We start from the raw sequence: 136,654 nt of genomic DNA, 5'->3' as shown, positions 1-136,654 counted from the left end.
TATATAATAGCAGCAGCTAGCTTCTAAGCAGCTAACAGTAGACGTTAGTATAGTAGATATAGATACACCTACCTTAACTACTATAAGGAGATCTTAGCTAAGGGCAGCTCCTTATTATAACTAAATATAGCGCTAGTAGCTATTTAGTGCTAAGCGTCTTATAAGGGCAGTTACCTTATTAAGCTAAGTTTTACTATTATAGCAAAATAGAATTAAAGTAATAAATAACTACTCTGCCTGCTTACGCTAGCTTACTATAAGTAGTACACCTAGTAATATAGCAGGGTTAAGAGCAGTAGTTATAGTAGAACTAATATAGTTTCTTAGTATAGCTAATAGTATACTAGTGTAATAGTCTTTAGTTACCCTTTTTAATCTAAATCCTTAGTTAGTATATACACTAAAGCTAAAAAATAGTATTAAAAAAAAGAGGCTAAAGTTAATTATAAAGTCTAATAAATCTACCTAAGTAGTAGAACTAAGCCTGCCCTCTATATTATAACTACTAACCTCCTTTAGTAATAGCAGATTATTAATTTTTACGCCTCTATTACCCTCTATTTATACCTATAAAGTAGAGTTAAGCCTGCCCTCTACCTTATAACTATAAATCGCCTTTACTAACACTAATAATAGATTACTAGTTTTTATACCTATAATAAATAAGAGGAAGAGGGACTTATTATAACTAGATATATTACTATAACTAAAGGACTAGATAACAGGTGCTTAGACAACAGATAAGCTGCTATAGAAGTAACTTAGGTCCCTAACTACACCTATATTAACCTTAGACTCTTCTAGACAAGAGAATACCCTAATTTAAGTAGTACTAATAAGGGATACTACACTACAGGCAGTGCTATTAATTTTACTATAACAAGATATATCTATCTAGCTATCTATTTATACTAATAATTATCTAAGATCCCTAGTAGTAGCTCCTAGCAGTAGGTTAAGTTCTCCTATAGAGCAGTAGAACACGCCCTATACAGACTTAGACAAGGGCATCCTAATAACAGGTGGCCTAAGCGTAGTCACCTAAACCACTGCCTTAACTATACATATTAATATAGAGGAAGTAGCTAAAGGCTTTTATAATATAGAAACCTTTTTATAAACAAGAATATAATCTCCTAGGTTATATAATAATTAGTATTAACTAGGCCTATTAGTTTAATCCCCTATAGCTACCCTAGAGTTAGACTTATAGCATACTTATTAGATATATAGTATTAATTAGAGCCTATAAAATTAAGTACCTCTTTAAGCACCCTAGCTTTATTATAATATATTTATCTAGTGTATATATAGTAGAGTTAATATAAGATAAGTCGTATAAAGATATAGCCTATAATTAATTAGGATGTCTAGTACTACTTATAATTAAGAACATAATTAGATACTAACCTGCTAGAATAGCGCTACGTTATAAAACGGCTAGCAGATATATTATCTAGCCTAGTTAAAATTACTACTTATATAAATAGGGACAGCTGTAGTATAGGTAATAAGTTTAGGTGTATATATATATTTAGAGATATAGAATAGTATAAAAGTTCTTATAATAGACGCCTAACCTCTATTCCCTACTAGGCTAATACATATACTATCTAATAAAGATAACTAATAACTATTAGTACTACCTATATCTAACGCTACCCTTTATTACCGCCCTCTATTGCGCTATTAGTACACACTACAGTCTCTTAGGCAATCCGCTTAGAGTCAGGCTTTCCTACTGCCTATAGACAACGCCTTTTTATATATTACTAGGCTTTATAGCTTTTAAGAACTTGTTTTTATTTATATAAATAGATTAGCTAATAAGGTCTATATATAATAAAGAGTAAGTCGTACCACGCTAGCAATAAATTTAGTTAAATAGGCTAAATCCTCTGCCTACTACTAGGCAAGAATAGCATAATACTAACCCTTAGAGTCCTCTTGTTCTTATTTCTATTACTAAAGCATCTTTTCTTTTACTTATAATCTTAAGCTTATAATAACCTTTATTTTCTCTTTAAATTAAGCTATCTAGAGTTTAATTACTTTAGCTTACTTCTTTACTTTTATATACTTTTTTAAGTACTACTTATAGTTATTTTCTAGTTCTTTAGTCTCTTAATAAAAGCTGTTCTTAATATTTTATAAGTAAATAGATATAGAATAAACTTTATTATTATCCTTAACCTGCCTCTACTTAGAGATAGTAGTTAAATTAGTATTATAATATAAGACTATATCTTAAACACTATTATTATAGCTAAAATAGTAATATTTTTTATATTAATAGTAATAATCTTTATTATTAAAAGGCATCTTATAGATAATATATATATATTTTATTATATATATCTAGGAGGTATAAAAAAGATATTAAATAATAACTTTAAGTTAACTTAATATACTAAGAATATAGTTATATAGGCCTTTAAATACTATTTATATTACTACTACTTTAAGACCCCTTACCTAATATAATAAATAATTCTTATCTTAGTAGAGGTAGTAAATAGGTAAAAATATATTACGACTTTAGTCTATATTTAGTATACAAGATACGTAGCGTTAGTTCCTATATAACCTAAAACCTTACTACTCCCTGTTACCTATTAGACCTACTAGCTAAGCTATATAGCAGCTAATATATAGGATTTTAAAGTCTCTAGGTGTAAGCAAAACAGTATTAAGGGTTATAAGTAGTAGTACTATAATAGCATAAAATATACTAATATTAATATATAGAGAGCTATTCCTGTCTCTAGGGGATTCTACTTATAAACTTAGTAAGTTTATAGCTTAGATATTAGGTTAGCTATACGTATTCTTAAAGCCCTTTACTATATTTCTTAAGTAGCTTTCTAGTAACTTAGTTATTAATTAGTTACTTTATAGTAACTATAGCTTACGCTACCTCTACTATATACTTATATATCTTAAATAACTATAAAGGCGCCTCCTAAAAAACTTAGGCAGTAATAAGGTAGAGTATTCTATTATTAGGTAGCGTATAGTATTAGCTAGGTATATATTAGCCTATCTATAACATATAAATTAAAAGCAGATAAACATAACTTTATCTACGTCTTTAGAATAGATTAAAAGTAATAGCAGCTATAGTCCTACTAATTTACTTTATTATCTTACTGTCTGTTTCCTCTTAATTAGGGTACGCTATAATATAGGTAACAAGCCCTAGTCTTAGGCGCTTATATATATATTAAGTATAATACTAGTGTTTAGATAGTCCTTTTACTAGTAGAGATAGCTCTTCTGTCTTTCCTTAGCTACGTGGTGCTTAAGTAACTCTAATATATAAGTAGGTTATATATAGGTAAGTCTTAAAAGTAACCCTATACTGTTTTCTGTTATAATTACTTAGTCTAGCGTTCTAAAGGTAGTAATAAACCTACTATCTATACTTAGGATATAAGGTCTAGAGGTTATCTCTATAAGAAGGACAACCTAACACCTAAGCCTAGATTTAAAGTAATAAATAAAGTAATAAATAAAGTAAGAAATAGCATCCTATTATACTAAGCGTATATAGAAGGTATTTAGTAGACTTATAGAGGCGTTTTTTAGTTTTTAATTTCTTATTTATAGTCTCTCTTAGTTAATCTTATTCCTAATAAGATCCTTATCTATTTCTATATTATAGATATCTATTTTTATAGCTTTAAACTAATACGCTAAGACGCCTAAAGTAAATTCTATATTTATAGGAAATATAGATATATAGTTAGTAGTATTCTAATCTTATTACTTACTTCTAAAGGGCTACTATAAATAGGTAGAGCTAGCTACTTATAACTAAAGCAGATAGAACTATATTAATTACCTAGATCTAGGTAATAGGTAAATCTGCTAATATAAATTAGTTACGTCTAGTTCTAGGACAAGGTGTTATACTAGACAACAGGACCCTTATAAACGTAACCCCCTCCTAGCTAAGCTACTTAAGGAAACACTTTATACTACCTGTTCCTAAGGAGAAGCTTAAGAATATATATAGAAAGATTAGCTCTAAAGATAAGGTACTAAATATCTTTATATAAATTAAAGGACTAATTATTTACTCTAATTTTAGTACCTAGTTACTTAGTGACTTAGCGTTAGGCTTATTTACTTACTTAATATTCTAAGTATTAGGATGTAGCGGTGCTATAGCCTAAAATAGCAGTTAGTAGGCTTCTAAGTTTATATACCCTAGTTCTCTAATAAGTGTCTCTAGAATTTATAGTATTAATATAAGCTCTTTAACTAGTATAAAAGTAAGTAATATAGTTTTAGATAGTTCTAAATATATAATAACGCTATTACTAAAGAACTATTAAGATATACGTAATTATAAAACCTATTTATAAGGTTAACGCTTAAGAGTTTATATCTTTTGTCTGTTTACTAGTTAAACTCTAAAGATATGTTTAGAGAATTAAGGTAAGAAGAGCTAGAGTTATGAAAATTAACTTATCCCTTAAACGTTCTTAACCTAAAGTATATATAAAACCTTATCCTTTTCTTAATATTTATTCTAAAAGCTATATAATTTATTTAAAAGAACATTAGGATAGGTTTATATTTTAACGTTACTATCTATTATTAAATACGTAACCTACTAGTTTCTCTTAGGATGTTTTTAATATTAATAGCGCTATTAATATAGCGTATTATTTTCTATAGTTTAGTTAAATATAAAGACTATTTTTAACCTTAGATTATTTTATTCTTCTTTATTTTAGCTTAATAGAGGAGTTATATAGTGTTTAAGAAATTTAGGTCTTATATAAAGGCTAGAATTTAATACCGCTTTATCCTCCTAAAGCAGCAGAATATTAAGTAAGTTTAAGGATTATAATACACTATTAAGGAATTAATAAGTTAAATTACTATAGAATTTACTATATTTACTTAGTTCTTTTTAGAGCTAGGTATAACCTAAGTTATGCTGTGCTAGACCTATAGATCGCTACTATCTACTGTTTAATCCCTAATAATTAACTGTTAGGAGCTCTCCTATAGTCTTAAACACTATTTATAAGATTATATAGAGAATAAAATATTAATATCTATTATATTAATGTTTGTGAAACTGTTTGCTGGCTAAGCGATCTCTTTGTTATTCCTATGCTATAACAGAGCTTCTACTAGACTTTTACTTTGCCTACTAATTTAGTAGCAATTAACATAACTTTAGTAGCTCCTAATTAACTTTAAATTAATACTTTACGTTGCTAGCAGTTAATTAGCACTTTAGTAACGTAATTTCTAAATAGACTAGGAGTAGGTTCTAACTACACTTAAAACTAGATTAACTTACCCTTAGTTACCTTATATACCCCTTATTACTGCCCTCTGCTATTATTACTGTCAGCTACTGCTGCCGCTATTCTTTAATCTTAGACTTTAACGCCTGTAGAGCTTACGCACCGCTAACGTCTATAACGACTTAATTTAACCTAATTACTTACTACTGCTATTAAAGAATACCCTAAGCATGTTACATAGCATTATAACATAACTTACCTATTGTTAACAGCTTCTTAAGGTTACTTATCCCTTTCTATAATAGCTATGCTAATATGTCTATAACGTTAGTAAAGTAGACTGTTAATAAGAAATATAAAAAGATAAGAGGCATAAGACTAAAGCTTGCCTTATATATACCTAGCTGCTACTAGTAAGGTTACTAGTAAGTAAAGCTATCTCTAGTACTGTCTGCTATATAACTTAAGACACTAAGTTTTTAATAACGTTAGCAGAGCTATTATAATCTTAATAAAAGATTTAAAAGAGTTATTATTACTAGTATATTTATAATAGTTATAATAAAGTCTAATTTAGAGTTACTCTATATTATTAGATAGTTAGTATAGTATTAAGAGATTAAGCTCTAGTATAGTGCTAACGTATTAAGATATTTACGTACTAAGTTAGCTATATTAGATTACTTATAGGCGTCTAGAGTAACTAAATTTACTAAGAGAGGGCCTTTATAGATTTATCTATAACGATAATAAAAACATATAAATTAACTTTAGCTAATCTAGCTAGCTTTAAAGAACATCTACATAAAGCTAATCTAAAGTATCTAAGTATATAACTTTATGTTATGCTATAGTAACTTAACTAAGCGTATATCTTATTATTCTAGCCCTTATTATTAAGGTTTTCTCTTAATACTGGTTTCTTAGGCTTTTATTTTAGACCTTTTTAAACGCTTAGCAGGTAGAGGCTTGTTATCCTATGCCTCTTTCTCTGTTTCTATAACCTTTATACGCCTCTGCTTCCTAAGTGTTAGGTTAATAGTAGGCTCCTTCTGTTACTGTCTCTTAGTAAGATCTTAGGATCCTATATTAGTTACGTTAAATACTTTAGGATTATTTACTAAGGCGTTAAGGTCTAAAGGGCTTAGGTTTTATTTATATCTAAACGTAGTAATATTATTACTATTAGATAGCTTGCTTTTAAAAAAGTGTTTATTATTATTAACTAGTATTTATAGGTTAGAATCCTAGTCCTCTAATATCCTAACTAGGAAAGGCCTGTTATTCTATAGGATCTTATAAAGTATAGATACCTAATAGGGTATTATCTAAAGTATGTTTACCTTATTACCTTTAGAGTAGTCTTTATAATCCTTATTATCCTTATTATCTTTACTATCCTCTTTATTATTATTACTGTTGTTATCTATAGTTATGTCGCTAGGATCTAGATTAAATAAGGCTATATTCTCTAAATTATTATATTATAGAGGCTAGATATTATTTCCTTACCCTAGCTACTATACTACCTTATAAAAGTTATAATAAGGGTTTTTAACTATTATAAAGAATATATTAGAAGATATAGTAACAGACTAATAATTAAGTAACTCTAAGGAGCCTATATTAGCCCTAGTTAGGATTATATCTATATAAAGGAGGAACGCCTTTATAAACTCCTAATTTTATTTTAAAGATTTAAGCTAGTTAAAAGCCTCTTTAATATTAATTATAGTATCCTAAACCTAGAGGACTATAGTAAGACGCTACCTAATTTTAAAGTAAAACTCCTGTCTAAGCTTAAGATACTTATAATATATAGTAGTAATATTAAATTAGCTATTTAATAATTATTTAGATATTAAGGAGATCTCCTATAGGTTAAGAATTAGAATAGTATATATATCTCTTTATTTACCTATTTTAATATTAAGCTATTATTTTATTATATTACTAAGTTATATAATACTATTATAAGGTTAGTTTTAGTAAATATAGTAAGGTATTATGTTAATAGTTAAAGTTCTAAATAATAAGTAGCCTTAAAGTAAGCTACTAAGTATATATAGAAGAGGGTATAAAAATAATTAAAGAGAGTAGTAAGAGGCTGCTTTTTTTAACCTTAATAGGTAACTACCTAAGCCTAGTTATAGGTAGTAATATAGTATGTTAAGTAGTAAGCGTACTATTACCCTAGCTATAAGGGTTACTAGCTAGGCTCCTGTTATTAAATCTATCCTTGGCCTGCCTGCTGCGACTGATTACTAAGGTGCTCTCTTAGTCTAGGCAATAGTTATAGCATGTCTAATAAAAGTCTAATAACAATTAGTTAGCTATAGGCTAAATCTCCATAATATAAACGCCTAAATTAAAAAGGTTAGGCTAATTTACTATAATATTTACTCTATAATTAGCTATTAACGTCTTTAGGATTAACAAAGCGTGCGTTAGATTTAAGAGTAAGTATAGGGTAGGAAGTTCTAAGGTTAGAAGGGTTACTAACTAGGGGAATAAGACGCCACCTAAGAAAGCAGAAGCTTATAGTATTTGTTTATAGTAACGTTAATAAAAACCTTAGTATACACTATAAGTAAGACACTTTTCCTTATATAAACGTATATTAGCTATAGGTAGAGCACTATGTACTTAATAGTAGAGATATAGGACAATCTAGAGGCTTCCTAGTGTTATAGGCCTTATAGAGTGAATTATCCTAGCTGCGTCCCCGCTAAAGAAGAGCCCTTAGGTTTTATAAGAAGTCTAATTTAGTGTTACTACGTAGTTTAAATATAAACTTAATGCTATATATATATATAGCTATTATATATCCTATATACTATAGATAATTAATTAGTTCTATTATATATTAATAACTATTACTTTAACGCTATATAGTAGTTTTATGTTTAGGTAGAATATACTAAATACGCTAATATTAAATAAATTAAGATCTAAATCTAAAGTAAAGCTCTCTACTAAATTAGTCTGCTAGTAATATAAAGGCTGTATCCTTCTCTTAATATTAGAATAGAGGCCTACCTTTTTACTAATTTATAAGCAAAAGCTCTAAGCTTTATTAACGCGCTACTATAATTAGAGTAGTTATAAATAATACTATAACAGTTTATATAACAGTAAGTAGACCTTATATAACAGAAAGAAAGCTAAAGCTAGAGGCACTACTAACCTAAGTAAAACTATCCCTACTACTGCTGCCTTCTATAGAGCCTATAGTAGTAGAAGGTAGAACAGACTATAATATATTATAAAGCTTAGATCTAAGAGCAGGCACGCTTTCTATAGAGGTAATTTAGGGTAAGGTAGAAGCGCTCTTACTAGGACTACTAAATATAGAAGTAGACTACTATGCTAAGGAAGACCCTTATTAAACTAAGAAGGTTATTAATATAAACTATTTAGCACTAGTTACGCTAGTAATAAAACTAGTCTGTCTAACTAAAAGTTATATAGTCTTATTATAGTATAATTAGATCTTATAATTAATATTTTTTTTTAGTAAGGCAGAAAGCTACTAGTTACTACGCCTTTTTAGGATAATAGCGCGTAAATAGGCTTAGGTTACTGTCTTATATATCCTATAGTCTTTAGTTAGTAAGTAACCTAACTAAAAACCCTATAAGTCTTACTAAGTAATAAACGCCTCCCTATTTAGTACCCCTAACGGCGTAAGGAAACTAGCCTTCTCTACTTTATAATAATAAGAGCCTAATCTATAAAGATAGGTAATAGGTAGGAAAGTAAGGTTAGAAAAATAGATAGCTATATAGTAATCTTAGTTAAAAGGGCTATAGCTACTATAAAAGACATGTTAAATAGTTAAAGCTATAAAGAGAGATTCTATTTTTAAATATATTACTTATATAGTAGATTCCCTAGCTACTAGCCTTAAAGGCGGTTTAGAAATATATAGCTTATAAAGGCTCCTTAGCGTATAAGCTAAAATAATTAAGAATAGAAATAAGATAGAAGGGTTTATTATAATATAGGTAGGTACTTTTAAGTTAGATCTTATAAGAATAACCTATACTTTAGTTTTAGTAACCTAGTAAGTTAAATAACACTAATACTTAGCTGCTGCTTGCCTTTAATACCCTAATCTCTTTTATATTTAGGACTAGAAACTAGGTAGTTACACCTTATCCCTAGCACCTATAAGCAGGTTAAAGCCTAACTTATAAGCACTATAGCGTAGGTAATAAGCGCACTAGCGTAAGATAACTACTTTATAAGTAATTTACCTAATATCTAGCCTAGTAACCTAATAATAGGCTCTTTTAAGGTTTAGCCTAAATCTAAGATCTTTATAAAGCTAACGCTATTAGCTAACGTTACCTATAATCTTACTACTAGGGACAATATTAAAAGGTATCTCTTAAGTTATAGCCTTAAAGACTTAAGCTAACGCCTACAGCCTACTTATTATTATCTGTTTATAACTTAATAAAATTAAAAATTATATATTATAGTTAGAAACAGTATTAGTTTAGGTGTAAGACAGTATAAAGAGGAACTGTTAAATGTGGCGGAATTACATGTGAATTAACTGGCAAATACACGGTTGCCCTATAGCGAATTGTTAAGGAATAGGCAGTAAAATCGCCTTACTTTCTAGGTGATTTTACTAATTAGATAGCTAGGATTAGCCTAGGATTTCCTAACTAAGAAATAAGGGGATTTCCTTATTCTTATAGGATTTTACTATAGTTACATATAATATATTATATAATTAATTAATTAACTATTATAATCCCTATAATTTAATAATTAATAGTTTAATACACGTGTCTATAATAACTAACGTGCCTATCTATTAATTAAATATTATTATAATAATTAATAAGAATAATAATAATAAGGCGACTGTCCTATAATTACATAGCGATTAGTTTATATAGCTTAACGCTATCTAAGTAAAGGTAAAGCGCTATAATCTCTAGGAATATATTAACCTAGACGTTATAATAGCAGACTAATTAATCCTTAATATATACCTAAGAAAGCTAATAAAGCCACTTATAACGTAATATCTCTACGTGTTAACTAAGGATAAGCTTACTGCTTACTAAAAGGTTACTATAGCTATAGTAATTACTAAGATATTCTAGTAAGTAACTATATAGCTATATATAGTAAGAAGTAAAGCTATTATATATATACCTAATAGGACTACGTATAAAACTAAACACATAGTAACGCTAGATAATCTTAATCCCTATAATCTTATATATCTAAATAGCTATATAAGCTACTATTATAAAGAAGTATATAAGTATACTACTTAGTAAAAGGACGTTAAAGACGTAGCTAATATAGTTAAATCTACTATATCTACTAATCTTTAAGAAAGGTGCTATAAATCTACTAATTTACTAGCTAAATAGCTTAATAAGCTTAGCGTAGTAGTAAAAATAACTAAAGAAAAGCATGTAAAGTATACTTATAATAAATATAGTAAAGTGTTAGTAAAAGCCTAGTAAAAAGCCTTAACTACTAAGAAAGATCTTACTATATAGCTTAATAAATAGAATATAGCTTATAGTAAATTAGTATAAGTTAATTTACCTAACTACTAATAGCTATTAATCTAGTTTAATAACCTTACTACTACTTTATAAAATAGTTTACTTAGCTTCTAGCTAAATTTATATATAATAATAAGTAAAATAATAGGTAATTAGAATAATCTTAACTAGTAGTCTCTTTATAAGATAGCGCTAGAGAGGGTTAAAGCCCTTACTAATAACTTACTATATTATAGCTAAGTAGGCTGTAGCGTATTTAGCCTAACTAGAGGTAATAATAATAATAGCCTAACGTATACTAAAGGCGTAATAAAGGATAGTAAATTTAATAATAAAAGGTATTACTATTAATAAAGTGTAAGTAAAAAGGCAAAGTGCCCTATATGCTTTAGTGCTTATCTACTATAACTATACTACTTTATAAATAAGTTATAAAGGCCTAATAATTAGTAGGTAAATATATAACGTTAGTAATAGATTAATAAGTATATAGTAAGTAATCCTAACCTTACTAAATAAGTATAAAGAATTAAGGCTAAGTTATATTAACTATATAGTAGATACTATATAAAGGTAGCTTTTTATACTACTTTATAAGGCTATAAGCTAGGTAATTTAGCCTTACTTAATTTAGGTACTACTAACTATATATTTAACTATATATCTTAGTTTATTATATTAGTAGTAGCCCTAATTAGTAACTATATCTAGGCTAGTACTACCTAAGTTATAATTAAAAGATATAGTACTATAAAGATTACTCTAAAGGGCACTAATAGCTTACTAATAAAGCTCTATATATATAATATAATATATTATAGCGTATTTACTATATTACTTATTTCCTTTATAAAGCTATACTAGTAAGGTATATAGTAAGATATAAGCCTAGGTAATAATTACCTAAGGTATATAGATTATAGCCTTATAAGCTATATTAAGAAATAAGCTAACTAATAAGTGCTTAAATATAATAAGTAATATAGTTATAGCTAAGAAAGTAAAGGCGCTTTTACTATACACTTTACTAATAATTTACTACTAACCTTATAAAGAAGAAATAAATATATAACGCTAATATAGTAATAACTACTTTATAGTAATATAATAATATAGTATAAGCGTCTTAGCTACCTAGGTACTAAGACTTTATAAAGAATTATAAATACTACTTATAAAGTGCGTCTAACCTAAGTTAACGCTATAATAATAAAGGACTATAATTTATATAGTCTTAGTAAAATAAGGCAGGAGATTTACTACTAGCCTTAAGAATCTATTATAAACGTAGCGCTAGGTAATTACCTAGCGCTAGACTTTTATAATCTTAAATAAGGCTACGTAGGATACTACTTAGTAATAATAATCTTAGATTAGGTAATAGGCCTTATATAGGATTTCTACTTATATAGCTACTACTAAGATACTATTAATTTAATAATAAGGGGTTTTTTTATAATACTAAAAACTAAATATTTAATTACGCTAAAGGTTATTAAAGCTAACTAAGAAATCTTATACCTTAGGTAACTTATAGATATACTCTTTAATTATAGGATCTCTATTAAGCTATTAGTAGTAAATACCTAGGCTTAAAACAGTGCTACTAAGTAAATTACTATCGTTATTAAAATTAAGGCGTAATATATACGTATTAATATAAAATTACCTAAAGTCCTATAGCCTAAAATTATAACTATAGCTACTTATCTTTATAATTAAACGCTATTAGTAGCTTAGGGGTAGAAGTTACTATATTAAATATTTTACTTATATTTTATACTTAATAAGTATACTAAGCTTTTACTAATAGTAAAGCTAGATTTTTTATATTTATAAGCCTATAGATACTAAGTGTACATACTAATAGTAGACGTATAACTATTATAAAACTACTAGTAAAAGCTTACTGCCTATATATAGATTAGATTTCTTATTAGATATATATCTAGTAATTTATATTACGTCTAGTATTTAGTATAAAATAAGGTCTTTACTATATATAATATAATATTTAATAAGAAATAACTCTTTAATAAATTAATAGATAGATTACTTAATAAGCTTTATAAAGCTAATCTTATAGTAATTTAATAATAAATTAACTAGCTAATTATAGCTAGTAATTATTCCTTTTTATATAAAGAAACTAATAAAGTAATAAATAAAGTAATTAAGTATACTAATATTACTTTACTAGGCGCTTAGTAATTAGGTAACACACTAAAATATCTATATAAGTAGGTAAGGTTTATACTTCTCTTTACTTTACTACTATTACTACTAAGCGCCTTTTTTATAGCCTTTATAAATATTAATATAAGGGGTAGTAAAATAGGAACTAATAGCTTTAAATTAATTAATCTAATAGCTAATAGCTAAATAATTACTAATAGTAGAATAATTAATAAGTAAATACTTAAATAAATAGCTAATAGCCTATTAATTAATTTATTAATAGCTAATAGCCTATAAGCTAGTAACTTACTAAGAACTAATAGTTCTAAAATAATAAGAATAGTAATCCCCTATACCTTATTTTATCTCTATATAATTAGTTTATAAGACGTTACTAAGCGTAAAAAGGTATTAAATTCCTAAGTAACTATAGCTAGCCTATTAGGTAATCTCTAGCTAGTAGTAACCTTACTTAAAGACGTTATAAAAGGATATTATCTTACTATATATATAAGTAGTTAGATTACACTAAGGACTTTATTTAAGGCTGCTTTTTTTATAAGGCTTACTTTATAGTAAAAGATTATAAACTATACATAAGGTAGCTTATAAGTAATAATATAGTCTAGTATATTATAAAGTTAACTAATAAGTAAAGATTACTACCTTTAGCTAAAATATACCTAAGGCTACTTAATTAACTATATAACGCCTAATAAATATAATAATTATAAAGACGTTACTAGTAAATTACTAATATATAATAAAGGTGTTACTAGACCTTATAGGCTAATAAGTATATATTAGAAGTTACTACACCTTTTACTAATCTATAGATAGTTAAAAAGCTACTTATATAAAAAGTAATTTAAAGACGCTAAAATAGTATATTTATATAAGTATAAAATATTAAAATCTTAAGTAATAGTGCTATAAGTAGTAGCTAAAGGGTATTAAATCCTTAGCTGCTATTAGGTATATACCTATAAGCTTAATAAATATAGTTAATTAACTAAATTTAAAGTAAGACTTATAGTCTATAGTAACTAATAAGTAAAAGATCTATAAGATACCTATATAGCTATATTAGTAAGTATGTTATTTAAAATACTTATAGTAATAGCTACTTACTTTAATTTAGAATTACTTTAATATAACGTAGTAAATATATTTATTTACGCTACTATTAATAAGGTAGTATTTATAGAGATACCTTTAGGCTACTAAATTACTAGCTAGATCTTCTAGTTATTAAAAGCACTCTATAGGCTTTAATAATTACCTCTACTATAGTAAAAGCACCTTAAAGAAAGGCTTACTATATAAAGATTTTACTAAGTACCTAGTAAAAATTACTATTAGAAAAAGGATTATATTATATTTCTTTTTATATTAATAACTACATATTAGCCTATTACTATATAGATAAAGTATAAGTAAGTAATAAGATAGTAGCCCTTTAGTAATAATACTACCTTAAAGGTAAAGGCCCCCTATAATAGTTCCTTAGCCTTAAGGTAATTTATAACTAAAATAACTATTATCTTTAGCTCTTATAAGTAGTATACTATAATAGAGTAATTAAACTTTTACTAATAAATAAAAACTATAATAAATTATTACTTATAGTAAAGGCTAAGCTACTACTTAGTAAATATATAGCCTTATTATAAGAGGTTAACTAATATTAAAAGAAAGTAAAAATAATCCTTTATATAGTAGTAATAACTTAGCTAGATATTACCTTTGTAGCTAGCTAGCTTATCTACTTTAACTATAATCTAAATCTAGATTACTAAAAAGTAGTAAATTAAGTGCTTAGGTATCTTTATTAAACGTAGCACTTTTACCTTAAATATAAAGTAACGCTAAGAAGTAAAAATAATATATTAGAGGTTACTTTAGACGCCTTATTTACTAATAACTTATTAAACTATTATAGCTTATAAGCGTACGTACTAAAGCTATTTAAAAGGCTTATTTCCTAGTAAGCTAATAAATAAGATATAGTAGTAATATTAACTACTAAGGCTAAATTACTAGCCTTATTATCTGCTATAAAAGAGGCGCTTTTTACTAGTAGATTAATTACTACACTAGGTATTTAACTATTAATATAACTAGGAACTAAATTATTACTTAATAAGTAGACAGCTACTAAATAGCTACTAACTATTTATATTAGCTATAATAATACCTAAACTATTAGGCTTATTACTAAGGAGCTTATTTAATTATAAATAAGGCTATAGTATATAGATATTTATAACTACTAGCTATATTAAGAAGTAGTAGTAAATTAAATTACTATTAAATATAAGAAGTCTACTAAATTAATAGCTAATAGATTAATAAAGGTGCTTAGTGCGCTATAATTTACTATATTTATAGCTTAATTAAATATAAGTAACTAATACGTACGCCTTAAAGTAAATTAATAGTAAGAATTAGCTAATAATAAAGTAAAGCTTTATTACTAAATAAAAAAAAACATATAAGATATTAAAGAATAATTAATAAATAAATAGGCTATATATAAATAATATTTAGTATAAGCTCTATAGTAATTAATTACGCTACTAGCACTAAGGGGGTGTATTAAATATAGCAGAATTACATATAAATTAGCTAGTAAATATATAGTTACCTTATAGCAAATTATTAAGGAATAGGCAGTAAATTAGCCCTACTTCTAATAGTAACTTTACTAATAATATCGCTAGGATTAGCTAGGGATTTCCTAACTAAGAAATAGGGGTTTTCCCCTATTTCTATAGTAATTCACTATAGATACAGAACACATAACAGAATCAATTAAGTAACTATTACAATCCCTACTATTTAACATGTCTTGTATATAACCTGAAGTTAGCTACCCCAGGCGCCCTTTGCCCTACATAGGGACGGTCCGGCGTTAAATATAATAACAACAACAACAACCCTGCTCACCCTACTCACTCTAATTGCGCGACCTTAGGGCGGCGGGTGATCCGGCTGCACCTGGGACGCATAGTGGCAGACCAATGGCGCTGACTGAGTCCCATTCGGCTAGAATACGGACTGTAGCATCGGAATAGCGAAGGTCTTCGAGCGCATGGAGCATATGATAGAACTCGGCCTGAAACTTTGCCTTCTTGTTGCCTTTAGCTCCACCCCATCTCTTCCAAGAACCGAAGAGAGGTCGAAGAAATGTTAGACCTTTACGACGTAGCAGGCCAACCTTGTCGATGAAGTTGGCTAGGCATCGAACAGCAAAGGCACCGCGAGAGAATCCGACAAGGATGATTTCATCCTTTTCTGACGTAAAATTGAAGTTATTGCAGATGAAGCAGTAGGCATTCAAAATATTCGCCTCCAGACCTATGTAATGTCAGCTTTCCATGCCGTTGGCTATTGATGACAGCCAAAGAAAACGAACCTTTGCCTGTCATCCCAGAATAGCCACGTTCGAGTTGGATCGCAGTCTGGCCTCCTATGCCGCTAGAATAATAGACAAGTTGCCGAACAAGGCCGACGCGCGCTTTCGTATCCTTGGGATAATACGTATCGTAGAGACGATCCACGTCGTCTCTTGCCAGTCTGCGCACATCCTCGGCTTCCTTCGGATCGGGGTGTTCATAATAATCATTGCCCAAACGAATCACAGCCCGTGCCAACTTTGCCACGTTGGTCAATGGAGTAATTGTTCCGGATGCGTTCTGCCATGTGCCGTCACAGCAGATGAATAGGCGCTTCATCTCGCACAACTCCATAAACCATCGCTCAGATTGGTCTGCGACTTTTCGATCTTCACCGTGATCGGAGTGTCCGTTGTTTCTGGCGGTATTACTGCTGCCGAAGTTTCCGGCCATATCGACTATTTTGCCATCAGCTTTGATCTAATTTGCGCCACTGTGTTACGGGTATATGCCTGTGGCTACTACCTGATCTTTCGTCCGAATGAAGCTCGGCGGAAGAGACTTCACGAGATTCATTTTGGGAATGAATAGGATTCTCTGCCTGCTGATCGGCCATGCTGGAAGGCTGGCGAATTCGCTAAGCTTGGGTTGGAAGGATTTTCGAAAAAGACAAGATCTGAGAGTGGAAGGAATATAAGTGAAAGCTGTGATGGAGGCCTTATACTATGTGCCACAGTTTCAATCGATATGGTATGAAACGCAATGATGTCCAAGGCTTTGGGTCCCGTAGTCTTGCAAAGAAGTCGGCTTTATTATATTTCTCATTAGAACCTATCTCTTGGCAATCTAACGTCCATGACCCCCCTACTCTTTCATATTTAGATTGTCTTGCCTACTTTCTCACGATGACAACTAACGTGGCCCGGCCCGCATCAGGCCGCATATCTGCAAGTCTGTAAACAATACACCTAATACCAGACTGACAGGTGCTGCCCGAAATAGCCTTGTGGCGCGATGCTCCAATCTCTTTGGGAACGCGAGACCCTCGTATTATGCTGGACGGGCATCCTGCACATTCAATTGGTGAATCAGCTGCAGCACGCGTGTCTCGTTGATGAGACATACATCGTAGCGCAGGAACTATTGAGTATTTCTGCACTTGCAGTCCCATGCAGAAAGTCTACACACACCCTGTATTTCACTACTACTAAACCCATCCTGTAAAGCACATGTGTTGCCGCAGTAATCCTAGTTTGATTGTTTGTGTGTGTCTGTAAATCACCTAGGTATGGTAACGGGTCATTCCACCCCCAGCCTTTGGCACCAATCTTCCCCCGGGCAGCTTACTCTGAATTCCTGTCGCGTGCAAAGACATACCGTTGGTAGCCAAGCCGGCGTCGACAAAACAGCCAGCAGCATCTGAGAACTCCCGACTTTTGTTGGTCCAAGCTGCAGTGCGCTGGTAAACCTTGGCCACAGGTCTAGGACTTGAAAGAACGCTCCCGGGGCATAGTCCGTGTCTTCGTTCTTGTCGAAGGGCTCGGCCGAGAACATTCGCCGTTTTTATATCCTATCAGACTGCATAGTAGGTGTCATTCTCGGGACTCGATGTACTGCTTGAACAAGCGGTGAGCCAGTCCGTAACGGCCAGACCGAATACTCTGCCACAGGGGATGAGGTCTCCGGGACTCTCTCCCGTCTTTGGGCATAGCACGACTTCACCGTTCTTAGCCATGCCTAAACATACGTTCCTAGGAACCAGGAAGCGCATAGGCGACGTTGCAACCAGGCGACTTATAGCGGGCGGCTTTATATGCATGTCAATCGAAAGCCGACAAGATAAGTGTTGTTGACCGGAGTGGCCAAGCCGCAAATAGCAATAGTTTTCGACGTGATCGGGTTGCGGTGACTGGGGTTGTTAGCGCGTAGTGTGCTGGGGTTCCTGTCTGTTCTGAGCTTGGATTGGCACATGCAAGCGGTTAACCCCCCCTTTTCTTTTCTTTTTGCATTTGGAGAAGATGACGGCGGTGAAGAGGTGAACAGGGAACAGACCCATGTCGCTGCTTGGAAATAACATTAGATTAATAGGGGTTCTTCCACAATAAGCCAACCCCGGATAGAGCTCCGTTGAGACAGCCTAAGCCTTATGGTATGTTACGACAACCAAGTAGACCAGTCCATATAAATACAATAAATCAGCGAAACGCCTATACGTCGTCTTCTCTACACCGAATCCCTTTTAGACCTTGGCGACCACCTCGTTGTTCTCCGCACTGCGGACGGGGTGGTGGCCATCCTCAACAGCCAAGGTCTGCTCGTCGTTCAACTTGGGGTTCCTCAGGAGGAAGGCGAAAGCAATCAGAGGCACGGTCAAGCAAATACCAGTAATGGTAAGTAGTCGCTGCACATGCCTGTAGGACTCGATGATGGCCGCACGCTCGGGGGTGCCAATGGGATAGTCGATGATGGCAAACAACGGTTGACCATAGGTGTAGGTGACCAAGGTCTCGTTGTTGAACTGCGCAAGGTTCTCCTGGAGGGTTGAAGGCAGCACCTGAGTCCAGATGGCGCCGGACACGGTGTTGCCGAAAGCCGAGCCAATGTTGTAAGTGGCAAGGTACAGACCGGTCATGATGGCGAGGTGCTCATGCTTGAGACTACTCTGGATGGAGGCCTGCGCGGGGTACGGAAACATACCGCCTGCAATACCGAGAAGAACTTGGGCGCCGATGACTCCGCTTTGGCCGGAAGGAGAGCCGCGGTAGTGGATCAGGAGGCCGAAGGCGACCATGAAGAGGATGGTGCCGGTGACGATGAAGTATTTGAGGCGGCGAACCTTGAATACGACGAAGCCGAGGATGAAACCGGTGATGACACTGCAGAACGAGTACAATGATGTGATGCGGGTGGCCTCGGTGATGCTGAAGTCAAAGGCGACGAGACAGACGGTGTACAGGTAGTCTCCCTGCATGTACCACGCCCAGTTCAGGCCCAAGGCGATCCCCAGCGCGGCGACGATGCCGCGATCCTTTATCAGATAGAAGGGTACCAGCGGGTGCTTGGCCTTGCGCTCCCACAAGACGAAGGCGGGGATACACAAGATACCAATGACGAGGGGCGCGATGATGTGAGCCGTCTGCCAGGACGAGGTCAAGCCGCCAGCCAGAGTAAAAGGAACCAAGATCAAGGCGAAGATGGCGATGACCAATACGATGCCGATGACGTCGAGCTGCCAGAAGAGCTCGACGAGGAACTTCTTGAGGCCAAGCGTCCGGAAGGGTGACGCGTACGAGTCGAGCAGGCCTTGCTTCCGGGCACGACGGCCAACGATGGACAGGCTGACGACGAGGGGAAGGGCGCAGACGGGGTAGATGATACACCACATACCGATGCCCCATTGCCAGGTGCTGTTGGCCAGGACGGCCGCCGAGATGTTGCCGCTGACCCAGGTGTTGATGATGAAGGGCAGCGCGGGGATGTAGCTAAACATCAGGCGGGCGCGGGTGGAAGTGATATCGGCGACGATGACCTCGACGAGCAGCATGATCATGGTGTAGCCGACCTGGTAAATGACGGCGCCGGCGGCAAAGGCCTTGACCTCGGTCGCGCAGGCCTCGACGATGGTACCGACGACATAGAAGAGCACGGAGGCGCAGATGAGCTCGACGCGGCCGAAGACGTCGGCGATCTTGGCGGCGGTGGGCTGGGCGGCGGCGGCGATGACGGAGCGCAGGACGTTGACGGTGGCGAGGAGGGAGTGAGTGGCGTAGCTGTTGGTGGCCGAGGGCTGGTAGGCGTAGCGGAGGGTGCCGTCGAGGCCGTAGGCGTAGGCGACGAGGAAGACGCCGAAGAAGATGAAGACGCGGTCGGTGCGGGTGATGGCGGCGGTGAGGGCCTCGATCCGCACGACACCGGGCGACTTTTCGCCGATGAGGCTCCCAGAGTGCTCGTAGGCTGGGGGGCCGTTGTTGATATTGTTGTTCTCGGCGACGGCGGCATCCTTCTCGGGCGAGGAGGCTTCCGGGCCCGGCAAGACGGCCTCGGCGGGAGGCCCGGCCTCCTTCTTGTGGCCAAATAGTCCCATGTTGTCCCCACGAGATGGCTGGCGCTTTGTCGGTCTGAGAAGAGGCGGTATCGGGAGGTCCGGTGACGTGTATGTCGTCAGCACGACGGAAGCTGCGACACGACAGAGGTCAAAGCGGGAAGATGAGTGCCGCTCGGCGCAGGTTGACCGAGGTGAGGGTGATTAGGTGATAAGTGTACACCGATGAGCGACTTGAGATGAAATATAAAAGTATGTCTAATCTCTTGGTCGCACAGAACCCCGCTACGCAAGGATCTTATAGCAACAGTCAGGCAGACTACGGTCTGAGGGCCTGCTAGCAAGAGGAAAGGGATAGTAAGAAAGGAAAAGTTCCAGAGCCTTGAGCCGTCTGCAAGAGAGACTGGGATGGAAGGGAAAGCAGGCGAGGTTGCATCCGCGGCTTTTTAACTTTTCGCATGGCGAAAATCAGCTTTATCGCGCCCCATGTCCTGCAGGCCGTCTAGCCAAGACCAGCAGTACTACGTTGTCTCTCCCATCCCCACCTTCGTGAACATCGGAGCCATCTCGGGGGTGTCAGTGTTAGCCAACGCGTGCCAACCAACCTATGAGAGGGAGGGGAGACGACCAGGTCTAAATCCTTATTGTACGCTAGCCAAACACGAACGAGAAGGGGGAAAAAAGAAAACTTATCAAATAGGCTAGTGGCACGCTGGGTCTTGATCCTCTTGAATGGTGGTGCCACTCGCCAGTCACTGGTGTTGGGATGGTCGGGATTAGGCTTGCGCAAGTGAGCAAAGACAACTTCCGGACCGTCAGAGTTTTTTTATCAGATCCATCTTATCTGATGTTAGCGCAAACGCCTGACTCTGGACCGATGGGGCGACCGATACCGCAAACGGTTACGTTTCTCGTGGGTGTCTCATCCATGGTCACCCCAACCACCCCAGCCATGCATAGCCTGCTGGAGAAGATGATGGGCAACGGCCTACTCTGTACCCTTTCTTTTTGCCTGTGAAGTATCCTTACTGTCAAAGACTATCATCACTTTACAGAGGCCGTCAGTAAAACATGGTTCTGACTCGATTGGGCTATCGGCGGTCTCCGACAACTCACAGGGAGACTGTGCAACGTTGGTGCATCAATCCGATCACGCGACGTTGTGAATCGAACTCACATCGTGTCTCCCTCTCTTCCTTTCTACTCTTCCTGTCTCTCATGCATGTCTCTTGCTCCTCAGCAGAGTCATCATACCTCGTAGAGAACCACGCATCGGACCCTTGCCTCCCACACTACCCATGCTCACCCGTATCCACGTTCTCATGTTCCTCTCGCCCGCCCCCCACTTCACCACCCGTCCGGCCATCCATGGCATTCATCTCCGCATGCTCCCGACTGGCTCAGGAACGGGGTGGCCAAGTGACCGGATCATCGGTCAACCCGGTAAAGCGCGACGAATGGTTGTCACCGACAGCGGATTCAGTGGCCAAACCGAGTTGATCCTCCGCTGTGAAAAATGGACTCGGACCGGCGTCTAGATCCTTCGCCCTTCTCCAGTTCGGTCAGTGGTTCCCTTGCTGGTCGAATGCCACCGATCCATGCTGGCTAGAGCTGCTTCGGATGCAATCTTTTCTATTTCCCTCGGAATCCGAGTAACCAAGAAATGTGCGCATCGTCTCTGATATCGGTCTGCAGGCGGAGCCAAATTCCATCCCTGCGTGCCGACGGTCTCTCTCTCTCTCTCTCTCTCTCTCTCTGTGCTACATGCCCGCCTGATTGCCGCCCGCAGCTAGTCTACCAAACTCTTAGCCTGGCATCATCCAAGTGCCGTCTCCAACGACGCTCGACTAGCAAGGGTCCAATTCCATCGACGCATGGAAAAAGAGGGCCACCTTCCATCAATGAAGTTTCTCTAGCTACTAAATAGTGTGCCGGGACCCATCTCGGCGACCGAGATCGTGGATGTGAACCATAGTGTCGGGTGCAACCAAGGAGCCGGTTCCAGCCCTTCCAGTCCCAAACACGGCTTGTGAGTGACTAGGTGCTCACCGCCGGGTCATGAGGGCTTCTCCCAGGCCTAGACCTTGAGTTTTCGGCTAACGAGTATTCCTTGTGATTGTCACTCGAAGGCTGCCCCAATCCAGCCTAGATCAACACCTCTCTCTCTGACTCTGTATTTTCCCGTCAAACTTGCCATCCAGTCTCACCTTCGTCAGACGCAGCGCCAACTACCCCAAAGAGACCGCGATCAAGTGATCCACGACACGCATGACTTACCCTCATCTATCAATGACCTGCAAGCCTCATAGCCATAATGTCTGCCCCCTTACGCTATCCAGAACCAGATCCTCTCTAGCCAGTTCCGCGGCTTCACGACCGGCCACGTCGGCTCAAGCCGGTCAATCTCCGCCTTTCCGGACCAAATGTCCATCTCCGACAGCTTCACAAATTTGGTCTTTTTGGCAAATTTGTATCCCAGAAACAGAGACAGGAAAATCGGTATGTCAATGTACGGCGGCAGAAACGTCTTGGCGCTAAACCGTCCCGGGAAGAACGCGTCGAAGCCGTTGAACAAGGCGACGGCCAGACAGAAGACGATGGAAAAGCACGCGAGGAACGGCTGCATCGGGGCCTTGTACGGCAGCGTGTCGCGGTCGACGCCGTTGTGCTTGAGGCACTGGTAGAAGCGCAGGTAGACGAAGCACACGCTGGCCCAGACGACGAGCGTGCTCACGGCGCTGAGGTTGCTGATCCAGAAGAACACCTCGGCCGCGCGGTTGTTGACGTTGAGGTAGACCAGGCAGCCCAGCGCCGTCGTGGCAGCGACGCAGGCGTACGGCACGCCGAACCGCTCGAAGCGGAGGACGGCGGGTGCCTTGCCGTCGAGCGCGGCCGCGTACAGGACCCGCGTCGACGCGTAGAAGAAGGAGTTGCCCGCCGACCAGGCCGAGCTGAGGATGACGCCGTTGATGATGGACGGCAGCGTCCGGATGCCCGCGTTGCGGATGGCGATGACGAACGGGCTCTGGGCCGCGCCGGGCGCGCTGCTGCCGATCGCGTCGAGCAGGCTCGGGTCCTCTGACGACACGCACAGCCCGACGAGGAAGATGGCGAGGACGTAGAAGACGGCGATGCGCCAGAAGACGCGGCGGATCGCCTTGGGGATGTTGCGCCGCGGGTTCTCCGTCTCGCCGGACGCGACGACGACCATCTCGCTGCCGCCGTAGGAGAAGGTCGCCTGGATGAAGACCTTCCAGAACGCGAGAAACCGGCCGAGCACGCCCGGCCGGAGGTACTCGCGCATCGGCCCGGGGTCGTTCCAGTACCGGAAGCCGATGGCCTCGCCGCTCGGCCCGCCGCCGACGGTGATGACGAACATGAGGAGGATGAGGCCGACGATGGTGGTGAGCTTGATGGCGCCGAAGCAGAACTCGGCCTCGCCGTATATCCGGACCGGCAGGCAGTTGACGCCGACCATAGCGAGGAAGAAAATGGTGATCAGGGCCGCGCGCGGGACCGCGTGGTCCCAGTAGTCGAGGATGACCACCGAGACGGTGACCTCGATCGGGACGCCGATGGCGAACTGGTACCTGTCTCGCTTTAGCGTCCGCACGTTTCTTGGCTCGGTTCCACGTCGCGCGTGAGGTCGCCTTAGCCGCACCGACAGCTCGCCGCCCTTACATCCTGGCGCACCCGAGAAGAACGGGGACTTGTCTCACCAGTAATTCCACCCCAGGGTGAAGCCAAGGGCGGGGTCGACGAAGCGCGCCGCAAAGATCGGCACGGCCCCGGGTATCGGAAGCCACGCCGCCATCTCGCCGAGGCTGTTGATCACGCAGTAGAGGTTGAAGCCCGTGACGGCGTACGAAATGAAGGCCGACAGGGGGCCGGCCAGGGAGAGGACCTGGCCGCTGCCAACGAAGAGCCCCGTGCCGATGGCGCCAGAGAGGGCGAGGAATTGCACATGGCGAGACTTGAGCTTACGTTCCAACGTGCCAATGTGTTGTAGTTCTTGCTGCTGCTTGAGGTCTGTCGCTCCCCCCGCTGCGGCCGTCCCTGGCTCCATGTCAATGTCGTTAGGCTCCCTGGCTGTTTCAGGCCCTTTTGACCCCTCTTCCTTCTCCATGTATATCTCCGCACTTTCTTCTTGGAAAATAGCTTTTCGTCCAGAAAGTAGGTCACAATCATGAGGGTCTGCGGATATGATTAGCCTGGTCGAGCAATGCACTCTATTGGAGCTTTGGACATCATATCAAGACAACGGGTAGCACAGAGAAACGCGAGGGGCCGGGTTAGTTTTAAGTAACGTAACGCCGGAATACTCTTACCTCCTCTCTCTCCATTTGCTACCATGGTTCGCTCCTTGACCGTAGTTTCTCTTCCCTAATTAGGACAATGCGTGCAGATCCCTGCGATGTGATGTTGCACATGGCCAGACAAAGTGCGGGGTTGATAAGAGATGCATCCCATCTGAGATGGCCCAAACACCATATGATTGCAGACTTAAGATATCGTATCTCAAAGCTCTGAAGCAACCACTCAGATTAGATGGTATCGCGTAGAACTACGTATAAATATCTAAAAACAACTCGATAGTTGGGAGACATTGGACTTCAACAAGGCCAGTTGGATCGAGGTAGGTTAGAACATAAACATAATAGAGCGTAAGGCATTATGAACCTGTGCCCCCAGCAGCGTGAGAGGCTACGTACAGCTGTTGGTCAATAAATATGAAAATGGTCCCAGAATCGGTACAGATTGTTAATTGTGTACGGGTGAAGAAATCGAATCTACATATTCACACTGAGTTGGCTTCTACCATGTGGTTGATTAACCCTTTTCTTAAGGGTTTTAGCGGCTAATGAGTGATTGAATCATGAGTTCCTAGGTCAATTAGATTTTTCTTGTTTCTTTTCTTTTTTAGTGCTGAGCAATCTGTTCCTCCGATAGACTGAGACTTCTAGAATACACTCCCCCGTCATCTCTTCATTGAAACGGAAATGCTTGTACGAATACTCTGCCTATTCAGTCTTCTGTTCACTATACAAGCAAAATAGGTGTCCAGCCAAAACTGTCAAATCCAACTGTCTCTCCGTCTGTGTATCTCAGGCCCACCATGTCTAGGATGTCAACTTGAAGTGTCGTCGTTGCTGTTAAGTGCCTATGGGTTATATCCCGACGCTCAGATCGACCAATGTTCAAATTCGAAGAAGAACCAAAATTTGGCTTGTTCCACTTCCTCATAATTATGTGGAGATAAAAATCAATCGCCGCCTGGATGTACGACAAGGACTGATACTTTGGATCACATCTCGTGGGAACAGCACGCGAGGAGCTTACGTGGTTTGTCAATACCTCAACTATCATGCGCTTCATAAGACTGGAGCGGTGTACGGGTATCCAGAGCTTCTCAAGCTTCCAGTATCAAAACTCCCAACACGTTCCGTTCTCTCAGCAGTATCCCGAGTCCACCACTCGAACCACCTGTCCCCTCAACCTCGCCCGAATATGATCCAAACGTCTCAGATACTCCAAACCGGTCTCTCCGGATCTCCGTCCGGTACTTATGCCAACACCCGACAGCTCATACCCTGCAACCCGCCCACCGCTCCACGGTCTCGTCTCCGCTCCCCCAGCACTCTCCGAAGCTCCCCCAATGCCCCGCAGACGAACGTGTCGGTCCACGAGAAGCCAGTGCAGGATATGGGGGAACGGTCTGGCATACTCGACGGCACTCCTGGAAACCAGCACGCCGTTGACTGTCGTTTGGTACGAGATGCTCGCGCCGTGCTGTAAAAGAGCCTTTACGGCTTCGAGATTGCCCTTGGCACACGCCACCATCAGCGCAGAGCCCTCCATGGACCCTTCGACGTCGATTCTCGCGCCGTACCGGAGCAGCGTGGGTATGCAGTCGAGCTCGCCCCTCATCACGGCGTTGCAGAGCGGGCTGACGAACCTTTCCGGTGTCGCATTGGTCATCTGGACTGCGTTCTCCCGAGGGAGGCGCTTCAACAGCCTTTTCAGAATACCGTTGACCGTCGTGCGGTTGTACTCGATGATGAGGGACAGGAAGCCCTTCGGTATGTCCCGGACCCGGGAAAAGTCGAAGCCGTAGTTGAACATCAGACCCGGAAACCCGCCGCGGAGGATGACGTCGTGGATCGGCGTATACCCTTGCTTGTCGACCCTGTAAGGGTCCAGACCGAGACCCATGAGCCAGATGAACATGTCTGGGTTCCTGGGCCGCTCGCCGCAGACGCCGAGCAGGCTCACGCCCTCGGCGTTGAGGACATGGATGTCGGCGCCGTGCTCCACAAGCAACCGCGCCATCTCCAGGTGGCCCTCCACGACGGCCGTGATCAGAGGGATGGAGGGCCACGAGGTCCAGAGATTGGGGTTCGCCCCGTGCGCCAAGAGAAGGCGGGCGACATCTAGGCGGTTGGACTTTGCGACCTCGTAGAGCGGAGTGCCAGAGAACCCCTGTCCAGGCAGATTGACGTCCGCGCCGTACCTCAAGAGGGCTTCAATCATCTCAGTGCTGCACATCGTTCCAGAGTTAAGCGCATCTAATGCTACCAGCAGTGGCGTTTGGCCGGTATGGAACATGGGCAGTAGATCGGGCGAGGCGGTAGGCTGGTTGATATAGTGCCTGAGAATGACGTCGGCTGTAGATTCCGATGCAGCGGGCTGGTCAGTTCCTGCAAGATTCGATGCGGGATCATATGCCCCCGCGACGCCTTTCGCAGCTGATGATGGCCATGCCCGCATACCACGGAGAAGCTTTGCATGATGCTCAGGATACCCTCTGATCCAATCGGCAACCATATGGACCTTGTCCGGCACGTTGCTGATGGCGGCACAATGAAAGGGACTCAGCTCGTGGCTGCTCCAGTCTATGGCACCCAGAAGGTACGTGACGAACCCCTTCATGTGTTGTCTCGCGAGATGGCCGGGCAGCATGAGAGCTATGTGCAAAGCGGTGCAAGGGTAATGTAAGCTCGGACCGAGGATGAGGTGGCGCGCGCAGTGGTGGACGCGGTTCCACGTCGTCATGCCGTGATCCAGAAATACTTCCCCAATCGCGAACTGTCCACGGGCGGCAGCAAGGACAAGAGGCGAGCATTCGCCGCAACTCATCCGAATCGAGTTAATAGACTCTGGGTCTACCATCTCCAGAGCACGGGTAGCCAACTCCAACTCTTCCTCGCTCGTTCGGATCAAGAATTCCAGGACGGCGCCAATGATGCTGGCCCCGCTGCTTTCTGGTATTTTCGTGAGTTCATGGATGAAAGGCCGGAACAGCTCTATCACGTCTTCATCTCCATGATCGAGGGCCGCCATAAGGGCCCCGGGAACGTTCATTTTGCTGACAGTTTCCGGGTCGAGTTCGAGGAGCGCCTCGACAGCATCGCTCACGGTCCTTGCTGCAAGAACCAGGGGATCAAAGCAACCCCGGGGATCAAAGCGACCCCGGGGATCAAAGTAACCCCGGGGATCAAAGTGACCCCGGGTTGGCAGTTGGGTCGTTGGGTCTGCGCCGTGCCCCAGGAGCACCCGGACGCCAGACCCGTCGCCACGGTTACAATTGGCGGCGAAGTGTATAGGTCGCCAACCATCCGCGGTTTGCGACTCAACATCGAGGTCCAAAGCCTCCAGGCAGAACCGCAGAACCTCGGAGGAACCGCCAAAGGCTGCCAAGTGGAGCACATTGCAGCCTCCCATTAGTGTGACTGGTTCGGTCAGTAAGCAATGGAATTCATAAGTGCAAGTTTTCCCCCAGTCGAAGCTTCTGTCAATTTCCTTGATCTTTTTCAGAACGAGCAAGTCGCCCTCCGAGGCTGCGGCAAGTGCTGCGTTGACACCAGTCTCCGATGACGCTCCTGGGTCTGCACCCGAATCGAGTAAGATCAGCGCAGAGGTCGTCTGGCCCTTTTCAATATACGCCACGACGATTGGCACCCCGCTGGAAGTCTTTGCGTTAGGATCACATCCCTTCTCTAGAATGGCATCCAGCTTGTGGTCGTCTCCATAGTGGAGAAGCCTGTAGAGAAGTCCGTCTAACTTGCTTTCATCGGCGTGCTCAAGGAGCTGGTCGAATATGGCTGGCTTACACATCAAGAGTGGCCTACATGCCCACTCGAGTGCGGAAAGGCCCAGATGGGGTGCATGTACCGAAACACCCAGGTCGAGCAACTTGGCGACGAGGTCCGTATGCCCCCCGTCAATGGCCAGCTGGAGACACTGTACAGCAGTCGGTGATTCTCCGAATCCATCAGCTTTGGTTGATGCTTGCAGGATCGGGAATATGACTTCCTCCAAACATCTTCTAATGGTGTCAACATTCCAAGACGGTTTTTTCGCCCAGACCGATAGAATAGGGATGAGCCCGCATTCTACTTTTTCCTCCTCGTATTTTTCCAGCGCTCCCTTCCTGATCAAGCATTGGACAGCATTGTGCAAAGAGACCCAGGCGTTGACTTCCGCCCGCCACTCGGAGGCCCATGTGCCGATGACTACAACAGCAAAACGCTCCCAGAGCCCAGCACCGTGGCTGTTGCGGGATTTCAAGATGTCGTCTGTGAGAAGATTGTTGTACGCAGCAACGTCGAGCGGCCGGGAGCTGATGGGATGGTTGAAAGGTCCATGCAGGTCGATGCCGCCGAAGTCCCAAAAATTGGAAAATGCAAACATCGTTTCCGCAGGCGACAACCCCTCCATTGTGAAAAGCGGCTCGACCTTCAGATCCACGAGTGTTTTGACCAGAGCCTCCCCGGCACCAGTGTTGAGATAATGCAGGGCGTTTCGGCCTTTGTTGTCCACTTCAAAGGGATCGGCACCAAAGTCAATTAACTTGCGAACCAACTCCCCAGAGCCCCATTCCGCTGCTAGGAAAATGAGTGGAGTCGGACTCTGAAGATAGGCAACATTCGGCGCGCAGACCTCAAGCATACGAAGAGCCCCGACGGGGTCTTTGGGTTCGCGATTCCTCCTTATCAGCTTGAATGGATACATGATGGACTGGGCGATGGGCGTCGTTCCGTTTTTCATCAGCCCTCTGAGATTTTGATCCTTGTGTTCGTCGTGTTCGTGGAGGGCATTGATCAGATCGACGTCCGAGTTTGCAGCGGCAATGTGCCAGACGTTGCGGCCATCTTCGTCGACGTCTGTGGTTCTTGCGCCGCGACCAAGGAGAAGTTTGAGGACTTCTGGTGATTCAGAGAGCATGAGGGGCGTTTGGTCGCGTTGATTACGTACGTGAACGTCGATATCCTCTCCAGAATCCAATATAAGAGATACCAGGTCCGCTTCATTAGCCTCAACTGCATAGTGAAGAATGGTGTAGGTTTCTCGGGGCTTTCGTGATGCGGCATCATCATGAAAAGTTGAGTCTGGCCGCCTTCTGGAGTGTTGCTCCATTGATGCGTTGGGATCCCACCGAGGGTCCAGGATTAACCTTCTGATGACTCTAATATCGGAGTCCTGGATTGCTTCACGGACTGTGTCTGTATAGACCGTGTCCGATATGTCAAGGGGTCTTGGTCCTTGGCCCGAGCAAAGACCAATGAGATCGAATCGTTCCATAACATCGTAAACTCCAGTCACCAATAATGAGCAGGTGTCATTGTTGCTGCCGTAATGACAAACTGCAAGGTCGAGAATCTCGGGTAGAACAGGTGCCAGGAACGAGGGCGTTAGCTGAGGCAGCGGTGATGGCCAGTATTGCAGGATGGAGTCCTTTCCGTGGAACAGCTGGACAAACCGCTTGTCGAGCTTAAGTTGGGACCGAAGAATGCGCACCATGATCTCTGGAGCATGTATCGACTGGCATATCAGAAATGCTAGAGTTCCCAGCGAGAACTCTTCATCTTGCTGGGGCCCAGCTGGGGTCAGCGCGCCCGAAGCGCCAGCATCCAGAAGAACGTTGAGGGTAGATTCTTGCTTGCCGCTTGGACGGCGATCAGAGAGCAGCTGAGCTGGGTCAGCGGAATGAGCTAATAGCGCAGCTGGGCCAAGCAGAGCGCAATAAAGAGGCGTCCCCATAGAGCTCTGCTGGTTCACGTCTTGCTTTTCCCCAAGTATCAGATGCTCGCACAACTGAGGCAAACCCAGTGCAGCAGCAATGTGAAGAGGGCTGACCGATGCATCCGAACCTATCGACATCAACCGAAGAAGCGGCGACATGGACAAAGCGCCCGACTTGGGGTTGAACTCGTTCGGCCACTCTTGTCGAGCATACTCCAGAAGCCACTGCATGAAGTTGGCAGACTTATTTGGGTGGAAAAGCGTTCGGAGCTCTTCCTCGACTAAATGGTGGTCGAATAGAGCTACTTTGGGCAGAGCCCTTGCGCACGAAGCGTACTCGGGGTGCGTAATGTCTCTCTTGGCAACGTCCATCAGATAGGAGTGGCAGCTGTCTAGCTTGTGGCCAAATTTGGTGTTCAGCAACACAGACAAGCATTCCACCGGATCAATGTCTAAAGCTTCGAGTTCTTGTTTGTGCGTCACGACATGCTCTTGCTTCCGCGGCGGTTTGGGAGGCCCAGTGGTTGACAAACAAACAAGCAGGCCAGGCCAAGAATCGGCCTGAACCGCCGGAGCGAGTTGGAATTCGAGTTGACGTATTTGAGACGTGATTTTTGGTAGTGAAGTTGCTCCGCTTGCTGATTTGGATGGTCCAGAGGCGGTCGACCAAGCCAGATTCAGGTCGTCAAGAGTGGTGGATAATTCGTCGATGAGAGTGTAATCGGGACATGACAGCTTTGCCTCATTATCCTCATCTTCAAAGTCTTCCAAAAGAAGAGAGAGACTACGGAGTGTGCCACTGATTAGTCTCAGTGCTGCCCGGATCTCGTCATGACTGCTGGGTTGGCGGATATGTCGATATGTCGACTCTGTTTTTGCCTGGACCTCGGCGAGGCTTTGCCACAGACGCCGATCCGATACCATGGTTAGGAACGCGCTCGAACACTTCTCATACGTGAGTGAATGAATGAATTGAGCACGATAGATTCAGACTGGGCGAGTCATATCATGGCTTGAGGCTCGGCGGAGGAGATGGGAGGGGCAGCATCGGGTGTTGAAGGTGGAGAATCACAAAATGCGGACCGTCGTACGTCAGCAAGTTGATTTGCCCTACAGATGGGGATGATTACGTAAGATATCCACTGCCAAGTCGCATACAGTATCAACAACATGGTAGGAGCGATGCATTGTCGTTTGGTGTCTTGCACTTCATTGTGGTGTGTATGAATGGGATTCTCTGCCGAAATGTGCCTCCATCATATACAAAGCTTGTGCGGCTAGAAAAAGGCTTAACAAGAGTCTCGAGAGACGACCATGGTATTGGCAGTCTGTTGAGACCGTCGTTGCAAATCGGAGCGTATGTGCCGTCGCTGCACATCTTTGTCAATTGACCACCTGGTCGTCTATGATTGAAAATGAAAATAACCAATGTACTCAAACTCGCTAGGCACCTCGCTGGGCAGAGGACAGGTTCATTAGCAATTACCGCACCCATCTGTCATGACATACTAATAATAGCCTGTACGATCTGGAGGTGGGCGATAACTTGTGATTCAAACCCAGAGTTTAGTACACTGGAGGTTGAGTTTGAGAAAGTGACTGATTAAAAGAAGAGATTTGAAGTTTCAAAGAAGAGTAGGATGATTTGGTAGAGAAATTGACAACTATTTGTACCAATTTGGCTGCCTGTCGACATCTCCATGCTTTAATTAGCCCTTTAGAGGTTTAAGGCACCGAACTATATGCATGCCTCAGTCAGGAAGTTCCTGAGAAACGTATCAAAGATTCACCAATGTGTCCTGGTGGCGGGCTTTTATTAAAGCTTGCCAGGTCTGGCGCGAATGCCTGCTGTTGATAGAATTGGTCCTCAAAACGAAGGAAATTTTGTTCTACAAAGTGAATGTTGATGGCCTTGCGGTAATACTTGGATGATTGGGGAAAATCATATCATGTAACAGCAAAGTGAATGCTCAAATTATGTGTAACGTTGGATATCCCAATGAACCACAGGTATTTATTAGACTTTTCACGACTGATGATTGTCACCATTGATAGTCACCGGACTCGGAACATGCTTAGCCTGAAATTTAATCCACTTCCAGTAATACGGAGCCCCGATACGTGTACCAGGAGCCGGGTTCGGGGGTAGATGGAAAGACAGTTACCCGAGTTCTCGGATAGCTGGGTCCTCGTTGTTGCTCGCTCGATCCGGGCCGACAGTCGTACAGGACTCGAACAGCATAATTCTACGCACAAGCGCTGCTAATCTTTTGGTATTGCATATCCCCGTTGTCCTGTTTAGCGCGATGACCCGACGCTGAGAGGTAGTTGCAGAAGCTCTCCAGAGCCGACCTTGGACCTTTCCTGCTGGGCGCTGGCCCGTTCTCACATCAATAACAATCAAACAGAGCACTTAATTACATGGGTTGATTGCTCGTGTGTGCCAAGCATGAGGCTATCTGAAATGCTATGGAGCTGTGCTCTACCTATTCTAGTGCTTGTCCTAGCTTTGGCGGGGCAACGAGTTGTGCTGATATTTCATCAATCGCATTGTTGTTCAGAGTCTGTGGTGTTGTTGTACCAATTTCACATCTCTGTTGGCTAGTGTCGAAGATTCAGCAGAGAGCATGAGCTCCCGTCGTGCATTGACCTCCGGCCTACGGCTCATTTTGATTCTGCAGCATCAGAGGATCAGTGCCTTGCATCTCGTGATTTCATTTGAGGCCGCTTTCATCCGTAGATCCTATGTCCAATGTCGATAATCTCTAAATTACGCTATAAGTACTGACGGGAGAGCGCCCGAAGAAAAGCAAAGAAATGAAAGGTCGACTGAAACTGTGCCCTTACTGGTATCCCGCCGTTTTGTTAGTCTCGTGTATGTCTATTCTTATATGCTAGTGGTCTCAGCTCGCGTGCCGTCAGCTAAGCCCTGTTCTTCCGCCGTCATGATTCCTTCTTCTTGGACTCGTGTGTCAGCTATCGCGCTGCTTCACACGAGAGGCCACTTGTCGTGCGTGTGTTCCCCGCAACGTCACTGCCAGACGGTCACGGAGGATGCATCACGGCCCATTGGTGGCTGCTTGTCAAACTTCGATTTCCCTAACAACAACTCGACTGATCTCCTCTCTCCTGTTCTTGCTCGAGATTTGGAGAAGTCCGAAAGAAACAAGAGACTAAGGAATAAGTGGCAAGTGTTGCACGGTTATGTCGAAGAGGCACCGACTACACATCTATGCATGCCTGTTCGAGCAGAAGACCTATTACAAAACCGTGCGTCCGTCCCTTTCCCGTTGCCACCAAACCCTCTTCTCTCTCTGTTATAATATTCCCTGCATACAATGCCGTGTACAATATACAGCCAAATAATATAGGGCAGTTTATCTGTAGACCTTGCTAGTAACGTAATATTTCGTTGTTTATTTTTGTCCCGAGCCATTTCTTTCGTTTTCAGAGCCGCTATTTATGCAGCACACAAGGGTCATCTGGCGATTCCCTCAAAAAGACCGTACCCGGTCTTACGGGACTTCGTCATCTTCCTTGTAGCTCAATAACTAGCGAGGCCGAGTGGTGATGCTGATCTCCTCAGTGGTGGACGGCTTGAAGCCGTGGGACGAGGCCTTTCGCATGGACCTGACCTGATACATCTAACCAAAAGATGGCAAGCCGCTGGTCAGAAGTTAAAATTGTTCCAGGTCCTTCTCCCACCCCCCCTTTTTCTCGACGTAGCACACTGCACGGCAAGTTATGGGATGACCAAATCGCGGATACCGTTTGACGACGTCGTTTTCTCGCTTCCTAGCCGAAAAAATGGCGCCGATCTCACCGTCCATTGAATCCGAAACATTCCATTTGCATCAGAACGGCGACGCGGGAGGCTCTCTTGCCTTTCCTGGCCATGATCGCTGCGTGTTGCTACGGCTCTTGGAACCGTTGAGGAACCAGTTCCCCTCCTTCTTCTCCACTGGTCCTGTAGTCTATCGAGTTGCCTCGCACACTGTTCCTATGGCCGCCGCTATCTCGGACGCCAGGGGTACAGGCTAGCTGTGGCGTGAGACATCCGGTGGCCGCCACCGACCAAAGCGTCGCAACCGCGTTGTGCCCCATTGCGCCGGCAAAAGGGACCAGCTAGGCGGTCTGGGAGAGGCCATGAGTACTACGTAGTCGTGCCTGTGCCACCGCTAATCGACACACAATGGCGGGAGATCGCCCCCCCCGTGTGGATTACGATTCCTTGGTAACCCCGCTTCAACCGTCGTCGTCCAGACGCCCCTCGTGGGTTCTGATGATGAAAGCCAGAGTTTAGATGGCATGACCGCCAACCCTTTCTGTTCATCTCAGCTTCTAGCCTGTAGTATGATTGGTTCGTCGTCGAATGAGAGGAGGTCCGGGTCAAGGCGCTCCTCCACGCACGCCCGTCACCCATCTGTTCGAAGGAGGGAGGTAGTAGGCAGGCCGAGGCGCTTCACCGTCTCGTTGCTTTTTCCGCGTCAAATAAATGTATTTTGGCTCTGGGGTGGCCTCTCGTATGAACCCTGGAACCGCAGACCGACAGTTGGCACAGTTCAGGGTCGACAAGGGCCTCTCTGATTTGCATCCCGGCATGTATTCCTGGGAAGTGATCGACACTCCGCACCGGCAAACGGGATTTGACCATGCGCGCGCCCCAACCCTTATCAACCCTTGCACAATACCCAGGCACACTGGCCGGACGCCGTCTCTTGGCAGCGTGTGTTTGTCCTTGGGCCCCAGGCGACTTGGATATCGCGGGTTTCCTCCACAAGTTCGTGGCGTCGTCCTAAGACACACAACTGCCCATGGCGTTTGACAAGCAAAGAGACATTGCAATTGCGAGTCAGGGCCTGTGCGCCGGCGTGTCTTTGCCATAATTAAGCGCCGACTGCCGGCCACCTCTCCCATCTCCAGAGAAACCTCCCTTCTGCTCGTGGCCGCATTTGTTGTTAGATTCCGTCACCTTGGTTCTGGTCCCGACATATGATGCGACGTGAACCCCAACCGCCGTCCTGTTTTACTGTTTAGGCTCCGTGTCTCGTCAATAATTATCTGGCCTTTTTCTTTCCTTCACTGAGGCTTGCCCCAGGGCTGGTATACCTCACGTTCTTTACTTGTCACTCATTTTCTTACTACCAAACCACCACATCACTATGGCCTCGTCTATCTCATGGGGATCACCAGTCACCCCGCCATATGATCATTATAGCCAGAACTCCGTGGGTTTGTTTGAACCTAGCTCAAAGCAGAGCCCGTCCTCGGCCTCCCTACCTGTCCCTGCCATGATGCTATCACCTCCTCCGACCCCCCGGGGCTCCCGCCCGAAGAAACTGTCGATGAAACTGAGGAGCAACTCGGGCCTGTCGTTGCACACGAATGAGGACGCGTTTCGCCAATATACCGACTACAACCCCGACGGGTCCCCGAGATCCCCGACGTTTGGGTCAAATATGTGGACCAGCCTCAATGGTGTCTCGACGAGCTTGCGCCGCAACTTTGGACCGACTGTAGTGGAACCCCAGCCCGAGGTTTGGCCCGTACCGGACTTCCTCGGCCGTGAGCTTTTTCAGATGGTCCTCAACAACGCCACTACCTCGCAGCGCCTTTTTCAGTTTGCCCAGCGTTCCGGCTACGGGCCCGACGTCGAATACCTCCTGCGGATCCAGGAGTACTCCAAGGCCCTGGCCCAGTTAGGGAAGCAGGTCGGCATGGTGCCCACGCCGCGCAGCCTCCCGCCAACAGTTTCCAAGTCCCTCAACGCCGACATGAAGCAGCTGACCGGCACCGTCCTCCCCGGCCTCGAGATGCTCTTCACCGAGTCGACGCGCTGCGTGGAGACCAGGGTCGCGCGGACGGTGTATCCGGCCTTCGTGAAGCATCAGATCGTCAACTGCACGTCGGCATCTTTAAACGGCGCCCACGGCTGTTCCGCATATCCCGGCCTTGCCGAGGCTTTCTGCATCGTAGATGTCCTCACCCCCGACCAGACGATCACCGCAGCATCAGACGCCTTCGTCTCGGTGACGGGGTACCCGAGGCCCGAGGCTCTGTCGCGAAACTGCAGGTTTCTGCAAGGGACGCTGACGGACAAGAGCACCGTCAAACGCGTTCGGGACAGCATGTTGCGGCAAGAGGAGTCGTTGGAGCTCATCCTCAACTATACACGAGACGGTACCCCATACTGGAATTTGCTTTTTACCTGCCCGTTGCTGGACTCCGCCGGCAAGATACGTTACTACCTCGGAGGACAGATTGATGTTTCGAATGGTGTCGGCGAGCCCAAGGACCTCATCCGGATCCTAAATTCCGGGCCCGCCTCAGACGAGGCAAAGGTGGAAACGTCGGGTCGAGAGTCTCGGGTCAGCCGCCGGATGAGCCGCGGCAGCAGCCAAGAAAGGAGGCACGAGCGGCGGAGGAGCCTGCGCAACCAGGACAGCCTGCAACAGAACAAGGGTAGGAAGAGCCTCTTCCAGCCCTTCCGGAAGCACGCGGCGCACAGCTCCGAGAGCCAGGAGAACCCGTCGCCGTCGCCGGGCGTCGGCCTAGGCGTTGACCCCGAGAGCCTACCGAGGGGCTCGAGCTCGGAGGAGCAACTGTCTGTGTCGGCCCATGTCGATTCCGTCTATCCCGCTTACAGCCGTCTGATCATCGTGCAGAACACCGACTGCCTCCCTGGGTTCCCGCCCCGGTCTTCATCCCTGCCCGCCGACCCGGCCAGGAGGAAGGTTGCGCCGCTGAGCGTGGCGTTTTGCTCGGCCGCGGCACTCGACGCCCTCGGCATCCGCCATCTCGCCGACAGCATCGCGCACCGCGACATCTTCAAGGTGCTGTCGGAGGAGGCGGACTCGCCGTCCATCACGAAGAGCTTCAAGAGCACGGTCCGCGATCGCATCGTCCGTGACGGCAAGTCGGCGACGCTGGACATCACGCTCGGCGGCGGGTACCTGGGGCGCAAGGGCAGCCTCATGGGGTTCGGCAGCGGTCGGTCATCAAAGGACGATTCCGACACTTGCTCCAAGAGACAGGGGCGGCCTTCCAGTAGATCGGGATTTACGGGGCTGGTCGGCGAGACGGGCAAGACAGACAAGTTCACCAGCCACTGGACGCCGCTGAAGAATGTCGAGGAGAAGGTCGAGTGGATTATAGTCATCATAACGCCGGTAGTGTGAACTACCCCCCATGACGCTGCACGCCTAGAATAAGACTTGTAATTATAATGTATATATGAGTGGAAATTAGTAGGCCTTTTTGAGGAGAGATATGAGAAGATTAGATAGACGCATGAGAGACGTCCCATGTCTGTGCTGCGTTGTTGAATAATACATACAAGAGATAAACATAACGTTTCACGCAACCCCATTTGATCGGTTGACAAATGACAAAACTAGACAACATGTGATTCCGTGTAGATCATTCTTCAGTCTGCAATCTAATTCCTCTAACTACCGGCGTTTGTAAACCGCAACAGTCTGGATGGGAAGAAGAAGAAAAACCGTCCAACATAGACGCCAAACCTGCGTTGCACAGCTTTGTTATGGTGGAAGTTGACACTATTTAATGTCAAAGTTAGTAATATCGTTATTACCGTACACAAGTTCTTGAGAGGTTTGTTTAAGGTTTCAAGAACACAAAATAACTGTCCATCCGGATAACCAACGAGTTGCGTAGTGTTTCAGTTTTCAGATATAGTAGTCAGGCTTCAAGGCTGCTGAGATCAGGACCCAAAACACATTTTCTCATAAAACTAGATGGTCGCTGAGTTTATGATAAGGATAATGGAGCGGATAATGAGGTGGGCCACATTACTCTTGACCTTGGGTATCCCGTCCAGACATGGTCCAGACAAGTCCTCGGGCCTTCGAACTCAGTTATATCTCAGACTGCGGGGAGCGGGAATGGATCACGGATGAGACCTGGGGAGGGAAATCCGGGAAAAGGGGTATGGGGTACACACACGTAAAAGAATGCCTAAACCTCCTCTGCAATGGCACGTCTCGTCGTGCATCTCTCAATCCCACGTGTAGAATAATGTGCGCGTACGGGGAAATGGGAACGTCGTCTCGGAGACCGCGAGCCCCTTGTCAAGATGCGGATAAGGCTGCAACTAGTTCACAACGGCAGACTCCGTCCGGCATCGCTGCACCCCAACCGTTCGCACGGCTCTGAGGGCACGCCGGCTGCATGATCCCAGAATTCCGCCGGGATTCGCAGCGAGATCAATAATAGGATGAGTTGGCCGAGCAAAATCTATGTGAAGGTGGTGGTGGAGCACGCGGGGAAATAGGGCCGAAGGTTTTTTTTCTTTTCCTTTCCTGACAGGGGACCTTCAATGCTTCAGACAAGAGCTTGCGGCGATTCCTCTCCACCACCAGCTGGAACATCAACATTAGTCAACGGTAAAAGTCGCACGAAGTGGAGATTATAACGTAAATATTAGCCAACCTGTGGAGTTGTCGACCATGAAGCGTGCCTGAAAACTTTTTCACGAGGCGCGCATATCAGGTGCTCTATAGGGTTATGCCGTCTACCTGATCCATGGTTGCTCCTTTGTTTCCCTTGTTTTCTGGGCTTGGTACATCGACCCATTCAGTTCGCTGACTTGAGTGGAGGGGGAAGCTGGTGACTGTCAAGTGTGAGAGATAAGCCCAAGTAGACCAAAGCCGATCAGAAATGCAGTCAGTTCAGGCCACCATGATGAGAAAGAAAACCGAGCTCCGGGATTCAATGTCGATCCCATGACAAGCTTGCTTTCCAGCTTTGTCGAGACGTTGCGTCAGGCTTCCGCGGTGGTGGTGGTGGATGAGGCTCCAAGTCCGTGGAGGGTCCAGGGCCCAAATCGCCACATCCCAGTGGGCCGGAGGTGCGGGCCCCCGAGTCATTCCTTTGCTAGTATGAGCCGGTTGATGATGGCCACCCTCGTCCGTGTGCTATGCGCGTGGTGTGCGGACGCGCCGAGATCGCCTCGGCAGCTGCTTCATATGACACTTCGCGAGGCCGATGACGGCGCGCATGGTGGATTATATCAAAGAATCTGGTCCCGTTGGAAGCGCACTCCATGAGTCTCTTGGTTCTCGCTCTCCTTCTCCAACCACTTACATCCCTTCGTATCTCTCACGATCTGTTTGGTTCACTCAAACCTTGGATCGATCCTTGACCTGTCTGCTCGAGGGAAGGGAGTCACACTATCAGTGAGACCGTCAAGCTCGCATCGGACCACAGCAATCATGGACAGCACGACGGAAGTGAGCAGCAACCAGGCCGCTTCAGGCATGACGGACGCCGAGAAGCAGGCAAAGAAGGACGCCGCCGGCAGCGAGGAGGCGGCGCCGGCCTACGCGCCTGCGACGACGGAGGATAACAGCGTGCTGGCCGGCGAGGATGGTGAATTAATCGACTACAAGACCCTGACGTGGTGGTACGTTCCAAACGCCTTGATCCGGGCGTGACTCATACAACCTACACAGCAAACCAGACAGCTGACCTTTCCGACGACAGGCAAGGCGGCATCGTCCTGATTGCCGAAACCGTATCCCTCGGCATCCTCTCCCTGCCTTCCGTGCTGGCGACCGTCGGCCTTGTCCCGGGCATCGTCCTCATCCTCGTCATGAGCTTCCTGTCGACGTACTCGGGCCTTGTCCTCGCCGAGTTCCGTAGCGAGTACCCCTTTGTACAGAACTTCGGCGACGCCGTCGAGGTTATGGGCAAGTCCATTGGCATGGGCGCAATCTTCCAGGAGGTGTTTGGCTGGGCCCAGGTCATATTCCAGGTCTTCGTCATGGGCTCCCACCTGTTGACCTGGACCATCTGCATGAACACTCTCACCAACTCATCCACCTGCACCATCGTGTGGGCCGTCGTCGGCCTGGCCGTCTTCGCTGTCCTCAACTTCCCCAGAACGCTCAAGTACACGAGCTACATGTCCATGGCCTGTGAGTCTTTACATACCTCCCACCTGATTGATGTCCTGAGGGGTGGGTTCATGTGTGCTGACCGTTGATGTAAGCGTGTTTGTCCATCACCCTCGCGGTGCTCATGACCCTCGGTGACGTCGCCGTCAGCCGTCCCATTGGCACCGGCAGCATCGAAGTCGCCCGCCAGCTCGGATTCACCGGCGCGTTCCTGGCCGTGACCAACATCGCTATTGCGTTCTGTAAGTCATATAACACCCTCCCTTGCCATCCCAGTGAAATTTTGCTAACTGACCACCCTCCAGCGAGCCACTCGTGCTTCTTCAGCGTCATTGGCGAGTTCAAGGAGCCCAAAGACTGGCCCAAGGCCCTCGCCCTCCTCCAGATCGCCGACACGACGCTGTATCTCCTGGCGGCCATCATCATCTACGTCTTCGTCGGGGCCGACGTCCCCTCGCCCGCCCTCTCCGCCGCCGGCTCCAAGGCAATGCGCAAGGCCATCTGGGGAGTCGCCATCCCGACCATCGTCATCGCGGGCGTCATCTACGGCCACGTCGCGGCAAAGTACATCTTCTCGCGCGTGTTCCGCAACACCAAGCACATGATCCGCCGCACCAAGCTCTCGGGCATCGCGTGGATCGCCATCGTCACCGGCATCTGGGCCCTCTCCTTGGTCATCGCCGAGTCGATCCCCGTCTTCAACAGTCTCCTCGGCCTCATCTGCGCCCTCTTCGCCTCGTGGTTCTCATACGGCCTGCCCGGCATCTTCTGGCTGTGGATGCACTACGGCAACTGGTTCAAGGACGGCAAGCAGACATGCAAGTTCGTGGCCAACGTGTGCCTGTTCCTGACCGGCTTCCTCATCTGCGTGCTCGGTCTGTGGGCGTCCATCGAGAGCATTGCCACCGAGAAGGCATCTAAGCCGTGGTCATGCGCGTCAAACGCTGCGCGGTGAGCTCACGTGCGACATGGGTTCGCAGAGAGTGTGTAATGAGCATTTAATCAATATAATGTGACCTTCAATTTCTCCTACATCCCTTGGTGTGTCCTGCGCGTTCTGCGCTGGAATCAAAAGCCATGAATCCCCGCAACAGCAGTAACCCGACCAGCTCGGAAATCGCAGTAAGACATTGCTCAACTTTTACAATGGTTCGATTGTACGCGGACCTCTTCTGCTGCCATATTCCGAGAGCTGCATGATACCAGCTGAAAGGTCGTTTTATGTGGCTCCTGACCGAGATCTGGTTAGCCAACCTGTGGCATGACGTGTTTGCGGATAGGGAATAAACCTGTCAGGATGAAGTCTAAACCCCCCTTCAGGCTGGATGGATTACTTTAAGTGGGTCTTGGCGACATTGGCTTATTACAATACGAATAATGCGCCTGGTAAACATGCAAGCGAGGCAATACGGGCAGATATCTGGAAACACCCGCTTAAATAACAGGTAAAAGGGGGAGGGTCTGGCTGCAGCCGGAAGCAACGCCACATGCACGCCAAGCAAAATTATGTTGTTTGGTTGTGACGCCTGATCACATCTCGGCTGGCTAACCGCTTTCGCCTCGAATGACAACAATTTGGAAGAACCAACATCATATTGCAGCGAATCATGGGTCACGAGTCTATCATGGCAGTGGGTAGCAGCAGCCTATGTCGATATGTCAACATGCGGCGCATTGCGTATACTTTGCCTGACTGCGGGATGACTGCCTCTCCATATTGGAGCGGCTCCGCATCCCTGCGAAGTAGCAATTGCGGGCAGGTGGGGGGTTCCGAGCAAATACTTGCAAGTATCGTACCAATAAGATGCTCATAGTTGACTACATACCCCTGCGATTAGAGAGGACTGCCCAGCTAATAGATCATTCGATAACCGCTCTCAGAGTTGACCTGTATAGGTGTGAGCGACTTCACTATTTGGTAAGTCTTGTAGCGAGAGTTCCTTCACTTGTCATATTAATCATAGTGATACAGAGGCGTGTTGATAGTGGCCCGCGACTGCGTAACGGGGTAGACTATCTAACGTTGTAGTAAAAATTATTTATAAACAGAGATGTCCTCTAAAACATGATTTACTTAAAACACCATGTCTATTTTTACAGAGAAATACCTAAAGGTGAATAACTATTGGAAAGCGATTTAGCCTAGCTAGCATAATGTAGACTATTCCCTCCTCGTCAGAAAATATGCTCCAAGGCAGCACCTGCAACAATGTACTGAAAATAAAGCTATAAGTCTGACGGGGTTGAGAAAATATACAGATGTGATCTCTATCCTAGCGGCCCTAAGTGTTCAAACCCACTATATAATCATTTAATCACAGATAACAAGGTTAATAAGTGGTGTGACGATTGTGTTGCGGCAGGGAAGGGGCAGAATTAATAACAAGATCTCGTTTTGTCTTAAGCACAATTGCCTTCTATTAGCGGCACAGCTATTGGCTGGGTAAACATATCGAGTTATGCATATTCCGTACATACTTAGTACTGTAGTAGATAACAGGAGTAGCCACGCTAGGTGGGTGGCTAGCTGCGCATGTATCCTTTCAAGAGATTATGCTTCCTTTATGTAATTAGACACCGTTATTACTCTAGGCAGTTATATATCAGCTTTATTTATTAAACGGATTCACCTAACGGTAAGGAAATAACTATAAATATCCAAGACTAAGATTTATTTGACGAGAAAACATATCTATGATTAAGCCTCTTTCCTTACCACCACATAATGCTATTTTTACAACCTTCGTTTAAAACTAGAAAACATGCAAATTATTACGCTATTTAGAGATTACCCCAGGGAATACCTTAGCGTTAGACCGTCTCAAGGCCTTATGTACGCCATTAACTAAGAGATCGTTATTAAGGTGCCGTTTCAGTACCCAGTTCTCAAGGATACAGGCACATATTACTTACTAGATCTCGCCCTCAGAAGTTTTGTTTCTCCAGAAAAAGAATTAGCGGTTTACTAAACCATAAAAGCCCACCCACATCTCAATATTACTTAAAGACTGGAAACCGATGAGGCTAACTGCTTATTTCTAGAACGGCTCACACCACTAGAAGCAGCATGGCATAACTTAAGTGAACGAGACCGCCAACGCTGGGCCTTAGAACTACTTGATGCAGTACGTTAGTTGGAGAATTAGGGTTGGGCCAATGGTGACCTTGCTGTGCGGAACCTCGGTGTTGACAGCACGAATCGCCTGAAAGTGTTTGACTTTAGGTCTGCTGTTGAGCGCTGCCATCCGGACTACGAAAATGATCTAAGAAGGGATCATTTTGACCTAGCGACTTGTCTACATTTTATTCTTTCAGGGATCGATCCATTTACTGGGGCGAACTTATACGCTGAGGTAAAGAAAGTTCGGGCAACGCTGGAGAGCGGCCATAGAGTTGTTAAACATGGTGCTATAGTTTTAAGTGGTATTATCCAAGACGGTTAGACTAGACGTGGTTCTACAAGATTCAGTTAGGTTTTTGAGCGAGCCTTTGATATCCTCGGTCCCCTGGCTTGCAGCACTCCGACAAACCAATCTGAGAGCCACTATTAACGTCTTGAATCTTATTGCAGAGATTGGCTTCACAATTCACCACGGAACCCACATTGGAAGGATGTCGAAGGGTACCTGTTAGATTGTAAGGCGGTGGGGCTCGAAGCAGATATGGATATGTGGCGTTGACGACTGGCTACGCGTTCGCAATGCTTCTGTGGTCTATCTTAGCAATTGTAGCGTCATTCTTCAAGGCTTTTCTACTACTACGGCCAAACCAGACTTGGTTTAGCAGAAAGTCGCGGCAGCAAATAATGTGGATAGAGCAGCAGCACAACAGCAAAAGTGAGGCAATACCGCAGTCCTGGATACCCCGGCTGAAGTGTGTTAACGGAAGCCATTCAGGTCCAAATCTCGTCCTGAGGAAATATGTCGGCAACATCACGTGGGTCGGTCAGCTTGCTTATCTAATCTCACTCACCTAAGTTCATCGCTCACTTACTTGACTTGACTCACTCAGACAAGTACGGATACACAATAGACAGTTCCGACGAATGAGAATCGCGGGATAAGTGGTCGCACACAAGAGCAGGAGAGGTCGTCAAAAATATAGGTCTGCATTTATGAATATCCGAAAGCTCTGCCTTAGTTAATAGGAAGGTTTAGTTACAAGACTCTATAATACCTTCTGTGTTCCCATCTAGCTATAGTAAGCTCAATTAGGCAAGGCAGTATGTCGATTTGTCGTATCTACTGGTTGATAAATGGCCCAGGATTACACCAAGACTTTGAAACTCACTTATCCCATATCATGTTAAACCCCTCACAACAACCCTGATTTTGTCGTGCATCATCCCGCAAATATCAAGATCAAACACGACTATCGTCATGTCTTCGTGCACTCCCACCTACCTCCCGTCACCGAACTGGGACATCCCCGCCGACAGCAACATCGTAGTCCTGGGCCGCCTAATCAAAGACCCCAAGAACCCACAGAGCAAGGTCCCCCGTAGCAGCGACGACCCCATCCCGCCACTCAAGATTTACGAGGGGGAAAAGACGGACTGGCAAACGACCGTCGAGCGCACTCGCTCGGGCAGCATCGGACTCTGGGCGAAATGCCTGCAGTTTGTCGGCGGACAACTGAGCTTCGGCCAACTCAAGTCGGCAATGGAAGACCACAGGTTCGCCAGTCTGGAGACAAAGTATTTCCTGCCAGACGATGACTATCTCGCCCAGGCGCTCGAAGATGCAGGCGTGCAGGCGTATTTTCACGTGAACAACCACCGGAAGCCCGTTTACATGATCACCGGGATCAAGATCGCGCGGGGGGCCAGCGTCAGCGCCGAGAGCAGCACTGAGAGGTTGGTGCAGGCTGAGGTGAAGGCAGACGTGACGAGCGTGGGGGCGCCCGTCGAGGTAGGACCCGAGATAAGCTGGGAGTCGTTGAAGAAGAGAGGGGTCTCGTACGGCGGGTCGACCGACTACATCTTTGCCTACCAGCTGATGAGGATGAAGCCGAAGAAAGGAGGCAGGGAATCAAAGAACCAGAGCTATGTGAAGGGTGCATTGTATGGGAAACGTGAGGAGGGTGATGCAACGGAAGTCAAGCTTCGGGACGTTTTTGAGATTGAGGAGGAGGCCAGTCACGGGTTCCCCGACACTTGGGAGCAGGTTGATGAGGATGAGGTCTGATGATGTGGCGCCCGTCATCAAAAAAAAAAGTGAAACTCGTGTCAAGTTTCAACATCAGTTCCTACGTCACGATATCCAGAGCACTCGACGTAATTAGAGGCACGGCCTAGACAAAACACCATGATCCTACCCTTCCAGCAACGTATCTGCTACATCGCGTAAGATCTTGTTGTTGTCCAGCATTTGAACTTTAAGGAAATCCCAGGGGAGTAAGCTCTTCACGCCGCAGACATGTTTCCTCCGCATGTGACGTCTCAGAACCGCCAGCATACCTCTCATCTGTTCCAGATCCCTCGGAACGTGGCTGTAGAGGGCTCGGTCTTCTCCCTGAAAAGTAGATTCTACCACCATGCGAACGCATCCCAACAGGTTTGCCGCCAGTCCAGCCGCCACGGGAGTGGCATACGAGGTTCCGGACACATATTTGGTAATAAGCCTCTCCGGGTTGCGGGGGGCAGCAACCTCGATAGGAACACCTTCTCCAAATGCATACAGGATGGGATGTGCATCTTTTTCTGAAGGGTTGAATGGGGATACGTCTCCGTTGCCAGCGGTCGAGCTGATCCCGATGACCGAAATGTCTCGTGCGGGCCACGACGTACGCTTGTGAGCTCCGTCGTTACTAGTAGCCGCGAAGAACAGTGGCGGCTTCTTCGCCATCAAAGCATCGTCCATCGCCTTGCGAATCAGAGGTATGATCTGGTCGAAGCCGAAGCACATGATGATTATGTCAACCTTCCAGTCATGAGTCGCGCGGTTAATAGCCTGGACGAATCAGCATGCCATCAAAGTTCAACGTCCTCAAGAGTACTCGCCTCGGCAATACGTTTGTAAACTTGCACGGCCATTTCGGGATCTGCTAGATCATCTTTGGTTCTGAAAACTTTCGCAACGTGTAGGTCGGCTGCTGGAGCAACTCGGAGGACTATCTGGCCCACTCGAGAGCCGTGGCCGTCGCAGTCAACCTTCCAGTCATGCGTGGCGTCTCCTTTAGTGGCGGGGACAAAGGTATCAGATTGTTGGAAGTTGATGCGGTCCTCGCCCTCGTAATTTTCTTGAAGAACTTCCGGCAGCTGGAAACCCGTATCGAGCACGGCGACTTTGACACGAGTTGCTCGTTTGACCGCTTCCTCACATAGATCTTGGCATTTATAAAACAGATCGTGCACGCCGTCCAAGTGTCCAAGCCATTCGTCGGCGGCTTCTTGCCTATGGAAAGCCAAGTGTCAGCAGGATGAAAGCTTGAAGAGAAACGCTTATTCGTACTTTTCTAGTTCATCCTCGTCTTGATGATCGAATGATCCAATTCCACCGGCTTCATTCGCCCGAGAGATGTCCTCATGCAGATTGTTCGACTGGATCTCGTAGACGGTGGAGAGCGCATAATCAAGAGGGTATAGGATTCTTTCGAAGATGTACCTCCTAATCTCAAAATCATTCACTGATCGCATGTGAAGCACGTTCATGAACTCTCTTGGGTCGATGCAAGCCGAGATCGTCTGACGGAGGCAATCGTGAATAGTTCTAGAACGGCCAGCCCGACATGTCTTGGTCCACTTTTCCATGCATTCGAGGGCGACGACACACCGATCCTGGGACTCTTGAAAGTCGATGGGAGCCCCCCGTGCTATTTCAAGGAGAAGTATGCCCAAAGACAGAATGTCGGGGAACCGATGCGGCTGGTTCAGATTGAACTCTCTTGGGAGTCCTTCCCGCGTCAAGGAGGAACAACTCGTCGTCAAGTAAGGCTTGGTAATGTTTGGCAATGATCGCCGGTGCGAGACCAAGAAACAGATATTCTCGCTGCTGAGGCTTGCCTGTAGCCATGGCCCCTTGAAGAAGTGCAAAAGGGATGTTGCCAGGACGAATGATAGGATCAAGCGGTCCTTCCCCTCCATTGACGACATCAAGGACTCGTGGTTGCTTCGATTAGGCTTAAGTAGATCTTTCAGGGACATGAATTCAACGTCCCGCACCTGGGGGGGGCATAGCCGATTGGTCTCAACGTCAGCATGCAGCTGCCATAGCTTCCGTGCGTGGACAACCATTCGTGGGCGAATTCCCGCCTTCACTCCCAGGATTATCCCGCAGAGGCCATTCTTGACCTCCGTATGCTCGGTCTTCTCATATCTGATGGTCTGTTTAGCTGGGCTGAGCAGTATTGAAGGTCAACCTACATTCGGCTGTTAACAGCAATTTCCGTGTCCTGCCACTCAAGATCCCAGGAGCTAGTCGGAAATAGGATCCGAAATCGAGCCTCACTGTTCGATAGCACCTGTCCGCGGGAGGGAACTACCTCAAATCGTTGATACTGGGTTAGATTCAGGCGGGTCTTGCGGCTCACATGAAAAGCGCTGCTCGGGCACTGGCAACGCCAATTCGTCTGCACCACGTCGAAAAGTGTCTCTGTAAGTTTCCGCATATTTTTTAAAGGGTAGTCCGAGAATCTTATAGGGCAGGGTGAGTCGGACTCCGTTGTCAGTGGCAGCGAATCAAAGAAGAATTGGAGCGCCTGTCCAAGATTCCCTAATAGCTTCTTCTGCTTATTGGCATTCTTGCTGCTGATGCGTACGATGTAACCGACATCTGTCAAGAATCGTTCGCTCGGGGGATCATCCTCGGGTAGTGTCCTTCTAAGGGCGCGGAGCTTCGGGTAGGTCTCGTCATTGTTGCGTTGGAAACCGATACGCCTGAAGGCCGGGCCGGCCTGTTCCCCCTTTTGGGACAAAAACAATTTTCTAGCTCATCCAGGATTCTCATCAGGTTTTTCTTGAAATCTCCTTCATTGGTCGAGAGTTTTTGAATGGGTTCTACTGGGTCCCATAGCACAAGGACCGCATTCAAGTTGAAAACGACGGTCTTGAAGTGGATGTAGAACTTCCGCGTCTCCGTGAAGGGGTCCTCGTCGGAGCCTAAGAGGTCAGGTAGGTTGTTTAGTGTCCTTTCAGCTATGGCAATGAAAGTGGGTAAAACTGATACAAGGAGGGCATATATGTCGTCAGCATCACAAACCGGAGAGGTGGTCCCGAGTCCCCAGACTGACAGGAGGCTCATGATGTCGTCTGCGAGTGCCAAATTGCACGAGGCTCAGAGTCTCCAGGCCACGTCCAATCAATGGTGGAGATAGATAACATTGAAGGATTACAAAGCTGACTGCTAAGTCAGCATAAGCCATATTATTGATTGCAACCTAAACGACAAGCAAGATAGGGCATTAATACATGTAATGTGGAGCACCCGGACACAGCCGTCTGAGGGTCTCCATATCATCTGCGGATTCTAACGGAGTAGCATACACGATATCCTTAAATTACCTCTCAGGCGTCCAGCGCTTCGAGCATCAATCACAATGGAGAGCGGTATTGAAGACCCGGCCATTTCTGCGACCTCGGATAACGCGTTATTAGTCCTCCGAGAGTTGTCAATCCAATGCAGAGGACTCCTCCACCAATTGTCCGCCGATGATGGGGTAGCTAGAGGGGCCGAGGCAAGAGAGCAGAAGGCCAGCTTCAATGTCTGGATGGCGAATATGGGCGTGTTCCGCGAAGGTCAGCAGTCGCTAGCTTCTCGGTTGAAGAGTGCACCCCAGATAAGCAGGCTGGTGGAGCAGTTACTCATGACTCTTAAGCATGATCTTGGTAATTTTTGCAACTCAAGCCCCTTAAAGACGGCTAGAATCTCATCAAGTCGAAACAGAAAAGAGTCTCATCCAAGGGGATGACCAAGATACTTCCTCCGCCAGTGAATCCGATGACTCCATGTCTTCAGACCGCTCGTCTTTGTCCTATAGGCTACTTTCGAAATCAGATGACGATGAAGTTCTATCTTCACCTTCACCTCGATCAGCCATCTGGACCTCAATTCAAGACACTATTATCAGTCTTCGCCAACTAGCTTTGACTGTTCGCCTAGCGGGAGCTCAGCATCGCCAGGAGCGAATACAGCGGTTCGCGAATCTGGATCGTAACAAACAAGTATACCGACTTTTCGAGAAGTGCGCGCGTCAAAAGGTCGACTTTGCATTCCCCAAAGCGAGCAACACTCTACGAGCGCGAATGGCCGAGTCAATTGCCACACGTCGAATGCGGTTCCGTTACCTCGAGCTGCACCAAAAGAAGACCTCGACATTGAACGAGCCGGCTCCAGCGCTGCAACAGACAGAGACCCCTGATGCAGGAGAAAACACGCTACGGGCATTTCAACAGGTATCGCGACAGGGATCAGGAGTTCCATCTCCCAAGGGCAGAGCTATCAACTCAGGAGAAAGCGTGCTGTCAAACACGCTGATTACCAACCTGGACCCGAAAAAACTCCATTCAGCCGAGAACAAGGCAAAGCGCTCCGAGTCTGTCTCATCTGTCAAGATCTCCTCTGGCAAGTTTCCCTCGAAGCCGAAGCTAGACCCTGAAGGTACCTCGTTTACTTGCCCATACTGTTTCCTTGTCTGCCCAGCGAGCGAGGCCAGTGGACAAACCCAGTGGGTGTGAGTATGACCTTGAAGGGCGCATTGCTTGCTTGCATGCTGATACACTGTTTAACTAAATTAGGAGCCATCTTATTCACGACTTTGAGCCTTTCTTTTGCATATTTGACAACTGCTCTTCGCCGTTCACCTGTGCGAACACGTATACTGGCTGGCTTACCCACATGCGCACAACGCACACCCAACCAGAATGGCATTGCTGGCATTGCAACGTCGGCTCCTCGTCCACTAGTTCATTTTCGACACCAGCAGAGTTAGAAAGCCATTTGGAAGAGCACCATCAGAAAGAGGTCGCTGGCACACTTCGTCCTGTTCTCGTTAATCATAGCATGATTCGCGATCAGCACGCTTTACAGGAGTGTCCTTTCTGCGGCGGGTTCCCCGAGGAGATTGAGAAAGAATTCCCCAACCGTGATGGCGGACCAGCCCGCGAAGCTCTTGAAAAACATGTCAGAGACCATCTCATCTCCGTGGCCCTGATTCTAGCTCCAGTGGAAACAGAGGAGCATGGCGACGAAATCGATGACACTAAATCGGAAGCACAGGAGGGCAATGACAGCGAACGCGACCTCGATGGAGTCGGGGACTCTTATGAGCCAGAGTGTCGACGAAATTCTTGCAATTGCAAAGATGGCGGAAGTAGTGACGTTTTTGGTCCGTCTGCAGGTTCCGAGATTGAGGATATGCAAGCGCATTCGAGTCTCACTCAACTATGGCAAGACATATTGGACGACAAAATGAGACGCGAGAGCGAGGACGAAACTCTGCAATCATTCGTGGCAAAGTTTGGACTGAAATCGTCACCTATGCAGCCTTTGTCTCCGCCGGCTTCTTCCAGCCACGAAACCTCATCGCCGAGCCTCCCTGCGCGACTTCCGGAGCAGGCGGATGACCATAGTCGAGTGAACGAGCCGCCCAGAACTAAAATTGCGGACGCAGACGCTCCCATAGAATCTCCTCCCTCTGCCGTCTCCTCAGTCTTCAATGACAAGGATATCGAGGATGATCTCTCCATACCAGACATGTCCCTCTTTAACAGCACCAATAAATCCTCAACAGTCGACCTGATGAGGATGGTGCAGCTTACTACGATAATGGCGCCTACACGCAATGGTGATCATTATAGACTCGATAGATCACCTCCGAGCCTTGAAACTAGGACTATCGACAATGCCATCCATCCCTTTGGTGGACCCAAGGACATCGATACTGCCTCCTCGAGCCTGCCCACGTTCGACGTCAGCCCTGCCATCCAAGGCCACCTGAAGAAGCGCACATTCGACGAAATGAGATCCTTCCGCTTCTCGATATCACAGTCTTCCTCCGTCACGCGTGAGAAACTAGGCGCATTTCTCGATTCTGTGCAGGGCGAAACCGATGCCTGGGAATTACTACCCAACGACAAGGAAAGGTACACATGGCCCGAGTTCTTCGAGTTTTGGTGGAAAACATATGGTTTGGAAGCCACTCGACCGTTGGAATCGGATTACAAGGATCTCGACCAGCCGTTACCAAACTATTTCATCAACAGCAGCCACAACACATTTCTGATTGGGAACCAGCTCGCCTCAAAGGTCGACCAAAAAGCGTACAAAACAGTATGTGCTTTTTCGCATTGATCTGAGAATCTTTCCATACTGACAATTGGTCAAAGGTCCTCCGCAGAGGTTGCAGATGCATTGAAATCGATGTTTGGAATGGAGACGCTCTCTCCACGACGTCTCAAGAGGACAGCAGGCCATCGACTCCTAGCAAAGCCCGCCTGCCATTTCCAAAAGATGAACCCATAGTTACACTCGGCTGGATCTCGGCAACTCCCTGTGGGTTCAGGGAAGTCTGCAAGGTTATCGGCGAGTATGCTTTCGAGGTAAATGACTTACCAGTTATTGTCAGCCTCGAAGTCCATGCCAGTGTTGAGCAGCAGAATGTGATGGTCAGGATTATGAAAGAAGAATGGGGTGAGATGCTCCTTGACAAGGCTTTTGAAGGCATCGATCCAAGCTTCCGTCTTCCCACCCTTAGGGACATGAAGAGGAAGATCATGATCAAGGTGAAGAAAGCATCCACACTTCACCCTGGAGAAGAAGACAGCAGCAGACCGCCAGCAACCTATAAACCCGACATTGCTACAGCCCTAAGCGACCTGGGAATCTACACTTTTAGTACGCGCTTTAAGAGTTTCGAGATGCCTGCTGCTAAGGAGCCGGGACATATTTTTCCAATGGTTGAGCATCGCTTTTTAGCGCTTCACGCAACTAAGCCCCGTGAGATATTCTCTCACAACAAGCACTACTTTATGCGCGTTTTCCCCAACGTCACCCGACTTAATAACTCAAATCCGGATCCTAGCCAGTTTTGGCGGAAGGGTGTCCAGATGGTGGCCCTCAACTGGCAGCACCTTGATGAAGGTCTAATGATAAACGAGGCTATGTTTGCAAACGAGCAAGGCTGGGTGCTTAAGCCTAATGGATATCGCAGTACTGATGGGGGAACTGAAACCTATATTGACGCTGCACCAGAGGGTGACCTAGATCTAACTGTCACGATCATCGCGGGTCAACATATCTGGGTGTCGGACAGGGAAAGTACATATGGCGAGAACGGCAAGAATCTACGTCCCTTTGTCAAGTGCGAGCTCCATGTTGAGCTAGGGTCAGCCCATAGCAAAGCAGCTACTGAGTCCGACTTCGAACTCAAAACGGCACGCACTTCAACGAAGACAGGTCATCCTGAATGGGATGGTGGAGCGCGATTGAAATTCCCGAAGGTCTCGAGGGTGATGGAAGAGCTGAGTTTCATCAGGTGAGAGGATTTTCTCCGATTACTTTTACTACTGCTTTCCCTCTTAACCGCGACGTCGCTTTACGCACGTGTTCCGCATAACACACAACGCAGAAAACCCTCCGTTGCACCAGGTACCTCCGCGCCTACCCATCCGAGCAGCGTGTTTAGCCGCCAGGTGGTGCGTTCTACGGATGGTGTAATCTCTGAGATACGATAGAGACAGACCTGATGATCTTGGCCAAACTGCAATGGCCCGTCGTCCTCTCGTCGTAGGAGCCGGTCGTGCAACAGAACGCTCAGCAAGGAAGCTTCAAACAGCTGTGGCGGTCTATTTTAACAAGTCAAGCCGCTGCACAACGCACCGTTCACTGCAAGACGCATGCATGTACTTGACAAATGGCATCCGACAAGATCCATCTTTTGCGATTCCGTTCAAGACGCAAAGGTTCGATACTAACATTCATTACTATTACAGATTCGAGATTCGGAATGACCGGACATTCGCCAGCAATGACTTGTTGTCGTGGGCTTGTATTCGGCTCGACCGCCTCCGCCCAGGCTACCGCTTGATCAAGCTCATGGATAACAGGGGTCGTCTGATTCAAGGCGGGAGACTGCTTGTCAAGGTCGACAAATTGAGGAGTTAAGTAGAGCGGCCTCACATCGTTATTTGTAAATCAAAGCCAAAATCTTGTTTCTCACAGAGATATAAGGAAAAGAGAGGGAGAAGGACCGCTGGCAAGTGGCAGAGTCAGTAAATATGAGAGATTATGCTTGCCTAGTGGGCTAAAATCCAGTCTGTTAACTGCACTGTTGAAAGTTCCGCGACTTCAAACAAGTAGTTTGGATTGTAGAAGCAGTGCCGGATTAAAGATTGCCCTGCGTGGTCGTCTTCCTATGACCCCTTCTCGTCCGATGCATCTTCCCCTACCCTAAGAACCAGGAGTAATGATGATACTAAAGGCATGGTTAAGAGCAAGATTAGGCAGAGCCTTCTTCGAGCCTATACGTCTATACATTGTGGACACCAGTAAGAAAAAGGACTCTAAGCCTAATCTCACTGGCTTGGCATAAGGCAAACCAGTTGGTGCCTAAGACGCAAAGCGAGGCTACAGTAAGGTCATGCGGACCACGCGGAAGATGACCATGTGGCACAGTGCCTGAAGCTGCTACCTTCAATCACCATCACATCAATGGCATGATCCTTGTTGTTTGTTCCCTCTAACACCGACAATATGGCTTCATTAACCCCTTACATATCGGCAAAGCTCTGCCAAACCTGCAATACAGCACTGTATTCCCAATCCAGGTCCAGCACCATTATTGAATCCGATATCGATACTAGTCATCATAGTGACTTGCCATCACTGCGTAAAGCAGCAGAGAAAGGCTGCTCCATCTGCTCCATCGTGGCCGACAATCTGAAGCTAGACCGATCTAGATACGACACGACTCCAGGAAGTTCCGAAGTCGATGGGGATATGGACTCAAACTGTTCCATATTGTGCCGCCTGTACAAAGAAATCACACATGATCTCGACGTGTCGGTGACAAAATTCGACGTTGAGATTTGGAGCGCGAAGTTTACGTCAAAGACAAGGTTCCGCATGCTTCCAAACTCAGGTACGCTCGTGTTGTGCATCCTCAGCACTGCAACAAAATGGCCTTGAAATGTAAACTGACAAGAAAACGATAGACGGTCCCTTACGCCCACTGTTACCGCAAGCTGGGAAATCAGACTCGACAGTTTCGGCCTTCGCCCTTGGACAGGCTCGTGATTGGCTCGTACACTGTCGCCTTTGCCATCCGCGATGTCTATCGATAAGATCCGAAAAGTCGGGCATGGCCTGGCTTCCCACTCGTCTTTTAGACGTTGGAGTGGAAGGCGACCCGAGAATCAAGCTCGTCTTGACACAGCAGGATCAAGTGGATCTGTCTGCAGCTTATATTACACTCAGCTATCGATGGGGGTCCCAACCTCAGGGCTTGCTACTGCAGGGTTCGAATGTCGATTCGTTTCGCCGCGGTCTATTGGTCCATGACCTTCCCCGTACCTTTCAAGATCTGGTCATAGTCGCTCGATTCCTGTCGGTTCGTTATGTATGGATCGACGCCCTTTGTATCATCCAAGACTCCCTGTCGGACTGGGAAAGAGAAGGCGCCACGATGCGCGACGTGTATGCTAATTCGACATGCACAATTGCAGCTGCAGCCTCCGAAGATCCACACGGAGGGCTGTTTCGCTCCAGAGACCCCACCAAGATCGTCCCGGCGCTCATAGGCACACCGAACATGGGATCCTCCCCTGAGAGCGCCAGTAGCTTTCTCTATGACAGGGCTTACTTAGACCGGCGCATCGTAAGCGGGCCCCTGCAAAAGAGAGGATGGGTCTTCCAAGAACGCATGCTTTCACCACGGGTGCTTCACTTCGCGGATGATCAAATTGTGTGGGAGTGTCTAACCGACACCAAGTGTGAAGCATTCCCTTCTGGCCTGCCGTTTCACCATTCAACGAAAGGTCTCGGACCTCTTTGGAGTGCTTTAGAAAGTAGGACTATGCCGACAACTGACACCGTTCTGGACAACGCCAGACTCACAACAAATGGGTTATCCAACCACCAACTTGCTAGCACCGACACCGCATGCTACTCCACTGATATGGCTATTTTATCTGAATGGCGAGATCTAGTCAAACAGTATTCCCGATGCGCTTTGACTAAGAACACCGACAAACTACCAGCATTTGCCGGTGTTGCAAAGTTATTCCAGGACATTACAGGCGATGCGTACTATGCTGGGCTGTGGGAGTCTTCTTTCCTGGACCAGTTGGACTGGCGGGTATATAAACCTTCAAAAAGAGTGTCTTCTGAGTACAGGGCGCCGTCTTGGTCATGGGCCTCCATAGACGGGGCTGTTCGGCCGTTCTCGTTGGCCCCTGGAAGCTCTTTTCTACCAGAGTTGAACGATGTCCACGTGTCGGTGAATGGACCTGGTTGCTTTGGGAGGATCTCGGAAGCATCCTTGCAACTCCAGGGATACTTGGTCCCCGCCATAATCTACTCTTCCATTAAAGGCCAGAACGCATGTTTGCTGTTGGGTGGAACCCGACAGGTATTCGCGCAGTTCCTTCCAGACACATTGGAAGTGGAGTTCGCGACTGGGACCATCATGTGGTGTCTCCCGCTCAAACTATACAGTGTCGCCCCCGACGCAGATCTCATCCGTGACTTGGTCCTAGTCAACATTGTGCTAGTGCCAGTTCTCGCAAGTCTACCGGTTCGGTATCGGCGGGTGGGTCTCCTAGTTGTTGCACCCGCGGGCCAAGACTTCGACGATATTTGCTCTTTCGGAATTGCCATGACCGAAAATCTCGACTTTGAGATTACGGAGCCTTATTCTCTTATAACAATCTTGTAATTGTGTCACTGGACCTCCCAGTCGTGACAGAAACCTAAAGACGACCACCAGATAGCCATAGCAGACCACACAATATTCAACCCGCCGCCCCTTACCAATGCAGTCTCTTATACTTTCATCTATCCAACCGCAACAATACCACAAAACGCAATCCGCTGCAATGCCCCGTCCTCCCCCTGTCAGTCCAAGCCCTTCACAAATCTGCGTAAACGACTCAGATTGTGTTCTGAATGATCGACTGACATCGCAATCAGAAGCCAAGAATTCATGCTGGGATTGTGGCTGGACGTTATCCGGTCATGGACCAGTAACGCTGTCAAAACTTCATCAAGGTTTGGACGTCTGCTAAGACGGATACAAACCAACATTGAATGTTCCAAAGGGCCACAGTTATACCAAACAGGAGAACACTGCCAGAGATTGATTTCAAGAAAACATACAACACAGTGATCAACCAAGAGCGATTTCAGTTATTTTTTGATGATTCATATACATGGTCACCATTTCTCAGTTATAGACATAATCGCCCACTCATATGTGGCGTGTATGTATTACTGGTAAGAGTTTATTGTATCGTCTCTCAATGAAATCTGAATGTTTGCTCTGGGTGACTAAATAGAAACCCAAAGAGACAGGGAAAGGCTAGGCCACTACTGGGGACGTCGAGGCAAGCCTCTGCGTGTAACTTTAGGCCTCGTGCGGGTGACGTAGGGGCTAGGTGTTGTTCGAGGAGCAGGGAGGCTGTGCGTTGTGCATTTGCCCGCTTGGTGGTAAGTCCCTCCTATTGTGTCTCCTTGATTGGTCGAACAGCTGCATGTTTTGGACCAGGTATATCTGGTGTTGCCGTGAGTATCGACTGCCACCTTGTCCTGGATACAACCGCAGTCCAGGTGAAACCTATTTAGAACTCTCCAGTAACACATAGCTTGTCGGTGAATATCTCCAACGTGGGAATTACTGTAAGACTCTATGAGTTCGCATTCAGACTGGATAAAACTGTGGGAGCGGGACTTACACGTCTTTCAGCGCTGGCCGAATGCGGTACGAAATTATCAAATGCTCCGGCAGTGCTCTTAAGATTGTCTTTTGCCAGACCTGCAACTTCGATCATAGGTGATAGATGAAGCACTACGGTAGGGAGAAAATCGGCAAGGAAAACTAAAACGAGGCACTCTATTTATGTTCAACGATATCTCTATTGCAAGGCTTTCCGCCTCTGTTTAGAAGGTGGATTCTTAAAGAAGCTATCGTTACAGGCTTCACTAAGCAGGCTACCTTGGCATGCATGAAACTAGTAGAGTTGTGCTGCAGTAGCTCTTACACTTTGAATGCCCAAGGTGGCATGACAACCCCGCATTGACGAAGGCGTTGGACGAGCTGCTTTAAAAGCTGAAAACCAGTTGTTCCACAGCCTTACCAAACCCAAAGCCTTGGTCTGAGAGGCTTGTTGCAGATGTCAGCAGCCTTTGTCGTCCGGCTATGGGTGGCCGGATAGGAGTCGTAAGCACCGTAAGCACGTCTAATCACCTGGGGCCGAATTCATCCACGGACCGCCATTTGTAGACCTGCTCGCCTCATTTTTGAACGGCCAATTAGGGTATTTCAATGTGTCTCATCTGGCGAACAAATGACCTCCAATATTTTTTGATTAATGACAGGTACTTTCAGCCGATATGTATCAGGCTCACATATTGTCACGACGCGATATCAGAGCAGGAATCAAGAGCAAAAGCCAAGGAAGAATACTACACCAGGTATTCATTGGTCGGCGCCACGAAACGTTGTGTTTAAAAACGCTTCAAGCGCAATTTTGTTACAAAATATAATTCGTTTTCTGATCACAGAAGATGTGTACGTCGGTGTAAGTGACGTGCTTGGTTCCCGACGCGGTACCCATCTGGAGGGGTGGCGAGCTGAGGTCAAAGCAGCCGACTTCTTCTGCCTTCAAAAGAGTTGAGAACGGACACTGATTATGGTGTATATTTTCTGTTATTTCTGCGGTTATTATGTAGCGGCAAGAAAATGGCTCCATCCATCTGTGTCAGAACTCGGGGATCAAGTTCCACGTTCGGTTGGTGTTGCGATGCTGGGCATCACCAGTTATCGCCGATGATGAAGCCTATCACCGATGAAATCTTCCATCAATAGTAAGCGAGATTATTACGTCAGCAGAGCTACGTATCCCAACGCCCGGGGTAAACAAAGACATATCAAAAACAAGCACGTGATATCTCCACTTTACATACATCCGGACACCGGTCACTCATCGAAGTTCATCGCAATCCCATTGAGACAAGTACACGGTAAAAGGCTCAGATCACCGCAATGGCTGTCACCGAATCAACAAGGGCCCAGGTTGTGGGGGCTCTGGCCTGTCAACGTAGCTCCTATCTACGGACACTAGAGGCCGAGGTCATCTCGTGTGAGAAACGGCCCCCTTCAACGGCCAGAAAGAATGGCAATAAGGACAAGTCCGCGGGCGATGCTGTTAATGGAGACACCTCCGAAACTTGGCTGATTGAGTTTGCCGACTCGGTCCTTTTTCCTGAAGGTGCTTCTCATCAAAAAACACACAGTCCGAAGATAGAAGACTGACGGAGCCGGGTGTTCCAGGCGGCGGACAACCATCCGACCATGGAACCATCACTCCGTTATCGAACCCAGGGGCGACTCCTATCCTGATTGAATTCGTTGAACGTGTTGGGCTACGCTGCGTTTACCACTCACCTCAGCCCCTGGTACCTGGCGAAACAGTCCGCCAGGAGGTCGACTTCCAGCGTAGGTGGGATCACATGCAGCAGCACACCGGCCAGCACCTCCTCTCCGCCGTGATGAACACCTACGACGACCTGAATACCCTCGGATGGGGTATGGGGAAAAGCGGAGCTATGAACTACGTCGATCTGCCCCGCAAACCCTCCGAGGCCGAACTGCAGGCTATCCAAGCCCGGTGTAACGACATCATCCGCTCGAGCGCGCCCATCACCGTCGAGACGCCGGACGATGCCAAGACTCACAAGATGCCGGAAGACTACGACCAGGCCAAGGGGGTTGTGCGAGTAATCCGCATTGGGGAAATTGACCGCAACACGTACAGAGCCCCCCCCCCCCCTCCCCGTCCGTCCCATGCTCATCGTGCTCCATCACTGACATACATGGCAGGTGTTGTGGAACCCATCTCTCACAGACCTCGCACATCTCGCTCATTCTTGTCCATCACGGAGAGCCGGTCCACGGCAAGAACTTCCGCCTCTACTTCTCGGCGGGCGACAGAGCCATCAACCTCGCCGCGTCCTCCATCAGCGCGATGGGCACCATCTCCAAGCTGCTGTCCAGCAAGAACACCGCGGACGAGGTGGTCCAGAGCGTCAAGGCCGTGCAGGCCTCGGCCGCGGATCTAAAGAAGAGGGAGAAGAAGTTGCTCTCCGACATTGCCGAGTTCGAAGCAGAGGCAGTCAAGGCCAGGCTGCAGACCAGCAAGAGCGTGTGGATCCACCGCGCCGACGGCAACGCCGACTTTGTAAAATGGGTCGCGGCCAGCATCAAAGACGCCGTCATGGCGTGTGGCGGTGTGGCTGTCGTGGCGACTGGCGAAGAGAAGAAGAGCGGGCAGCTCGTCGTGCTCGGAGAGAAGAGCAGCGTAGATGCGGTGGTGCCGAAGATAAAGGACATCGTCACGGGGGTGAAGGGAGGCGGCGCTGGAGATAAGTGGCAGGGCAAGGTTGGTGCGTGGGACAAGGATAGCCTGGAGACACTTAGAAAGCTAGTCGAAGGCTCCAGTGCTTAAGACGCGATCGAAAGAAACGATTAGAAGTTCGGTACCACACGGTCAAGTCCGTAGACTAAAATCATAGAGAAAGGCTTGTATAAACGAATCAGTTGCTGTCAGTAGGAACCCCCCTCCCCCCATCCTTGTTTTTTCTCTTTTTTCTTCTTTTGGTTTGCAGCCTTCGCACATCACCATCCAGATCCTCGAACCCAAACATCCACGATCTCCGTCTTATTGGGCCTGCTTGAGTCCACCACCAGATACCAGCCGTACAAAGCCCCCGTGACACACGCATGGTTTGGGTATATGCTAACGGTCTCCCCGACCTCCAACGGGATCCGTGGTAGGTCGATCTCCTTTTCCGGGCCAGAGTCCCAGGAGAGGATGGAGTGTTCCTGGCTGATCCTCTCGACAACGAGTTTGTGGCCGTGTTCAGACCCAGGAAACGGCAGGCGACCACTGACGCCCCAGCCGCTGTACGAAGGGCAGGGCTCCCTCCCCAGACCGAGCGTTCCGACGGCGACCAAAGCCTCGGGCTTCTCCCGCTCGCCATCGTTGTAGACGCCGCAGACCTCCGCCACCACGGTTATGGCCACCTCATCCTCGTAGCTGTCAAGGTCCTTCCTCGAGCGAGTGGACATCTGCTGCATGTCGAGAACAGAGTAGACGCCGGCATGGAGCTCGAGGCTCGACCGCAGCTCTCCGCGTGACCCGGTCTTGGCTTTGGCGATCGCTTCGCGGAGGCGCTGCTCTCCGGGCCCGCCGGCTGCGCCCGCCGTCAAGTTCTCAATGGCCGTGACTTGCGGGGTTGCGCCGACGCTGATGATGAGCTCGCGCGGGCCCTTGCTCAGGAGGAGGTCGGCGTCGGCGTGCAGAGCCTCCAAGCAGCCTTCGATCTCGGCGGCCAGGTTGTGCATCGCTTTGTCGGCCGTTGTGTCGTTGTAGCTCAAGCTGCTGTGAGAGTACACGCCCACGAAAGTGACCCGGCTATCTGCGTCAAGCTGGATGAGCTGTTCCAGCAGTCTTTTTTTGTTGAGCGCCGCCGCAGGCAAACCTGCGCGATGGTAGCCCGTGTCGACCTTGAGAAAGACGCCAACAGGAAATCCGGTGAGTTCTTGCAGACGCTTGACTGACTCTAGCTGTGAAGGGTGCTCTGTCATGACAGTAAGGCCGTTCCTCCCAAGTTGCTTGTTCAAAATAGCCAGTCGGTCGACCTGGGATCCGAGGAGCGGTACACCGTAGAGCACGTTGACATCACGGCCTGCATCAATATAGCCTTGGAAGACGGACAGCAGATGTTCGATCTCCGCCACGGTAGATACGACGAAGTTGGCTTGTTGGTGTTTCTCGCCAGCCTGGAGACGGGTGACTTCCTTCGTCTGGACCGTGGATCAGCCTGGGACTGCAACCTAGGACCGCCAGATGCGCTTCCCAGTGATGAATCCCGCGAGAAGATACCACCACAGCTCACCACCGACAAAGGGACTTACTTTGTGAGTTTTGACATGAGCCCGAAATCCCAATTCAAGCGCGTCCACGCCGTCTAACATCGACTGGCAGTGCCGTCTAATCTTGGCCGCATCCAAGACCGCTGCAGGCTTGGGGACGCTGTGAACATCTCTCCCGACGTAAAATTCCCTGAGAGATTCCACCGGCGGTGCTATACGTTGCGGAATAGACATGTTTGGCGCTGCTATATTGGTAGGCTGGGGTATGGTGTTGAGTTGGGTCAATGTTAGAAAAGACGGACAAAGTCAGCTCCGTCCACGACGCGGGGCAGCAACCGCTTATATGCACCGCAGGTACAATGTTTGTCCGCGCCTAATACTTCAACCGATATCTCAAGCTGGGTTGGTTCGCGAAATTAGGGATTGCCAATGGAGAATCGAGTCATGATCAGATCGGTATGACTGGTAGGAAACTGGGGTCTTTGGGTTTGCTGATGTACGACTTTTTAGTCAAGTTTTTGAGGGACGTCAGGAATACAACGAAAATTGCGGCTCGATTCCTTCGGAAGTGCCCGCCTTTTGTCGATGGGCACAGAATAGTTACCAGCTTTACTAAAGTAACCATTGAAGAGTCCATGATCAGGAATCATGTAGTCGACGTCGCGATAGCCAACAAATGCGCCATGTTAGTTTTATCATGAGTGACCCGAATCATCAAGCACTGTGACATCCACATCGCGAAGAAGACTCTTATTTACAGAAATCGAACTTGAGATTTTCTAAACCCCTAAAGCGTACACAAATCACGAAACGAACAACGCACGCCGTAAACTTTTAAAACCCTAGTAATGCTCACTTCCTAAGAGGACCGAACAGCATGCTCCGCCGTCGCCTTGATGTCCCGAGAGCTGAAGCCAACTCGGAACGCTATCGGCCCATTCGGAATGACCCAAGTCTGCGATGCCACGTCCCAGTAACTCAGATCGCGCCGCAACACATCGAAACCGACAGCAACAGACTGTCCTGACTCTAGAAACACCTTCTCGAACCCTCGCAGGACCTGCACGGGCGTGCCCTCGGGGACCGAGCCTTGGGGCAGCGAGACATAGAGCTGGGGCACCGTGGCACCGGCAACAGGCCCGGTGTTCGTGACGCGGGCGGTCACGCGGACGACGGCGTCCCAGAGCTCTGGGTTGCCTCCGGGTGCGTTTGGTGTAGAGGGGTTTGGCGCGGCCGCGACGTTCTTGACCAGCTGCTTGACCTCCAGAGATGCGTCGATGTCGAACGTGGTGTAGCTCAGGCCGAAGCCAAACTCGTAGAGCGGGTCAATGTTGTTGGCATCCAGCTGCCGGTAGTCGATGAGAAGGCCCTCGGTGAAATCAGCCTGCCACACCGTCGGGGAAGTGACCTCTGCCTCGGTGAGGTTGACGATGGGGATGTCAGTGTCCTTTGCATCGACGGGGATGGAGTACGGCAGCTTGCCCGACGGGTTCACTTGGCCCCAGAGAACGTCAACAATGGAGTTGCCGGACTCCTGCCCCGGCAGGTGAGCCGCCAAGATGGCCGTGACGTTCGGGTTCCCAGCCCACGGCAAGGTGTTGATGCCCGCAGAGTGCGTCACCACGACGGTGTTGGGGCAGCGCCGCGCGACATTCTCGACAGCCAGCGTCGAGTTCCAGTCCGCCTCGTGGTCCGTCCTGTCGTACGCCTCCGACGCAAACGTGTTGAGAAAGACGAGGCAAACCTCGGGGACGGGGTACATGCTGCTGAAGTCGCCGGCGGCCAGCACCTTGTTGTTGAGGATGTACTGCACACGAGCCCCCGTCTTGCGCGAATGCGCCTTGATGGCTTCGAGCGGCGAGACAAGGTACGTATGCCGACCGGTGCCGGACCCGCCGCCGACGGAGAGTGTGCCGATCTCGAAGCCAGCCCCAAAGACCAGTCCGTCGGCCGGGTCTGCTGCATCGTTGCCAAAGACGCCAATGTTGGCCGGGTTCTTGAGCGGGAGAGTCCCGTTGACGTTCTTGAGGAGGACCGTCGCCTCGGCTCCCAGCTTGCGGATGATGTTGGCATGGTCGCGTCGGACATCACGGCTCGGGGGCGGCTCCAGCGGGAGCAGGTCCAGCAGGTTTGACTGAGCCGCGATGGTGTAAACAATGGACGGGTCGACGGTGGGATAGTCGGCGCTGTCCTGGTCGAAGAGGTAAAATTGCGTCATGATCAGCCGGATCATCTGATCCAGGCGGTCCTCAGAAACCGAGCCGTCCTTGATCATTCTCGTGATATTTGGCCCCCAGTACGTCTCACCCGTGAGAACCTGGGCATGGCCAATCGGCCCGGGCATGTTCATGTCCAACCCGTTGTTGATGGAGTCCGCCCCGGAATGGGTCGCGAACCAATCGGACATGACGTACCCCTCAAAAGCCAACTCCGTCTTGAGGATGTCGTTCAGCAAGCCCGAGTTCTCACACGCGTAGGTCTGGTTCAGACGGTTGTAGCTGCACATGAAGCTGGAGACCCCGGCCCGGACCGAGTTTGCAAAGGGCCAGAGATATAGCTCGTGAAGGGTGCGGTCGTCAATATTGGATGAAATGGCGGCGACTTCCGTGCCGTTTGCGAGCCAGGAGTTGGTCCGCTGCGTTTCTTGCTCGTTGCCAATGAAGTGCTTGGCGCAGGCTTGCACGCCCGCTGATTGCATGCCCTCAATAGTGAGTTGCATGGCGATGCCCGTGAGATACGGATCTACCGAGAAACCCTCCCAGTTTCGGCCTCCCAAAGGCTGACGCCCCAGCGGCCCAGCAACCGGGCTATATCGAACATGTGAGCAGATACGAACCAGGCGAGTATTGAGGGGTGGAGAGGGAAAAGAACATACCCGAGTCCGACGTGGACGCCTTTATCGTGGAACTCCTCGCCCAGGGCTTTGCCACGCAGGTAGATGAGTTCCTTGTCCCAGCTGGCGGCGGTCGTCAGGCCGGCCGGGAAGACGCTGACGAGGTCGGCGCGGTCCAGTGCCGTGGGGCCGTCGAGCAAGCAGAGGCCGGGGAAGCCGACGCGCTCGATCGGCGGGATGTTGCCGATGCAACCGCCGGCCTCAAGCCCGAGTTGGCCAGTGACCATCTGCGCCTTTTCGGTCAGGTTGAGCTGCGCCACAAAGGCCGTCGCCTTCGAGACGGCCGCATCCCAGTTCCGGACTGGAGAGGCTCGAGACGGTGGAGAGGCTGGAGAAGCAGCTAATTGTGCTTGATGATGGCGGGCTAACCAGCTGCCGGCGCCGAATAGCCCGCTGCCAGAGTAGGCTGAGATCAGGATGAGGCCCGTGAGGCACGACGCGACGGCGCCTGTAATCCATGACCTCGAACATTTTTGCAGAGGGTGGGCTGGTCCGGACCGCTTGGTAGTAGGGTGGTTGTCGTAGTTGGAGACTTGGTCCTTGGTAGCGCGATCAAATTGGCTCCCGTCGGGCATCATGTCGGTCGAGAAGCTGCAGGACGGTTCATTCAAAAGGAGAGCGGCCTTCTCACTGTCGGAAGCTCGGGGACGCATGGCATTGATAAGCGTTGGCTCTCGGGCCCTGGAGTCCATGGTGGGCGAGATGGATTGCTCGGGATGGACGTCCTTGGTTGAGAGTGCACAGTCTGTCAACAAGGCGGTGCTTTAACACATGGCAGGGCAAAAAGGCATCCAGGCGTGGCGCGCGGTCAACGGGTTTTCGAGAATCCGGGGTAGAAGGATGACACGAACGTTCCATGCGCGAGGCCTCGAGTCGTCGCCTTCAGGACGAGTACGTGGTTGACAGGGCCCCGTGCGAGAGCAGGTTCGTAAGAGAAGGTTTTCCGGATTGGATGGATGTTTTAGGTAGAACGAAGACAAGAAATGCGCCGCGCTTGATGAAGAATGGGAAATGCGCGACACTCGAGGGTCAGTGTCCTTTGCTTTGCGTGACGTGACGCCCAACTGCCTACCTACCCTGTCTGCCTGTCTACCCTACGTGCCTACCTACCTACCTCTCTCTTGCATTGCATTACCTTGCCTTGTCCTTGGGATAAGGGGCTCTGTGCCTACCTACCTAGTTCCTGGTGAGACTTTAGCGCTGAAAGGAGTTCGTGGAAGGGCCACATGGCGCGCCCATCGGGGAGGGGGCTTAGATCCGTCGCGGATCATCGGGTTCGGATCCGGTCAGGGCATTCTTGGGCATTACCGACGTCATGCACGGTCTGGCGGTCTGGGTTACGCGTATCACGAAGCGGCACGTGTAGGGACGGAATCTGTAGTTGATGCGAGGCCCTGAGATGGTTGACATGGCTTGTTGATGCAGGGAGAAGGGAGGAGAGTGGACGTGTTGGGAGAGGATCATCATCCCTATGCTCTTTGCTTTTCCGGAGATTTATTTCTAGGTTTTTGCCACATCCACCTGTCTCACAATGCCCTCACTCGACCGCGGTAAGATGGAGCGGCGGTGGCCTTTGATTTGAATTCAATTGTTGGGTGAAGCATACTTCTTCTGACTTTTATCTCGTACGCTTTGCAGTGCTCATCCAAGCAGTTCACTAATCTGAGCCGAACGGTTCCACCCAACTAAAGCCAGCAGGCATATCGCCTGTAAGTGGCTCATCCCCCAACACACTCACCGCCATGCTAAGATGTCTGCCGGATGTGCCAACCAAATAATGATACAGTTGCCAGGCGGTCTTCCTGCATCGCCGGGTCTTTGACAGAGGGTTTTTTACATAACCTTTCCAGGAAACCGGTACTCGGCGTTATCGTTCGGCTGTGAAGCAGAGGATCAGATGGTCGCGGCGCAGCCGGGACAGAGATTACACTCATTTCGCAACTCCACTACAGCCCCATTCATCGAAATATAATGTCAGATCTACTATTTACATCTAACTGGTCGGTTAGCTCAGTTGGTTAGAGCGTGGTACTAATATTTCACCTGAAATGTTGTGTAATGCCAAGGCCGGGAGTTCAAGCCTCCCACTGATCATATCGTTTTGCTGCTTGAGATAATGATGCGACGGCAATCAAGGCTTTATTTTTCGACCGAGATTTCTTAGATACACACTTACTTTTACACCCATTGCCTGCAGGCATCTTGGCAACGCATATATTCCCTCAGACGGTTGGTCAGATAGAAATCACTCTTTCCAAGCGTCGCTTCGAATTCCGTGAATAGCTAGCTGGAGGGTGGGTGGGCCCCTAAGTGAGTGAGTGATTGGCACTTCGGGACTGGGGAGCTCCTTTGACGTCTGCAATCTATCAAGTCATTTTCGTTCATGCAAGAGCTTCATTACAGATGTGGCACTTCCCAGCTTCCCCCCAGTGCAAATAACAGCAAAGCCATGAAGCTACAAGAAATATATGGGCTGGGGGTGTCAAACAATAACTGAGAGAGCCTACGCATCTATCATTCTACAGACTGTAATATCACTTATTGAGTCCCAAACTCTGAGGCAGCCTTTTGCTATAATTTTGAGGATTCTTTCATCTCATAACTACACGGCTCGGATCTTGTCGCAAAGACCTGTGCCGTATCGGTTCGATAGCCGTTGTGTATGACCGAGTCTGGTCACAAATCACATCCCTTCTCTCAAGGGTCATGATGATGCGTTTGTTGCCAATTCCTACCGTTCGGCCCTGTCATTGACGCGTACTTGCAACCTTCCACTTATCATCATGGAAAGCATTGAATGCCTCGGGCGCCGGGCTTCCCGGATATTTCCTCTCTTGGAAGTGTTCGTTCTGTCAATGCTCGATGCGCAGGATCAGACAAACAGGTCGACCTGACAATAAGCGGGCCGGCAACGGTATCAGGCTATGTTCACAGGCTCGTGGGTTTCCGAGTCCTACCGCGCGTTCTTCCCAGTCCGACTGGTTGGAAGGCTCAACGGTCGTGCATGCCGAACAGAGTGATTCGGTTGGTTGCGAGGACTGGCAAAGGGACCACGATCCTGCAATAGTAACATCGGCACAGCGCTGACATGCGCCATGCCGCCAAGAGACGAACATGTTTCTTGAGACGAGCCCCGTGGCAAGCAGCGAACAGGATGCCGTGGGTCTGTTCCCTCGGGGACGTAGGCTATAATAAGATTTGGTTTCAGTATTGATGAAAACGCCCATCTTGCCAAGGAATGGAGGCCGTTGTTCCCGGAGCCCGAGCATTGTCCAAGCGTTCGCCGTCTGGTGGCGTTGCCTTTTGTATCCTTTGGACTTGACACGTCACGTATGGTGGCGGGTTGGCTGTGCTGACTTTCGCAAGTGGAGGGCAACAGTCCATTCGCCAACAGTTCGTCAGGATGGCCAGCATGGAATCTGATGATGAGGCGTGGAGGCCTGCCAACTGCTGGCCTGCGCTGATAAGGGATAGCATGAGATATCGGAAGAGGAAAGTCACTCGCGGCCGAGTAGGGCTTTGTATGGTGCGAGTTTTCGGTCACCGAAGAACTCTCTCCCAACGCTCGTCGACTGCGGCATAGCCCAAGTGCGCGGACTTTTGAATCACAAGACTACTTAGCCACGATGTTGAATATCACAGGGTTCCTCTAGGACCATGGTCTGCTTCATCCGGGCTGGTTTTCTCGTGCTGGAGCCGTCTTCCCCATTTCGCCTTGTTGCCAGAACGATGTTGTTTAGTCCTCAAGACCGACTTTGTTGGTTATGTCAACTTCATCGTCACTCAGCCTCCAGCGCAACAATCACATCCTTTGCTTGCTCTGCATTGTGAACGCTCGCAACAAGCACAATTCCCTTGTCGATGTTGTACTTGAGCGCCACGGAAGGCACGCCCTTCCCTCAATTCTTTGCGATATCGCACTGCGCCGCGCTGGATGCCTTTTATATCGTAGCTGCTGAATCAATCATCTTTGAACGGCGGGTTCTCAGCCACGTGCTTCTCGTACGACTGAGAGATGAGGCCGACATCCTTATATTGAGCTTGCGATATTGCCCGGGACTTTGGCATAGTGGCGCAAGATGTGAGTTTCACACTGATTTGTTGTCAGGGAAATATCGTGCTTTCACCCTATCTAGGGACTTTGGCACCTCCTTTTCGTATTGCAATACGCCAACGGCTCTAGTAAACCCTCCGCTGACAAACTTGGATATGCCCATGGCGACTAGTGACAGGCTTGAAGATGACTGAGACCTTGGACGGGGTAAATGTCAGTACGGCCTAGGCCTGCCCGACCGAGACTGCCTCTCAGGCTAATGACGGGGCCGACGACAGGGTGGGCGAAGCTGGTCGTCTTCATAGGTGTGCTACAGTACTCGATATGCACGACAACATTGTTACGGGGCAGACCGCCGGCCAACTGGCCGGTGATAGATGCTTCCGCTATGTCAATCAAGTCAATGCCGAAGTTGTGGAGCGTCGGTAAAGCATCTTGCCTCGATCCATTCACTCTCGTCCCAATGCCACGCTGTCTTGCCGACCCCAAGCCAGCTGCCAATGCAGAGTTGAGATGACTTGATCCTGCCATTTGCCAAAGCGATTGAGATGCAATCTTTTGTTGAGGGAGCTCAGCTTTGCTGCAGGGTGCTCTTACCAGATCATTCGGGGTCGACGCACTTGGGGTTTGTTGAGATGGAAAACAGACACGTCAGAGAGCTGTTTGAATTGATGTGTTCATGATCCTATATTCCGAGTCTATTTAGCTGTACTGTATCTAGGCGTTTGGATTTCGTTCAGCTATGATGAGGCAGCCTCTTGAACCCAGTCTGTTCAAAGCTACGAAATGGAACTCTTTCAGTCCTAGTTTTAAAGAAAATATAAAATAAAAATACAATGGTTTGATTGCTTTAGAATGTCAAACTTGAATGTTGAATCGTAGTCAGCAGAGGGCCCACCACGAAAGAAGGGCATATGCCTATAAACATCTTCTTCAATGGATCATATTCGGTCATCACCATTCTCCGCCAGCGTCTGGATGGTCACCAGTTGTGCCGACATTCCCCACGCTAGACACCTGGTGGGTTAGCCTATCAGAAATGACATGACGGCTGCTTTAAGACCTCACTCAAAGGTGCCCTTGGACCCATGGCAGAGGAGAAGAATGTATCTAGTTGTCACATGCAGATAATGAAACGAGGAGCCCAGGTGCATCATACCGGTAGCCCGAACACGTAATGTGTGATGATATATAGCTCAGTGACGTCACAATGAGCGACTCACATTGAGCAATATGTTACCTTGATCCGGGTACGCTATAAACCACCACGTCTGGGACTTTTCTAATATCGACGTTCGTACTGGCTCTCACCATTCTTCTAAATCACCAAAAATCTAAAAAAAACTGTTGACTCTTTAAAACCACAACTACACGAAGATGCCATCGCCAGCCGATCGTAAGCTTAGCGAGCCTGTCGTGACCTCTATCCCCGAGGTTCCCGTTACTGTCCAACGCAAGCCTTTCCTGCAACCGGAGCATGATCAGAAGCTTGCCCATACCGGTATGTCGCCAGATCCATGTCTGCGGGGCTGGCAACTGATCGAACTCTAGGCACTCCAAGAGCCAATATCGCTGCAACTTATGAAAAGCCCCATGGCACTACAGCGAATGGCTGGGCTCAGAGACATCGCCATCAAACTGTACGATCTAAATATCTGATACATGAGCATGTGTTGGTGAACTGACTGTTGTATCGTGGCTTCTAGGTTCTCCAGCAGCATTGCGATTTCTTCGACACAGTAAGCTTATAATGGCACCAGCCGATGCCATGAACGTTCTAACGACATCTCAGGATAAAGATGGCGTGATCTATCCCACCGACACCTTCTGGGGCTTCCACAGGCTCGGGTTCGGCATCTTCCTCTCCCTTCTCTCCGTCTTCATCATCCACAGCAACTTCTCGTACCCAACCCTGTCCGGTTACCTCCCTGACCCTCTGTTCCGCATCTACACCGCCAGGATCCACAAGGACAAGCATGGCAGCGACACCAATACCTACGACACCGAGGGCCGCTTCAACCCGCAGAAGTTTGAAGACATGTTCGCCAAGTATGCCGAAGGCCGGGATTTTATGACATTCCGGGACATTCTTGCCATGTTGAAAGGTCAAAGACTGGTTGCCGACCCAATTGGCTGGGGTGGCGCTTTCTTCGAATGTGAGTCTTGTTACAGTATTGCCTGTATCGCATGACTGACGCGGCTTCAGGGTTGGCTACTTATCTCATGCTATGGCCCGCTGATGGTCGCATGAAAAAGGAAGACATCCGTGGTGTTTATGACGGCAGCATATTCTACACCATTGCCGCTCGCAGGTCTCAAAAATGAGCATCTGCCATGACCAGCTCCATTGCTACGAGACTGTAAGGGTTTGTCGCTTCCGTCTTCATCCCTCGTGGGATAGATTGAAAGCACACTTGAATCGGCACCATGAGGTTTCAGGAAAGCTCACAGTGTGTGAGAGAAGATTAAAGTCGCGGAATTGGATTACATTTTCATCTATAATGTCGTTGGAGAAGAGTAAGAGACATCGACCAGTAGTAATATTGTATCTATGTTTCCATGTATTACATATGCATGTCAATTTGTAGAGGAACTTCAGACAAAATTCGCACGTCAACCCCTCATAACTTGAAGAATCGTCCCATTGTGTGAACCCTTCAGACCATGCTTGCACGTCTCGGTCCGCTATACATTTGAATGTTCCCAGGATTGGATTATATCATCGTCATACAAATCCATCAAAACAAAGCAGAAAGAGGCCTGATGTAGGAAGTCATTGAATCATGTATTATAATCTGAGTGGTCTAAAAGAATTGCTTGCTTTCTGGTATATTGATGCCCAAGCGCCCCAACCCCGGTTTCATGTCATAAACGCGTCTTTAGTAGATGGACTGCGGAGGAATCTCCGCCGCCGCCACCGGATCCTCCCAGTATGGGTTGACGGGATAATACTCCATGATGATGTACCACTGTATCACACTCGCAATCAAGAATCCGAGCCCGCTCATCAGCAAAAGCGAGGCAAGAGTAACCGCGTCGTTCTTGTGAAGAAGAGTGACAACCCCAACAGCCAGGAACCCGCTGGCGCCGACCAGGTTCCAGAAGCCGTTTTGCCAACTGGCGTCGAGGATGAGCGGGATGTACCACTTGTCCTGGGACAGGAAGATCATGAGGAGGCCGGCGAGGACGAAGAAGCTGCCGCCGATGAGCTGCGGCGAGGAGACGAAGATGATGGAGGCGTTGGGGTGGGTAAGGTCGAGCACGCCGGGAAGCGCGCCGACGGCGGCGATGGTGAAGAAGGACCCCGCGAGGAGCTGGAGGATTCCTGCGCGGAAGGCCGAGCTGGGCCAGAAGATACTGCTGAACTCGGCCCAGCTCGGAACCCAGACAAATTCGTCGCTGCAGAGGAGCGCCGGCTTATACGCGTCGGGCGCGTCCTTCTTCGGGTCCAGGATGGCGCGGTCGACGTTGATGGCGGCGAGCAGGCCCATCCAGGCGCTGAGGGTCAGGAGCGAGCTGCCCAGGACGAAGGTGACCTGGGTGGCGGTGTCGCGCCCGGGGAAGTCCAGCTTGGGGTCGAGCAGGTGGATGAGGCTGAAGATGCCGTTGAGCGTGAAGGAGATGGACGCCATGATGAAGGCCATTGTGACGAGCCACCCCATGTCCCGGTAGGGGTAGATTGTGAGCATGGCTCCCAGCCGCGAGAGGCCGCGCCTGGCGGCGCTGGACTTGACGGAGAAGACGTCGGGGTCGCGTTCGGGCTTGGCGCACCTCTCGGCATCGCATGCCGCCTTGTACGCGGCGTAGTCGATATGGTTAAAGGTGCGGTGCCAGACGGCGGATGCGAACCTCTCATCGTCGCTCCTCTCGGATGCCGGATACCCGATGGAGCTGAGCGAAGGGTACGGCGACGACGTCGACGCCCAGGAATCGCGCACCTCGAAGACCGCGGTGGCCGGCCTCAGGTACGACACCCGGCGGGGGTTGAAGGTGTTCATGTTGACCGAATTGTTGAAGTGGTTCTCGTGATGTGCAGGAGGACGTCTTCTTGTCCCATGGTAGCCTGCCAACTCCTGATTAATGTGAAAAGAATCTGATCAATCCAGACCGTCGGGCGGAACCCAGAGGGCAGGGGGGGGCCTTATTTACGCATCGCCTCTCCATCGTATTCGACGTTCTAGCTTCGACCGTTTCTGCAAGCCTAGCCCCTCTGACGGCCCGAGCATTGATGTTAGCGTATACGTCGTTTCAGTCGTGCGCATTGGATGGGGGGAGAGGATGGCCACGATACTCCGTGGGGTATACTCAAAGCTTGCGGGCTGCTGCAGCCTCCAAGGCCCACAAGGTTCCTGAGCAGACAAGGGAACGCCCAGTTCCGGCTTGTTGGAAACATCTGAGATGATCAGCTCGCTTTCTTCCGCAGTTGGGATTTTCCCTCTTGCCCTCGCAAACGGCCACGACCCCAGAGCTTCGGACGACGTGGCTGCCCTGTCTCTCGCGCTCGCCCGCGGCAGGTTTCGCTCTTGGCCGTCACCGCGCCCAGGTCTAACTTCTGCAGTGTGGCTTCCTGAGACGTGTGTTGCCTTGGGTCCGGTCTAATAGCTGTCATTCAAGAACTTGAGGACTGAGGCTGAGGGTGGATGGCCATCAGCGGAGATTGGCTGCGGCCGATGAACTCTATCCGGTGTGAAACAAACCTTCGGCCCTCTCACCTTTGGTCTCTATTGTTCTCTCCTCCTCCTCCATCCCCCCTCCTCTCTCTCCCCGTGCCGTGATCCGCAATGTCATGCCAGGATGATCGCGCTGGGGCCGCGGAGACTGTGCAACCACGTCCCCGACGACTTGGGCCACGCTCGGCAGGACGCCGTCATATTGCCCATCACCTGCAATCAACGGCTGGAAGAAGAGTAGTCCTCTGGTGACGGGTGCATTTCAGCTTGACCGGCGCTGCCCGGACTTTGGCTGACTCCCACTTCCCGAGCCCCGTCCGCATCGAGGGCAGGCCAGAAATATACATGAAGACTAAGCTGTCTCGCCAGAAACTCTTATCGACGAGGTCTACAGCGCAGTTTTATCACCCAAGACACACGACGGTTGAAGACCCGAATAATCGTTAGTCTCGAAGCTACGCGTCATCCTAAGATTTCGCCGCCCCCCCAACCTGTGTAGTCAAAGCTTCCCAAGTATTTGGAGAGGCAATTTTGTTTCCCTGTGTTTGGACGTTTTAGTAGCTTCCTCTCTGACTACATCCTTGCTGCGCCCTTCTCCAGATTCACCGCCAAGCTGATACGCGCGGATAGCGCACGGCGCACGGCACCGAGTCGGGGTTGTGCTTTGATCTACCTAGGCCTTGTTCGCCCTACATCCCCGACTCACTTCAGCGAAAGGGGGGGGTGGAGGAATGCCGACGTCGGGCAGTCTTCGCCGAGTCGCCTGTCTGGTGCCTTGCAACTCGTACACTCACACTGTCGGTTACCTCCGCGAGCAGATTGAAAGGGGGAGGGGGGAAACTGTGGGCGGGCGTTGGCAGAACAAGATTAAACATCAAGGTGCAACTCTCTTGCATCGGCCTCGGGTGGCCCCGAACGTAAAAAACAAAGCAGGAGAAGACAAGTGACGTAAGAAAAAAAAAAATCATTCCCCGGCTCCCGCCGGCACCACAGCACATGCGAGAGGAGCCGTGAATCCAGTCCAGTCGCTCTGATCGTGTGTCGTGAGCCCGCTCGTCAGCGAGTTGAACAGCCACAGTCGTTGCCGTCGAGTCGCGGGTTCTGCGACTCGGAGAAGGGAGGGGCAAGGTTGTTTATGTATGCCCAATATCCCAAGACCTTGGCTCTGCCAAGCTATGTCAAGTTTCTGACGAGCCCCCATTCCCAAAGTCCCAACACCCTCTCGTCGACTACGGTACGGTGTTTTGGGAGGGTCGAGTATTTGTGGGCAGCCATCCAACACACACAAACTGCAGAGCCAAAGACGGGTCGATAGGCTTGGCGTCCACAAGTATTAGCCAGGGCCCAGGGGCCATCATTCGTCAGCCGGGAGGGACCAAGTCGAACAAGCCTTTGTTGAGACCAAAGGCACCTCAGAGCCGTTGTTAAACTACCTACATCGTATGCCTCCCCCCCCCCCCCCCCCCCCCCCCTCCTACCCACTCTGCCAGGGGTCCCCCAAGGGTCGATCTACCTACTGTCGCAAGAGGGGGTAGCAGGACGGGGGATCCCCGGTGGGCTCTAGGGCATGGGGGAAAAGCTTATGTGGTTGAGATTGCGCACTCGATTCCAGATCATCGCGCATCACGGGCAAGGAGGGGGGGGATGGGGTTAAACAGACTAGTCTTCTTGTTTAGCATCGGCACTAGAGTTCCGAGGAAACGCTTTCTCGTCCGAGGACTTTTTATCGTTCAGGGCCGAGGAATAAAGATACAAACAAGCTCGCAAGCTAGTGGAAGTGGTAAAAACGAGACGGGGCTCCTGGAGAGGAATAAGATTGACCGGCTTTGGAATCATGGCAGCTTAGATTCTCGGCCGCGAGCTCCCGAGGGTCAGTTTGGGTGGTAGGGCGGCCGTTGGTTTCTAATCCGTGCCGGCGAGTCTCTGCGCTCCTCCGGGATACTATGTATATCAAATGTTTCGTCGGAGTGGCGAGTGGGGGACAATCCTGGGCTTGCGTCGATTGGTCGGACCGGGATTGATGGGCGATCCTCCCACGCTCGGGTCTGGGTCTGACCGCGCATATACGGATATGTCCCCCCGATTCGTGCGGGCAGCTTGACAAATGTCAGGCGACGGCCTAGCTTGCCTCGGATGTGCGGCTTTGCTTCCCGTCAATCACGAGAACGAGGAAAGACAAGGCATTGGTGGGCGAGGTAAAGTTGCTCTTGCAGGGACGTACGGCACGTATAGGTAGAACCGCGCGATTTCTTCACGATGTGTTGGTCTGCGTCCGTCAACCGAGGGGACACGCCCAACACGGTGCACTTGGGAGAACTTTAGTGACCCGTATTCAGTTGCACACACTCGGATTATGGCTTCGGATCCGGGTATCTCGTTCAGTATCGAGATAAGGGAGGGAGCATAAGGTTGGGCCGAGCACAACGGCAAACTGTAAATCGCTACCACTTGCCTTTCCAAGGCCATTCCATTTTTCTGCCAGAGGATCTACCTTTGTTCGTCCGAAGTCAATCTTACCTTATGGATCCCTGGCAAAACAGGTACTGCTGGTTTGGCGATTGCGGCCCGATGATCTTCACCTCGACTAGACTTCGCGTTTGCAGCCGTTCACTGAACACGCCGGGGGCGCAAGAGATGGGGGGGATACAAGCCAGATAGAGGAATAGAGACAAGATCTGAGGTCGCCACTGGGGCTTTAGTAGTCCGCCTACTGGCGGTGCCTGATGGCGGGACGTTCCACACCAGAAGAACCCAAGGTGAGGTAAGGTGAGGCCACGCGGGGACCGAGGACTTCACCTCACCTTCATCACAGACCTCGCGTCGATAATGATCACTCATCGCCTTCCGGTCCCCGCTCCTTTTGGTGAATTCCTCCCGCGGGCTTTGGCAGACTTCTTCGACCAAACCGCGACGGGACAGTCCCTTCGACCTCCCCGATCGCCTCCTGCGCTGACTACCGTCCAAACATTCCCTGCGTTTCGTTTTGTGTACTCGACTCGTCAAGAGACCCAAGCACAGTCGCGCAACGGGCCCGAGTTAAGCGATCTCGCGTGCGGCGGATGGACTACCCTCCGGTCCCCAAAGGCAAGCAGCCACGGATACCCACCGACGACGAGCCGACCGAGATGCCTGGCGCATACCCCCAGGTTCGTTCCATCGTCCCCCTCCCCGGCGCCCGTAACACGCCAGGCCGTGGGAGAAAGAAAGACAAGCTAACCGGGTTCGTCTCTCCTCGTGCCTGTAGACGAGCCAGATCCAGTGGCCCGACGTCCGCTACGCGAGCGGCCCGCCGCCGGAGCAGCCAGCGCCCCGCGCCGCCGGCGACCCGGCCGTGGAGAGGCTCCTCGAGTGGGGCGCCGGCATCGACAGGAGCATCGTCGAGATCAACCGGAAGCTGGACTTCCTCCTCCTCGAGACCAAGGACTTCCGGGGCATGGAGGCGCACTACAGGGCGCTGCTGCGGGAGCAGACGTCGGCGGGCACGGCCCTGCCCAACGCGTGCCGACGGCTCGACGCCCATAGGCAGAGCCTCCTCCAGACCGTGCAGAGGCTCGACGGGACGGTCAATCAGATCGAGGGTCTGGCGCTCGACATCGAACGCCTGCGAGAGGGCAGCGAGGTCACCGTGTCCATCAAGCCTCGGCGAAAGTCAGCCCCCCCCCCCCCCCGGCACACCCACCACGATCTGGCACCGGAGATGTGAGGGGGACCGAGTACTGACGATGGCGCAGAGAACAGTAGGATTTGCTTGTGTGTATGCGGTTCATGCGATGTGGTGAGACAGTTTGCTTTTGATTTTTCTTTTCCTTCGGTATTGCTCGGGACGGAATCTGTCCATGGGAATCTGCATTTCGGATGGGATTCTCGGTATCTCTCCTGATCGTGGAATTCTCCAGGCATGCAATGCGATTGGAGGGTTGTGGACTGGGTACCAATGTGCACCGTGGCTGGCTGTCAAAGGGGGGATACACTTGATCAAAAGGCATATATCGCCACCCTACCGTGTGTCTTGTGGTCCTGCGACCCGGCACGGACAGGGCGGAGAGCGCTTCCGAGGCCGCTGGACATGGAGACGACGAATGTGGTTCAGAAGACGAGCCTTGTATTTCAGAATGGCATAAAGAAGCATGACACAGCGGCGTGGGACATGTCTCAAGCAAAACATTCCATCACCTCGGCTGCCTGACGGCGGAACACATCTGATAAGCCGTAGAAAGCTGAATGTCATAAGGGGGGACGGAGAGAGGAAGGGTTACAGTTGCGTAGATCCTCTCTCCGTCTCCAGCGCCAGACCGATGCCCCATGTTCCAGGACGCTATCACGTCCTCCATGACTACCGTCTTGAACTCCTCTGCCTCGTTGACCCTGGGGTACGGTACGTCAGGCATATCGTGCCCGAGAGAGAAGCAGATCCTCCTCTCCCAGCCGGGCCCGTCTTGGATTAGCTGCGGATGTCAGTGATGGCGTCACAGCCGCCGAGCCATCAGTTCGCCGATCGACCCGCGAGAAGGGTCTGTCCCGGCCCCCGGCCCCGGCTGCTAACCACCACGGCTTCGTCCATCATGCGCATGTCCGACACGCCGCCCCGGAAGGCCTCGAGCTGGTGCGGTGTGGCATGTAGCCTAGGGGCGGGCTGTCGTATCCATGTCTTCGTTTCTCGAATCGGTCCACCGCGACTACGCCGGGAGGGACCAGAGGCTCGACAAAGCTCGCCCCGGCGATTTCGCATTTCCAAAAGCAAAAAAAAAAAAACCCCCGAGGACGGGGGGCGCGTCCAGCTTGACGGCATCATGTTAGGCGGCTGCAGTTGTTCATTCGACGCGCAGATCCATGCCGCACCGGGAAAGAATGAAAGAAGAAAACATGTCACTCGTACAGACGCGCGAGTGGCCTTAATTCCTTTGTATTTGTTTATCATTAAATGGTCGTCAAGTTCTTATCCCCCCTCCCATTTTCCCATAAGCCCCCTATTTACTGTTCAAACACGACAAAAAACGCTTACGGCAGGCAGGTGAGGAAGTCGCCGAGCTTGTCGACGACGATCTGCTGCTGAGCCTTGTTGGCGGTGGTCTTGAAGGTGGCCTCGCCGACGCTGAGGGAGATGTAGCAGCCGGGGGTGTCGACGACGGTGACGTCGTCGGGCAGCTTGCCGTTGTTGCCGCAGGTGGTGACGTCGACGTCGGGGAGGATGTTGGGGTTGATGCGGCTGAGCACCCACTTGAACTGGTCCGGGTCGTTGCACTCGGTGGCGGTGACGGCGGGCATGTTGACGTTGATCCAGGTGTTGTCGGGCAGGTAGGGGGCGCCGGCATCGACGATCTTGGTGACGAGGCGGGAGGAGAGCTCGGCGTAGACGGCGCTGGAGATGGGCTCGGGCACCGTGTCCCAGGCGAACCTGTCGTTGGTGAGGCCGGAGAAGGCGATGGCGGGGATGCCCTTCTTGTGGGCGGCGTAGGTGGCGGCACCGACGGTGCCGGAGAACTGCACCTGCAGGAAGAGGTTGGAGCCGACGTTGGGGCCGGTGACGGCGAGGTCGGGGGCCGAGCCGTTCCAGAGCTCGGGGGCGAACTGCTCGATGCCGTAGCGTATCGACGTCACGGGGTACGAGTTGACCCAGCGGAGGTCCAGGCTGGTCTCGTTGACGCCGACGGGGCCGCTGTTGGCGGGACAGCTGTTGTACTCGCAGGGCTCGGTGCGCGGGGTCGGGTCGCTGTCGAGGGAGCCTGTGAGGTAACATGGTCAGCGGGGTTTATTCTGCAGAGCGAGAGAAGGGGCAGAAGGGGTGTGACGAACCTCTGCCGGACTGGTTATCGGCCGGACCAGAAAGGAGGACGTTGTGGCCCAAGGTCTTCAAGGAGTCGTGGAGGGCGCGGGCATTGAACTCAGCCCAGCCGTCGTCGTTGGACTGAATAATGTTCAAGCCCTGGACGGCGAAGGCCTGGGCAAGCAGGGCGAAGGTGGTGTCGGCGCGCATTATGTGAGTGTTGAGCGAGCGTGAGCCCTGGAGGGACGACGGTGGAGACGAGGAGGGAGGGAGTCGGAGGGGTGGAAAAGAGCGTGAGGCTACGGAGTGAAGGGTGGTGTTTCTTCCCTGACGATCCACGCGGAAGCTGGCGACCCTTTAAGTAAAGAAAGAGAAGGCACGGCAGAAGCCGCAGCAAGGTCGAACCATCAACCATCGTCACCAACACCCCCCAGGCCATCCATCCCATCCATCCCCATGCCATCCTGTGTCAAGCTATTCCCCCCGCCGCCGTCCGTGTTGACATGCCTCCCCACCCCCTGAACCAGGGAGATGCAGGGGTCTATGGTAAGCTACCTACCAAAAAGAGCCGAACGAACGAACGAACGGAAAAACTGCCGTACATAGCATATCGCGTCTTTCCTCCTTACCCTTTGCCCCTCTCTGCCCCTGCCCCTGCCCCTGCCCCTGCCCCCAACCCACCAGGACGTGCTTCGCATTGAAGTGCTAGTAATCCAATCTCTCTCGACAGAGGCTGTGCCGATGAAGCGGAATCGAAGAATGCAGTGGCCGCCTTGGACGGGAGAGCCGGTGCCGGGGCCGGGATACGACCTGTTCCCCTCTCGATAAACTATTGACGTACAAGGCAATCTTAACACCACACGGATACTACGTAGAACATTCGTTGTGTGGAGAAAGAAGAATGGGTGGGACAGTTGCAGGGGGCGCCGAACCTTTCCATCTTCCTCGGACTCGTCCAGATGCATCGTCGCAATTGCTTAGCGGAGGCGGCCGCCAGAGTCTGTAAACATGGTGTAAGCTCCGAGGTATTGTGTGGGTAGAGTAAAGTAGGTATCGGACATGACGCTTTTACTGTGTTTCCATGACTGCGGTCATAATCAAGCCCGACAGCTTGACAGCCCGGCAGCCGAACCTTCTTGTCGGCCGTCGTCCAATGGTTGAATCACTCACTCACCAAGGTTTCTTCGTGCTCTCTCTCTCGCTCTCTCTCTCTCTCTCTCTCTCTCTCTCTACCTGTCCCTGGCTCCTCTTTGACTCGTGACCGACGTTCCATCCGGCCACCCCGTTGGGATGCCAATCCGTCGACGAAAGCGCACAGTCGGGCCCCACGAGGCTGAGGGGAGCAACCCTGCGCTTCCAAGATAAGATGGGCGGGCAGGGGAGCGCATGAGACGAACGGATACAACGAAGCTCCCTCCTCTCTCGCCTACGCTGCACAAAGGCAGGGTTTCTGGCCCGTGCGGCCTTCGCCAACCCCCATGCGAGACATATGCGCCACACAACAGCCCCCCCCCCCTCGAGGTCGCCCATTCCGGGCGTCGCATCGCGTCAGCCCCTACGGGATGCTACGCGGAAAGGGGTTTACATGACGATAGCGAGAGGTCGGGAGGTCGTAGTCCGCCACAATAGCCTGGTTGCCTTGTGAGGCTGATGGCTGATGGATGATGGATGATGGATGATGGATGCTGCTGATGATGACTGTAGGGCTTCTGTCTGTATCCAAGCATACTGTGGTATCGGGCCAAAGTTTAACCCCCTCGTCAGGTAAATGTGGCCGTGCTTTTTTTGATTATTTCAGCGACGGTACGGATACTTTGAGGTTCTTGTGCACATCTATCATAATTCTGGCCAGTGAGAGTCTCTCATACGTGGGTCACAACTCCACACTACCTGTTATGGAGTTTAAACTTACCCATCATACCATATTAGTTGTCCGGTGACAAATAAACAGGGCCCATTGCGGTTACCATATCATCCACTACGAATACCATCCGTCGTTTCAGAAGGCCTCGCCCCCCCGTTGGATGGTAGAGAATAGTCGGGAACACTACAGAGTACTCCGGTAGTGCTCCAGTCTTCTGTGCCTTGGCTATGTTGAAGGTTGCGGGTAAAATGACGGCCGCCTTTTGATATCTTGACGGCCCTCTAAGCCTATCTCAGTAAGTCTGTTGCCTATTCTATTTAGTGTCAGCGGAAATACTATAATCCATTCCATCACGCGAACATAACCAGCTTAACCCAGACCCTGACCATCCTAACCACTAACCCTACGCATCTTTTATATGCTTTTAAAGATGCGTAGGGTTAGTTGGTCATGTTAGGGTGATGGAATGTGTTATTTGGGTGTGCTGTGGTGGTAGTGGCTAGAGGGCCGTCGAAATACCAAAGGGGGGCCGTCAATTTACCGGCAACCATGTCGAACATGCCAAGCAGCTTTCCTTGACGCGTGACGGTAAGGATAAAAGGGAAAACGGCCCTCTTTTTTTTCCGTCGCCCTAGTGCCCAGGTAGTAAATGGAACGCGGTGACGACGACGTGACCCGACGGGCATGGCTGGTCCTGAACGCAGTCCACAAACACACGAACGCGTCCTGCCGCCGGCTCTAAAACGGCGTGTCCGTCGCTGCTGGCGCCAGTCTTTCGGTATATCTCGATAAGAGACGGAAGTCGATGCCGGATCCCCTCAATCGGGGAAAAAAAAGGAGGAGAAGAAGAAGAAGACTAAGAAAAAACGCTTTGGTCACCTACGGGAGTTTGCAGGCAACAGTAGGATTTAGTGGTCCTTGAAATAGAACACATCCGGCGACTGACTCGCTACAACAAAAGGTTGTGGGGGCAGGGCCACCTGGACCCCCAGGGTCCAGGTCCGGATTCATCACGTCGTGGAGAAACAAAACGCTTAGGGGCACGGCGGAGACGACGCTGCTGTTTTTCGTATGTACTTGTGTGCGCAATTCCACACTCGCTACTGTACATGGTCTTGCGATGAAGAAGAAGAAGACGAAACTGCCGACGATACATGGCAGAGAGAGAGAGAGAGAGAGAGCCTAGGATTCCATCATTGCAAGAAATCGGCCGGCACCTCGGGCCCTGGAAAGCGGTCAGCACGACGATTCACAACACCGAGCAAAAGGGGAGGAGAGGTGGACTTGCCCCAGACGTGCAGGTTGTCCGGCGACGCGGGGTTATAGTGCGTGTCCTCCGAGTCGTCGAGGAGGTCGCCGTCAACGTAGTGCTCCATGATAAAGCCCGAAGGATCGAACCTGTCGCCACCGTCAAATCAGCTTCAACTCTTCTGATGTCCGGCCGAGGGAAATCCTCCTCCCCCCCAGTCCACCTGTTGGAACGCCTTACCAGTAGTCAAAGATCTGGCTGCCCATGATGTGCCGGCCGACGCCCCAGCAGCTCTTGTGGCCCTGGTGCCGCAGCCAGTCGTGGCCAAGCACCTGCGTGTCAAAGTCGTGCGTCTCGAACGACGAGTGGTGCACGTGGAACTTGGGGCCCTCGAAGAAGAAGAAGCAGTGGTGGTCGACGTACTCCTTGCCGCGCGCGAGGCGGAAGAAGACCGTCACCTTCTTGTCCTTGTCGTCCGGCGCGTGCACGAGCTGTGTTTTTTCACAACGACTTTGGTCAGCTGATCCGTGTGCGTGTGCGTCTATGGGTGAGTTGTGACGCCGGTTTACTCACCTCGCTGGGAAAGAGGTTGAAATTGCTCGTGTAGAACTCGTACGCCTTGTCAAAGTTGGTCAGGCACACGCCAAAGTGCCCCAGCTTGTGCACCGGCGCCGGGCGTTTCGTGAAGCGCTGCTTCTGGTTGACGTCGCGGTGCTTCTCTGTCGGCTAACGCAGACGTGTCAGCAAACAAACATCGTGCCCTCTCGTCATTGTGTGGCTGGCTCACAAAGTTGAACTTGAGGTTGGGGAAGCCCGGGTCCCTCCTCTCGACAGGCGTCTGGCCGTGGACGAGGTGGAACGACCAGCCGTCGACCGGGTCCTTGAAGGTGACGCACTTGCCGCCGCCCGGCACGTCCTCGAGGTCGTAGATGGCCGTCGCGCCCGGCAGCGTCTTGGATGCCTGTTCGAGGTCCGCCATGGACTCGACGACGAAGGCCGGACCTCCGAACTCGTCTTCGGCGGCCTCCTCGGCGCACAACACGAAGGGCTCGGCGCCGTAGCCACGGTAGTACGTCCTGTTGCCCCTGCGCTCGATTTCGAAGAATCCAAAGTCGTCGTAGAACCGGCGGGCGGCCTCAATGTTCTTGTGCTTGTAGAACACGTGCGCGAGGCGGACGAGCTGGATCTGTCGTTCGGGCATGACGGGCACGCGTTTTCGGGATGTGGTCTCCTGGGATAGATGGATGATGGTGGCAGTCGGGTCAGACCTAGCTAGACTGCGGTGGTGGCAAAGCTTGAAATGGGCGAAGAGTCTGTTTGAAGGTAAAAGGGTCGTAGTCGTCTTATATTGACAGCTGCGTAGCAATCCACGTTCGGAGTCCTGCCCGTTGCTTATGGATGGGTGGGGGATCCCTCGAGTTTATCTCCCCGCATTACCCCACCAACGTCCATCGGGCGATGTACGTTACGCTCGGTACTTGCACTGGGTATCAGAGTCCGGCGAGAAGAAAGATTGGCGGTGGAGGTGGCGGCGGTGGCGGCGGCGGTTGATGTGTAGAGGCGTGGGAGGTGGTCCCCTGAGATGATCCATGAAGGAAACGAGACGGGTGCCAATTGGATCGAAACAAACAATGGGATTGTGCTAATGGATGCTGCTTGTTCAGCTGCTGAACGTACCCGAAATTGCCTTACCTCCCCCCCCCTATTCACTTGGCATTCTGAAGTCGGGGGAGGGGGGCGGCGCTGTTGTGTAACTTCAACATGGCGTGGTGCCGAAACCAAGACAGCGCGGCTCGGTGTCGCAGTGCTTTGACTAAAGGGGGGCCTCTTGGCACCGGGCAACTTGAGGGCTGCATGTTAGTCTGTCTTTTGCTATTCCCGACCCGCCCGAGACGTGCAGTGAGTGAACAGAGAGGAGGCGCCGCTCACCATCGTCTCAGCAGGACGAGCGGCGACGCCTTGTACACGCGGAGGCGTCTTCGCATACGTCAGTCGCGCTGCCGGGTGAGTCTCCCGAGCGACCATCTCTAACGTGCGGGCCCTCCTCGGCGTAAACGAGAAACACGAAAGACGACGGTGCGACGCGCGACGCACGCAAGCTTTCCGGCCAGTGGCTGGCCATAGCTTTCGGGCGCAAAAAATAGGCGCCGAGTTGACACAGCAAACACCAGGGGTTCGATGGAACTGGGGAGTGAGGTTGATGATTGCCTCAAAACTCAATTTACCCGTCTGTTTGTTTGCTCCGCCGTCGTCACCAAACCGCGGGGGTATCGCCGGACATCGTTGCCCCGAGAAGGAGGGGAGGGAGTGCCAAGAAACCCGAAAGTCCGTAAATCCGTACCGCCGTTGGTTTTGGCCCGATGTGACTGACAGACAGATGGACAGAAGGTTCGGCAGATGGCGGTCGGACGAGCACTGTTCTGTTCCATCGAACCAACTGACCGTCGCGGGCGGTTCGCTCAGGGTCCCATCAGATCGGAATAGAACGATCGAGGAAGAATGTCACGGTAAGTGGGCCAGCGGCGCACGCGTCGCAACCAAGAAGACTGTGCCGGGGATTCGCTCATTTCTCTACTTCACCGCCCCGGCCGGGACATTTCGGCCCCCCTCCTCCAATAGCAGAAGACACCGCTCTGTGTCCCCGATAGCATGGGGCGCTTTCTCCTCCTTGGTTTTGCAGGGAGAGCGATCTCATCATCCCCGCTTCAGAGCGGATTCCTCCATCTGGCGTTGTGGCAGAGTGGTCTAATGCGCAAGACTAGAAATCTTGTTCCTTCGGGAGCGTCTGTTCGAATCAGGCCAACGTCGAGTTGTTCTTTTTGTCCGTTTCCATTGTTGGACTGGCTGTGACGGCGTACATCGTGTCGGTTCGAACTTTATGGTGATGGTGATGGTGGTGCCAGCAACACGTGGTTGGTTGAAATGTTGTCTGTTTTTGTGCCCGTTAATTACGAAGAACAGAAACCTTGTGTTTTCGTTCCATTCGTGGTTCAATCGCCGTGCTTTGCATTCCAGCCAAGAGTCGAAGGAAATCATATGGAGGATGGGATTTCTGTTTTCTCCATGTTTTTCTTTCTTCCTCCACCTTCTTCCCCCACCAGCCACAGGGTACGTACTCCAGATACGTACCCCTCCATGTCTGTCTGGCCAGTGCTCTGCGGGCAGTGACGAAGAAGCTCGCCTTCCCTTGCCCCTCCACCAGACAATCAGATTCCAGATTCCATCCAATTCGCCCATCCACCCTGCGCCCCGACGGCCGTCTCGATTTCTCATCTGATCCCCCCCCCCATACGAGACCAATTCCGAAGCGAGCCTCCCTCCCTCCCTACCGCTACGATGCCCAAGAAACTCTCCAAGAACCCGCACGGCAGCAGCACGCCCTCGACCTCGACGACCAGCTCCTCCGTCGCCGCCCTCTCCCTCCCGCGCATCCTCACCGACGGCCTGCCCGTGCCCGCCCTCGTCGTCTTCGACCTCGACTACACCCTCTGGCCCTTTTGGGTCGACACCCACGTCGCGCCCCCGCTCAAGGCCAACGCCGCCCACGCCGCCGTCGCCGACCGCCACGGCGAGTCCTTCGCCTTCTACCCGGACGTCCCCCGCGTCCTCTACACCCTGCCCCTCGCCGGCGTCCGCGTCGCCGTCGCCTCCCGCACCTCGGCCCCCGACCTCGCCCGCGACATGCTCAAGCTGCTGCACGTGCCGCCGCCCGGCGCCGACGAGTTCGCCGCCGCCGCCGCCGCCGGCAAGAAGGACAAGGCCAAGAGGGCCCTCGACTGCTTCGACGGCCCCCTCGAGATCTACCCGGGCAGCAAGATCAAGCACTTTGAGACCATTGCCCGCAAGACGGGCGTCGCCTACACCGACATGCTCTTCTTCGACGACGAGAGCCGGAACCGCGAGACGGAGAGCCTCGGCGTGACGATGCACCTCGTGCGCGACGGCGTCACCTGGGCCGAGATGGAAAAGGGCGTCATGGAGTGGCGCAAGAGGAGGGGATACTTGGGATAGGCGGCGGTGGCAGCGGCGGCGTTGCGCGGGTTGGGCGGTTGGGCCACCACTCACATTGTACATATATATACACGCATGCATATAAACACACACACACACACACACACACACACACACACACACACACACGGATGATGGATGGGATGATGGAACCTACACCAAACTCTGGACTCCAATCAGGGGGTGTCTTCGATAGATGGGATGATTTAGCGTCACGATACCAGGCCTTTCGGATTAGAAGAAAGAGGGGCAAAGTAAACAAAACAAGAACACAAAAATGTCTTTATTGATCGTGGTCGTCTAACTCCCAGCCCCATGTTGCCTTGCCTCATCCCGAAAAAAATCGTGCCCTCGGGGGTATTTGATGATAGCCGCGTCCAAATCACAAAACAGATGGATCAGATACCGTCGTGCCAAAGATAAAAATGAAAGAAAAAAGTATGTACTACCCCCACATACACCACGCGCGCGTGCGCGCACCCCGCGTGAACCCAGTTCGACAGAAAAGTAAAAACGAGAAAAGGGATCATGCCGCCACCCCCGTCGGAGGCGAGGCCGTGCTGCCCTCGGTGTGCTTCTCGGCAATCTCCTTGGTATCGGAGAGGGACAACTTCTGCAGCTCCGGCGCCGGCGAAACCTCGACGGGCTCCGTCTGGGTGCCGTCGGCGACGCTGCCCTCCTTGGTCACGGGTGTGGCGGCGGGGGTGGGCTCGGCGGCGGCGGGAGGCTGCGAGGGGGGCCAGGTCTTGGGGACGGAGCAGATGAGCTCGTGCTGCTCGACGCCACCAACGCTGCCGAGGCCGACGCACTCCATGCGCTCGCCGTCGGGGGTCTCGCGCCAGACGGCGGGGCGCGCCCGGAAGCGGTCGTGGCCGGGCTCCCACCTCACGACGCCTTCCCAGGCCGGGTCGACGGTCGGCTGGTCCCCGAAGGCGAACTCGAGCTCGCCACCGTACTGCTTCGGGATGTTGCGCGGCTCGATGAACTGCTCGAGGGTCGGGTGCACCTCGTGCGGGCTGAGGATGAAGATCTTGGAGACGGTGATGGGGTCGAACCAGCGCTTGACCCAGCCCCAGACGGTAGAGAAGAAGACGGGCGCGCCGATGATGAAGATGCCTGCGAGTGGTGATTCTTGTCAGCCAGGATGATGCATGATATGGGGGAGGGGAGGGGGTGCTCACGGTCAAGCGTCTCAGGGTAATGTGCCGTCGCAAGCTGGCTGGCTGCCTGCATGTGGCTCTTGAGGTTCCAGAACTGCTTCAGGCTGACTCCCGAGATGTCGACAATGTTGGTACTGAGGGTGATGGGGGTGTCGCTATGCTCGCGGTCCTGCAGCTGGGTGGAGAAGGGCTGGTTGAAGCGCGTCAGGCTCTCGTAGAGGGCGAACAGGCGCAGCATGCCGGCGGGGGTCTTGCCGTCGAACTTTGCCTTGCTGAAGCTCGAGTCGCGGCCGGCCTTCTCGTAGTTGGCGATGGTCTTTGCGTCGAGGGTCTTGACCTCGAACAGGAAGACGGGGATGCCGCGGCGGTCGCGACGGCCGAGCCACTGGGGGTACAGGCGGCGGCTCTGCTCGAAGGCGTCGAGGTCGATTGTACGGTAGAGCACGTCAATGTCGTTGGCGGCGCGCCACTCCTCCGTGTCCTTGAACTGCGTGAGGGCGTCCTCGGGGACCCATCTCCGGGCGCGCAGGTATCGGCTGCGGGCGATCGAAAGAGGTCAGAATCCGCTCGGGCTCTTTCCAAGTACCGAACAAAAAAGAAGAAGAAGAAGAGAGGGTATCTACTCACAGCAGGGTCGGGTCGTCGTGGGACGCAGGCGGGCCGGGCTTGTACAGCCCCTTGTCCTCGATGAGCTTCCTGAAGGCGGCCAACTGGGCCTCTTCGTGCTCTGTAAGGTGGCCCAGATGACCATGAGGGTAGCCGACGTTGGACGCGGTTGAGGCGTGGGACTCGACCCTGGCCGCGGGGTCAGAGGCGGCGGCGGTGTCGGTGGTCATAGTGTCGGTTTTTTTGTGTGTGGGGGTTTATTTTCCGGTCGTTTACGTCTGGTCTGGTCGACGTTGGCGGGCTTTATTCAGAGGATGAGATTTGCGTCGGGTCGGCGGCGGTGTATGAAAGACGGTCCTCTGAGCTATATTGAAAAGAGGAGGGGCGAAAAATAGAAGGAAAAAAAAAAAGAAGAAGAGATCCTACTCGTCAGCAAGACGCTGTGAGAGATGAGATCTCGTCCCCTTTTCGGAGGTCGGCATGACGGGCAGATCCAGTAACAGAGTCACAGTCGCGACTAGTGCTATACTAGGTAGGTAGGCAGACTACCTAAGGCAGTAAGTACTGTGTACTTCCTCCTACGTAGTACGTTGTACGTTAGTTGGTATACTAGACGCTACTGGCGGGATCGGGATTCAGCTGCTAGCCTGCTATGCCCAAGTCTCGATCCCCCACCCCCCGGTCGCTGTCACTGTTGCTGTAGCTTCTCACTTGTCGCCTTATCGCCGCTGCATTTATCCGTCCCGGCCAACCAGCGCCCGGTGTTTTGCGGACTTTTCGGGCTGATTACGTCATGCAACGTGGAATCCTAGTCATGCCCGAGGTGGGTATAATACACAGTACATCGTACAATCTAGCTTAGTAGTATCCGTATGAGTACTTGTACCTGGTACAGGGTACACCGATAGACACAAAAACTCCATCTTGGGCTTTTGGGAATAACCTCAGTTCGTCAGGCCCAAGCAATCTTGCCCGAGCAATCTGCTCTGCCTCTGCACATTGACATCAACCGTGTGCCCGATGCCTCCACTATCGGACATCCTCGCATGACGCCAATCTCAACAACTCCGTCTTCCCGACGCAGCCGGCCCCTATTCGGGCTGCAGGTCCCTTGACTCTACATGGTTGTGTTTATGTCACAACATGGGTTGGGTTCCGGCGGTGCCGCGCCACCGGATCCTGCGGCGAGGGACCTCCGAGTCGAACCGCGCGCTTCGCTACTCGGACGCAAAAACACCAAATCGCCCACGCCAACTCTGCACCGTGACCACGCCTTCTTCCATGGCTGCCCTGCCGCGTGTTTGTTTGTCTGTTTGTTTTTGTTTTCCACACGCCTTGGACGTGACCTGTTGACCTGATTTCAATTCAACATGCCGTGTGTGTCGCTGTTCCGGGGCCTCCTTGTTCATGCATCTCAAGAGCTTTTATCTCCCGCCTGTGGAATTGTCCACCTCCCCTTACTCGCCAATCAGAAACAGTTGAGGGAACCCCGGTTCGCCTAATCGGGCAACCTGATGCCCGGCCTCCGAGATGCGCGGACAACCAGACGGCCGTCCTGCCTACCCGCACGCACCGGGTACTAACCGCCTGTCTACCTGTCATTGCAAAGTGTGGGCATACAAGGTTGAAACTTGAGAGGAAACTCGATGGTGATTCGACGCTCGCTTTGCGTCAAGATTCCAGCCCCGACAAGACAGCATGAATAAACTGGGTCGGGAATGATGCTGGACTTTGTCAGTTCTTATTCGTTAGGCTACGGAATCGTCGCAAGACTACGCAGTAAAAGCTCAATCCCGTAGGAAAGCCCGTGGATCCTTGGTTTGCAATGTAGTAAGTGTACCGTATCTGAAAATAGCCAAAGCGGACTAGAATGACACCACAAGAACATACGCCGAGAAGTTGGCTCTGGATGAGCTACGGCCGATACAGACGGATATGGCAAGCATAGAAAGCAGACCACTTCACATGTGTACTTCAGCAATGATATCAAGTCCAGTGGTACAGACTAAAAGAGAGTTATTTTGGTAGGGGGAGCCTACATCGATACTTACAAAGGTTGGTATAGAAGATGGCTGGGATGCGTTGCTAGAGATCCATACCAGCTACGTTAAAATCGCTGCGTTCTCAGGCAATAGACGAACAGCCGGATGTTCACCCTGATCCGTACGCACTGTTACACAATGAGGAAATAGAAGTCAGATATGTTGTAACGTACCTTCGTTACAAAATAAGGATCAGACTTCTGAGCGGGTATGGGCAATTTGTCACAACGCCAATCGAAAAGATAGCCCCCCTCCTGGAGCACATGTTAGAAAGCTTTGCTAAATTGCTGCAGAAAGACCTTCTTTGTCGCTGCAATCCGCGTGCTGATCGATGGTCCCCGATTGACGGTCATGCTGCCCGAAAAAGAGAAAGAAAAGAAAACAAAAGGACAGAGAGACGATTCCCAGGGAGCTGGGTACGACAAATCGCATCTAATGCAAGGGGGAGGGGGGGCACCAGTCCGGTATTATCTGCAAGATCCTACATCACATCACTCAGCACTGGGAATTTCCCCTGATCGAAAACCCGTGGCAAGGGAAACTTGCCGAGGGGGAGGGGGGGGGGGTTCTAGATCCTTGTTGTCAGTCCGCCGACGGCAAACGGACCATGCGTTTTGCGGCTGGCTTGGCTGTGATGGTCGTGGAGCCGCAAACGGACACGGGCATTCGCATCATCGACATGCAGGTGTGTATTCGCCGGCATATAGATGGACGAACCCGACGACGGATGTGGCACCCGGGCCTGTCGTATGTCACGGAGCGACAGCCCTAAGCCGAGTTCGTCCAGCAACAAAGGGCGGCCGGATGGATGGGGGTTATCACCACATGCAATGGGGGGAAAGACATCAATCAGCACGCAGCCCCCATGGCCTGGAATAAACTGATTTGATATTGAATCACCAAGTTATCAAGACTATCGAGTCTGGTTGCGAGTCACCGCCCCCGCACGATTTGAGTATAACATCTAATCTGGGCTAATGTACAGGCGCAAGCCGTGTTGCGTTCTCGGCCCGGCGCGTTCCCTATTCCTGGGAACGCTCTCATTGCTTCGTAGTGGGATGGATGGAAGCGCGACTATTCATCCATCTTCCTAGCGCTGCCCATAAGGTTCAGCCGGGGCTTGTAGATCCCTCACCAGGGATCAACATGGCAACCGGACCGGGTCAATCGCGCGCCATCTGTGTCGCTTCCGCCTGATTGGGTATCTTTGATATTCCTTGCACAAGGGTAAGTAAGTCGTCCTGATGATCGGGTGGGATCTAGCGATGGCAGGGTCCCGGGTTCTTCGTGCTCTCTGATGAAGCAATGAGACACGGGAAACCTCCCTATAAGAGAGTCAACAGAATCGACGTGTCTCAGAGGACTGCTATCTGTCGTCTTCGATTCCATTGCCACCCCCGCAACAAACAAAGCGATGCAATCGTAGTCGACATGACTGCCAGCTACAGCCGGCTCCGGCCTAGTGCAGCCGGCCAGCCTTCCCGGCCTTTGCTCTTGGCCGTGCGGTCTGACGGCACCAGGGCAATCCGTTCCGAGATGCTCCCTCGACCGTCATTGGGACCAAAAAGCGCTGCCAAGCCGTCTGGAACCCTAACCCCCCCCCCCCCCCCTCTACCCCCGGCTTCAGTCAATAAGCATTGCCGCGTTGCGTGCCTCAACGACCCAGGCCTGTCTGGGAAGTCAAATTCCGTTGCGTCTCCGGAACCACCGACTAGCTAGCAGCCCGTCTTGTCTCGGCGGGCGGGTGGCTTGTCGCTGGGGGGTGCAGCTTGGCCCAGCCTGGCTGCTCTCACGTTTGTATTCCTATTCTCTTTCAACCGATACAGCACATCATTCTAGAACCCGTCCATCCGTTCCTCTGCCTCCGGGATAGTCTCGAATCTAACGATGCCACCGATCCTTTGTCTGCCGAGGGTCCTACGGCATAACAAGTCAGTGGGCTTTTCTTTTCTAGGGGTGCGCCTAACCCATGTGCCATGCGCGTCACAATCGTAAAGCGATATGCTTCGCAGCGGAATCGCCCTCATCGCCCGTCCCGCCGTCTTGGGCGATGCCAGCTCGAGTGCCCTTGCCACCGCACACCCTTTGCTTGACCTGCACAATCAAAGAGGGTCAGTGTCTCAACCGTCCAGTTCCTATTGCGTACAGTTTGGACTCTCCCGGGGCCGTAAGCTGTAGCCTTTAGCGCCATCGCTAGCCCGCCTGTGGAAAGGTAGAGACGGCCCTCGACGCGATCTCGGTGAAATCTAGATCTTTACGGTGCTGTATATAGAACTGACATCACCCAGAATCCGAAAAAGCGCGACCCCCTGCGCCCATATTAAGGTTGTCCTTTTGGACCAAAACTTGAGAAAACCAACGAGCTTTTCAAAAGCCTTTGTCTGAAAACCCCATCGTCTTTTCTTCGGGTCCCTTGGTGCCTCCGAGCTCTACGGCTGATTTCATCTACTCGTTCACATTGCTCATTGCCAACCGAGTCACGATGCGTTGGCCTTCGGTCTTCCTGGCCACTATGGCCGGTTTGGAAGCGGCCCAGGCTCACGGGGACGGGCCGCACGTCAAGGTGGTGATGCCGCGTCGTCGGAGCCTGGAAGAGCTGCGGCAGATGCGGGACTCATACGAGACGTGGAACCCCCCAACGGCGGAAAACAAGCCCCAGGACGGCGACGAACAGATTCTCGAGGCTCGGCAAGCAACAACAGCCGCCGGCGTCGCCAACACCACCATCCCCCTCGGGGACAATTCGATGTGCGGGCCCGGGTACGGGAGGTGTGCCGACGGGTACTGCTGCTCGGCTTCGGGGTAAGTGGCTCGGAGAACCCGAGTGCCCTGTCCGCCAAACAAATATTGACAAAACTTGCTTGCTAGATGGTGCGGCCAAGGGTCGGTCTACTGCAACTCGCCCGATTGCCAAATCAGCTACGGCCCGGCGTGCGACGGCAACCAAAAGCCCGCCGGCCGGGACACATCCGACGATCCGAGACCCTTGCTGGGCAACATCCCCTACGGCGGCGTCGGCATCTTCAACTGTGTTAATGATGGCGACGTCGCCATCACATACGATGACGGCCCATACATCTACACGGCAGCCATGCTGGATGCCTTCAAGGCCCACGGGGCTGTTGCCACCTGGTTCATCACCGGAACCAACATTGGCAAGGGCATGATTAACGTAGCCTACGCCGATGTCATCCAGGTAAGCTTTTTGGCGTTATATCATGGAATCACCACTGACCGACCCAGCGCATGGTTGCCGAAGGCCACCAGATTGCCAGCCATACCTGGTCCCATGAAAACCTGGACTCTTTAACACTAGATCAACGCAAAAAGCAGATGGTTTACAACGAAATCGCCTTCACTGATATCCTGGGTTTCTACCCCACCTACATGCGGCCCCCTTACTCCATCTGCGGTGCCGAGTGCCAGAACCAAATGGTCCAGCTCGGATACCACATCACATTCTTCGATCTGGATACCCAGGGATACCTCAACACCGACCCCAGCCAGATTGGCAAAAGCGTAGCCTTGTGGGACGCAGCCATGGTAGCCCGCTCGCCCTGTAACGGTAGCTACCTGCACATCGAGCACGACATCCACCAGCAGATAGCGACAACGCTCACCAACCACATCCTGGACTCCGTCGTCGCCAACGGATGGAACGCCGTCACCGTCGGGACTTGCCTCGGGGATCCCCCAGCCAATTGGTACCGGGGAGCGAGCTATAGCTACAACTTCAACATCACCCCCGTCAGCGCCCCGGTCTGCTCGGCAACACCCACCCTCAGCTCGGCAACGGCCGCCTTGAACGTGATAGCAGCCAGCAGCAGTGCGGCCCTTGGTTCTGTCCTCCAGCAGTCCATCTCCACGGATGCGACATGCGGTGCCAGCAACCGAAAGACGTGCCTCGGCTCGGCCTTCGGCAACTGCTGCTCTCAGTACGGCTATTGCGGTAGCACCACGGATCACTGCGGCACCGGATGTCAGACCGGCTTTGGCAACTGTACCGTCGCCAACGCTGTCCTCGCCAGCTCCGCCTCCAACACCGTCCTCGCCAGTTCCGCCGCCAACGCTGTCCTCGTCAGTCCTGCCGCCACTAATACCGCCCCCGCCCCCGTTGTACTCACTTCACTCGATGGGTATTGTGGAACCAAGTATGGCAATACCAGCTGCCTCGGCTCGGTCTTCGGCAACTGCTGCTCTCAGTACGGTTATTGCGGTAGCACCACGGATCACTGCGGCACGGGTTGTCAGACCGGCTTTGGTAACTGTACTGTTACCAATTCTGCCGCCCCCGCTGCCAGCAGCAGCGTACCTGCTGTCTTGACCTCACTCGATGGGTATTGCGGAACCAAGTATGGCAATACCAGCTGTCTCGGCTCGGTCTTCGGCAATTGCTGCTCTCAGTACGGTTACTGTGGTAGCACGACGGGTCACTGCGGCACCGGATGCCAGTCCGGGTTTGGATCATGCGGTGAGTACAGCCCAGGATGGTGTCGCTGCGCGCGCGCGCGAGCCAGCGTGTTTAACTTACGATTACCTGCCGATCATGTTGCTAACTGTCATTCTCAGCAGGTCAATCTTCGGGATCCACGGCCTCTGGGGCAGCGCCTACTTCATCTTCGATCTCCATCTTGAATCAGTCCATCGGAGCTTTGTCTGGTTCGTCTTCTGCAACTACGTCTCCTTCGTCGACAGCTACATCCGGCTCGGCTTCTAGGACTGCGTCTACTTCGTCTTATACTACCCTATTGAACCAGCTCATTGGGACTTCACCCGCTTCATCCTCCTCCTCGTCGGGGACTACGTCTACTACGAGATCAAGTTCGACATCTCCTTCATCTTCTACTGCTCTGTTGAACCAGCTCCTTAGCGCCTCATCTATTTCATCGTCCTCGCGAGGTACTACGTCCATTTCCGCCTTTGGGGCATCATCTACTTCGTCTTCTAGTGCCCCGTCTACTTTGACGACCAGGCCGACATCTGTTTTATCCTCCAATGCTCTCTTGAACCAGCTTCTCAGTGCCTCATCTGGTTTCTCGTCCTCATCTACGTCTACCTTGACATCCATATCAACATCTGCTTCCTCTTCTGGAATTACAACTTCTTCGACAACTGGGTTGACGTCTGCTTCCTCTTCGGTTACTCTCTTGAACCAGCTTCTTAGTGTCTCGTCTGTTTCCTCATCCTCGTCAGCGACTACGTCTACCTCGGCGTCGTCTTCGCAAGAGGCTACATCTACTTCATCCGCTAGCACTTCATCTACTTCTTCTGCTATCGGCTTTCTGGATCGACTGTTTGGGGGTTCATCCTCGTCGTCTTCCGTAGCGGCATCCTCCTCTTCGTCGCCGTCTACTTCCTCTCCCGGAACCAGCTCCACCTCCTCTTCTATCAATCTTTTGAATCAGCTCTCTGGGACTGGGTCTTCTTCATTATCTGGAACTTCGTCAGTTTTATCTTCTACAGTTACATCTTCCTCATCATCTGCTATCACTTCCTCTTCATTCTCTACAGCTACATCTTCTACAACGTCCACCTCATCTTCAGCTGGTCTCCTGAACCAGCTCTTCGGGGCCTTGTTTTCGTCAACTTCTGCAGCAACGTCGGCCTCAAGCTCCAGCACTACATCTTCGCCTGGCACACCGTCTGCGTCGTCTTCTAGCACAACGTCTTCCTCTTCGAGCAGCACATCACCACCCTCGTCTACGACTACATCTAGTTCATCTTCGTCAACCGTCTCGTCTTCTTCATCGTCCTCCAGTAGCTCCTCCTCTTCATCCCTGAGCAGCTCATCCTCCTCTTCCTCTTTCACAACTTCTTCGTCATCGTCTTCCAGTAAAACATCCTCCAAGACCTCAGCGGCATCACCTAGCGCCAGCAGTTCCAAAAATGGAGATCGTTGCGGAATACTCTGGGGCACAAAGTGCACCCAAGACAAGTGCTGCACTCTCACCGGCGTTTGTGCTGCGCCCAGGGTCATGGGTCAACCCAACATACTATGTCTTGCTTGCCAGAGAAATTACGGTGGTCCTTGTTCCTAGGAACGACGGCACAAGGAACGAAAAATGCGGGAAAGAAGGGGAAAAAACAAAGGCATCCACCGTCGGGGTTATGAATCTCGCCGCAGAGATGCCATCTCTGGGGGTTTGGTTCGCTGGGAAGTTTCGGAAAAGATGGAAAAGAAACGGCGTCCAATTTTGTGTGGCAAGCGCAACATAATTTTCTAATGTAATCAACAACTTGCCAAGAATAAACAAATATCCATGTCACTTTTCAGGAAAAAAACCAAATAGGTCCAAAAAATTAAATCAAAACCGTTGTAGAACTGTCACGTGAGGGCTTCTCGTGTGCCGTTGACAATGCCAGTCCCTATAAAACCAATCAATCGTCCTGGAAGCTGTGACTCGGCCGTGTGGCTAATTCCTCCTGGTAAACTATAAACGAGAATCTTCTCATCAGCCGAGTGCAATGGCGCAGAAGTTGCCGGCAACTTCGTCGCCCGTTGTCCCTGGGTCTCTCTGCCCGCAACTGTGCTCGAGGATGCGGGCTTGGAATGCAAAGGGGCTGACGCCTTACGCTATAACTTCAGCCACAATCTGGTCGTACGCCATGACAAGGACATGGACGGCACGGGGGGGGCTCATGATCCTGATCATCCCGCATCATCATGATTCCAGTAGTTGGCAGACCAAGCTGTCGTACCAGATCAGAAAACTTGCTTAGCTGTATCCGTAATGAGGTATTGAGGTGATGTTTAGAAGCAAAACGCGTACACGTCCACAGTGAGCATATGACAACAGTCTCAAAGTCTAACCCCTCCCCCCCAAATTGACGGAGCAAAAACGACGCCAGGTCTGATTCACTCGCCGAAGACGACGTTGGTGTGGTATGCGCTCGCATCGTGATTGGCCGAAGCTCCGATATCGAATGTGTCATGGGTCCCCCATCCCGGAGCTAAGACAACCCCGGCCCGCCGCATCGACCACCCCCCCGTCCCTCGGCTTCTTCCTATCTCATCCTCTCTCCCCCTTTCAACAACTCGTCATCCAAATCCATAGACCTCCGACATCGTTGGAGATCCCCGTAGACTCCCCTTCCAGGAACACCTCCTATTTACGTCTACACACTGGGGGAACAGCCTGCCATTTCCCACTCGGCCCGGACTTCCTTCGGTCTTTATCACGAGCCTCTCTCTCTCTCTCTCTCACACACACCCCGCGATCCCCGAGCTTATCGCACCCCTTATCGGACAGCCCTGAACCCTACCTCCCTTTCGCCACCCTCCCTCCTTCGTCGATAGCAACTTCGGCTTCCCGTTGCAGCCGCCGCCCGAATCCGTCGTGCAAAACGAACCCAACTCCCCGAAAACCCTCCCCTTCCTCTTCCGACAATGGCAATCTACGGCGCCGTCCCTCCTCCGGAAGACGTCGACCACCCGGTCGCCGCACACACCGACGTCCCGCCGCCGCAATCCCAGACCCCGGTCGCCGCCTACCTCGCCGCCCAGAACGCGACGACGACGACGACGACGACGACGGCCCCCATCGACATCGAGGCATGGACCGTCTCCGCCCTTGAGTCCCTCAGCGTCAGCCCCGTCGCTCGCGGCACCGGCGGGCCGCTGCTAGCCATCAACCTCGACCAACAACAGATCAAGAAGGCCGCAATCGCCGCCGCCGACAACGCGCCGCCCGCTCAAAACCCTCCGATCCGTCGGCCGCTGAGCCGGAGGGACAGCCAGAAAAAGAGGGACGCGCTGCTGAAGGGCAGTGAGGGCAGCCGGCAGCGTCGGCGATGGGAAAACGGTTCGTCATCTTTAACCCCCCCCCCCCCCTTTTTGGTTCCCTCGGTGTCAATGCTGACCCTCTCCCCTTCGTCACAACCCAGACCGTCTCGTCGGCGTCCCCAACGCCCAGCCCCCCCTCCCTAGCGACTGGGAAGTCCGTCCCACCTACCCGGTCCAGGTCGTCCCCTACCAGGTCGCCCAGTTCTGGGACACTGGCCTCCGCCAGCGCATCGAGGACAAGACCTCCCGGCTGCAGGCCCAGCGCAAGAAGCAGCAGCGCAAAGACGGCTCTGCCACCGGCCTCGGCGTCGGCGAGGTGCCCCGCGACCTCCGCGACACCGCCAAAACACATATGCCTTAGCATCCCAAAATATACCTAAAACTCGCCACTGTGCCAATAACGGCCAAGATAGGCACACGCAAGCACTACGCTACCGAACCATCAAGTGACGGTACATCGGCACGAAAGTGTAGGACGCTCGGAGAACCTCAGTCCGACGTTATAATCAGCATCAAGATAAGGAAATTACCTTATGTAAATTTGGTACTCCTCCAATCGAGATAATCGAAAAATCAATTTTTGACGGGTCACTAGCGAGTAATTTCAATTATCTCGTACCCAGCCCTGACAAACGGGAATCACGAAACTCTTGAGTCCCTAGGGGCCGGTGGTACGCTCTGGAGGACCAGAGTAAAGCTTTCAAGGACAGGTTTCAAGACGTCTGGAGCCGGGGTCCCGAGGGGTGTGTATTCTGTAGTGGAGCACGGCCAGCGACGCCGAGGGCGACAGCGAGGATGAGGAGATTGTCTTTGTCGGCCGTCGCCAGGGCACGGCGGCCACCGGCGGCGGCGTCGGGTGGAAGAAGGCCCGCAGGGAAGTGGGCAGCGAGCCGGTCGACACCGGCATGGTCTTTGACACGCTCGGCGCCGACGACGAGAGCGCCTCCTTCAAGTACGCTCCGCCCCCCCCTCCTCCCCAAGCAGCCGGCGGCGATGATGATGATGAAAGCCGTGTTCCGTTTGCTGACTTGTCACCGCAGGCGATGGCTGACGCACTCCATCTCGGACTACTACGGCCTCCAGTCCCACTCCGTCACGACGGGCGAGCCTGCGCGCAAGGTCGTCTACGTCACGGTGCGCGACCCCGATACCTCCCGCGCGGGGCCGAAGAAGCGTACGGGCCTGCCGCGGCCACTGTGGGAGATGTGCTGAACCCGACCGACCGCCGTGAACATTGTCTTGCCACTCCCGTTTCCGTTTCCGTTTTCGTTTCCGTTTCCATCTCCCTGTCCCTTTCTGTAACATCCCCTTTCACCTTCTTTTCGTTCCGTGCGTCGTAGACTTTGGAACCGTGGCTGGCTTGGCTAGATGGGCGTGCACCAGCAAACCGCGTGATAGACTTGACTATTGCCACAATAGACTTTTTTCGAGGGACTGTTTCCCAGGTCCCTGACACCAGGGAGGGCGGAGGGACAATATAACATGTCTATTCGGTAAATCTGGTGCCATGGAACCGCGATAACCGCACCGCGGTGATGGCTCGGATAAGTGATAACGATGCCGGCCTCTGTTGCTGGCGCTTTCCAGTGGAGATGCCCATAGCTCCTTTTCGCGGCTTCATCCTGCGCACCATATGTTGCTGATGTCGATACTTTCCCTGCGGGCGAACAAGTACATGAGATTAGGGGCTTGCCGGGGGGGGGCTGGGCCTCCTCCTGAAATGGTGACGCCAGACTGCGCGTGGAAACGGCGTACCGACGCGTTCGCCCAGCACACTCACAGATATAGTATTGTCACAGCAAGTTCCGAGCTTTTGGACATTTAACCTTGATCACGATTGACGGCTTCCTATCCCGTTGTAGAAGTAACCCCATCAAATAACCTAATAAAATTTGCATTGCTTGTCCGTGACATGCTAATTCTTGTAAAGTCCACAAGAATGAAGACGAAAATCAAGAAAGGGCACAACCTGCGTCTTAATCGTCCGCGGTGTTGTAGTTTTTATGCGGGTCGCCGATGCCGCCGGGGCGTAGCAGGGGTCTCGTCTCCCTTTCAACTTGCCGCTCCTCTCTGTCCTGTAACCGCTCCAGCTCCTCCTCGGTGTCTGCGTACCGCTCGGGGTGGGCTGTGTAGGGGCCGGGGAGACCTTGTTCCCAGCCCTCTGAGTAGGTCCTCACGGGGTTGGGCCGTCTCGTGTCGTCAACGAATCTGGGCGACTGCGGCTCTCCGTGATGCTCCCGGAACTCGTAGTAGATGGCCATGACTAGCAGAACGCCCTGCATGAAAGCCGTGAGGACGAAGATACCCCATGTGCTCCATCCCTCCCAGCCGAGCCTCGCAAAAAGGCTGGCGGCGAAGAGAAAGCCACCCGGAGTCTGTATACACATCATTGGGATGCTCAAGCTGCCAACATGCTTGATGTGGTACGTCGTCCAGATCTGGGGGACGTATTGCACGGCTGCAAGGGCTCCCGCCATGACGCCAAGAAAATTGGCCCAGATGTCGAGGAGGTCGCGAAGTGCCACGATGAAGACGACGGTCAGTATGATGACAAGCAGGGCGTGAACGAAGCAGAGCGCGCCGACCATGACGGCGGTATGCCACGAGGGCGGGCTGTCGACAAGCTCTTGTTCGGGGATGTTCGCATCGTATCGAAAGAAGATGAGGAATAGAACAAGGCTGCGGGCAGTCAGTATGATGTTGGTCCAAGCCAAGGATGCGGAAGAGGCCTACATCAAGGCAAAGGAGATCCACTGCATGCCTAGCTGAGCGATTCCCAAAAGGCCGGCGGCGCACTCGAAGGTGCCCAGCTCGCTACAGCAGGCGATATCGCGTCTCGAGGGAGGAACAGTCAGGATATTGGCGAACCCGGAGGTGGCCGATGTAACCCCCAGCAGGACGAACCATGGCGAGATACCCTCGGAGGTACCTCTGGCGATGATGCGATAGTGTTGCGGCAGATATGAGACGACGAGTCCGATGAGTATAATGCTTTGAGAATGGCATCAGCTGGTGTTGGGGCATGCAGCAAGAGTGGGAGGGGATTTGACTCACATGGAGACTATCAGGTTCGCATAGCCAGGGGCGCGCAGCTCGGCGCAGCGGTCGTCGAAGATTGTAGCAACCATGCTCGGACAGGTACTGGTACGGAGGAAGGTGACTGCTGGCGTTGGCTCACAAGATGTGTTGGACGAGGATAGGTTGCAACAAAACAGAATCGACTATCAAGGTGGTTATGCCTGTTGGTTCGGGGTTCGCCGTGCGCAGGAGGTCCGTAGTCGCGTGTCGAGTGTAGGAAGACAGACGGCTGCAGGCGAAGCAAGCGGTAGTGGGAAAAGAATCAGGGCTAGCTCAGCATTGCGTAATCATGGGAAGCAGCAAAAAAACAGTAATCTAAGGATATGGGATCGTCTCGTCCGAGGCCTGTTCTCTGGTCGATGCTTTGAGGGCGGGGATAGAGCCGAGATGATGGAGGAGATTGTTCGAGGAAGTGGATGATTGCTGTGTTAATTGAGACGAGTCCGGCGCCCGAGTTCCGAGTTCCTGATTGTCAAGGTCACTGCAGTGAGTGAGTGGTTAGCGCGGGCGTGGCGGACGAGGAAATAAAGTCTCCAAAGCTCACCTTTCAGATGTTACAGACTGACTGACTTTCAGGCAGATGGACGTTGATTGTCGTCGAGTGCCAGCCGAGGCGCGGTGTGCACTTCTATGGTGTGATGCGTTGTGCTTGGAGGATTTAAACCCGGCTACGGCGGGGTCGGAGATTGGACCTCTGCTACGTTAGGTACTACCTACATAGGTAGTATCCGTACTCCGTAGTAGTACAACGTAGGTAGGTAATGACAGTACGTACTTCACCTTAGCGCTAGGACCAGGAACATGCATCGCTAGCGGCGCCATGACGTCGCCGTTTGGGTGGGCCGCCCTCTCACATGAGGTACCTGGATCTGCCTCTGCTGGAACGGGAGGCACTGGCACTGCCTGTGGTGGAAGTGGAAGTAGTGGAAGCAAGCGGATGCTGGCTGGCGGGAACATTTTCCGAGGGGAAGGGACCAACCGAGGCTTCTCCTTTAGTCCTTCCTTCCACCTCTGACTGCGACAAGAGGCCACACACTGAGGTACGTACCCAATAACCCCACCGTATCCACTCACCGTTCTGTTCACGGTGAGTTTGACGGTGAACTGATTAGGAAGATGGTGGGGCCGGCAGTTGGCTGCGTTGCGTGCCTCATCGAGAAAAAAGAAAGGCAGGTGCAGGCAGCATAAGCATCAGCGTAGGTAGCGACCTTTCCGTTTTCCACCTCGGACTTGAATTCAACTGCATGCAACGCTACGTCCAAGGCATCACAACCAAGGATTAATTCCACACTCTGCAGGGTTGCAACGCATCTTCGCCATTTCACACGACCTTGAAATTTCTCAACTGCAGCCATCCTACTCTTCTCCTCCGCGCTACTCCCACTCTTTTGCCTCAAGGTTTACCTTCGAAGTGATCCTCAAAGCTGCAGATTCTTGATTTCAACCAACCTTCACATGCCGGCCTTTCTTTCTATTGCAGCGTCAATAGCGGTCAGCAACGAGTAATGCTAGCGTACCCCTCTCACCACCAACCTTCATGTCAGCGATGCATCCCTCGGAAAACAACGATGCAGACCCTCTGCCGCACCACCAGATGACCACTTGGGACAAGGACCCCTATGCCCCTCTAATGCATCTCGTTGCTACCACCGACATAACCACCACACATTCTGCCGCACAATTGAGACCGACAAGCTTCTTCCGCCGCCTCCAATGGACTGCCGACGGCACAGCCCTTGTCGCCTCTACCTCTGATAACCGCTTGTCGACCTACGTCTTACCTGCAGACCTTCTCGACAAGAACAGCTCGCCGCGGACCTTGACGCCGCAGGGCCAGTTGCACCTACCAGAACCCTTCTACTCGGCCGCTATCTCACCCTACTTTTCCTTGTCCGAGCCTCACACTCAACTAGCCTTGCTCGCCTGCAAAGATCACCCCATCCAGCTACACCATGTCTTCCCCGACTCGCCCTCTTCCCATCCGCTATGCTCCTACAAGCTGATTCGCCGCGAGACGGAGGAGTACATCTGTCCCGAATCCATTATGTGGTCTTGGCCCGGCACTCATTTCCTAACCGGCTCGATGAACCGTCTCGATCACTTTGATATGTCGAGACCCGGTTCTGATGGCCCCGTCCTGACTATCCCCACCATCCCCTCCAAACGACACCTCCTCAAAGGCGGCGGCGTTGGTATGAAGGGCATGGTATCCGCATTATCAAGCCAGTCTCCCGACGAACCCGGCACCTCCATCGTCGCCGCCGGCACGTGGTCCCGGTGGATGGGCCTCTACGATGTGACGCGTACGAACAAGCCTGTAGCGAATTGGAGTATCCATGGCGTCACCAAGGCTCACTTTGGCCGGGAAATTGGGGGCAACGGCATAGTTCAGACCATTTGGAGTCCATGCGGTCGCTATCTGGCCATCAATGAGCGCCAGGCCAGCGGCATCCTCGTCTACGATGTACGCGGGACTGGCCAGCCGCTGAACCTGCTCGTTGGCCGAAATACAACCACGCAGCAACGGCTGACGTGTGACGTGTTTCCCGGCACCGGGGACGTCTCCGGTGGTTTCGAACTCTGGGCTGGTACAGAGTCTGGGAGTCTTCTCATCTATGAGAACGTCGGCGCCTGTGACGGGGTTCTGGACAAGTCATGGGACTGGGCCGCCCATTCATCGCCCGTGGGTAGCGCTGCCCTCCACCACACTGGTTCGGTAGTCGCCACTTGCTCTGGTTCGTGGACCAGTCACGCGGACCACGAACTGGACAATGAGCTTGGTTGTGCTGACGGCAATGGCCAACCTCGCCTGGCATCGACACGCATCACCCCTGATTCCTCCCTTAAAGTCTGGACCCTCGCGACGGACATAGCAGACCCAGACACCTTGACTGAGGATCAGCCAGACTCATAGGCTCGCCGCCAGTCTCATATGAACGGCCGATCAACGCATCCTCGGCAAACTTCACGATGCGACATGATTACGATGACGACTGCAGCAAGATCATGGTGCATATTTGCCTGCATCGCCCGTGTTCTGCAGCGTCGGTCCTGCCGACCATCAATCAAGATTGGAAATTCTTTCAGGGGGGGTCTCGCATCCTTTCTTCTCCATATCACTCAGCCCCACGGCTCGGGCACTAAGAATCAGACGGAAGCCGGGCGAGTGGGTTTTGGTCGTCGAAACTGGCTCGGGCCGTGTTCTAGGAATCAGATTCCCGAGGTGCAAGTTGCAGCTATCGACTCGAGGCTCACTTAGAGTTGATGGGTGCAGCTTCTGCCTCGCATACCCGAGCTCTAAGCAGCGTTGTGATTTCTCGCCTGCAGAGGCCGGATGTCTTCGCGCGTCGTACTCCGACTGTGTAGACCTCCATTCAGCCGAACAGTTGAAATCATCTTACTTCAACAGGCCAAGTGTCGTCACCGCCGACTGATGGCCGACCAAAGAAAAGGCTAAGCACGCTTCTTCTGCAGGTCAACATCGCCATGTCACTCAAGCCAGAGGCTGCATATGGGTCTTTCAGTCATTTGAGCTGGTCTATGGTTTCTAACAAGCCTTGACACGGACCTTTGGGTACGCCCCCCAAACACGCTCTCTAGCTAATACCTTAAACGGCGCTGTCACGACTCCAAGCGTTTATACGCTCTTCCCTTTTCTGTGCGTCCCCGTTCCTGACTAGTATTCTTCAAGAAAAAGTCTCGACCCAACGATACGAGACTTCGGATGAGTGACAGAGGCCAAGCCGCACGCACATTTTCGCATCGGAGTTGCGAGCGTCCCCGATAGCTATTCGTACCAACAGTTACGCTGGAGGACATGCCCCTCACCCAAGTCAATCATGTTCATTCTGGGGCGATAAGGATTCATGGTGTTCATCTCCGGATTGCATCGAAAGGAATGCGACCTGCAATTTTGACTCACTGGTCGCGTCCATCTAGGCAACCTTATTGCTACGCCTGCGATGTATGGTTCCATTTCCGGTGAGGCCGCAAGCTCAATATTCCTCAAAAATGAGAACTCATCATTTGCTACCTCCACAGCGTCGCTGCCGAGTCTATGTCATGCCTCTCAGTAAAAATAGAGATAACTCGCTGTAAGCAATGAAATTGCTTTGATCATCTCCGTAACGCACGTCTCGGCGTTATGTAACATGGACGGACTTGAGCGACCAGAGTGTGCAGACGCTCCATTAACGTCTCTCGCACGTCAATTCAAGCCCGAGATCGTGACTATCCAAGCGGCCGGCAGTCCATGAGCCGGAAGCTAAAGAAGCCTAATAGAATATTCTGTACCAGCCATTTCTCGACTCATCTAACATAAATACGTGTAGAGGTGCCAGGGGCCGTCCGGATGCATTTCGAGCTAGCATCCTACCTCTCGCTTCTCGCTTGTCTTCTTTCGCTTCTATTGATAGCAGTCCTAATATTTGGGTAGGGCCGGATTTGTTTCATTATTTTCGACTTCATATTCCTTTCTTTTTTGTTGTTCTCCATCTTGCCAAATCGCAACCATGAAGACTGCCTCCCTCATCGGCGCCCTCGTGGCAGGCGTTGCGTTTGCTCATCCTGGCATGAACATAAAGAAGCTGATAGCTGATGCTGAGCTCCAAACTCGACAATTCGGCGGCGGTGGCCCCTCGACGGAGCTGATCGGCGACCTCGTTGATCTACGAGAACGCGATCTCACCCAGACCGGATCAGCGATTAGGGATATCTTGATCGCCGAGGCCCCTGGCGCGGACGTGGAGACCTTTTACGACGAGTCTGAGCTCGCCCCCAGGGACTCTGAGGATTGTGCCAGCGATGAATGCTGCATCTGGAAGTACATTGCCGACGACATGGCCAAGCAAATGGTGGGAAACGCCGGTCGATGCAACAGCGTCGCTCGCGGCGCCATCCGTCTCGGCTTCCATGACGCCGCATCCTGGTCCAAGTCGACGGGAGGCACCGGCGCCGATGGCTCCATCATTCTTGCCAACGAGTGTAAGACACGGTCTGACAACAAGGGTCTCGAGGACATATGCGACATCATGTCGGGCTGGTATGCCAAGTACAAGAAATATGGCATCAGCATGGCCGACTTGATCCAGACAGGCGCCAATGTTGGCACCGTTTCTTGCCCCCTCGGCCCCCGCGTTCGCACTTTCATCGGCCGCAAGGACACGACCACACCCGCAGTCCAGAACCTCCTCCCTGACCCTAAGGACAGCTCGGAAAAGCTCTTCAAGATCTTCGCCGATAAGTCGTTCACGCCCGCCGGTCTCGTGGCCCTCCTGGGCGCCCACAGCACCAGCCAGCAGCGCTTTGTTGATCCCGCACGCGCCGAGTCGCCCCAGGACAGCACGCCGGGAACTTGGGACATCGCCTTCTACCAGCAGACGCTCAACCCGAACGCGCCGCCCGCTGTCTTTAAGTTTCAGAGCGACATCAACGTGTCTTTGGACCCGCAGACCAACGATTTGTGGAGGCTCTTCTCGGCGGGACCGCGCGGCCAGGTCGCGTGGGGCAAGGTAAGCTTTTCCCCGTGACACGTTCGTCCCATCTTATAACCTTATATTGACTAACACTGTAACACTTAGGCCTACGCTGTCGAGTACGTCCGCATGTCCCTTCTTGGCGTCAACAACATCAACGATTTGACCGAGTGCACAAAAGTCCTGCCACCTTTCCGTCCCGACTTCCAACAGCCTGATCAGGAGCTCCTCGACAAGGTCATGGGGGGCATTCTCAGCTCCGACCTCGTCAAGCAGGCCCTCGAGAAGGGCGACAAGATCCCCCCTGCCGCGTTGTCGAATCCCTAGTTGTGTATGGACCTGGGCACCTTGGGCATCATCGAAAATGCAATAGGTACTATTGCTCTGCTTATAAACATTTCTCCTCCCATTTGCTTCGTCTCTTATGACTTGTGTGCAATGACATATTACATGTTACCCGGGGAGCCAAGGCGTCGGAAGCGTCTGTCCCATGTAGAGGAAGAAGTCGCAAGAAAGCTATGGGTCGAGGCTGGCCGGAGCCTGGCGAGAGAAGAGGTGGCGGAGGGGGAGGGGGGAGGGTGACTTTGTGGACGTAGTTGTTTTTTAATTTTTCTTTCTTCTTCCCTGAAGCCTTTCGAGAGTGCCAGCCACCTCGTGAGATCTTTACTTCCTTCCTTCTCGTCCTCTCCCTCTCCCTACCCATGTTTTTCCATGTTTCAGTCAATCAATCCAAAAAAGAAAAGAAAAAATAGACAGGAAATCGAATGAGTTGAGTAATTTCGGAAAGGAAGATCCCCCCCCCCCCCCACCATCCGGTCTTTTCTCATCGGGATCACGAGTGAAGGCTGCAGGAGTAAGAAAACGTCCATCGGTTCACTGCGGCTCACTTCTCCCCGATGAACCCCTCCCTGCGTTTTCTCTCTCTCTCTCTCTCTCTCTCTCTCTCTATACCGGCTGGCCGAGAATGGGACGCTAAAGTCTGATTTGAGATCACATGACGTCCCCGAGCCTGAGCCCAGTCCGGGGCACGTCCCACTCTGCAACGAAGCCAAGAGGCCGACGAAAAAGGAACGGCGTGCACTGTCCTCGATTACATTCTACTCAAATCCGTCCGAACACGGCGCCGCCCACCGGCTCTCCGGGCCCCAGGAAGCTCTCGCAGCCTCATCCCAAACGTGCACTGACTCTGTTGACCAGATTCCGGCCGCCATCACCACCTTCAACCCCAAGGAAACCCCGCAGCAGGCTCGCTCTCTCCGTGGAGCTCATACCCAGGAGCCGTACGAGCGTGCTGTCTCCTTCATCGTCCGGGTACGTGCCCTTGACGACCGCTAGCGCAACTTGGGCGGCGTACATGTTGAACCCCGCCCGTCGGAGGAACACCTCCCACTCCGTCTCCTCGGTCATGAGGATCTGCTGCACGTCGGGGGCGGCTTCCCTGGCGTGCATTGCGACGAGGGCGCAAGCCCAGCGGGCCAGCGTCTGGCTCCCACCGGCCACGTACATAACTCGGACGCTGCAGCCGCTGCTCCTGCCAAGAGAAAAGCCGAAAGCGACAAATGAGGTATATGCCTCGGCGTCAGCGGCGTTGAGCGGCTCGACCTGCTCCCCCGCAGGGTTTCCTTCCGAGACGAGGACCACGACTCGCTCGTAGAGAGGGGCAACTCGCGCCAACCGCTGGCGGACTTGAGAGAGCTTTTCCTTTGATCCCGGTAGCGGCTTCTGTCGCACTTTGAGAATCGTGGTGATCACAATGCCCGTGGACGGGGAGGGGATGATGTCGGCCTCGTAGGAGAGCTGGGACTGAACCTCTGTGGGTTTCGTGCTCCCCGGAGACCGGAACCACGTGTTTTGCCTTGCGAAGTCGCGGTCTATCAGGTCAATGGCTGGGAACGTGACCTGGAGCGCCGAGATGACGCATCGAGGGAGGCTGACCGAGATGACGATGCGTAGAGCTTCTTTCGGCACGTCGATAGGCGGGCATGGGGCTTCGGCGTAGGGGGCTTGTCTCTCCGGTTGAGGGGTTCGTGGTTTGGATGCGTTCTGCGTGGCCCTCTTCAACACGGGCGGGTTAGACACGCCCGCGGTGCTCGTTGTCGGTGCTGGAATAGAGGAGCCTGTCGAAGTTTTCTGTCTCTTTGCTCCACGCAGGTCCATGTAGCTGGCTAACAGCTTCCCAGCTGGGTCGGTTTCTTTTTCATCGAGTAGCAAGCCCCCTCCCAGGAAGTGCGTCGCAGTTCCGTGGTTGGCCGTCTGCGGGGATCTGAAACCTATCGTGGAAGATGTAGTTTCTAGTGGCCTTTCCTTGGCAGATTGCGCTACTCTATACTTTCTGATCAAGTCCATGATGCCATCTTCGGAGCGTGCAAGACCGAGTTCTTGTAGTTCATCTTCGCAAGGAACTGGTAGCTCTTCTTCGTCTTCTGGGCTGAGGATCTTGAGAGAACAACATGGGTGCACATAGTCGGCACTGGTTGGCAACGGCCCTGGCAGGCGAGTCCCAAATAATTGTTCCAACACGCAGCTGTCTCCGACTGACTCCTTTACATCAACCGCCTTGGCCAGTGATACCGGAAACGGGACCCATCTGAGGTCTCTCTGCTCTTGTGGGTTCTTCGGCCACTGAGAAGACCGAAATTGGTATTTGTGATTGCGGCGGATCCATGAGAGCATCGCTGACGGATTTTGCGATTTCCCCTGCCACTCTGCTGGGGGCGTGCTGAAATCAAGGACCGGAGGTTGCATTCGGGCAATGGCATCGACAGTCTCGATCTGCTCCTGCTCTAGCCTTCTTGCCATACCGTCTACTTTGTCTTTCATGAGGATACTGAATTCTTCGTCGAAAATAGATTCGGTCTCATCTATCGCTGTCCCCGCTTGTTTAACCACTTCCTTTTCGACATTGAAGTCCGGAACGCTCTCGACCAACACACGGAAAGCCTGTTCCTCTTGGCTGTGGGTCATCTCATCGTCTGATTTAGGGAAGAGCGGAACCTCTAGATCTATTTCTTGATGTTTTGGCGTGGATATCTCGAAACTTGGTGTGTCGGATGGAAAACCAACGATGTCGGATGTAGATACATCTGGTAGCTGTGGGTCATCGTAGATGTTGAGGATTCTCCTGGCCAGTTCGAGATCTTCGCCAAAGAGGCTTGCTGGCTCGGAAATGTTGTCGATCTCGCAGATCTCCGCGTCCGGAAGGAAAAACTCATCCTCGTCAGATTCGCTGAGCGAGGGCGCAACCAAAGGGGGAGTCATGGTTCCAATGCGTTTCTGGAACGGAAGTCAGCATGGATATTGACAACACTACCATGAGGGGGTACTTGCCATAGTGGAGTCGATTTCCTGATTAATCAGATCTTTGAGATCGTCATCGGCCGACTCATCGTACAATGGCTCGGCAACGTACAACAAATCTTCCTCGGAAAAGTCAAGGTCGTCGGGCTCGACACCCTGGGTAAGTTGACCGTGGAAGTGCACGGCGGAAGAAGGCATCACAAGTCCTTCATCTTTCCTATCGTCGACGGGCTCTAGAGGCAAAGTGCTCGGCCTACAAAAGAAGCCGTGGAGCTTTGCTTCCCCCACGATACGGGCCAATGTTTTCAGGTCCTGCCTTGGATCGCTCCTCAGCGATGGGAGGTCGATCTTGGGAGCTACTTGCAGGAACCGGATATTGGTAAAACTCGATTCTAGCGCCAGCTTCAAGACCTCTCCCTGATGATAGGTTCCTACGACGCTCTCGATGATTTCTTCTGCGGCGGTTGCTTGAATGTCATGATCGGAAGGAAACATTGGGTCCGGAATAACGAGCGAGTGTGAGCCTGCAGGGTCGGCTAGGTCAAAGGTGCACGAGATACATGTTGGCTGCAGCAACACTCTGGCAATGCATTTTAGGTTCCCGGGATAGTGAATATCTGGGCTGACAAACAAGGATTGAAGCAAGGCGTAGTCTGCTGGTCCGGTATCTTCGGCGGCCATGAGTGTTGCATCAACTGGCATCGAGAAAGTGCGTTGTTACAGATGAGACAGCTCAGGGAGTGAAAGTAGACGATGCTGGTGGTTGAAGATGTAACATGTTGATAGCATCACATTACAGGCATTGTTCGTTGTCATCTACACGCTGATAGATCGCAAGATCCGAGGAACGGAACTTCCGGTGGATGACGAGACTCACGCGGCAGGAACTCCCTCCGACTTACCAGACGTTGTTGAGGCAAGAGTCCGTTTAGTACGTACCTAGCCTCTTTTGAGGTGCATTCATGAAAACCTCTTGGGCAAGAGCAGACGGCGCGTAAAGCGCCTGCTGTCTCTCAGCCTCCCCGGCGCGGGGCCGTAGTTAGTCCGGAATGCCGTCCTTCCCAGAAGACAAACGGCAACACAATCCGCTCCAACCATCACTGTCCAAGTCCATCTCGGTCCTAGTGACTTTGACCAACGCATCTGAAGTTTCAACCATCTACTCAACTCATCGTTTTCCTTTCGTCAGTCGCCTATAAACAGAGCGGGGGCTGCAGGACATCACGAGGATTGTGCCTGTGGTCCGTTGTGTATTTCACCCCGGAGCACCGTATCTGACACTACCGAAGGAAGATTCGGCCCCCGTTAGAACACATGTCGGGCTGGCATTGGATCAAAGGCGCCTAGCGTATCAGGAAATTGGAGACAGATGTAAGCTTTTGATGTGGGACTTCCTTCCAAAACTCTCCCACTTATAAATAACCTCAAACAAGCTACTTACACGAACACCAGAATCATTCTCCAGCAATCTCTTCATCTCAAAGCTGATTTCGAGGATTTGGGCCAACGCAAAATCTCACAATGACGACTCTTGGCTCCAAAAGTCCATCCGCATCGGCGTCATGCTCGAGGCTGTACAGCTGGGCGACATCGTGGGCATCGACATGTTCGGCAATCTTTCCCGAAAGTACTACAACAAGGTCAAGGATTATGATCCAGAGTTCGCCCAGTGGGCCGACCCCCCCATCGAGATGGATTTCTTCTACATCTCCTCGACCCTCGCGCCCGCCGAGATGACGCCTGGGCTGAAGTTCGTCCCCAACGTCACCTACGACGACTGCCCCCGCGACCTCGACCTCGTCCTTATCGGAGGTCCTATGCCTGACCACCGCCCTCCATCAGCCGACCGCTTCATGAAAGAGGCCTTCCCCAAGACAAAGGTGTGGCTGACAACCTGCACCGGCAGCCTTTGGCTGGCCAGCGCCGGTGTTCTGAAGGGCAAGATAGCAACAACCAACAGAGAGTTACTCAAGTTTGCGAGGGAGACCCACCCCGAGACCGAGTGGCTCGATAAACGGTGGGTAGTTGAGGAGAAAGAGTACGAAGGCGAGGGCAAGGGCGAGCTCTGGACTGCTGGCGGAGCAGGCGCCAGTAACTGTGCTCCCTAGCGGTGCGCCACTCTCGCCAAAGTTTGATGCTTACACGTTCAAGGCCTCTCTATGATCATCAAATACTTGAACAAGAACTTTGATCCGGGGTTCGTCCAGAAGCTGGGAATCGATGTCATCGCCTTTGAGGAGCTGGCCCTGAACCAGTTTTACAAGACCTCAAGGTAGATGTAAACACGACACAATGCATAGAGCTTCGGTACTTGACACAATAAAAACTACGGCTCTCTCTTTCTATTAAAAATTGCTATGAATGTCGGTAAGTTTACGTCTCGCACAACGACGGACTGAACATGGCTGTAGTCTAGACCTACACATATCGAATGATGAACTCGGGAGAGTCGTATCGGTCCCAACTCTCTGGCAAGGTCCTATCAGCCATGAGCTTCAAAGCGAAAATGCTCAGCTGATACCGTCCGGCAGGCGCCCATGAACCATCCGCCAGCTCTCCGTCCCAGTTACTGAACCAGCCAATGGGCCTCATAAACGTCCCCGGATACCCAGCAATATTGCCTAGAGTGACGACGCCAAGCCCGTTGTCTTTTGCGTTCTGGTCAGGCTCGGACCCAGGAGAGGTAATCGGCACAGCCTCGAGACGGACCTCGGCGCTTCCCATGACTAGCCACACATACTGAGAGGGAAGGGCGCCCGCCGACAAAACCAGGTCCGACGTGTTGAGTAAAGGCTGTGCCCAGTCCGGGCGGCCGGCGGGAACAGAAACCTGGAAGGTCGTGTTGGCGGGTATGGCCGGGCTCCTCGGGTCGTCGCTACGGGTTAAAATAAGACGGCTGGCGGCGAGGACTGTGACGTTCCTCATGGAGCCGGCGACGCCGAGGTACGGCACGGAGAGGGCGATGTCGCCATCCGCGTTGGTACCGTTGATGGCGACCCAACCGGAGTACACCGGCAACGACGCAGCGTCGAGCCCTCCCGGGGGCGTGACGGCCACGCGTATCTCGGCGCTGGCGTTCGGCTCCAGAGTAAACGTGGCCGGTTCGAACTTCAGCGTCGCGTACGACGTGAAGAGCCCCGGCGAACTCATGCGGTAAATGCCGCCAAGCGTGGTGGCGGTCAGGGCCGGGACGTGCGAGACATTGTACGCCGCCGTCGTGTCCCCGACGTTCGTGACGGTGAAGGTCGTCTCGGACACGAGGTTGTCGGTGTCGTTGAAGGAGATGCCGGCGACGCTGACGATGGAGCTCGTATAAGCCGCGTCGTACGCCTGAACCATGCCGGCACCTTGCTGAGGAACCGGTCCTAGGCCGCCACTGAAGTCTAAGTCGAAATAGTCCTGTGAAAAGTTTGGCTTGGCCGTCGACGCAAGAAGTCTCTTGATCAAGTCAGGGTCTCGGGTCCCACGAACCTATCAAACATTAGAACAAGAGGTTGCTGTATGGGGGATCTTGTCTTGATATCAGCAGCCTGGACAGGAGACTCACTTGAGAGACGAGAGCGACAATGCTAGCGACAAGAGGAGTTGCCATCGAGGTACCAGATAATACGGCGTAGCTCCCAAGCGCAACGGGCCATGTGCTTAGGACCTCACCCCCTGGGGCGCCGAAGCTGGGCGCTACGGTGAGTTCGAAAGTAGGCCCCCAGCTGGTATAATACGACACCTTTCCGGGATCGTCCGCCACTGTGCTCTGGTACGAGGATATGGACATGACGCCCTCCCCGGTGCTGGGATTGCTGAGGCCGAACAGGCCCTCGGTGCCGCCGACCTCATTGCCGGCAGCAAAGGTGCAGGGCACGCCGGCGTCCACAATCCTCGAGACCGCCACGGAGAAGGCCTCTTCGGCCCATCCATTGTAGCTGCCGACCGACCCCGTGATGATGTCGCTGCCGTCCTCGAACGCCTGGATGACGCTAGCGAGTATTATGTCGCCCGTCGACCCGCCGCTGCAGCCGAACGTGCGGTACATGCCAAGCTTGACGTCGGGCGACGCTCCAGTGAAGCCCATGGGGTTAGGCATCGCCGCGATGATGCCGGACACGTGGGTACCGTGGCCGGCGCAGTCATCCATTGGGTCCCCATCGGGCTCGGGCACGTTTGACCCGTTAAAGGCGTCGCCGACGAAATCATACCCGTACTCGACCAGGCATCCGGGGCCGAAGCAGCCACCGAGGGCCGGGTGTGTGTAGTCGACGCCCGTATCGATGACACCGATACGCACGCCCCCGCCGGTGAAGCCGCCGGCGCGGAGCTTGTCGACCTGCGTCTGGACGTGCGGCGGCCAGCTGTCCGAAGTCGCCTGGCGCTTGTGCTTGGGGTCCTTGCCGGTCCAAGACACCTTGAGATCGGGGGCCTTGATGAGGGAGACGGGCCACAGCCTCTTGACCTGGGGGAGAGCGGCAATTTTGCCGGCCGTCTCGTTGCTGTGGTCCTTGATGCTGAAGGATACGCCCTTGAAGATCTTGGAATCCAGGGTGAGGCGGCGGGACACCTTCGAGAGGCCGGTCTCTTTCTCGACTTGGCTTAGAAACCCGGTAGAATCCTGCTCTAGGCATTAGAACACCACACTTTTGCGCAGAGGGGAAAAAAAGGCAATAACTCACCTGGCTGTCGGCGAATTCGACAATGAAGGCGCCTGGAACATGGATTTGCTCGATTACAGGCGCAGCATCGTCCCTGGCGGCCGAGGCAACAGTGACAGTCGCGATGCCAGCGAGAGCCGCGGCAGAGTATTTCCAAGCAACCATCGCGGACGGGCTGTCCTCGCTATGAAAGGCCTGAGGAGGAGGACTCTTCTCGGACCTCTTGGACTACATCATACATGCACGCGATCATATTATATACGTTATCGGGACAAAGAGAAGATATACGCGCACGGAGATGGAATGGCAGTCAACGTTGCACTGGCTCTTCCGATGTTGCAACGAAAGCCACGTTCCCCCACTGAAGACCAGCTAAACCTGACCCGAGAACGAATAGCCGACAGCTTCGTTGCGGGGCAAACCCGCGGTGACCTGAGGCTAATTGAGGCTAATTGAGCAAAATAGATACAAGTGATCAAGATAAGTGTAGTATTGCGATAACCGCACCCCATGGGCTGCTATTCCAAGGTTGAAGACTGATTGACCACGTCCCTTCGGAGCACGATACCCTCTCATGCCGCGGCATGGGGGGCTTGACAATCTCACGGCGGCTACTCGCACTAAGGAAGAAGCTCACAACGGACGTGAGCGCATAGAGGAAGGTGGTATTTCAGTGTACCCTTGCTGTTCCTGCATGCGGCGTGGATGCAACGGTTTCTTGGCGCATAGCGTGGATTTGTTTGTCTGCGTTATGTGGGAAAAGCATCAATAGCACTCAACTCCGAGGGGTCTTCTCCTCAACCTTGAACTTAATAGGATGCAAAGCCGGGTTGGAGCCCGACTCCGGGGAGTATGGCGGTCCGAAAAGTCCAAGGTAAAGCCCCCCCCCCCCAAAACATTGTGATTGTTATGGTTCTGAATGTCCATGTTCCATCTGTCAAGATGCCCTCCCTTCAGTCAGGTAATTCCAACATTTCCTTCTCCCCTCTACTCTGCCATATACATCCGGATGGTGCAAAGATGGACGGCAGCGAGGACTAGTTCCAGCGACAAGGATAAGAAGACGCAAGAGTGTGATACCAGAGGCATTTTTTGCTACCAATGCATGCCATGCAGATAGATATGGGGCGTCATAAAAAATACCTCTCAGTCAAAAATGCTGAGTATCATCATGTCGGGACTGGATCGGGACCTCAAAGCTTCGCGTAGGCGTTGCCTCCTTTTCCCTTGCAGGCCGTATCTACGCAACCCATGACCTCGACCAACTTCTCGTCCCGCAACCTCGGCACGACCACCTGGACACTCAACGGTGTGCCAAGGTAGATCTTCCTATCGATCTTGCCCTCGTCCCACAGCTCACGGTTTCTCGCGTCCCAGCTGCCCAGGACCGTGCCGCCCTGCGGCCGGCCCAGCTGCAGATCGCTCTCCTTGACATCGCGGACGGGCACCGTCCCCGCGGGATAATCCAGCAGGACCCAACTGCTGGTCATCCCGACGGCGTTGTAGCCGTCAATAGGCGGCACGGGATGCGGCGCGACGGGACACACGATGGCGTCGAGCTTCTGCCGCCGCCGGCCATGCGCATCGTCCTCGACCCATATCTTCAGCATCTCCCGCTCCAACTGCGTGCGTTGCGCCTGCAGTTCGGCCACGCGCTTGAGAGGCTGCGGCTTCCCCTTTTTGAAATGCGTCACATTCCACGGCACCAAGGGCTCGCCTGTCGCGTCGAGCATCTCGGCCATTGTGACGGCACCCTCGACCCCCATGAGCTTGCTCATGACGGACTGCGCTTTCGTCCACGCCCTCGGGCACTCCAGTTCGACGACCTTGACATTGGGCGTCGTCGCTAGGAAATATGCCACTTCGTCCATCATGTTTGCTATGGGCGGGTGTATGCTGCAGTTTCCATCGGAGCGCAGCACGCCGATCACCAGCTCGCCGTATTTGCCGCTGCCAGAGACCGGCGATCCGTACGGATCGGGCGACCACGAGGCGGGCATGCAATCCTCTCCCCACAGCGCAGCTCGAGGAACGAGCTCGCGCATGATTGTATCGATGTCCTCGACGCTCCGGCCAATTGGACCGGCCACGGCCTGCACCGACGTGCGGCTCATCCCCTCTGGTCCGGTCAAGGCTAGGCCGCCGTACGGCAAGCGCCCGTTGGAGGGCTTGAAGCCGTAGATGCCGTTGCACATGGCGGGCACCCGGATGCTGCCGCCGATGTCGGTTCCGATGCCAATCATGCTGCCCTTCATTGCGACGAGCACGCCCTCGCCGCCAGAGGACCCGCCAGCGGTGCACAGCCGGTTGATGGGGTTCATTGTACGGCCGAACACATTGTTGACCGAGTCGAGGCTCCCGAGTGTCTGCGGGATGTTGGTCTTTGTTATGATGACGCATCCCAGGGAGAGGAGAAGGTCGACCAAGGGCGCGTTCTGCGCTGCAGGCTTGTGGCACAGGTAGGCAAGGCCCATAGAGGTGTCGACGCCGGCGATGTCAAAGGTGTCCTTGACCGAGACCGGTAGGCCATGCAAGGGTCCAAACGGGGTGCCATGTTCTCGGAGATACTCATCCAAGTACCGCGCGCGCTCCAGAGCCGTGTCAAAGAGAGGCTCCGTTAAACAGTTTGTGAGCTGGTGGGCGACAGCTGCGCGGTGGCAGTATGCTTCGACAACCTCTGCCGCGGACAGATTGCGCGATGAAATGGCCTCTAGCAACAGCGGGATGCTGTATGACTCGGTGATGGACAGCTCCGCCTGCGTGAGAAACCGGCGTGGCGTATGAAGGACGTTTTGAGGTCCATCCTGAGGCCTTGGCGGGTCTTTTGGAATGGAGTCGGATGGTATGTGCCATTTCGAAGGGATACGCGCCGCCCGCTCATCTTGCTTGCGGCGTGCGATGGCCTTCCACGACGCTTCTTTTGGCTGAAACGACATGGTGAGAGGCAGCAACAGTTGATTGAAGAACCTTCTTAAAGTAATCGACGATGTTTCTGAAGACGAAATACGGCTTCGGAACAAATTTCTCAGTGAATGGTTACTTGAAGAGGGGTGGAATGGATGTCTCAGCTACCTCAGCATGCGGTCAAACAAGGGAAGTCAGAGCGGCTTTCATCGAAGTGTGCGTTGATTTTAGCTCTGCACCATGCGGGGAAGCTTTGCAATCCCCCGCCAAAACTGATCTGCAGCGAGATTTAGCTCGGCGCTGTACGCTTCGGAATCGCAAGAAGGTTCTTTGCAGGAGTCCAAGCCACGGCGGAGCGTCCTCAATGTTGGACTTCATCACCTCGATCGTTGTCTGGTCCATTCGGTCTAGATACCAGCGCAGCCTTTGATGGTAATGCAAAGCAAAGGCTGTGTGACACGCTTATTCTCCGGTCAAGGGTTCTCGAAGCATACCGCCAGTATACAACGTGGGGTATGCTATATGATGTCATCTACAACTGCTAAATCTGGCATCCTCAGAGCATTTCAATGGAAGTAATAGAGGAGGAAGGTGGCTTAGATTTATGACCATGTTGAAATATCCGTCTGTCCCTTTTACAGCCGTCTCGATCTATACTGATTTGGCGCAAGCCCAAACGGAGTAAAAGACACAATCAAGAGCCAAGAAAAATCAGTTGACAGAGTGAAACTTTTTTCCATAACCAAGGAGCGTTGATGGAACAAAGAGTCGATCACTATTGAGGTTATTCTTGCTCCCGCATGTTGGCACCATGTAGGAAGCATAGCAAAAGGGGGGGCAAACATCGTAATTGTCCCGACGCTTATGGGCAAATATATCGAGAAATTCAAGTCTGTGAACTGGAACACCAAACGTGGCTCTGGGACTTGCCCAGATTATGACGTCCTTAATTATCTGCGTCTTTCTTCTCCTTGTCTCCAATTCCTTCATCATTGCCGTTTCTCTAGTCATCCTGCTATCGAAGCCAGAGATATTGGGGCACACAGGAGCAAACCAGGTTGGGTCCCTGAGCAGGGACAAAGTAGGAGACAACAGGGAAAGCGATGGGGCGGCATACTCTAGGACAATGCTGAGCAGCCTCAGCTCTGATGTCACTGAAGATGAAGGATCACTGGGCAAGGACCACGTCTTAGCCGCCACGTCGACAGTGTGGTTTCAACGGGAAACAATGATTAGCTGCCTGCTCTCTTCGGGTCATGTGTCAATTCCAGAACGGCCGTTAGACCTTACCCCTTGCTGCTCTCATTCGAGGCGCAGCGACTGTAGAGCGGGTGCCCGCGGAGTTCTATATATATAGTATCACTGACGTGCGTCTTCGCCGCAGGTGAAGACGCCCTTTCGTCCAATAAACCGCGCTCAAGGAAATAGTCTCTTCCAACAGATGGAGATAGCAAACAAACTATTTTGAACCGCACCAGCCATCGTCCAATACCTACTATGGATTCCGCCAAAGTCCCACAAATCAGAACCGCATCCTTGACTGCAACCCCAAAATGGCCTTGCGTTCTTGGCCTCCAAGCTCCCAAGATCCAATCGCTTTGGCATTAACAGTGGCAGTCCCTGTTCCGGATACCATGTCTCCTGGGTTGAGGTTATGCCACTACGCGTCGCCGATCCAAAGCCACAAGGCTGACAAGCAATCAGAAACCCAGTTGCATCAAGAACCACTCGGGCTCCTTAGTTAGCAGGGCGACACTAGGTAAGAAATGATGTCACGGATTGATGATCCCGCTCCTGCAGGCATGCCACACACTTTTCCGAAGGCTGCTGCATTACGGGCCATGGGGTCATTTCGATGCATGGATGGTATGCATGTGCGATAGCGAATTCAACGCAACCAACACAAAAGAGGCATTAACAAGTACACGGCCAACACGGTAAGTGATGTTGGCTCACAATTCGTCCACGAAAGGCAACTCTCGACCGAAATGAAGTACTTTCTACCTAGGCATCAGTCAATGTCGATTGTGCGTAGCTCACATGTGACAATAGATCTCACATGGTTAAAGATAAAAGCTCCCCGAGATGAAGCGGTTCAAAAATTCCCTTCTTAGTTATTTCGGCAGATACCTGGCTCCTAAGTCGAACAATGGGTGTGCTTTCCTCAATTTGTGGCACTCCTGATGTCAATGAGATCATTGAGTCCTTCAATCATGATCTCGTAACCTGGGCTTTCAAGCTGGTAGTATTGAGTGTTCCATTCCTACTCACTTATCTCCTAACCTACATCCGTTTTTTTGTTCAAACATGGAGTCTGAAGACCGATGAACTTCATCCATCACCTGCTCCTCAGTATCTTGTACCTGGCCTGGGGCATACATACTCCATTCTCTTCAATGCCGAAAAGTTTCTTCGTCCTCTCCAGTAAGGGCTTTGCCCTCGCCCCCATCCAGTCAAGCTGTTTACTGATATTTATATAGAATGAAAGTTCAGAGCCACGTACTTTCGCTCTCCACACCCCTGAGCACAATCCTCTATGTTCTTCCTGGAGAAGGGGTGAGGTCACTGTTTAGGGCATCAAAAGACCTTTTACCGGTTCCGGGGATATTCGACGCTCTGACAGTCTTCTTTGGGTTAACGCCGGCGGACTATCATGTCTTCAACCATGAACATATATCAGCATTCGAAGCGAAGAAAGACAAGCGATACTCGACCTTTCATGAGGACCCGTCGAGACGGATCATGGAGCTCCAGAGACATGATTTTATTACATTCTTGCATGGTGAAAATCTGAGGGTTGTCATGGACGAATTCTCATTAAACCTCGGGCAATTGTTTCGATCTCATCATTCTCATGTTCCACCATCAGAGCCGGTAAATCTTCCGGACCTGTACGTGTTCTTGCGGGATTCGATATTCCGAGCCGAGGTCGAGGCACTTTACGGCAAGCACATGTTCGCTATCTGTCCCTCATTATGCGAAGACTTTTGGGCTTTTTATGAGGCATTTCCTGTCATCTCGCGAGGTAGTCCCCGATGGCTCTATCCCGCACAGTACCTGTCTAGGGATAAGATGCTCCACAACCTCGACAAGTGGAGGAGATGGTGCAACTCCAGCTCCCACCAAGAAGACGAAGAGCTGGGAAACTCAGTGTCAAGCCCTATCTGGGGCACACAATACGTGAAGAACATGGTGCGGCGATATGAAGGTTTGGAGTTTTCAGATGCAGGGGCTTCAAGTGTGCTGCTTGGCTTCTTATTCGTGTAAGTGCTTTTCACATCCTAATAGTTGATTATGTCTTTGTCCTAATGTCCATACTATAGTACAACGGCAAACTCGATACCAGCAGCGGTGTGGATGATCCTCCATATCCTCCTTGATAAGCCTCTTGTTTCACGGTTGAGACAAGAGTTGCTGAAGGAGTCCAAGGCAAAAGATGCCCCGATAAATTACACTGCGCTATTGTCGGCTCCGCTGCTTAACTCAGTCTACCGTGAAACACTTCGTCTGCACATTGCGGGATCCATTGGCCGCAAGGCATTTGGCGAGGGGGCCCGCCTCCGCGGAGGCTCGCTGTCGGCTCTCCAGTCAGGGACCACCAGTCTGTCTGCCAACTGGCTTGGAGGACTGGACGAGTCTGTGTGGAACATTGGCCGAGAAATCGACGGGCGTACTGAGTATCCGGTCGAGTCTTTCTGGGCAGAGAGGTTCTTGGAATACCCCGATGACCCTGCAAGTGGTCCACTCCGGAAGCCTCCATCAATCTACACAGATACGATTGGTACCGGTCTAGCAAAGCCCTTTCGGGATGATTCGAAAGCTAGGTTGACGGAACCAGCGGCTCTTCGGGGCTACTTCTTCCCTTTTGGCGGAGGTGCATGGAGATGCCCAGGCGAGGCTCTGGCCAAGAATACTATTTTGGTAACGGCTTTCCTACTGCTGAAAGAGCTGGATGTTGAGATTATCGACCCCGTGGATGCAGCCAAGGCCAGTTCGCAGCATCGGACGATACCCTTTGGAACGCACGCCTTCGACAGGAAAGTTCCCATACGGTGTTGGAAGAGGTCACAAGTTTGAACTATATTATTCACCTCTTATATATCTTGTCAACTAGACATTACTGCAATACTTTCTGCTGTCCTGGACCCTAAATTAACATAGTACTTGCCAGATCTAAATTGCCATTGATTGATGTGGTCGCTTCCCAGACGTTGATGAAGCATCGTAAATGGCGCTTCTACTTATGTGGCTGTTTTGTTGACGGCTGACAATGCTCCTTCAAGGTAAAGCTTGTCGAGGGCTGCGGCAGCAGTGACATTGTCCACTTTGAGATTCAGCCAGAACTGATTAGTGACAGTTCTGTCAAAAATCCACTCGTTCGAACCATTGGCATAGACGAAGTTGCGGCCATTTTCGTTCCCGTATTCAAAAACCTCACCGAGGCCCTGCATTGCGTACAGAACCGTGAGGGGGTCCCACGACTCGCGAGGTCTGTAGAAGTTGTAGTAGATGTACGCTTGGCGAACTGGGTCCGATGCCGGACCCTCGGCAAGGAGCTTGCTGCCCGACAACACAACGCTTCCCAGCTCCGTGCCGCAGAAAACCATGCGGCCCTTCCAGTTGTTGACTACATGTGCCGTGCGAAGCGGGTTGTCCCCAAAGAAGTTAAATTCTCTTCCCGACGGGTACCCGCCTCCCATTACGACCAATTCAGAGACTTTACTCGCGATGAGCGCGGGTCCGGTGAGGTTGGAATACACATCAGCGGTGGAGTTGAGCAGACCAGAAAGGTTTTCGAAAAAGCCGATCGAGACAATGGTGACGGGTTCATCTGCCTCGGCCAGAAGTTTACGGTAGAGGGAAACAGCATCCCAAGCGTCTTCTGCAGCCCCAAACGGAATAGAGCCCCCGGAGAAGTGGTAAGAGATCTTGCTTCCGTACTCTCCTAAATCGTACGAGAAGGTGTCGAGGAAGCTTTCGTTGGTCAATGGCCGGCGGGCTCCGATGGGAACTGAGGTCAGGCCATAATGAGCGAGGATAGCCGACGTTGCAGTGACGGAGTAGGTCGATGGATAGTTGACATTGACACCTAGTATATTTACGTCGCTAGAAGTTGCAGCGAGGAGCAACGCGCCAGTGTCACTAGAAAACGCTGTAATGTTAGGATCCCGCGACCTATGAGGAGCTTTAGAAGTTCAGACTGACTCGCAATCACTGAAAATATCGGTATCAATTATGATGTTCTTGCGAGCTGCCAAAGCAGATGGCAGTCCCAGTGCGGCCACAGTGGCTCTGATGATTGTCGAGGAGACCATCTTCACAAAAGCCCTTCCTTAACCCGCGTCTTGAATGAATGGTGATGAAGACCTGCCGAAAAATGTCCGCATCATCGGTGGCAACCTTGCAATATTTATGGACCTTTGTTTACTTGTCGTTTCCTATCTCCGTCCCATGCTAGCTTTCAACGCTGAACCTTGGCAATGGAGAGTTTCTAGTGCAAATTTTAGGATTAAATGTGCTGCCCGACCCCACTACCTCCTAATATCGGAGTCGAATCCCGGCATCCACAGCCCGGGACCCCTTCCCTCCGGCTTGCCGCGTCAAGATAAGAACATTGACTGCAGATGTTGGCATTGGTTCATCCAGTAATTATCTCTCAGTTTTACCTTTTTCCGAACTCAATCATCGGACTCTGCAACTTATTCCGTTGCTTCCTAGGTCGCACTTGCTTGTGTCTCCCATCACTACGCGCGACGCCCCACCACCTCTGCGAGATCCGGGCGACTTATCACTAACAAAAAAGACGCCGAAAAAACTGCGACGGACCGGATGACGGATATAATGACATAATTAAGAAAAGAGTCAAACAAAAGTTTAGGGTGCTACTTTCCTAGCACATTTCTATTTACTAGCCGATACATTCACGGTATCAAAGTTTAGAAACTCTTCGTCGATAAGGAATTCCTTTATTTAACTTCCTCTACCAATTGTTTCTCCTCCAGGTGGGACTTTGGAGAGTTTTGGCAATAGCAAGAGAAATCAGTCATTCCATCTGATAAACACCCTCAGGCTCCAGGGTTGGGGCCAATAGAAAGAAACTGCTTTCCAGAAGAAGAATAAGATGATGAAATGCAGTTGCATTGGTAAAGACTGAATCAAAGCTTCCTGATTTTGAGCCGGTACTATAAGTTTGAGCTGTTTCTCAAATAAGCTAGTACGAGTCGTAGTACGGAAAGACGTGCGTCGAGATCTGCCTTCCCTTGGCGTCAAATCGCAGCGGGATGACGTTGAGCACGCCATTAACATCCCTGGGCTCGAAGTCCAGGCCCATGGTTGACAATATGAAAACCTCCTGCCCATAATTCTCCTTGAGCCAGTGAGCCGTCATGTCCATGCCTGCAACGGCTCCTGCGGCCGTCCAAAGGTTGTCGTCCACGACCCACTTGGTCTCAGAAGTCCAGTTGACCTTCGGGAATTGCTTCTTGGCCCATTCGAGTTCTACGTTGTTCATTGTGGCCCTGCGACCGTCCAGGACCCCGGTTAAAGCGGCCACGTAGGAACCAGTGCAGTTGGTGAGGAGAGTTTTGCCGGCAGCAACATGCTGACGGATGTAATCCGCAAACTCGGGTTGTAGTGTGAAGTTTCCAACATCAGGACCGCCAAGGATGAGAATGTCAATCTCCGGTGCCTTGTCGACAGTTGCTGTTGGCACGATGGTGTGACCGCCCATCAACTGGACGGGATCCAGAGTGACCCCAAGGTGATGAAATTCGACCTCCGGTGCCGCGGCAATGAGCCCGTCGCTTATAGGGCGGTAGCTTTTCAGTAGTTTTGCCACGACCTTGCTGCCAGAGCCAAGGACATCCAATGGCCCAAGGACGTCGATTGATTGGTACTGGTACACCAGCGAAGCAATTCGAATATTAGGCATGATTGTTATGTAGAAGCCTTGGAAACTTGTTAAGATATAGAGATTGAGAAATAGCTTGATGTTTCTGTTGCGACAAAGGTCTGCTGCAGGTCAGAAGACCTTCGCTACGGGAAGTTATATAGTTTTGCGAATCTTTATGGGTTTTGTCATTGTCACTTGAACCATAGGGTGTTTCTTTAGAAGTTAGACGAGTGTAAGTGGCATTTGTCACAAGTTCCGAGACAGGCCGGAATCTGGACATTATGTAGTCAGATGCAGTCAGCCAAAACCCACTTGAGGGGAGGCCCGCACAGACTACAGGCCTAAGTTCCGATGCTGACCGGTAATAATAAGTCCCAGCCGTTTGTTGTGCATTTCAAAGACGAACTAATACGAAGCGCTGAAAATATCGACAGGGCCTCGAAGCTGATATCACTGATGTCCGTTTTAGGAGTCCCCGACGACATCTAGTGGATCTAAGAATAAAACTGATGTGTTTTATTATCAAAGCATTTACCTAAAGACTCAAATCACACAATTATGCTGTTCCAATAATCTCAAGCCGATAAATAGTGAGAACAAAGCTTTGATGTGATATCTGCTATGCAGTATTTTGCATGTCCTGCCGTTCTATGAACACCAGGAGGGTCCTCATGGAAGTTGGGTACAAATTTGGGCAAAATAAGCCTTGAAACGAGAGTGATGTAAGATGCAGGAAATAAGGTACTCTAGACGTCCTTGTAAAGCCCTCTGATAAGCAATGACCGGTCTTCGGCAGCGAACGAGGCCTCATACATGTTGTTCATGCGGTCATATCAAGCCATGACGTTGACAAGGTGGCTACTCTCGCCAATCAACTAGATTTCAGCATTTAGTCGCAAGAAGTAGGTCACAGAATACTTGTCAACATCTGGAAAAAGCCACACCCGGTGCACCGCCGGTTTGAGTCGGTTGATCGTCAGGAATCGTAGCACATCCACCACATTGACGGCAGCATAACCAGGGCGCAGTTCGACGTATCGCCACTCAAGGGGTTCTTTTGGTCTGGCTGTTTCGCTCTCCCCGCCACACAGGTTCTCATTTCGATTGCCGGTGCGGTTGTCGTCAACATTGCTTGCTCGACTTTGAGACAGTGGTGAACCTGAAGAAGGCTTAGAAGATGAACCAGATGGCAAGAGAACTTGCAGACCCCATTGTGGAATGAATAAAAGCGTCAAGGTGACATAATCAGTGTAAACATTATGCCCTGCATAGCTACCAGTAGAAACCATGGGAATGTAATGAAGAAAAGCGAGAGCGCTCTTGGAAGGGCAGTCAGTACGGTGGAACAGGTTGAGACTCTGGGAGCCTCGGAGACCCAGCGTGTTCGAGACGTGGTTCAATAGAGTTCGCGTGATGTAGTGGCACTAGCTCTGGGATCCCAAGCAGGTCTGTTAGTTATCCTCGACTACTGGTGGCAGATCCCATCGCCCTGCCAGCTTAAAACTGCCGGTCTATGGAAACCTCAGATCTAATAATGACTTCAACCAAATGCAAACTTGGGGCATACCTTCAGGATATCCCAGCCATCTTGCCCTCCGTTAGTCCCTGCTTGTGACCTAATGGTCTTGTATCTAAAGGCCATACTGTGTAGGAATTGTCGCTCACAGTGACCAACCGAATTTCATATACCCTACCCATGAGATTTCATACTGATGGGAAGTTCTTCACGCTTGGTGGCGGTAGATTTAGCAATCTAGTTCCTCACCGAGCTCAGCTACTCGATGTTGTTCAGCATTGTTGCCGAGTACTGGTCAGAGATGTCTCGGTAGAAAAAGCCGACATTCTCACAAGCTGAGAAGGTTATTTTCATGGTTTCCGGGTCGCGGTCCAACACTTTGGAGAAGGCGACCATTTCAAGTTGACCTTTGGGGCGAAAGATGCCGAGGGCCCCAACTATTGTGTCGCTGTCTGGTGGAACCAGTTCCTTGGAATGGGGACGGTTTTGAAAAAGATCTCTGAACGTGGTGTTTTCTAGATTGTTGAAGGCAAAGTCGAGTACGTACGCGCCTTCTCAGGCTTTTATAATTCGATAAGAGGCAGTTCTGTGTTTCGTCTGAAGCGACTGTGTCTTAAACCGTCCCTCTCGCATAGCAGCCTTACCAACCGAGCCAATTCATATTTGCTCATTATTCCGAAATTCGAGTTTGCTGGGTACCTTATTGGGGCTCCTCTTCGGCTGCAGTCTTCTAGTTATTTGCGTAGCCGGTTCCGCCAGCTCGACTATGCTGCTTCAGCAATGACCCTTGAAATTATAGGATACAGGGCTAGAGAAGTGGATTGTATATTGGCCGGATATCTTCTTGACTGTTATGAGGTATATACGACTAGGGGCTTCGCAGCGTTGGCTCCTACATGGTCGATATTCTGTTCAATCTTTCCTGTCTTGGGAGGCATTATTTCACTCATTTAACACCGCAGCATCTATACTTGATACCCGGATGACTCGCGTCGCAGTCTAAGTCAAACAAGCGGTCGTTATGTAGCGTGGAGTCTATATCAAGGTATGTCAATGAGAGATTGACCTAAATCATGGCGTTGTGGGACATAGATAGCAGACAATAATAGATCCTATAACATAAGTAGCTTATGTTCAATAAGCCCCGAGCCAAGAACCGTTGCATCTCTGCACCAGCCATCATTATGTATATACCACAATTATTGATCCTCCACTGATCTTCCGGAAACATTATATGGAACGTTAACATTGGGGGGAAACCTTACAATACAAAGAGGTCTTCGCTGTGGCCTTGGCACGCCTTAAGGTCGACCGAAAAGTACTGAATACAGCTTTGATCCTCCTCTCAAATTCGATCTATATGACTCCGTCGGCAACTGAATGTTCTGCGCTCTCCCCAAGTAGGCGGACTTTCGACTTACTCAGTGATGACTAGATTATTCTGTTGATGCGGTTCCGCCGAATCAAGCCCACGCGGCATCGTGCCGAGGCACAGAGAAGGGAAGCCCTGCAAGACTAAACGAACCACAGGTCGTGTAAACCTGTCTGTTTATTCGTGTGCGACCCGGGCGTGCAATCTTTCAGCAGAAGATCAAGCCAGTTCACCCAACCGTGCATTATTAAATGCCTCACACCAAAGAAGTCAGGTCAGCAAGCCCGCCGCTTCCGACCTCCGACCCCGCACACACAGAATATCCGACGACAGCTCTATGCCGCAACGAACCCCCTACAGGCGATCAAACCCCGGATCCCTGTCCCTCCACCCGCGGGCCCAACTAATTGTGCAGTGTAATCGCAGCTCCGTCCAAAACGCCGGACGACACAGTTTCAAATCGTCAAAAGCAGCATCGGACAATGACTATCTTCTACTTGTACTCCGTACTCTTCCCTCCCCTCCTTCTCGGCTACGTCTCCGGAACACGCCATGGCATGCTTGTCTTTCTGCAGCCCGCGTTCCCTAGGCCCGCGGGCTCGTCGGCCGTCCGCCGCTTGCTCGTTTCCCGGGGCGCAGCACGCCCTACGGTCCGGCGCTTGAATGACCAAGGAAGGGCCATGGACCCCGAGATCACAAAGTGGTCTACGGATACTCCTGCCAGCGTTTTCCTCGCCCCCTCCCCTCGATCTCCCGTCTCCCGTCTCTCATCTCCCGCACTGCCCCCAATCTCGGCCGGGAAGACGCTGATCGTGATTTACTCTCCCAACCGTGCTGACCACCGCGTATCACCATCGTCGAGCCAGGAATCATAAACGAGCGTGGTCTTCTCATTACTCGCGCTGCCGAGTCACTAGAGATTACAACTATAACATGTGCCCTTCTCTTCCACATAACATGTCGCCTCTCCCCTCCGCCCCTTTTCCCACCGTACTACCACGTATCGCGGCTTCCCCCATCCCTCAGATTGCGCCCAAAGTCGCTGGTATCTCAAACAAAAGAAAGTATTGGACAGATGCCTCCCTCGCAGTCCCCATCAAGTCGTCAGGATGAACTTCCCCGTCCCTTCTCGGCCGTTTCCATCATTAACATAAACAAAACCCATCCCCTTTCACGCGTCACCCTGTCCGCCCCCTTCAGACAGTTACACAGACAACATTTGAAAAATCATCAAAAGCCACACACCCCTCAGTCCGTGTCGAAGAAGCTTCCCGTCCGCTTCAGCATGCTCAGGTCCACCAGCCCCATCACCCGGCCGTCTAGCCCCTTGACGTAGTCGTCGTACACCCACCAGGCGCCGCACATGATGGCCCCGAAGACAAGCTGCGTCGACCCGAGTCCGACGACGGTCGCCTTGAGCCCCGCCCACACCACGATGGCGTTGGGCACCGCCATGACGAACACGCCCGCAAGCAGGTTCCGCCAGCACGTCACCCCGGCGTCCATGTCGACCACGTTGCGCAGGCACACGTTGAGGTTGGACGAGGTGAACTGCGTCGAGCGCCAGATAACGGGCCGGATCGCCGCGTCGAGGACCGCCACGCCCGCCGCCAGGAGCCCAAGCAGGAACGAGAGCAGCGGGAACGAGAGCGTCGTGCCGATGCCACCCATGCGGAAGGCGCCCGTTCCGGCTGACGACGCGGTCATGATGTCGTGGATGTTCAAGCCGAAGGCGAGGATGCCTGTCGCAGCGAGAGCCGAGCCGCCGCCCAGGATGCAGACGGTGTCAATGTTGGTGTAGTCGGCGTGCCGCTTGCGGTAGAGGGCGCATCCCGTGACGGTGGCGATGAAGAGGATAAAGGGCGCCGCCATGAACGAGCCGACGCCGTTAGCGTCGAGCATCCATGGCATCGTGGTGAAGAGGAGCGCGAGGGACTCGGATAGGCCCCACAGTGTGCAATACGGAATGAACGTCACCAAGACGAGCAGCAACGTCGTCGGCGCGATGAAGGCGCGGGGTCCCTGTAGGAGTGTGCGAAGGTCTGGCGTGCCGGAGAAGGAAACGGGCTTCATCGTACGGAGATACGCCTTGATATCCTCCACGGACGGCTTGCCGAGGGGTTTCGGCGGCTTCGACGTCCACGATGCCGGGGTCGTGGGGGTCTGCGCCCGATCGTCGGGGAACCACCGTCCGTAGGCCGTCTCGGGCGCGCCGAAGACGAGCAACGGGATGGCGATGAGCTGGAAGGCGTTGATGATGTCAAACTGCACGGTGAACCGTCCGGCGTTCCGGGACGCGAGGCCGCCTAGAAGCGGCCCGCCCCAGGTCGTCGCGACGGAAAGGACGTTGAAGGCCGTAATGCGGACGCTGCGCTCGTGTTCCTAGGTAACGGTTAGCGATAGGGCCAAAGACCCAGGACGGCTCTCCCCGAGACATACGAAGTAAGTATCGTGGATCGAGCCGAGAATGAGGCTGTCGAACGCTCCCCAGCCTAGGCCTTGGAAGACGCGGGCCCCCATGCACGTGCCGAAACTGTCGCCGCCGCTCATATTCGCCGCGGCACCAATGAATATGAGCACCATGGATCCTAGGTAGACCGGCCTCTTGCCCCAGACCTTGGAGGCCATGAGCGCGAATAGGCCCGTAAACGCCGAGATGACGAGCGGCACAGCCGTTAGGGACGTGACTGCCGTGTACGAGGCGTTGAATCTCATCGCGAGGACGCTGTTGACGCTCATATAAGCTGTCTTCATCCCACCAATTAATCCAACAGTCATCATCAATGCGACGAAGTTGAGCTCCTTCTTCCACTGTGGCCAATTCTGAGAGTGGACAGGTTAACATTTGTTCGGTTATAGAGTCGTCCGTGGGGGCAAAAACTTACCAGGGGATCGTCAGGGTCGTCAGTGGGCTGAGGACTCAGTTCCGTCTGCGAGTGCTTTCCTGTTCCGTACTTGATCTTCCGCTGGGTCGACGTTGTTGAGGTTGTCGAGCTTGTTGGCGGTCGTGACGGTAGGTCGTCTTTCGGCGGCGGCGGCGGCGGTCTCGAGAATGAAAACCTCCTAGTCGTCTTTTCCGGCGCGACGTGGCTCTCGTCGGGTCTAGTCAACTCCAACACACCCTTTTCCAAATCGCTCTCCATCTTGTCGGTAATATCAATTAGTTGACCTAACGGTTGGCCGTTTCTCTCGTCTTCCGTCGCCTTTCTTTTGGATCCGTACAAATGGAGCCCAGCTCCGATAAATAAAAAAGAACCGAACCAGCAGTGAAGAAAGAAGGGAAAACAAACGTGGAAAGCCTAAGATGTAAACAATCCGATGGAGAATGTACGATAACTATCGAACAGAACGAATTCCAAGAGAAGAGGATAATGGTTACTAGGGATAGATATTAGACGGCTTGGGGCTTACACACCCTGGCACTTGGCAACTGAGACGCCCACCGACTGTGACAGCGGAATGATGAAAGAAGGAATTCCATTTGACCATCTGGCCACCCGGCCCCCATCGACAAAGAGGGCTTACATGCCAAACAGGGGCCGCTGCGTTTTTCCAACGGTAGCTACTGACCCGATGTGACCACATGGGCCCCTGGGCATGAGAGGCCCCCCCCCGGCAAAGCAGGCATCATCAACGCGGGCGAATGCCACACGTTCGGCCACCTCCAGTGTCTCCAACGTCTGCAGTGGCATCATTGGACAAGGCGTGGTCTGCAAGGGTGGCGAGCCCCATCAAACGGTTCTCCCGTCCGATGGAATGGATGGGTGATGGACGGTGCTTGGGCCAAGCAGACAAGATGCTGAAACAGTCCTGATGCCAGGGCCGGCTCTTGGTTATTGCCATGGATGCGCTGGTTAGTGAGGCTGCGACCAAGAACGCTATGCCTCGCAAAGAAGGCCCACAGCATTTTGAGGCTCAAAAAAATAAAAAACTCATTGGCCTCGCAGGCTGTGCTTGATGCATATCGCAGATTCGGTTGGCTACAACTAGTCAGGCCATCCGATGCTTGATATCGGATTAAGGTAACTTGAAATCCCCGGAAGAGAGGACGTGGGAACTTCGATGCACTTCGATCTTCTTGACATTGGAATGGAGATTGAAAGGAGGTAGCATCGGTTGACTCGCCCACATACTGTACTACGTGTGGTTGCGACGCACTGATGCAGTCAGTGGCAGACAATGTGATGGGACGATGGATTATTTATCGACGACGAGCCGTCTTTTTTGCCTGTTAGTTTACCAGTAGGTAGTCGGCTCCTTAACAGGACTTGTTCCTGTTCAGAAGTGCGGCTTCCCGACTACCTACGCCCTCAGGTTTGTCGCAAGCCGTGGCATCTCTCTTGCCCCCAAGAGAACCATGCAATATTGTCCTGATTCTAGAGGGCCGGTCTAGCCGCGGGTAATCAGTCCTCCCGCTGTGGGTTGGGTGGCCCCTTCGTTGCAGGCCGTTTCGTAGCCCCTCCCTAGCTTGCTCCGGTGGTGTGGATTGACGCTGCCGTAGGTTCCGAGATATCTTCCAGGGAATGCTGGTCAAATGGCTGTGGTTGGCGCCAATTAGATGAACATAGCCTGTTGCTGTCCGACGGCGTTGGCTCACTCGCAGTACATAATTGGCGCTGACGACCCATTGATTGACACGAAGAAATAGCATCGCAAACATTCTCTGAGGCTGGCCATTTCCACATCAAACCAGCACAAACACGAATTGACGACAGTGAACAGCATTGACTACGCAGTGATTAGCTGTGAACGGTCTGTGTGTGTGTGTGTGTGTGTGGAGTTTTCAGACATTCCTTCATGTTGCCCGAATCCAGCAGCATTAGTCATGCAGGGACGCGTACCCACGCCGTCGATCACACAACGAGCGGTCGGAAGTGTATGGAGAGTGCCCTGCGAGGGATAAAGAAAATTGCAAAGTTCATGACGTATTATCTGCGCTAGATGCCCTGGCACTAGCATGTCGTCCAAGTGTTGAAAAGTGTCAAAGCCTGTCTATCTCGCCTTGTAACTGTAGTCGTCGGTCACCGTCTTCCATTCGCTGTATCATCAGCAACTCCTCCCGAGTTGTAACCCAGTCTAACGTTGGCCAAGCGCCATACTTGGTGCAATGGTATGTATACCTTTCCTGAATATCCTTGGCCTGATCGACATCGATGGCCCTCGTCCATTGTTCTAGTCGCATGTTTGCGACGTAAAACGCCAACGCTCTGCATCTATTCCACGTAGTGGCCGGTCTTGGTGCCTTAAGAAGGCACCATGCAAGGTGTTTCGTTGGCTCACCTCCACAGATAGCCCATGCCGATTCGGGAGTTGTGTTTTGGTCTCAGTCTGTGGACCATGATGTAGAACCTTTTATATATATATATGATCCGCCGGATTTGCTCCAGAGTGTCCCGCCATTCACATGACGGTCACTGGTTGAGGAAGGAAAGGACTCAGCAGCGCAGTTGTCGCCAACACGGTTTCGACCGCACGGATACTCTTTGCGTCGAGTTGCATAACGAAACCTATAACAGGGGAAAATAGTAAGTAATATGGTCTTGGCACTGATGAAGTTGTTGTTGTGATTGGAGTTGAGGCTGGATGATCGACACAGAGGTAGCGGGCTAGAGTGTGATAACCGCTCCAGCCCATTGATCCCCCGCCGGCCGCGGCCAGAGCCGAGCGGATTGATGTGGTCCGTACCATGCTGGATCAATACCAAGGCCATTCAGTGTTTCCTCGAAACTTTTCGGTTCGAGTCCTGCCGGTGAAGGTACTTGATGCCATCGGTCGCCAAACGTATGATATGTGCTGTGTGGGGTGTGTGCAAATGCGGCCCAATATAGGCCGACCGGACGAAATGCTCTTAAGAGACAGGTATAATAATGGTGGCCTTACCTGAGTTGATCACTTCCTGCACTACTGCCTTCTCCATGGCTAGCAAGACATGACTTGTACGAACCAGCAACTCTAATGCCATCGTCAGCTGCTTCGTTTCGAGGCAAAGAAGCATAAGGGACCGAATCAAATTTACCTTGGTAGTGAAGAGAGTATGCAACTGGCGGGTCCTCGTCCGAGCCACGGTAGGGGGGCAAACGTTCCTGGGTGACCTCCGTGACGCGGAAGCGGAGCCCGACGTTCTTGGCGGCATCGACCCACAGGATCGTACTCTCGTCGGTGCACCCTGCGGCCGGGCAGATGGCATTAATGGCAGCCGCCTTGGCTAGCCAGTGTCTCCAGACGCGGACCACGCCGTGTGTGATGTTGCTGTGACTGGCGAGAAGACCCGGGTTAGGGCCAGACTTGATCAAGCCCGTCGACGTGCAAAGCTGGGAGAAAAGCTCGCCTTCATCCAAGATGAGTTCTTGAGTGACGGGTTCGTCGCCAATCTCCTGCTCGAGAGGCACGCCTGGCCGACGTCGACTAAATACTCTCTGCATGCGCCGCGTCTCTTCGGATACAACGGGAAGGAAGTGCGAGTAGAGCTGAGATAGGTCTCGCAGGTTCATGTCCTGTTCAGGGTTCCGAGTGTGGTGCAGGGGACTGAGTCCCATGAACCGACATGCCATGGACGGGGCTGATTGCTTGGCAATAGGGTGATAGCTCTCTAGCGTCATCTCGTGCCCTTCCATCTTGGCAGTGTGAAGGAGGCGGTATTGTAGAATGGTTGTCGCGGTGGCATTGAATCGGCGGTCTACCAGGGTCAATGGAAGCAGGTCACGAGAGTTAAAGGTCGACAGGATAGCGATAAGGAGCTAGTGGAGCCGAGAGTCGTCAGTAAAAGCGTGGAACCAAGCTGAAAGGGACTGCGGACGTCATGAAAAGGGGCTTACCTCGTTAGGTAACGAGTCTATTGAGGATCGGATTGCAGACATGATGTATGGTGCGATTGGTTGTTGTAGGATTGGTAAAGGTACGGTTTAGGACAATGGCTCATGCCGTTTAAGAGGGACCGGAAGAGGCTCTCGAGTGCCCGTCTTGGACGTTCATATTTAAAGCGGCTGTGATGGTGACGGCGAAAGACGAAGAAAGATGGAAACCGAAAAACAGGAGACAGTGCTGCGTATTGGGACCGTACGTAGACGGGATGAAGATACCGAATGCCAGATGGCGACCGATTGATTAGGGAGTGGGTCCCCATGCAGGGACGAAGACCTTGTTCCTGTTTACGGGATACGCTGATGAGGCGCGTCTGATGTTTAAACTATTGATGGCGCTACTGGGCTGGCGTGATTCTCGTGGTTTGGTCTGATTTGGCCGCCGCAAGGTTGATGATGGTGGGAGAGGAAGGTGGATGCGGTGACATTTCGGTGACAGGGTTGGATGATTCCAGCGGGGCACTGCCGAGCTCCGAATAGGTAGCTGGACCATCAACTGCCGAGCAGCCCGTGACGTGGTCTTACCTTCCCTAGAAAAAAAAAACACGAGCACTACGGAGTGTTGTCCTTCCCAAATAATGTACCTAGGTAGGAAGGTACAGGTGCAAGAGGGAACCAACCACCTTCCGAGAACGAACTTTGCCAGTCTGCCTAAGGTCTAGTGTACTTAGGTAAGGAAGTAGGTATGTACGTACTCCGTACTTATCGAGTGATATGACTTAGGTTACTCCGTAGGCACTTTAGTATGCTTCCTGCTCAAACTCTGCACCAGTAACCAAACATCATCGTCTTCACCATCAGCAGAGGTATTAACCTTTTCACGGCGTCTCCGACATTCAGACATTCACCCACGTGGCAGCCAAATTGTTTGCGCGTTCGAGTTCGCAATACCTAGTCCCCCAAACGTCTTCCTGGCACTGCGCCCTCCCCTCGGAATCAACCCGTGGCCACGCCGGTTTTGTCCGATTGCCTACTACTGATAGCATCACCATCACCCCATCTCTATCATCTTACGACAGAACCCACCCCTGCCTGGCCGAGCAAACTGACGATGGGAGCCTCAATTTGATTTTTTTCTCCGAGTTTGGAGCGAAGGTTCACCACCGTACCCGCACTCCTTCCACCTGCAACCCTGCTTCCCGTCGCACGTTCCTGGCCTTCCCTGGCCGGCCCGCTGCGGTAGCGACCGCCGTGGTGTGACATGCTGTTGCCCACTGCTACCGCCGTGGCCTGGATTCGGGCCTGCTTCGGTCGGAACCAACACCCTTTGCATGTGTGATCCGAGTAGTCTGGATTCTTGGAACTTAAAGGCAGGAAATTTCCGGAATGCCTGTGCTTCCAGGTTGTTTTTTGTCATCATCGTGCCGAATCATAACAGCTGAGACTCGCGATAGGGGGAGCACCGGATGAACAAAGCTACTTCCAGCCAATCTCTGTCGTCATATGTTACACGCCCTCCTCCAACTCGCAAGGTCCCATCCCTTCAGTAGTATTCTATCTCGAAGCCTCCATCGCAGCGCTCTGCATCCTAACATGGATTCTGTGCGACGTCAGAAAGACGTCGCACCATGCCCTGGAACGTCGTCCTGGCCGAGTCCCTTCGGCTACGGCATCGCGTGCAGGACAAAAGTCTTGCGTGTAGCTTTACTCGCCAATTCTGAAAGAACTCGGACCACATACATCACGTGAGGGCCGCAGTGGTTCCCGTCCATGGTTTCCGTGTTGCACGATTAACCTTCGCTCGACTACTGATGGATTTGCATCGGCACTTGGCTGTTGGCTGGCTGCCGCTGAGTTCATCAAACTTTACGCTAGTCATCATAACAGAGGGTCCTAAGGGCGTAGATAGGCTAGGAGGTGTCTTGCGTGGGCCGGCGTAATCGCACAGATCGCCGGACGTCGCTATTTGTTGCTCGCTTATTCGGCGGCTAGTCGGGCCAGAAGCTGGCGCCGGCGACGGTCGGCCGAGCGGAAGTGTGGTCATGAATGCTCTTCTTTATAGTCTAGACATGGACCACCAGCTCAGCGCTGCTGCAACTGCGTTCGTCGTTCTTAGGATTTTGGATCGGATCGCCGCCACGGACGCTTTTCTTTCAGTCTCCAATCTCTCCTCTCGTACAAGTGATCTTTACCAAAAATCCCACTTTCATCAGCCCCGCCTTCGCGGCCAAGCCCGTCTCAACGGCCCTGATTCTGTCGGCATCAGAAGTCATAACCAGAGGAAGCGGATCTCCTCTTCCCTTCATGGCCGACGCTAGGACTCCAAGGCCACGGAAGGCGCGTTAAGCCACTGACACCGGAACGCTTGAGCCGTCCTTCCCTTACGCGTAGCTCGACGTTCCCTGTTTGGTAATTTTCGGCGATCACAAAAATATACTATCTCTACGACAGTATATCTTGGTGGTGTAGTCCACTCACGTGACTACTGTTGCTACCAGTTTCACCAGCTTCTTCACCTTGCCAGCCAGCAGTCTTTTCTCCTAGTTACACATCACCAATATCACCACATGCATGGCAATATCGTTGCTTCTCCACAATACAAAAGCCAGGTTCTCCCTTCCGTCTTTAGAAGCACAGCTTTCTTCCCTCATCCTTATATCACAAAGCATTATCACTTGGATGGCAATTCATGGAACCGTAAGTGGCTTATTTCTTCCATGTAGTAATACGCCACGAGGCACTTCTAAATACTGCCTCGCTCCTAAACCCGCAATCGAGGCCACGCAGGAAAGCGGCGTCGCTTGGCAATATACCCACTAAGCTGGAAGGCTGGCCATATGACGCCTTCCTAGTCATATGACACCTTCCTAGTAAAAGAGCAGTAATATTGAGTGCTTGGTAAGAACGCATTTCCTAGGAAAGACTGTTGAGTGATAGACCGATGGACAATAGGCAACAAAACTACAATATTAGGTGTAGTACGCTCCCGTAGGGTGATTGCGTCGACAGGCGCTTTAAGCTGGCGTAAAGCGTCGTCGGCCGCATCGGGAAAGAAGCAGAGGTATTATTGGCTGGCAGTAACTTTACGCAGAGATTCAACACAGTAACGTGTTCGCAAATATCA

General features: G+C 51.1%; 38 protein-coding genes and 2 non-coding genes across 40 annotated transcripts; 19 read left to right on the top strand and 21 right to left on the bottom strand.

Annotated features, from left to right (window-relative positions):
- Positions 1-15,950: 15,950 nt before the first annotated feature.
- On the bottom strand, positions 15,951-17,005 carry GLRG_11170 (uncharacterized protein; the record flags this gene model as incomplete). Its single annotated transcript, XM_008101855.1, has 3 exons — positions 15,951-16,351; positions 16,410-16,847; positions 16,915-17,005. 3 exons carry the CDS (start codon positions 17,003-17,005, stop codon positions 15,951-15,953), a joined length of 930 nt encoding a protein of 309 aa, XP_008100046.1.
- A 1,623-nt stretch (positions 17,006-18,628) lies between these two features.
- On the bottom strand, positions 18,629-20,473 carry GLRG_11169 (major facilitator superfamily transporter; the record flags this gene model as incomplete). The annotated part of the gene is made up of 1 exon (XM_008101854.1): positions 18,629-20,473. One exon carries the CDS (start codon positions 20,471-20,473, stop codon positions 18,629-18,631), a length of 1,845 nt encoding a protein of 614 aa, XP_008100045.1.
- A 2,284-nt stretch (positions 20,474-22,757) lies between these two features.
- Positions 22,758-24,557, bottom strand: GLRG_11168 (amino acid permease; the record flags this gene model as incomplete). Its single annotated transcript, XM_008101853.1, has 2 exons — positions 22,758-24,021; positions 24,151-24,557. 2 exons carry the CDS (start codon positions 24,555-24,557, stop codon positions 22,758-22,760), a joined length of 1,671 nt encoding a protein of 556 aa, XP_008100044.1.
- A 1,325-nt stretch (positions 24,558-25,882) lies between these two features.
- Positions 25,883-29,656, bottom strand: GLRG_11167 (uncharacterized protein; the record flags this gene model as incomplete). Its single annotated transcript, XM_008101852.1, has 1 exon — positions 25,883-29,656. One exon carries the CDS (start codon positions 29,654-29,656, stop codon positions 25,883-25,885), a length of 3,774 nt encoding a protein of 1,257 aa, XP_008100043.1.
- Positions 29,657-35,616: 5,960 nt separating this feature from the next.
- Positions 35,617-37,632, top strand: GLRG_11166 (uncharacterized protein; the record flags this gene model as incomplete). Its single annotated transcript, XM_008101851.1, has 1 exon — positions 35,617-37,632. The coding sequence occupies one exon, from the start codon at positions 35,617-35,619 to the stop codon at positions 37,630-37,632; it is 2,016 nt and encodes a 671-aa protein (XP_008100042.1).
- A 2,055-nt stretch (positions 37,633-39,687) lies between these two features.
- On the top strand, positions 39,688-41,326 carry GLRG_11165 (transmembrane amino acid transporter; the record flags this gene model as incomplete). Its single annotated transcript, XM_008101850.1, has 4 exons — positions 39,688-39,878; positions 39,959-40,392; positions 40,467-40,613; positions 40,677-41,326. The coding sequence occupies 4 exons, from the start codon at positions 39,688-39,690 to the stop codon at positions 41,324-41,326; spliced, it is 1,422 nt and encodes a 473-aa protein (XP_008100041.1).
- A 3,424-nt stretch (positions 41,327-44,750) lies between these two features.
- On the top strand, positions 44,751-45,557 carry GLRG_11164 (uncharacterized protein; the record flags this gene model as incomplete). Its single annotated transcript, XM_008101849.1, has 1 exon — positions 44,751-45,557. The coding sequence occupies one exon, from the start codon at positions 44,751-44,753 to the stop codon at positions 45,555-45,557; it is 807 nt and encodes a 268-aa protein (XP_008100040.1).
- Positions 45,558-45,683: 126 nt separating this feature from the next.
- On the bottom strand, positions 45,684-48,611 carry GLRG_11163 (subtilase; the record flags this gene model as incomplete). Its single annotated transcript, XM_008101848.1, has 6 exons — positions 45,684-46,322; positions 46,394-46,766; positions 46,824-47,687; positions 47,735-47,922; positions 48,130-48,264; positions 48,372-48,611. 6 exons carry the CDS (start codon positions 48,609-48,611, stop codon positions 45,684-45,686), a joined length of 2,439 nt encoding a protein of 812 aa, XP_008100039.1.
- Positions 48,612-51,134: 2,523 nt separating this feature from the next.
- Positions 51,135-52,846, top strand: GLRG_11162 (phosphatidylinositol-specific phospholipase C; the record flags this gene model as incomplete). Its single annotated transcript, XM_008101847.1, has 2 exons — positions 51,135-51,638; positions 51,695-52,846. 2 exons carry the CDS (start codon positions 51,135-51,137, stop codon positions 52,844-52,846), a joined length of 1,656 nt encoding a protein of 551 aa, XP_008100038.1.
- Positions 52,847-54,059: 1,213 nt separating this feature from the next.
- Positions 54,060-56,241, top strand: GLRG_11161 (heterokaryon incompatibility protein; the record flags this gene model as incomplete). The annotated part of the gene is made up of 2 exons (XM_008101846.1): positions 54,060-54,447; positions 54,521-56,241. The coding sequence occupies 2 exons, from the start codon at positions 54,060-54,062 to the stop codon at positions 56,239-56,241; spliced, it is 2,109 nt and encodes a 702-aa protein (XP_008100037.1).
- Positions 56,242-58,566: 2,325 nt separating this feature from the next.
- Positions 58,567-60,028, top strand: GLRG_11160 (threonyl and Alanyl tRNA synthetase second additional domain-containing protein; the record flags this gene model as incomplete). Its single annotated transcript, XM_008101845.1, has 3 exons — positions 58,567-58,792; positions 58,855-59,332; positions 59,404-60,028. The coding sequence occupies 3 exons, from the start codon at positions 58,567-58,569 to the stop codon at positions 60,026-60,028; spliced, it is 1,329 nt and encodes a 442-aa protein (XP_008100036.1).
- Positions 60,029-60,198: 170 nt separating this feature from the next.
- GLRG_11159 (uncharacterized protein) lies at positions 60,199-61,692 on the bottom strand (the record flags this gene model as incomplete). Its single annotated transcript, XM_008101844.1, has 2 exons — positions 60,199-61,389; positions 61,501-61,692. The coding sequence occupies 2 exons, from the start codon at positions 61,690-61,692 to the stop codon at positions 60,199-60,201; spliced, it is 1,383 nt and encodes a 460-aa protein (XP_008100035.1).
- A 625-nt stretch (positions 61,693-62,317) lies between these two features.
- On the bottom strand, positions 62,318-65,004 carry GLRG_11158 (glycosyl hydrolase family 3 N terminal domain-containing protein; the record flags this gene model as incomplete). The annotated part of the gene is made up of 2 exons (XM_008101843.1): positions 62,318-64,265; positions 64,334-65,004. The coding sequence occupies 2 exons, from the start codon at positions 65,002-65,004 to the stop codon at positions 62,318-62,320; spliced, it is 2,619 nt and encodes an 872-aa protein (XP_008100034.1).
- A 1,346-nt stretch (positions 65,005-66,350) lies between these two features.
- Positions 66,351-66,445, top strand: GLRG_13281. The gene has a single exon. It is a non-coding gene; the product is annotated as a tRNA-Ile (tRNA).
- Positions 66,446-68,573: 2,128 nt separating this feature from the next.
- GLRG_11157 (aldo/keto reductase) lies at positions 68,574-68,936 on the bottom strand (the record flags this gene model as incomplete). Its single annotated transcript, XM_008101842.1, has 1 exon — positions 68,574-68,936. One exon carries the CDS (start codon positions 68,934-68,936, stop codon positions 68,574-68,576), a length of 363 nt encoding a protein of 120 aa, XP_008100033.1.
- Positions 68,937-69,782: 846 nt separating this feature from the next.
- Positions 69,783-70,730, top strand: GLRG_11156 (uncharacterized protein; the record flags this gene model as incomplete). Its single annotated transcript, XM_008101841.1, has 5 exons — positions 69,783-69,906; positions 69,957-70,045; positions 70,112-70,144; positions 70,198-70,561; positions 70,612-70,730. The coding sequence occupies 5 exons, from the start codon at positions 69,783-69,785 to the stop codon at positions 70,728-70,730; spliced, it is 729 nt and encodes a 242-aa protein (XP_008100032.1).
- A 554-nt stretch (positions 70,731-71,284) lies between these two features.
- On the bottom strand, positions 71,285-72,403 carry GLRG_11155 (uncharacterized protein; the record flags this gene model as incomplete). The annotated part of the gene is made up of 1 exon (XM_008101840.1): positions 71,285-72,403. The coding sequence occupies one exon, from the start codon at positions 72,401-72,403 to the stop codon at positions 71,285-71,287; it is 1,119 nt and encodes a 372-aa protein (XP_008100031.1).
- Positions 72,404-76,134: 3,731 nt separating this feature from the next.
- On the top strand, positions 76,135-76,778 carry GLRG_11154 (uncharacterized protein; the record flags this gene model as incomplete). Its single annotated transcript, XM_008101839.1, has 2 exons — positions 76,135-76,221; positions 76,320-76,778. 2 exons carry the CDS (start codon positions 76,135-76,137, stop codon positions 76,776-76,778), a joined length of 546 nt encoding a protein of 181 aa, XP_008100030.1.
- Positions 76,779-77,377: 599 nt separating this feature from the next.
- Positions 77,378-77,696, top strand: GLRG_11153 (uncharacterized protein; the record flags this gene model as incomplete). Its single annotated transcript, XM_008101838.1, has 2 exons — positions 77,378-77,450; positions 77,521-77,696. The coding sequence occupies 2 exons, from the start codon at positions 77,378-77,380 to the stop codon at positions 77,694-77,696; spliced, it is 249 nt and encodes an 82-aa protein (XP_008100029.1).
- Positions 77,697-78,073: 377 nt separating this feature from the next.
- Positions 78,074-79,049, bottom strand: GLRG_11152 (5'/3'-nucleotidase SurE; the record flags this gene model as incomplete). The annotated part of the gene is made up of 2 exons (XM_008101837.1): positions 78,074-78,798; positions 78,869-79,049. The coding sequence occupies 2 exons, from the start codon at positions 79,047-79,049 to the stop codon at positions 78,074-78,076; spliced, it is 906 nt and encodes a 301-aa protein (XP_008100028.1).
- Positions 79,050-81,896: 2,847 nt separating this feature from the next.
- On the bottom strand, positions 81,897-83,153 carry GLRG_11151 (glyoxalase; the record flags this gene model as incomplete). The annotated part of the gene is made up of 4 exons (XM_008101836.1): positions 81,897-82,101; positions 82,193-82,443; positions 82,526-82,678; positions 82,740-83,153. The coding sequence occupies 4 exons, from the start codon at positions 83,151-83,153 to the stop codon at positions 81,897-81,899; spliced, it is 1,023 nt and encodes a 340-aa protein (XP_008100027.1).
- Positions 83,154-84,678: 1,525 nt separating this feature from the next.
- On the top strand, positions 84,679-84,760 carry GLRG_13280. The gene has a single exon. It is a non-coding gene; the product is annotated as a tRNA-Ser (tRNA).
- A 528-nt stretch (positions 84,761-85,288) lies between these two features.
- GLRG_11150 (magnesium-dependent phosphatase-1) lies at positions 85,289-85,963 on the top strand (the record flags this gene model as incomplete). Its single annotated transcript, XM_008101835.1, has 1 exon — positions 85,289-85,963. One exon carries the CDS (start codon positions 85,289-85,291, stop codon positions 85,961-85,963), a length of 675 nt encoding a protein of 224 aa, XP_008100026.1.
- A 526-nt stretch (positions 85,964-86,489) lies between these two features.
- On the bottom strand, positions 86,490-87,959 carry GLRG_11149 (CRAL/TRIO domain-containing protein; the record flags this gene model as incomplete). The annotated part of the gene is made up of 3 exons (XM_008101834.1): positions 86,490-87,079; positions 87,145-87,659; positions 87,751-87,959. The coding sequence occupies 3 exons, from the start codon at positions 87,957-87,959 to the stop codon at positions 86,490-86,492; spliced, it is 1,314 nt and encodes a 437-aa protein (XP_008100025.1).
- A 4,324-nt stretch (positions 87,960-92,283) lies between these two features.
- GLRG_11148 (polysaccharide deacetylase) lies at positions 92,284-94,488 on the top strand (the record flags this gene model as incomplete). Its single annotated transcript, XM_008101833.1, has 4 exons — positions 92,284-92,573; positions 92,640-92,967; positions 93,015-94,174; positions 94,341-94,488. The coding sequence occupies 4 exons, from the start codon at positions 92,284-92,286 to the stop codon at positions 94,486-94,488; spliced, it is 1,926 nt and encodes a 641-aa protein (XP_008100024.1).
- A 2,670-nt stretch (positions 94,489-97,158) lies between these two features.
- On the top strand, positions 97,159-98,766 carry GLRG_11147 (uncharacterized protein; the record flags this gene model as incomplete). Its single annotated transcript, XM_008101832.1, has 4 exons — positions 97,159-97,573; positions 97,656-97,870; positions 98,313-98,506; positions 98,595-98,766. The coding sequence occupies 4 exons, from the start codon at positions 97,159-97,161 to the stop codon at positions 98,764-98,766; spliced, it is 996 nt and encodes a 331-aa protein (XP_008100023.1).
- Positions 98,767-99,530: 764 nt separating this feature from the next.
- On the bottom strand, positions 99,531-100,682 carry GLRG_11146 (ATP synthase F0; the record flags this gene model as incomplete). Its single annotated transcript, XM_008101831.1, has 3 exons — positions 99,531-100,233; positions 100,288-100,545; positions 100,609-100,682. The coding sequence occupies 3 exons, from the start codon at positions 100,680-100,682 to the stop codon at positions 99,531-99,533; spliced, it is 1,035 nt and encodes a 344-aa protein (XP_008100022.1).
- Positions 100,683-102,169: 1,487 nt separating this feature from the next.
- On the top strand, positions 102,170-103,546 carry GLRG_11145 (WD repeat domain-containing protein; the record flags this gene model as incomplete). Its single annotated transcript, XM_008101830.1, has 1 exon — positions 102,170-103,546. The coding sequence occupies one exon, from the start codon at positions 102,170-102,172 to the stop codon at positions 103,544-103,546; it is 1,377 nt and encodes a 458-aa protein (XP_008100021.1).
- Positions 103,547-105,143: 1,597 nt separating this feature from the next.
- GLRG_11144 (peroxidase) lies at positions 105,144-106,433 on the top strand (the record flags this gene model as incomplete). The annotated part of the gene is made up of 2 exons (XM_008101829.1): positions 105,144-106,142; positions 106,212-106,433. 2 exons carry the CDS (start codon positions 105,144-105,146, stop codon positions 106,431-106,433), a joined length of 1,221 nt encoding a protein of 406 aa, XP_008100020.1.
- Positions 106,434-107,270: 837 nt separating this feature from the next.
- Positions 107,271-109,364, bottom strand: GLRG_11143 (uncharacterized protein; the record flags this gene model as incomplete). The annotated part of the gene is made up of 1 exon (XM_008101828.1): positions 107,271-109,364. One exon carries the CDS (start codon positions 109,362-109,364, stop codon positions 107,271-107,273), a length of 2,094 nt encoding a protein of 697 aa, XP_008100019.1.
- A 48-nt stretch (positions 109,365-109,412) lies between these two features.
- On the bottom strand, positions 109,413-110,084 carry GLRG_11142 (uncharacterized protein; the record flags this gene model as incomplete). The annotated part of the gene is made up of 1 exon (XM_008101827.1): positions 109,413-110,084. The coding sequence occupies one exon, from the start codon at positions 110,082-110,084 to the stop codon at positions 109,413-109,415; it is 672 nt and encodes a 223-aa protein (XP_008100018.1).
- An 881-nt stretch (positions 110,085-110,965) lies between these two features.
- On the top strand, positions 110,966-111,679 carry GLRG_11141 (DJ-1/PfpI family protein; the record flags this gene model as incomplete). Its single annotated transcript, XM_008101826.1, has 2 exons — positions 110,966-111,494; positions 111,555-111,679. 2 exons carry the CDS (start codon positions 110,966-110,968, stop codon positions 111,677-111,679), a joined length of 654 nt encoding a protein of 217 aa, XP_008100017.1.
- A 142-nt stretch (positions 111,680-111,821) lies between these two features.
- GLRG_11140 (subtilase) lies at positions 111,822-114,211 on the bottom strand (the record flags this gene model as incomplete). Its single annotated transcript, XM_008101825.1, has 3 exons — positions 111,822-112,874; positions 112,951-114,006; positions 114,068-114,211. The coding sequence occupies 3 exons, from the start codon at positions 114,209-114,211 to the stop codon at positions 111,822-111,824; spliced, it is 2,253 nt and encodes a 750-aa protein (XP_008100016.1).
- Positions 114,212-115,239: 1,028 nt separating this feature from the next.
- GLRG_11139 (amidase) lies at positions 115,240-116,982 on the bottom strand (the record flags this gene model as incomplete). Its single annotated transcript, XM_008101824.1, has 1 exon — positions 115,240-116,982. The coding sequence occupies one exon, from the start codon at positions 116,980-116,982 to the stop codon at positions 115,240-115,242; it is 1,743 nt and encodes a 580-aa protein (XP_008100015.1).
- Positions 116,983-119,099: 2,117 nt separating this feature from the next.
- Positions 119,100-121,027, top strand: GLRG_11138 (uncharacterized protein; the record flags this gene model as incomplete). Its single annotated transcript, XM_008101823.1, has 3 exons — positions 119,100-119,374; positions 119,431-120,213; positions 120,274-121,027. The coding sequence occupies 3 exons, from the start codon at positions 119,100-119,102 to the stop codon at positions 121,025-121,027; spliced, it is 1,812 nt and encodes a 603-aa protein (XP_008100014.1).
- Positions 121,028-121,191: 164 nt separating this feature from the next.
- GLRG_11137 (inosine/uridine-preferring nucleoside hydrolase) lies at positions 121,192-122,265 on the bottom strand (the record flags this gene model as incomplete). The annotated part of the gene is made up of 2 exons (XM_008101822.1): positions 121,192-122,092; positions 122,156-122,265. 2 exons carry the CDS (start codon positions 122,263-122,265, stop codon positions 121,192-121,194), a joined length of 1,011 nt encoding a protein of 336 aa, XP_008100013.1.
- Positions 122,266-123,161: 896 nt separating this feature from the next.
- On the bottom strand, positions 123,162-123,881 carry GLRG_11136 (DJ-1/PfpI family protein; the record flags this gene model as incomplete). Its single annotated transcript, XM_008101821.1, has 1 exon — positions 123,162-123,881. One exon carries the CDS (start codon positions 123,879-123,881, stop codon positions 123,162-123,164), a length of 720 nt encoding a protein of 239 aa, XP_008100012.1.
- A 3,331-nt stretch (positions 123,882-127,212) lies between these two features.
- Positions 127,213-127,605, top strand: GLRG_11135 (uncharacterized protein; the record flags this gene model as incomplete). Its single annotated transcript, XM_008101820.1, has 1 exon — positions 127,213-127,605. One exon carries the CDS (start codon positions 127,213-127,215, stop codon positions 127,603-127,605), a length of 393 nt encoding a protein of 130 aa, XP_008100011.1.
- Positions 127,606-127,978: 373 nt separating this feature from the next.
- GLRG_11134 (major facilitator superfamily transporter) lies at positions 127,979-129,873 on the bottom strand (the record flags this gene model as incomplete). Its single annotated transcript, XM_008101819.1, has 3 exons — positions 127,979-129,112; positions 129,170-129,553; positions 129,616-129,873. 3 exons carry the CDS (start codon positions 129,871-129,873, stop codon positions 127,979-127,981), a joined length of 1,776 nt encoding a protein of 591 aa, XP_008100010.1.
- Positions 129,874-132,578: 2,705 nt separating this feature from the next.
- On the bottom strand, positions 132,579-133,587 carry GLRG_11133 (F-box domain-containing protein; the record flags this gene model as incomplete). Its single annotated transcript, XM_008101818.1, has 3 exons — positions 132,579-132,682; positions 132,747-133,467; positions 133,546-133,587. 3 exons carry the CDS (start codon positions 133,585-133,587, stop codon positions 132,579-132,581), a joined length of 867 nt encoding a protein of 288 aa, XP_008100009.1.
- Positions 133,588-136,654: the final 3,067 nt, after the last annotated feature.

The sequence above is a fragment of the Colletotrichum graminicola genome (genome assembly GCF_000149035.1).
Source record: "Colletotrichum graminicola M1.001 genomic scaffold supercont1.76, whole genome shotgun sequence".
In the NCBI taxonomy this organism is placed as follows: Eukaryota; Fungi; Ascomycota; class Sordariomycetes; order Glomerellales; family Glomerellaceae; genus Colletotrichum; species Colletotrichum graminicola.
This window is presented reverse-complemented; position numbering and strand designations above follow the sequence as displayed.